This window comes from Falco punctatus (assembly GCF_963210335.1).
Source record: "Falco punctatus genome assembly, chromosome: 12".
Lineage (NCBI taxonomy): Eukaryota > Metazoa > Chordata > Aves > Falconiformes > Falconidae > Falco > Falco punctatus.
In genome coordinates this window covers 10850606-10994784 of record NC_137592.1, presented here as the reverse complement: position 1 = coordinate 10994784, position 144179 = coordinate 10850606, and positions in this window count along the sequence as shown.

Below are 144179 nucleotides of genomic sequence, written 5' to 3'. Positions count from 1 at the left end.
ACAGACAAGCAGAGCTCCCTGCTCAGGAATATCCTGCTGTTTTACAGACACTGGGCACAGCTCTGGGATATCTGCCAGGACACACTTTGTTTACAAGCTTTCCCGAGGACAATCCTTAACCCGTGGCTGGAGGCTGGAAGCTGAGGAGCTGCCCCGTGCTGTTCTCTGCCAGGGCTGTGGTGGCAGGGGGCTGGAGCTCTGGGCTTTGGGCCACCAACAAATGCAGCCCCTCGCATGGGCTGTGCTCCCCCATGCTCTTTGCCACCCTTACAGCACAATCCCAGTGCCTAGGAGCCTGCCAGCACCTCCTACACATGCAAGGTCTGCTCCTGTGGGTTGTCTACAAAGCACATCGTCACAGATCTGGGGTGCTCATACGTGTCCCCTGCCCACCCAGCTTGATGCGAGGCCATACGCATTGTGGTTTGGTGGGAGAGGGGTGTGTGCTGTTGTTTCCCTCAGATGGTCAGCTAGGGGACATTGCAGTGTGCATACTCCCCCAGACTGGTGCAGAGTGACCAGATCAGAGGGGAGGGACCCTCCTACCATTCCTGCATGAGCAAGGGATGCATACCCATGGCACTATTCTCATAGCCTGATTTTCAGAAATGTGTCTGTCATTTGGAGTGATTGAATGAAGACTCTTTGCAAACCTGTTTCAAACTATGAGACACTTGCAAACCCTTCAGTCCACTTACTGCTTGCAGTGTTTCTCCTTTGTAACTGCTCTGTTCCTCACGTTCTGCAATCCATCGCTGCAGCCACACAGCGCTGTTTTCATCTCTGTGTGGATGGGCCCAGGGCCACAAAGAGCTTTGAAGACAGTTGTGTGAGCCTTCTCAGTTGTTGTAGTCAGAATCCAACTCAGTCAGCCTCACACAGGGCACCAATTGTTGCAGCACAAGCAAGGATATCAGGCTGCAACAAGGCTTTTACCATCAGTCAGATCCTACTGTCCATGCTGTTTCTCCTTCCTCCAGAGGTCAGACCACACTGCTCCTCCTCCTTCCAACCTCCTCTCCCACACTCCTCAGGGCTATTTAACCACCTAGTGGGAACAAGCTACAGCCGCACATCATCCATGTCAATCAACCCGCTGCCTCTGAGGCAAGGCCACAGCTGCATGTTATCAATGCTAATCAACCCACTGCCTTCATTCCTCTACACTCAGAGGGAATCTGTGTACAAAAAAAAAAAAAAATCAATAAAAACATATTCCAGAGTGTGTACATTGTTATTCCTTCACAGGAAAGTCCTAAAGAAAAAAATTTCCTTCTAGGAACATGTGCAAGGCATAAATAAAAGGTGCCAGAAATACCACTAGAGTATATTTTACATTCTGCATTTGAATGAGGTAATTCTTTTCAGTGTTACCCTAGTTTCAATGTTTGTATTGTGGTGAAAACAATTCTCTGACATTAGACAACCCTTTTTTCAGAGAGTTCTCCCTTGTCTGAAACCCATACCCCCTCTTGCCTTCCAGCGTGTCATATTCTGTTCTCCAAAGTGCCTCACTTAGGCTGCCTGCCCAAACTGTGTTGCCTGTCTGCAGTAGTACTTCTATGAAGATAAGAATTCCATGATTCCATGAGTTTTTCCAAAGAAACTCTTTCACAAAGAGTTTTTCCAAAGAAATCCTTTATAAAAGGAACTTTTACTTTTCTTTTCTTTTCTTTTTTTTGTCCTACAGTGCTTTTAAATCTTAAAATAGACAGCATTTTGTCTGTCCCCTATCTATCCTCTTAAATTGAAAAAATAAAACATAAGTTACTGCTAAGTGATTCACCCTCCACAGAGGTTGTGCTCTGTGCATGAAAAGCATATCCTATTATATCTGTTAATTCTTTTTCTACACTAATTTTCTGGAAGCCCACATTCAATCAGTCTTTTTCCAGGGGGACGTGTACTGATGACTAATTTTACACGAGTTCCTACTGTAATGTGTATCTGCTGTTTCATTTCCTTCTTGCTAATGCTTACAAATATGGCTCTCTTTATCTGCAGCTCTCTGGGAATGCTTGTGAAATTCAGCTTTTGAAAAGGATTTGTGGCATAATATCTCAGCTGGAGATATTGCAAGATAATACTTTTTCTATAGCAACACAGAAGAAATTAGCCCATATATCCTGTGGGATGTTGTGAAAGCAGTTGAGAGGGACAAACTAATTACACTATCTCCTCAGCAGAAAACACAGATTAGAAGAGCTACATCAGTCTAAAATTGTCTGGAAAGCTCACACATTATTATATCCTTCCTGTAAATATAAAGTATACAGTTAAATTGATAAACCTAAAATCAACATGCTTAGAATCAATAAATCGGGAAAGGACTCAGGTGGGATTTTTGAAAGGCATAAAAATTATTTGGTCTATTTATTTTGTGTTCAGAAATCACTTTAAATGCTTCTTGGAAATTTCTAACCTAAATTATGAACACCCCTGCTCAGGTTGTAGCATTCACTAGATTCTTTCTGTTATGATTATCCTGGGTATCTTCCAGTCTGATATATTCACAATCACCAGGTATTAGCAAGTGCTTGACAGAATTACTTAAAAGGCAAGTACCAGGAGTATTGTGGAGTAATTATGGACACATCTTAGATATTATATGTATTTTCACTCTCCATACATATCTGCTTTCTCTCTGTGTGTATAAATGTGTTTATGCAGATAGGTAGATTTTAGGAAAATATTAAATTTAGGTACAAAAAAACCTGCAGGTACCTCTTTATTCCAGTTCCCAGGTGCTAGGCAGGATGAGAGAAAGGTGCTGACATTTGCTAGAAAATTTCAGAAATGGCAGAAGGTGGTGTGTCACAAACTGTGCTAGACAGGGATCAGCCCAGCAAGTGAAGTGAGAGGTGAGGAAGGGACACATCAGAGAGGGTATTAACAGTGAAGCCAAGCACTACAGAAATCAGGAACAGGGACATGATGTGGTCAGAGCAAGATAGTGGTAAAATTATCTCCCTTGCTACTTCTTCAACTGTATTGCAATAAATATGTTTTGTTTTGTTTTGTTTTTATATTACATTTTCCTTTATTCTCTCCACTTGCTTTCCATTGTCCCAAGAACAAAGGTTTTCCTTTAAAATCAAAAATGTGTTTAAAAACTGTCTTCATACAATTATCAGAAACTGGAGAAAATCAACCCTGTTATTTATCCAGTGCACGGTTGTTCCCCACAGTAGGGAAAAACTATCCATCCCTCCCCTTCCATATCTCAATGTTCAATGGGCTTAATCTGCCTGAAAGGAGCAATAGCAGTTTCCATTTCTTCCCTTTGATCCAGGAAAAGTCTGGATCTGCAAAACCAACAGTTACTTCCTGATAACACGAGTTCTGACAACAGTCCAGGCCAGCCGGGACTAATTTAAACGCTTTTAGGAAGGCAATTATCAACTAACACAAGGTCCTGCACAGAAGGCCAGAAGCAGAGGAGCCTGCAGCTGCCTTCAGGAGTTTTCTTAGGTGGTAGTTAAAACATGCTCAGAAAGTTTGTGTGGGTGCTGTAGTAAGGCTTGAACTTTTTGTTTGTGTTTCGGCTGTATTGTTCTTGAGATACAGTGAGAGAGAGCACAAGTCAAGGTGCACAGTGGCCATTTTCATACCACCCTGCAACAGCATCCCTGCAACACTGTTCACTTCAAATCCCTCAACGATACATATTGTCTGATCCTACAAGTTCCCTACTGGGCATCCAGAGCGTGCCTTTGTTGTAGTATCTGAGGAAAAACCTCACAGTACCTGGGCTTCGGAGAGCCCCTCAACTCCACCATCACTCTCCCACTGAGCCAGCCACTTGGGGGAATATTTCTGGTCTGTTCACAAAATAGCCCCCAAATCTCTTTGTTTGCATCTATGCCAACACTGCTGGGGACATTTTTCCACCAAAGATGAGACTAAGTTGGTGTAGCCTGTTTACATGGACAGCTGGGGGAAGTTTAGCGGTAGAGGCAAGGAGCGTGCACATACCTGCCATCAGAGCCACCAGTGGGCTGCAGCCCCTCCTTCCAGCACAGCATCCTCTGGGATGAAAAGCAGAAGGTGGTAATCCCACAGTGTGGCCTTCCCACAAATGAGAAGTACACGGTAAGAATTTATAAACTTGCTAAAAGATTCCAGACAAACAGGCAATAAGAAATGGAAAACTATGGGAAGTCCTACGCCAGAAGGAACTGAAATGCTCTCTGTCTTCATTGGAAGTACAAATTATTTTGAAAATATTGAGAACGTAAGATTGATGTCGGACAAAAAGCAGCTGTCAAATGTTATTTGCTATGAAGTGACAGGCTTTGTTCTCCATTCAGTTGTCCTCACAGTGCGCTCTCGGCTGAGCAGTCCAGCTATCCCCAGCTCAGTGCACTGCCACAGCCCATCCTTCTCCATGACCTTCCCCATGATCCAGCTCCTACATACCTTAGGTGAAGCTGGTCACAGATGGACAGTGTCTGTACGCAGTTTCCAGGGACTAGAGAGGGGCTGTGTGTACAAAAGCCTGGCGTTGCATCAGGGGAGCACGCTGCAGGAGTCAAAGGTCTGAGTCCCGCTCAGTGGGTCCGAGATTTGGCAGACTAGGGCAAGCAGACTGTCCCCATGCCCTATAAATCAGTAAATGCCAGCCGGGCAAGAACCCTTCTCACAACAGCTCTGCCACCTATTCAGGATCTGGCCCAGAGGTATTGGTTAGTATCTTTCTTGAACAGTGGGAAATTATCTCACTTCATTGACTGAGTCTCCAAATATTCCAGATCCTTGATAACTGACTAATGAGTTTAAAAACTGCAGAGAAAGTTCAGTTCTTTTACATTTAAGCAGCTCCTGCTGAGAAAACATCCCCTTTGGCATGAAGGCACCAGCTGCTCTGACAACATGCAGCCGTGGGAGAATCTGGATTGAAGGATACCAGTTTGTTAGATTAATTTCTCCCTTCATGGCACTCAGCATGTCTCAAAACATTGTTTGAAGAAATTTTATTTTGTCCGAGTTTTAGGCTTGGCAGATTTTATTTTTCTTCCTTGGCCCTCCTTGCATCACTGCTGCTGTCCGGTTAATTCACAGCATTCCTCCAGTCCCAGTGCTGCCTGCCCCACAACCCCGTGGTGCAAGGAGCTTTCACATCTGAAAAAGGAAAGGCAGAAAAATCATTTCTACTTCTGGCCGGCATCATAATTTGTTGAAAGCATCCATCCCTTCTGATCCCTCTGTGTGGTAACCCTTTCCTCCCTGGAGGAATCTTGGCTATCACTGCCTTTAAGCAAGCCTCCTTCAGCAGCATCTGCCACGCTGCTCTTCCCTGGGTACCATTTAGCAGCACAGCTGTGTGATGAAGGGTTAGAGAAGTCACAGCATGTGCAAATGCTCTGTCTAATGTAGGCATCAATGATGCAGGGAGTTCCCAAATTGCAGGGAGAAAGCCAGTTCTTACCAAGAAAGCTGCGAGTGCTGGGAAGTTTTGTGGAGTTTCTGCTGGAGCCTACTGCTCTTTCTCCCCATACCTTGTATGAAAGATTGTCACAAAAAAAAGAGTATCATCTTCTCTGAAGTTTAAGAAACAGAGAGTTAACTTGTTCTCTTGAAACAATGGGGCTGTTACAAAATTACACATGAAAGGGAAACTTGTTATAAGAGTTAGGCAGGTGCTCGAAACTGTTCAGTTCTGTTACTCTTTTCCATAATCAAAAAAGTGACATAAAAATAGGAACACATTTATGTGACTATCTTTCTCTGTCAATAGTTTTAACAACTATTCACAAAGCAAAATAGGAAAAACTATTCACAAAGCAAAATAGGAAAAAAAGAGACATCTTTCGAGAACCTCTTCTATTGTGGTTTTCGATTGCTATTTAAACTGTGTAACAGATACAAGTATTCAGACAATGTACAATTATTCAGAGTTTGCCAAACTGAAATCCAATACAGTTCAAGAAACAACATACTTGGAAAAAACTGGCAGGCAGATTTCAGGGATACTGGTTTGAATTTGTACCTTACAGTGTCCTAAGGTGCAAAACCTGCCCCAGTATCTCAGAATTTAGAAGGACCGAGACCTTCTCCCCTGCATTCCCACTGACATTTTTCTTGACCCAACACCGAACCCCAACATCTTCCTTTTCTTACCAAAACGTGTAGAAATTACATATGTCTGAACAGAGCTGTGGTATAGGTTTTAACCATAGCATGGCACTGCTACTTAGCAGGAGTGAAATAAAAATTATTTGCTCTGCTTGGATAAATTCCAAAGCCGTTCAAATCCTGAAGTCTTTTAAGCCAATTCTTCTTTTAAAGTTCAATTAGTTATATTCTGACCTTTCCACAAATATAATTTTTTTAAGGAAAGAATGTACAGTACCTTGATTGCATGAATGATCAAAAACTTCTCAGTGTTCAGAGATGACAATGTTATAAAACTAAAATATAAGTACCTAGAGGACTACTACTCTGCAAATTTGCAGAGAAGAAATCTGAAAAATAAATATATATTGCATTGTATTGTATTGTAGTTATTCACATGCCACCCATTCTGTTAGCCCAAAGACCAATTCCCATGCCATATTCATGCTTTCCACTCTGAAATGTCCTCAGTAATAATCAGCTTCCAGGACACTGTTCCTGAGACTATCAATGTGAAGATTAGAAATGCAGTCACTTAAGACTTAAAAGTCTTCTCCCCACCTGTTATATCTTTTGTGATGTGAATGGCCTTAATGCAGATGAAAATCTGGCTTCTAGCATATAGTCTACCAGATCTAATGCTCTTCTGTGAACCCCATCATGTACCATTAGAAGTCGTTGTGAAAATCCATGGCGATTCCAAGGTCAAAGCCAAGGAAGAAAGTTATTGAGTTCTATACAAATCTGTAGGAAAAAACGTTATATGGATGAGTTTGCTGTAATTTACTACTTCAAGCATTCCTTTTCTGTCTCCTGTTTCATTGTCTCAGCAGCATTCATACTTCACAGCATTACTCTGCTTAATTTTTACACAAGTTTGCAGTTGCACCATATGTTTCACTGGCTTTGCCTATCAAAGCAGTGCAGTTACCCATCACTGGTCCCACTCACAGCTGCATTACTCTTTTCTAATAACAAGTTTAGAATAGGGCCAGATACATGACCAAAACCACCACCAAAACCTCCTGGGAGTTGCTACCACACATTGCCTTCTGGATATTTATGGACTGAAAAAACACATACCCTAATCGCAGCATTTTTCTGCTTTGCTTGGCTTAATGTAGTGAGATGTAAATATTAAAACTAGGCAACCAGTTGTTCTTGTTTAATGTTTACGAGAAAAACTGAAAATACTGTGGGGCAACACCTCAGCAGGCAGAAAGTAATTTGGTACATTTCCATTTGATTATGCTAATCACCTGATTTGTTTTCTTGCATAGTTTGTTCTCATCCTATGTGATATCCTCTCCCTCCTGTCCCACTTGCTGAAGAGTAAAAACACCTTTGTGCTGAAAAGCTAGGCTTGTCACATGAAAACTGCTACTAAGCAGTCAATTACAAAGTATTTAATTTTGCTAAACTTTCTGCTAATTAGTAACTGCTACTCAGCTGAGTTTTGATATGTGAAGTCATTTTTCCATCTGAAAGACCAGTTGTCAGCTTTTTCTTCTCTAAACCAATATTTCTGAGAGTCAGTTTTGGTGAGGAATATTTTCTTCAGTCAAAACATGAAAAACATTGCACATAACTAAAAAGAGAAAAGAAATGAATAGAATTCATGCAAATGCTTGAAATATAAAAAGCAATCATCTATGTTTTCAGCACCTCCGTGTTAACACATACTTAGCCATCCTGCTGTTTTTACATTCTTGTTTTTTGCTCTATGCAATCAGCTGAAATGCAAAGAAATCTGTAATTAATATAAATACATATATCAAGAGTGATAAACAAATCTTAAGTGGTTTTGCAACCATGTCAACACACAAATTCAAATAACAGAGCTCTACAAAGTGTTTATATCTCCTTATTATGGGCACAAAAATATCACCAGTTTATGAACATCACGTATTTTGCAATTTCATCAGTGCCTTTATGTAATTATTTTGCATTTATAGATTGCATTTTTAAGCTATAAGTACCTCATTTTTTCTTTTCCAAGATGGTCTGGCAATGCAAATCAAGGAAGTTTTCTTTTCAGTCTTGGCAAAAAGAATCTGTAACTAAACAAAGCTTGCAGTTTGTGTGGAGGGCCATCACAGAAGTTTATTTACTAATACATATTCCATTGTGATAAAGCATATAACAAAATGTTGACATTGTCACCAGAAAGTTTAAAGACTACGTATAAGAGAATTTTAAAAGAGTTGCGCCAGAAATAAAATTGTCCCTTTATGTCTAAATATAAATAATCAGGGTTTGTTTTTTTATGGAAAGGTTTTTGGCAGTGATGCTCCTCTCTGTGACGACATTACAACCCGGTTGCATCAATACTGAACAGTATGTTATGATATAAGTATAATCTCCCCTATTGCTACTAGAGTATTACAGCTTTGCTTATTCCCATATGCCGCAGCATTCATTACCTTGTTCTTTTATGCATTTTCCAATTCTCTCCTAATAGCTATAAAACTTGTCCCCACAATTTTGTCCTGAAATAATTAAAACATATAAATATTGTTAGAAATACAGTTTCATTTTATGGCTAAATCAGTAATTTCTGATCCATTCTGGTTTTCTAGTTTTTGGGGGTTTCTTTTAAGCCCATAGTTAACGTATCGATTTAAAGCCTTTTTGTGTCTTGGCATTGTGCATCTCAGATTTTGCACTGTTCTGAGTAACAAATGTACCTTGCCTTCTAAAACTAGAGTGGAACTGGAACACATGACCAAAAAAAACATGCTTAGCTTTGGGGTTCACTTTAGTTTTGTGGAAAGAAAAGGGGGAAATATCTCCAAACCCAAGACAGGTTGTGAGAAGTATTCAGTACTAATACAGTGAAAATATGCTTTTCCACAGCTGTATAGAAGAGAGACAGGGTACCCCTTCATTTCCCCCATGCAGGACTGTGAGGTCCACAGCTCTCAGCTGGAAAGAGTAAAATACAGCCCCTTCCCAATGCTGCACCTCTGTTTATTTGTCTGAGGGATGAGGAGGGAGGAAAGTACGGCAGGCACAGTGGCACTGCTCCTCTGGGGCATGAGAGCGGGACTGGCTTTGGATGCTGCAAGGGCAACAGTTTGCTTCCAAAGGGTTATTATCTTTGATGTGGCCTCCTCTTGAAGGCACACTTTCTTCCTTGTGGTCATTCCTGGGGCAATGCCACCATAAGATATTGTCTTTGCACCAGGCCAGCCAGGAGAGCAAATAAAGCATTTCCAGAGAAGGCAACCAAAATATGTACAAGCATCCTTTGCTGGGTGACTATAAAAACAACTGGATGAAAGGCAGATTCAATTTTAGGCAAATAAATTATTCGGGGAAGTCCTAAGCTTTCATGAGGAAAATTTCACTGATATAGCATACTTGAGAGGACAAAGTTAGCTGCGCCTTGGGTTTCCAAGCGAGCGAGCCATCTGTCTGTATCCACGCAGCTACTAGTGAGGAATGTGAAGGAAGCCCATTTCAAGAAACACAAGATCTCTTCCTACAGTTTGTATATTTTAAAAGTGATGCTGCAAGAATCACGGTCCCATGTACATTTGCATGGCACTGTAGGGCATCCTTGTTAGAGACTTGCTCTGTAGTACGAACCAGTGGCTCCCACCAGGGCTGTTCAGCTTGGCTCCTGTTCCACCGTCGCAGGGTGTCCACTTTGGGGAAGGCATGACCCTCTGAAGGGATGTATGTGCCTTTCCAACAGCAGAACGAGGATCAGAGAACTTTGTCCAGGCAGCATGGCAATGTGAAAATTCAACCCACAGCCTGAAACAACAACAAACCTTGTTTACTGCACAATGACCTTTTGTTTTCCTGCTCCTCACAAGTGTTGTTTTGCATGTTATCAGCTCTAACAATTTCACGATAGCCATGCTCAGGCTTGTTTGAATAGCGGCTGCTATTAGCTCAGGTTCCCCATCCACAGACAAAGCTAATAAATACAGTTAAGCTATGCAGGGCAGGAGTGTCGTGGTTTAACACACAGCAGCAACTCAGCCCCATGCAGCCGCTTGCTCACTTCCCCCCACAGTGGGATGGGGGAGAGAATCAGAAAAGTAAAAGTGAGAAAAGTCATGGGTTAAGATAAAGACAGTTCAATAGGTAAAGCAAAAGCTGTGCATGCAAGCAAAGCAAAACAAGGAATTGATTCACCAGTTCCCATGGGCAGGCAGGTCCCCAGGAGAGCAGGGCTCCATCCCATGTAACAGGGACTTGCGAAAACAAGCACCATAATGGCCAAAGCCTCCCCCTTCCTTCTTCTTCCCCCACCTTTATATGCTGAGCATGACACCATACGGTATGGAATATCCCTCTGGCCAGTTCGGGTCAGCTGTCCTGGCTGTGTCGCCTCCCAGTCTTTCACGTCCCTCTAGCCTTCTCGCTGGCAGGGCCTGTGAAACTGAAAAGTCCTTGACAGTGTAAACATTACTTAGAAAGAACTAAAACCATCAGTATGTTATCAACATTGTTCTTACACCAAATCCAAAACACAGCACTGCACCAGCTTCTGAGAAGAAAGTTAACTCTATCCCAGCCGAAACCAGGACAAGGAGGCACGGAGAGAAGAGAACATAAGAAAAAACTGACTTAGCTCATCCAGCCTTCACAGCTGCACAGAAAACCTTGGCTGTCTCAGTTTTAGTGTCTTGTAACTGAAAGACCCCTAAAGAGATTATTTTTAGAATTATATTTTCAAGCCTACTTCATTTTCCAGGGAGCCTGAGCACTGAAATCCCAGCAATGGCAGTGAACCGCTGCTCCCAAGCACACACTGGTGCTTGGAATTGCCACTCTGGGTCTGACTGCTTCCTTCAGATTTCTCAATCTGTCATGGCACAAAACTGGAATAGGTGTGTGACAGAGGCCCCGATTAGAAATACAGATGGTGACACGGGCAGAAAGCTTAAAATGCAGTGGAATTCATTCCTTTCTGAAACCACCATGTAATTATTTATTTCTGCTGACATTGAGAATTTTCTGTGATAATAGTAATGAAGGCATCAATGATGTGAGGAAAAGTGGTCAGCTTTGAGTCTACAGTAAATGACTGATATCTTTCACCAAGGGAAAGCATTTCTTATTTTTTAAAATATAGCTTTTAGCATGTCCCTAGTTTTTTTTCCCATTTTGTTTTAATCTGTATGCTTACCCCTGCTATTATCCAGTCCTCTTCAACAGAGTGTCAGATCCTAACCCAAATATTTATGTTTATGCCTCCTCACATTTCTTATAAGACACCAAAGTGATATTACTGTCAAGGGGAAATGTAGCTTGAGGGCTGGCGAGCAGCTGCTGGAGCAACCCACAATGCACGTATATGTATATATTCCCACTAACAGACCTTCACCCCAAACGACCAGAGAAGGGCACAGTATGAGCCCATCGGTGCTGTTTGTGTTCTCGTGAGTGCTCTGTGTGCCTGCCTGTGTCGATCTGTGTGTATACACCTATGTGTAGTACACCTGTAACCGAGTGCCTGTGCCTACCGGAATAGGTGGCCAGTCTTGCTACTGGTTGCACCTGGGGCATGGAGCTGCAGCAGCCTGTCGGATTTAGCCCTGCTTAGCACAAGTAACTCTTTTTAAGCTTACAAACTGAAAATAATTCAATGAAAGTTTTCACATAGGACTGAACAAACTGAGTGTAATTATTGACAATATAAATATTTGTATAGAAAGATCTTCACGCTTGCATTTACGGCAGTACCATTAAAATCAATTTTTCCACATAATTCAACAGTGCAAATTTTACCTGGTCACTTTTCATTTATATTTTTTAACATAGGCATGGAGGAGAGGTTCACAAATCAATGATCCCAAGCTAATGAACCGAATAGGTAAGAGTCAGAGAACAAAAGTTTGGTAGGCAGGTTTTGGAAAGGATATATTGTATTGATGCTTCTGTTGTTTATTTTGCTTATCACTCGTATTTATGAATGAGGTGGATCAAGAAAAATTGGATTTTAGTCTTGATTTGAGCATAAAAGAAGAATCAAGGGCAGCTAAACACGTGGCTGGATATTTAAGAAAGCAGACAGACTGCATAGACAGTATGGTGGGTTTTATATAATTAACATAAGAACTTTTCTGATACTGTGAGGGTTGCTGGCCAAAACCAAGTTCTTCCCAACTGGTCAGCCAAATAGAAATATTAAATACTCTGCTGTGGCTCATCAGAGCAAAAGTACAAAATAATACAGCATGTGCTCTAGAGCACTTTGTGTGGAATTACATTAATACCTTAAAACATTCCCTCCATAGTGTTCTAATACTTTATATTTTGAGAAAGAATTACGCACACAATTGCTCCAAACATTACTATTCTCTGTTTCTCCAAATCATCTTTATTTAGTTTCACTCAGCTTTCTCCCAGCTGTCATCAGATGCCCACGTGATAATTGGGGCCACATCCTCAGCCTATGGAAACCGATACCCCTCCACTGATGCCTGTGATACACCCCACAGGGGTGACTGGGGTCTCTGTGCACTCTCAGCTCTACTTTGGACCCTGCTGGATTTGCTTTGTTCTAGAAGATGGCTTCATACCTGGTTTGGTCCCCTGATTTTCCAGTCAGATGGTCTATAGCAGAGCAGGGACTGACATAGTTTTAGCTTGATCTCATTACAAATCTTTCAATACCCTTCACTCACACACTTACAGTTCAAACGCCCATTGACAGGCAACAACCTCCCCGCTGACACTTTTAGCTTTACCCTTTTACCTTCAAGTGCCTCTCACTTTTTTCTTAGAGCGACTTTCATCCTTCCAAGCAGCTGCTTGGCTAATGTACCTTTGTCCAGCTTAAAACAGTTAGTGCTCCACTTCTTTTCAAGCTGATAATCAAGCCAGCTGCTTCTCTGGGGACGAATCCCTCTGAGCTAAGAGCTTTGCTGCCATCCTTCAATGCCTGCTGCGCACACGCTGCTGATGAGCACACACATGCCAAGCAATGCCCACCACCTTTGCTCACGCGTCAACTCCCAAGTGCTCCCAGTGTCTTGGTGCTCTCCTCCTGCTGCCTCCCACAGGCTCCAGCACTGACCTGTGTGCCTTCCTCCCCCAGGTCTCCCTCTATGGGGTTTTGTGTCCCCTGTCACACCTGCAGGCTTGGGGCACTGCCTGCTTTTCCTCAGTGTCCTTCTGGAGAGAGGCATCCTTTCGCTCAGTAGATGTTACCGACCAACCCCCAGTGCTCCCAGTGCTCTGCCTGTGGATTTTTGCCTCCCAGATATTAGAAGCCCTCTTGTTCTTTTTTGGAGGCTTCACTGCTGCTCCTCCCCATAACGGTGAGACTGCAGCTCTACTTGTGACAGCAGAACTAAACTCTCCCAGCTTTTCATTTATTTCACACTTTGCCTACTAACATATTGTAGGTACACATGCACTCTGCAGACGTGGCTGTGTTTCTCAGACGGCGGTGTTACGGGTCCACAGTTAACCTGTTCTGCCAGAGTTAATTGAAAACCGTTATGTCAGAGTCAGCCATTGTCAGGAATAAGGACGCCTCTGAGTTTTTTTCCACTCCGCTGGCAGCCACTGCTCATAGATACAACACTAAGCTCTGATTAAACCACATTTCTGGAGTTTAAGCTCTGCTGTTTTAGTTGTTCTATTTTCTCACTCCAGGTATTTTCATCATTCATGTTATTTCTGGTACCAGGTGTAACTCAGTAACCATTAAAGAAGGAGCGCCGATGGAGTTCTGCCTCATTAGGAGCCTGGAGTGGTGGTGGTCCCTGGCAAGCCTGCCTGTGCCAGCTGCGGGGGTCTGGGGAGCCCCACACCGCTCCTTCCATGGTGCCAGCATAGCAGTTCATGCAGTCACCCAAATGGGGAAGGGACCCAGTTGAAAAATAACCTTGCAAGAGAAAATTAGTTAATTTCCAGCTGGATCGGTACCTTAAGCCTGTTTGGTTTTTTGTTTTTTGTTTGGTTGGTGGTTTTTTTTCCCCATAGCCTTCCAACATCTGTGCTAGCAAAGCAGCGGTACAGCACAGGGACAAGCAGCCCTGGCAAGGACCTGCCGGGGAAAGGATTTCCTCCAAAGAAATCCCTGTGAGATGGCAGCCCAGCAAATGCCAGGGACAGCAAAATGCTACCAAGCTGCCATTGTAGTGCCTTGTGTCAGGGCCTCTTCCCTACAAGAAATGTTTGGTGGGGTGCTCTAACGGTGCATGATTAAATGCTGTATGCCTTGAGTTTGGGGAGGGAGGCAGAGTTGGGGGCATCCCCTGGGGCACACGTGCCAAGATTAAGCTCGCTAACAGATCCTTAGGACCACACAATTTGAAGGTCCTGTTTCCAGCACGCAACGGATAGCTCTTACCTAGTATCTTGGAGACTTTAGGAAAATCGTTTGAGTGAATGTGCCTGTTTCATGGGATTTCTATGTGGAACAGGTGTGATCAGACTTTATATTCCTTGTGAAAAGCCAGGTGTGGTATTTTACTAATAAGGATTCAAACGCAAAGCCGTTTCATGTTTTTGCCTATGACTGGTGTATTTTAACTTTCAGAAACTTTAACTGAGAAAGGTACAGCTGCTGAAAAAGCAATGAATCACTCAAGCTGAACTTTAACACCGATTCAACATCTAATTAGTTGAATTAGAGCCACTTTGCAAGAGAGTCAATCAATTCTCTAGCTTTAGCTGCCCCAATGGTTCTGAAATTTGATGATGTTATCATTACTTCAAAGGAGACACTCAGTTAACATTTTAATAAGTGCATTTTCCCCCAGTGCTTTAGCTCCGAAGCAGAAACTATCACAAGTTAAAATATTATCTGCAAAATGCAGACTCTCCTGGGCCAGCCATGTGTCCACATCTGAAAACTTTTCTGGTAGAGCACTTCTATTACTTTCACATGGATCAAGAGAATTACCATCAACCAGAGTGCTGTGATGTGCAGAATGAGAAGGTAATTAACAGGACAGAATTTAAACTGAAGTAATACTTTTCCAGAAGCAGCTCAAAACTGAATTATTAAAATTCACTATTCACATATGAATAAACGGAGAGACAACTGTACCTCCAGAAGGTTTAAACTAGCCTTTAAATACAAACCAGATGAATACTATGCTACCAGCTTCCTCCAAGTTAAGCAAATCAATTTGATGTTTCACAGGAGCACTATCAAGCGAAGGCTAAAGATTTCTGTAAAATTTGAAGTACACCAGCTAAAAGGATATGCGCACATACAGAAAGCCTAAATTAGCTTCATTTCTTGACTGTTCACACTGTTCCCTTGGGAAGGGATGAAGGAGCTCTTGTACCTCTAAAATTGCTTGGTCTGACTTCTAGCCTCTTTGTCTTGCTAAGAAATGGTATGTGGGTTGCTGGGTGGCTCCTGCTGTAGGGCACTAAGAAATGGCTTGGGAGGTAACATCCTGCAAGAAGCCGTATGTTGGAAGTTGTCTCAAGATACAGGCTAGTTCCAGGAGGAACCTAGCAAAGGCCAATGCTGTTATCACCTCTGAGGCTCTGGATCAGCCTGAGCAGCCTGGCTTTACACGGAGGGGAAGATGTGGCTTTCCTAAGGCATCTTGTGGAAAAGCAGTAAGCTGGACAGAGGGAGTGCCCCAGGTCTGTCCTTTCTCTCTCAGCTGATGCTGTCCCTCCCATCCATCTCAGGCATGATGGTGGTCTTCCAGCTTGACTTCACTCTTTATTATATTCTTTTAAAATATCACCTTATTTCTTTCTATTTTTTCAAGGCCTTCTAGTGCACAGCCACCATGGGCAAATTCACTTTTAAAAAGGGATGTTTCAGAAAAACAGAATGAATGAAAACAAAGATTTAGAATTAAACTGTAGCGTGTGCCATAAGCCAGCACATGGTGGCAGCTTTCATTCCTGTTGTAGCTGCTGTGCCAGACCAACTTCATTTGCTGACTATTGCAGTGCTCTGCCTTCTTTTTCGGGCTTCATTTTGAGAATTGCATGAATGTCCCTACCACATCCATTTCAAACACATCCCCTCCCTCCCTGGAAGTTCATTGTCCAGACAGATCTCACCAAACTTCAGAGCTCTTGGAAAACTAAAAGACCCAGCATTTCCTAAAGGTGATAATTCTCAGAGAACACTATCGCTCTCACCTCTGTGGCATCCCTAGCTCTTTAGTTTGTTGTTTTTAAGGTTTAAGCAGATGGTAAGAGAGTGAGGATAAGTAAGGACAAGGGAAGCATGATGGGCCATGGCTGGGACGTCATGGCAGTGGGCAGCGCCAGCGCAGTTCCCAGCCACTGCCTGTAAAGGGACAGGGCTGGGTTTGATGTACCTGCACTTCAGTTGCTGTCAGTGGAATTACCGCAGCAAAGCAGGGTTCCTTCTGTGAGTTACAGAACTGGGGATCTCAAGCAGATCGAAATATAGTGGAAAATGGGCTAAAAGATTTGCATGGAAATTTGAGCGAAAGGGAAAAAAAAATTAGGTCATGCAGCCAGCAGGGAAACTGCGCAGAGAACAGAGCAGACAAGGACAGAGGTGGTAGCTTTTATCACTCTTCAGAAGGTAATGGTATTCTCTTAATTACCACAACAGTATCATTAGCTATTACCTGGTTAATGAAGGGACTAACTTAATTATAACTTTGCTTACACATCCTGAAGCGTTAATATTTCCTCAGATGTAAAGACCAAGTGTTGCACAGCTCTCATTGCCATTTCCATTCATGGAAATGACAGACTGTGTCTTTGATATAATTAGCCTTACAACATCCCCACGCAGGAGTCACGAAACTACTATTTATCTTTCAATTTGTGAAATGCATTCTAAGCATTCAGAAGTTTTAGGTCCACAGTTAGTAATTTAGACCTAAGGTGATGCCAGCAACCTGCTGCAAGGCAGGTGTTTGAATCTGGAACCCTGAATTTTTAAGTACCTCCCCTAACCCCTGAGCCATGGCTGGTTTTGATAGTGTTTATGCTCAAGGTTACAAATACCTGTAAGCCATGATAAGGGAATGGCAGGTTTTTGGCCTCCCTTACGTTGATCAGCTGCACCCACCTCTTCTTGCTGTGTCCTATCCTCAATATCAGGGTCTACCAGGTATTTTATGTCAAATAAGCCGGCTTCCTGAGAATCCTAAGAAGCAAACAGGACAAAAAAGATGAGGCCATGAAAACGAAGGGAGAGACATCTCACATTACAAAATCAGCTCTTCAGTCACCTTTCTGCACAAAACCATGCATATAGATCTAACCTTCTGCACAGAGTTTTTGCTTCCCCTCCCAGAAATTGCTCTGATATCAGCACAGCGACTCTGCACATGTTAAAGGAAAGTCCCAGGTTATACAGACCAAGACCTCATGGTAAAAATATGACAATTTCTGAAGAGGAATGAGGACAAGCAGCCATGGACATGGTTCAGCAGAAAATCTAATTCTCCATGTTAAGCATCTTTATGAATTGTGCCTCGCTCAGCTTAATGCATTTGTCCTTCACATTCATGGACACAACTGTTTAAAAAAGAAAAATAGAAGATAATAAATGAAAAAGAATATGCAGGGTGCTGGAACAGCTAATCTGTTTTCTCTCTAAGTGTAGCTATGAGACTTAGAAGAAAACAACATGACCGACACAAGTTAATTTCCTTTCCATTCTCTTCCCGTTAAAGATTATGAAATAGCGAATTATAAAACGGCGCATTCATAATAGACTAAAATCACTTTTCATGCAGAGAATAGTAAGTGTGTTGAATGGTTTACTATTTTAAAAGATTTAGATGTAACCCTGGAGGAAATATTTGTACTTAAAGGTATGAGCAAAAGCAATAAAAGTAACAGGTTTTTTACTTTTTTTTTTTTTTTCCTTGCATTCCTGTCACTTTAGGATGTTTATATGCTGTGGCAGCCAGTCAGGAGTGAATAGGCCAGATGTGGAGTTTGTAAAAATCAATGCAGAAGTTAGTGGGGCCAACCCACTTTAAAATTGCTGGACACCTGACCCAGGATCTGCTGTAAATGTCCCATATTTCCTTTTCTTTGCTTATTTACAAACATTTTAGCCTTGTTTGCCACAGTTTTCCTGCTGTGCCTTGGCTGTGCCAGGTCTGTCTCCTCCCAGGAGGAGATGGTGGCGGGTCTGGCCCAGGAACTTGTAGAACATAGCCTGCTCCAAAGCCAGGGCTGGGGCAGTGGTGCACTGGGAAGGAGCATCCCCCAGGAAAGGCCATTTCAGTTCAAGGGTGTTTACGTGCAGTTTTCCCAAGGGAGGGGTGTGGAACAGTCTCTCTGCACCATCCCGGTAGCCTGAGCCTCCCTACCAGGCAGGGGATGGAGTGCCAGCTCCCCATCCAGGCTGCAGAGCAGGGACTTGCTGAGCCCCGTTTGATACATTTTGAGCTGCCCGAACAGCCGAGCAGGCAACTGTTCCCTAGACACCCCCTGTCCCTACCCCACATCCCAGCTAACCCCACTTTGTTCTGGGTTAGAACTCCTTCAGATCCCTCTACCAGCACTCACCTCCCTCCTTGAGATCTCAAAGCTCCCTTACAGGCTTTTCAGCAGTTGGCCTATATGAGCGTAGGTCCATACAGACTTCAGCCTTTAAGGTGCAAGCCTATACATATACATATACATATACAGCGCAATACAGTGCAACAGAGCCTGCAGAGAAAGAGGATGCTATATTTTATCAGTGCGACTTTTGGAGACTTACAGACTCCAGAAATTAGTGTTATAAACTTGTCAGCAGGTGATGTGTGGCTGCAGAATTATACCAGCACTACCCCTTGTGTCCTTTGGATGAAACATTAAAGAAGAATGAAAGTTAACTATGCATGAGATGCACTGAAACTATATGCTTAAATAACACCCATCCACTGTATTTTCTTATTTCATTTCAGGTCACTTTTTTTCCAGAGTGGAAATTCATAACCAGGTGAACAAGTATTTTCTTCCTAACTATTTTATTTAAATGCTTGCGCTGAGAGTCCTCTGAGCCTTGGAGGAGAGAAGCTTTTACATCCTCGTAACAGGACGAAAACATGTAAAGGGCAACCATTTTATGCTTACATTGCACAAGACCATCAATTGAAAAATATGCTAGATAATGGAGAGTATTTCCCTTATGGGCTTGATTCAAATCTCATAGCAAAGGGATTTCATTGTGACCTCCCTTCTCATGTCCCCCACAATTACTCTGTGACATTGCATTAGCTTACCCAAAGCATCTGAGCCACATGCGCAACCCACTGAAATAAACAGAAAGCTGCCCTTCCAGCACACAGGCAGAAAGTTATCTGAACACAGATCAAAATATGAGATGCTTCTACCCAATTTTTATTGTTTATCACAGTTCCAGATAAAATAAATGCAGAGCTTTGCCCACTAGAAAGACATCTAAAATTAATTGAGTAAAGATGATGGTTTCCATTGATTTAGCTGGAATATGCAGCAAAACACAGACTAACACAGGTTTCTGGGTTTGAGAGTTCCCATCAGAAATATTAGTCTATATCTTTTCATTATTATGGTTTTGTATTGCTTTAAAGTTATTGGCAGAGATATCTCATTTAAAAAAAAATCAGATCTAACTTGGGAGGGTATCTTTTTAATTTGAGGAAATATTTCTAATTAGGCATTTGAAAATGTATAGGTCTTTAGTGAGAAAATTAACTCTGGTAATAAGAAATAAAACCAGTGAATGCAATTGTATTAAGCATCTTTATCATTTTGAGAATGGTGTCAAGATCATGGGTGCCTCCTCTTTGGCAAACTGATTCACTTCTGACAGACAATAGTTTTCAAGTGGGGGTGGAAAAATGGTGCTTGAATTAGCATATAAGGACTTTGCAACTTATAAAAAGTCATAAAGGGATGAAACTTATGTTTTGTGACACAAATATCTTCAGCATTTTCTGTGAGTTATGTTCCATTTCCTTCTCAAGAGCAACACAACAGTATTCCTGCAGTGCATATTTGTAACTTAATAAGATTTCTTGTTCAAATGAGGGTTGAGCAAACCTGTAGAGGCGAATTCAGGCTGACGGCTGTCCCAAAGCTCACCCTGGAAAAAACGTAACCACCTATATGCCGTTTAGAGTCATACGGAACACCATGGTGGTGTAAGGCGAATGTGCAAGGCCAATTTTTGTTGCCAGGGCACGGTCAAGAGATTTTCAGTGCAAATGAGCACTAGGCTCATCCATTTAAAACTTTTCCCAGAGGGACAGCAGCACATCTGATTGTCTGTCAACTGTATCAGTCAAGAGCCATTCCTTAAGGGCTGATAGCCATGGACTAAAGATGCAGTGCAACTGATAACAATGGGGCAATCAAACCTGGAATGCTTGTTTGAAGCTACATGTGGGTCTATTTTTATTCTGGAAAGGATAAGAAGTAGTGTGGAAAGGAGAGGAATGGTGGTAGCAGCTTAGTTTTTAAAGGAAAAAGCACTGATCTGCTCTGATCTGAAATTAGCACAGAAGATGCATTCTCAGGTTCTCTCCTTTATTGAAAGTCTTTCAGAAACAAATGTCATCTTGCAGCTGGAGGTAAAGGGAAATTACTTCTACAGCTATGCTGCTTTTTGTGCCCAGAGGCAACATTTTCATATCTCCGTAACACCCGTATATCATGGGAGAGATTCTTACCTGGTATAATTGGCATAAATCTATAACATTCCCTTGAGGGTGAGCACAATAGCTCTTTCCCTGCACATTACCACTTCTTGTGCTATGACAGATCAGTGTACCTAACGCTAATAGACTGACTTCAATTCAGTCTGCGCAGTACCGACGTTAATGACAACATATATCGAAAACATCCTTGGATATACTTTCTAATGTTTATTTGCCTCCAAAACCAAAATGATGGTTGGGTTTGTATTAAGCGGACATTATCTCCAAGAATGTTAGATGGATTAAAACAGCTTTCAGCTTTCGTAATACAGCCTATCAAATGCAAACACAAGTTTGCTTTTCTGTAAATAGTCGTCTTGTTTCATGATGATACCTACATGTACTGCCAGAACAAATGACAATAACATAAGTTCTATTGCTAACTGCTCACAGCTGTCAGGAGTGCATTTCTGCAAGGATCCAAGCATCCGCTGTGCAGATTTGCTGGAAATAGTACAAAAGCACAATGCAAAATAAAGGGAAAAAAGACTTACTTACCGTTAGCGCTACTTTTCACCCCATTATTCTCCTGTCCAGGAATGTGTCAAATCCTCCCATAGGAATTTTTCCACTGTCCTTAAAGAGGGCTTATTGTAATTTATAAAGGTATATAACCTACTGTCAGCAGAATATACCTTTAATAATATAGATTATTATTATAGAATATGCATTTCTATGTATAAAGAAAATTACCACCTATGGGAGATATCTTGGCCTATCAGCTATCAAAAAGCTTCTGTTATATTCACAGATATCAAAGCCCAAGAGGTTTTATCATTGTTTTCATAATGCTTTTTTCCTCCCGATATTTAATGATGGAAAATTTTTCCAAATAGCTTAGAGGGTTGGATGCTGACCTCTGTGTATGTTGTATACATCCGTGTGTGTTAGGAAAGTTTTATTTGGGGAAAGGACTGCAGATCTGGGTGTTTGAATAGGAATTACATTGTAAACTATCTGAGGTAAATTGTGGTTTTGTAGTTTGGAAGCAGAAGCTCAAGAAGATACAACAACTGCCCACATGAATGAAAAATAAGAACAAAAGGGGGAAAAAATAATATATATATAAATATTACTTTGAAAACTTAGTTATATTTTTACCTTCAAATTTCTGGAACACACCTAGTTCTGCTGTGGTTTTGATATCATAAAGATCCTATACTAAGTTGTAACCCTGTAAGTCACAAGGTATGTTACCATTTCATAATATAATACTGAATAGTTACATGTCATTTATCAGAAACTGACAAACTAAGTGTAAGTGGATTTTTAAGCCTCAGTTCTGGAAATAAAGATGAATGTCTTTGACAGTCCTTTAGATACCATTGTATTTTGTCAAAGTTATCAGCCTAAATATACCCTCAGAATAAGTCAGCAGCATTGTTAGAGAATGAACTTGGCTTAAAGGAATTGAGGTCAGGGTAATGTTTAGTTCACGTTATATGTGGTACAGCACGAAACTGCAGTTTTTCAAATGTGTTTCAATCCTGCTTGGCAAATACCCTTGCCATTTCAGAAGTGGCTCCTTGTGTGTCGTAAACTTAGACTTATTTTCTTGACTGATTAAGCCAAATTCTGCTTATTGCTCACCTATAACACAACTGATTAGAAAGAGTTATATCCCAAAATGATTTTGACTTAGAAGTTTATAGGTAGAAGTAATAGTTCAAGAAGCGATACAAGCTAAAGCATATTGCTTTCTTCTAAATGCAGTTGGTTCCCGAATGAGCCCAGGACTTCTGCAGTGTGTAGCAAATCAGCAGGTTTTTTTAATGGTGCATCTTCATTAGTGTTATGGTTCAGAACAGGTGCACATCTCCCAGATTTCTCCAGTTTACCATGTTTTCATTGCCTTTTGTGGAGTAATTTCAGAGAGCAGACTGGAGTCCATTTGGAGGAGCTAAACTGGAAAATATGGCATGCACCTCAGCAGCCCCAGCCATGAATGGCCTTCACCCTAGAAGCTCAGACTACAGTTGCCACAATGTAAAGCTCCCCAGATCGCTGTAGTGTGGATATTATACCATCATTGTCAACTGTTTCATGCTATGAATCTTCTCCTATTGGTCATCACTGTCTACCAATAAAAGCATAGTTTCTGATCACATTATTAATGTTATAACATTTGAAGAAGGTGTTATAAGACTTTGAAGGCTAGCTTCCTATGATTCTTCATCCCTAGCAGCATCAGCAGAGAGAACAGAGAAAATGTTTTTGATGTATGTCACCAAGATAATGAAAAACAAGGCTGCGCTTCTCATAGCACAGTGTTGTTGTGTTGTCTGACTTGAAGGCTAGAAACATCCATCCTCAGAACATGCAATGTTTTTTGCATTTGCCAGATTGCCTTAACACCCAGCATAGGTTCCCTCCTTCAAAGCACATATTGCAGTAACAGTATAACCTGCCGTAAACTCAGCTAGCAGGAATTGTCTTACCTTCCCCCATCTCAGTAAAGTTGCATCTAAGCAAGATGGAACAATGCTCCCATGTCACCATCCTTAACAACCTCAGCTCTTCCTTCAGTACTGCTGTGAGAGTGTGAACTGCCTCCCTAGAACCTTTCATGAGACCCCATCATCAGTCTTATGGCCCCACTCCTAGACCTTAAGTAGCACCCAGCCTCCCTAACCCATCTCAGCAGCATCTCACCCAGCCTCGTTAGCACCCTCTCACTCAGCACAGGCTGCCCACTCTTCAGCACAGGTGAGGATCACACAGGTAATAGACAACCCTAACTCACAGCAGATACTGCTGCAACACAGAAACAACCTATTGTGCCTGATGTAGGAGGGTTTTCTGAAGTACCCTTGTGCATAAAGCACCTCTACTGCTGGAAAGTTGCCAGAGCTTAGGTATCTAAGAAACCGTGTTTCCAGAAGAGATCATTATGTAGGGTGACTACCTTACATGCTTATTGCAGGAGTAGGATGGGCCCTTGGACCCAGAAGTATTTAAACCTGGGACCTTGCTTTAATCTATGAAGGAAGTCTATTACACAATTGTAATTCTGATTCCATTTGCCCCTATCTCTCACCAAGGCTCAGCTAACACACGACATCCAGGCAGTGGTTGTGGTTTTTTGAATAAGCAATTCAACAACAGTAAGAAATTATTGCAAAACAGAGCTGCTGCCTTTGCTTTCCAGAGATAGAGTATGCTAATGTGTTTAATCTCAAAGTCTGACTAGGAGATGGAGAAGGAAGAGCCATACAGTAGCCTGTTGAAATGTAAATGTTAAAAAAGTTCTCTAAATGAAGCAAAACCAACAGAAATTTTCATTCACATTTTCGATTAATTAAAAATGTTGTATTTCTACAACCTGTCTGCTGATTTTTCTTAACGTATTATTTAACCTTTCATCAACAGTATTCCTTTACTTAACACTTTATTGCCTGTAATGGGCTCCAGCCACCATTCTGTATTTCTTTCCACAGCACAACGTTTGGGCCAAAGCACAGATTTTGGGGGCAGTTAAGAAGATATTAGCTGATCATAACCTTTTTGTAAAATGAGAATACAAGTTCTACATTAGCTTTGAAACTAGAGACTCTACCAGATTCATGGAATATGTCTGACACAAGGCAAAAATAGTAGATGTGGTATCTGCAATACTGTGAATTACTTTTAAGCAAAACCAGTTAGTAAACCACATTCCTCATGAGGCCTTTCGTACTATTCTCTTGTTAAATATGTTTAAACATACAGCTCCAAGTTAAACATTTACGTTTCTCATTTCAGTACTCATATAGAAAACTATTCCCTTTGATCCTCTCCAAGAAGCGGTTTATCAAACTTAATTATGTGAATTATGTAGTACATTTCACCTGGTATTTAGGGACTTCCAGAGGAATAGCACGAACTAGTAGCTCATGCTGGGATTCATATAACTTAACCTGAGCTGTTCAAAATCTAGAGGTCTACACTGAGTCTGTTGACTGTGTGCTCTCTCTGACCAAGTTTTCACACCAGTAGGAGAGACTGAGTAAGATCCTGGAGGTAGGTGGAATCAGTTGTTATCTGGAAACGCCTTTCCTCTCTCCATTGACTATCAAGTGAGCCTAGATCACTTTAGAAACCTGAAGATTTTAAATGGTGAGGGCATAAAAGGTGTATCCTAGATAAATGAACGAGGAGGAAAAGTCAGATTCAGTGACTCATCAAACATGTACCATAGCTATTCCAACCCTGGTACTCTGGTATTTCAGGCTCAAAACTGTGCTTCACTCCATGTTATTTCAAAGTTATGATTATGTAATAAAATCCAACATTCTGTGACCACAATTAAAAGTGAGGTAAGAACAATAAAAAAAAATATGTTTAAGACTAAAATCATCAAGAAATCCAGGCCCAGTTCGTTTTATCCTTTCTAATCTGAATAGTCTTTCATCATGTAAATAAACTCACTGACTCCATAATTTACAGCAATATATCTAATCTGTCTTCATGCACACACTGTGGACTCTTCTCCACCTCATAAAACAATGTGTTCAGTAAAAGAAAGGATCTCTGCCAGTGATTCTGACAAGTTGATAAGTGAATTCTCCTTCCAGTTCTCTAGGTGAGCCAACAATTTCTTCTGCCCCCACACTGCAAGGAAAATGCTCTTTAAATCACCCACATGGGCAAACTCAGCCATTTACTTGATAGTCCAAGACAACAGTCAAAATGTTGTTGTGTAATTCTAACCCCATAAGTTGTTCAAGCTTTAGCCTCACATAGGGTTATAAGCCTATTATCTGATGTGTTGTCACCTATCATCAATATAAGTTTCTAGTTTCCTGGTCAAGGGTGCATGAACATTTTTTGTGTGTTAGCTGAAGAACAATCGAATTCCACATGAAAATGCATTATTTTCTGATCCAAGCATGTAAGTTGAGCCTCTGATAATGCCTTAATCGGCATTACACTGCCAAAAGAGGATGCAAACTCAAAATTACAAGGTGGTTGGAAGTCTTGGTGGTGAAGCTTAGAAGTAAAAATATCACTGTTCCAGGAGCTTTTAAAATTATTTAGCTGTCATAAAAAATTGAACTTCTTTTTGCAGCTCCTTGTCATGTTCAGAGATATATTTAATATAACTTTGTCAAATCAGTTCTCTCTCTAGTAGGATGTAGCAAAGTGTTTGTATTTAATTTGGATAATTGGTGAACATAATATCTAGTAATTATAGTGTTTACATTTATTACCTGCATAATCCAAAATGTTTCACTCAAGTGTACCTTGGCACAGTGACCTCAAGGAAGTAAAATATCCATGGCAGAAAGCGATGGGTTTTTAGGTTTACCATGAATTGGTTGTCAGAGAGTTATAACCATGTGCAAGAGTAGAAACCATAAACGTGTTTAAGGCAAGTCTTAAAAACTTTGGTGATCTTTAATGTAAGCAAAAAGGTAATAATGTTACTAATAAAAGTGAACAACATTTACCTATCTAGAAATCTGACTTCATCGGTATTTCTGAGGCAGCTTTGAAACACGAGGAGAAATAGAAATAAGCAACTTTATAGTGAAAACAATGTGTTTATGTACTTATAAACCCCTTCCTTTAAATTTTTCATCCCTTTCCACCTGTCTTCCTGTTCACTTGTCTCTGTGTGAATTTCACAGAGCACTGAATGTCCCTTCTCAAATACCTGGAAGAAGTCTCATACGGTAGTTTTGGGGTACAATGAAGAAAAAAATGATGTGATAAAGCTAGAGGATAAACGAGCCTTCCTGAAGGAGTATTTACCTGCATCGACTTCAGTGAAGTGAGGTCCCCTACATCACGTCTGGTTTTTGGTCTGGGTTTGTGAATGAACCACACAGTGTCTAAACACCTCCCAATAAACAGTTTACATTTTTTTTTTCCTATTTAAGGCAAGCGTAGCAAGATCTGATATATGAGAAGCTTAGAAGTCCAAAAAGCATGGTAACCAGGAATGCAGAGACAACCTCCCGTGGTGGCAGGATCCAGCCATCACTCCTAAGTGAGGCAAGGAATAGGTGTGTACGATGAGGCGCACGCAATTGCTGCTCCACATTTAGTGCAAAGTCTCAGCGGGTTCTCTACCATTTCCCTCTTATTCAAAATTTGAATAAGCATTTGACATACCACTAGAATGTGAAATGAAAGCATCTGAAGGTCTTTCAATGCTCCTTCCATGCACAGATGCCTCCTGCAATGCAAACAGCCAGAGAAACCCAAGCCTTTGAAAGTTTTGTGGCTGGCAAGGAAGTTGAAATGACTCCATGATTAAGCTGATCTGGGTTAACTATTTGATTTTGCTACCATTTGGTGAGGGTCTTGGAGGCAAGGCCCACTGCAAGGACTCTGAAGTGCTGGGAGCATTGACTGGATGGCACAGCAGCAGTCTGACATCAAACACAGTTTTACTGTTTGGCCAAATGAATCACTTTTGAACTGTTTAACTGATCTTTATGGTAAAATATCAGTATCTCTTTCTCAGCGGAATAGAAATAGAGGGATATAAATAATCACCGCTAAGGAAATAAGGCTTCCACACCCAGCTTACTATTCTCTCCACTTGATTTCTGCTCGAAGCAGATTTCAGAGGATTTGTCCCTGGTGCAACAATGCCACAAGGCAGCAACCCCTGCCAAAGGAACACCGCACAGGGGACATTAGGTATTCTGAAATAAAGCATGGGACATCAGGTCAGGGGACAAGGCTAGAGTTCAGGTGGGTCCTGTTTATGGGTGGGTGGGCCAAAGCAGATATCAGGAGCTGCTGGAGGGTGTGAGAGGGGTGGAGGATGCAAGCTGGTTTACAGTACACAATGACTTCAGGCTGCCTCAGTGACAAATACATACGGGCTCCTTTAATTCTGCCACGCTGCCATGGGCAGAGGATGCTTTATTAAACATCGGCAGCCGTTACAGGACAACTTCCTCAGCTGAAGTGATGATAATTTTTGGTTTGGGGGTGTGTGTGTGTATGTGTGTTTTGTCTCCAGTTCGCTGAGAATGACTGTCACTGTTTATGATATAAACTCCTGATATCTACAGGAAACCTAAGAACTCAATTTTCTAACAAAATGTTCTTATTCTTGCAGGTGAGTCAAAAAAATACTGCTTTTACTTGAGGCATCCTGTCCCTTTTGTTGCCTGAAGTAAAGTTAAGAAGTACCAGGCATGTAAAAATGAAGATTGGTTTAAAAAAATAAGAGTTCTGAAATGAGGGGGAATGAAGATGCATTTCCTCAGATGCTCTCTGAGCAGCTGTGCTCTGGGATCCTGCTAGCTTTTTGTTCTGACTGAACTTTAAGTGTTGCCTTTGTGGATAAGCATGTGCTGTGCTTCATTTCACTTGAATTTCAGGCCAGGAGCACAAAATAATACAAATCAAAGCTTTTATCCCTGAGATGTTCGCTCACTTTATCAAAATGACACCATGTTTCCAATGAACCCTAGCTCTACCCAGGTAAAACAGCCTTTGGTTTTTCATATTTGTCTTCATATTGCCTGCTTTTATAAGTATTGGGGATTTTGCCTTGGAAGCAAGGAAAATAAAACATTAATTGACCTTGGAGACTGATCTCTGAGCTAGCTACATTCTGCAGCAGCAGAACAAATGTCACTCTGCCTCTTTTGAACTTTCTGAGAATCCCCTAGTATGCATCATTCTGCCTGGTGCACTTGCCGTGTCATCCACTTCTTGTTTTTCTATAAGATTCATTTGCTTGAGTTAGTTATTCCAGAGACCCCAGACTTAACATTTTCCAGATCACCTGCTCAGCGACCATTTATACAAGTTCTCTGCGCAGACTTTGAAATTACTTGTGTTTCCATTAATTTAATCTCACATCCTTTTGCTGCAGCTCATTGTTTCTACTAAACAATGTATTTCCAACATATCCCCCTTTAGCATTGCTGTAAGACTTGTCAGGAAAGTTCCTTGTTACATTTGGCTCCTTGGCTCATATACCATTTTGCCTTTCAACAGTGCTTGTATCCTGATCTAAAAGAAAGCCTTTTCCATTAGTACTATATAATCCCTTTTCCTGTTGCCTCCAATGCATGAAGCATGCATGCTCATTCCATTTTCTCTCCTTTTGGTCTCTGCACATTCATAGTCCTGCTCTCCCCATCACTAAACTTCCTCTTGCATCTGCATTTCACAAGTTCTACGGGGGAAAAAAAAGCTTTAAAGTATATCCTTAAGCTTTAAAGTATATCCTTAAATTAATGTATATGTATAAACATTTTATATATGTCTTAACAGAAACAAAGGAGAATGCTTTATAATAGAATATTTTTTAGAAAATTTTAGCATGCTGAAGGCCTTGCTCCTGTATTGCAAGAGACCAGCAGGACCTTCCAAACCGAGTGTGTTGCCTGGTATAGGAAAACACCCAAAGCCACCAGTATATAACAAACCCATTCAATGTCCACAGAGAGACTGCCCAGACTGCCACACTCTAGTCAAGAAACACTGATGCACAACAAAGCAGACAACGTGAGAGGCCACCTGAGATTCAGAGGAGACATCTCACTATCCATGTTCCACCATTATGCCATCTGAATGACTCTAGGCAGCACATTCACTTTCACAATTTCCCACCTCATTTTCCAATGTTTCCTCATAATGGTTAGAGCTCAGGATTTTTGGGAGACACTGTTTCATTGCAACTGTCCAGGGCATCTCACAATTAAATCCCTAATCTGACATACAGTGACAGCCAGGATGAGATCTCCATCGCTTTCCCCTGCCTGCCTCCCATGCCAGCTTTGTTGTTGACTTTGTTGACTGGCCCTGTCAGGGGACAGCCAGTTTTAAGGAAGTCACCCACTGGAATGGCATGCACTGCATGCCCCAGCCTTGCTGGGATATAGGACTCCTGCTGTGTTAATAAAATCTGGTTTATACAATTGCAGATCTTTCTGCTCAGTAAAGATCTATTCAAGCACAGAGGGAATGGGAGAAACTCAGCAAAAGTAATCTGAGTTTTTGCTTTTAAGCTTCTCACATCCATCTGAAAATCCTACCCTCTATCTTTCCAGAGAAAGTGCTGAACACATAAAGCCTGCTAATGGTGTGTTAATACGTGCACATTACTGAGTTCCTTCTGACACACCCTGTAGTACTCAGGGTGTCTGAGGTCTAACAGCTCTCTATTACTTAAACACTGAAGGTTTATTCTAAGCAACCAGGGAGGCAGTGCAGCCTCTCATTATAGATGCCCAACTCATTTTAACAGTAACAGCTGCTTTAATTCTTAAATGAAAATGTTAACCTTTAGATTCTTTTGCAAATTTGTGAGTTTATCAGGAGAAGAACAGGTTGGAAACTTATTTCTGCTTCCTTACACAATAAAGTGTTAGCTGCATGCTAAGTTTCCGTGTGTGATCTGAAGAGGAAAATACACTGAGTGAGCATTCCCTGGTGGGTCTGTCCCAGTATTGCTCACGTTGCTGATCTGGCTGGTTTTGACAGGCTGGAGACTTGTAGCAAGTGCAGTCTGGTTCCCACAGGGACCCCCCCCCCTGAAAAAACAAAACAAAACAAAAAAACCCCAAACACAAAAACCAAAAGACACCCCAAAACAAAAACAAAAAAACAACCAACACAACCCCCCTCAAAAAAACAGCCAGCCACAAGGAAATGTGTCTCTGTTCCTGTGCTATTACGTTAAACCATCAGAAAATTTACAATTCAACCTGAAGATACTCAAGACTTTGCAATGAAAATGTTGGTAGGGTCCTTTTAACACTTTTCACTAAGGACACAAATGCAGGCTGTCCCCTCTTTAACTGTGGCTGGACATGTTAGGTACAGGACACACGGTGACATCTCACAGCCAGAGCACTGCAGCATCTCCCCTCTCTTTCATACATGGATTTACCAAGGCACTAAGAGGATTGTAACTCACCTCTCCACTATGTGTTACCACAACACACAGCGTGTGCATTCCATTATCTGGATCATACCCATCTGTATCCGCTCTTTTCCATCCTGCTATCTTTGAAGTCTTCCCTAGCTCCCCTAACTCTATGGATGTGATGGAAAGCACCCGGCCCCAGTTACAGCACCTGCCTCCTCACAGAACTTTGGCCAAGTTTCACATTCCCAAGTCTGCCATTGCTTTTCCCCCAGTCTCACCAATTGCTTTTCCCCAATACTGTGTACTTTCCAACAGGGATTAGCTTAACTCCTTGTTGGTGTTGCTGCTTGTCATGCTGTTAGCACTGGTTGGAGCATACTACTGAGGCATCGGAGATACCTATCGATCAGCTTTTAAGTCTCCATGCACATGTATTTCTGTGTAGTATTTATCGAGTATTTAAATGACTGTAACCTGCTTTTTTGTGCACTGTACTCGGTTTTCCCTAAAATCAGCAAGACAAGGGTGAAGTGGGGTGAGCAGTGATGTTTCTCACACCAGTGGCAGTCACTTCCCATGCAAACCTGCGTAACAGCAGCATCAGGGGCTGCAGGTGCAGGGACGTGAGACCAACAGTGTCAGAACAAAAGCATGAGATGCAAGGGAAAACTGCCGGCAAGACTCCAGGCAGCTCGGGTGAAAGGTCACAGAGCTGCAAATAGCAGACCTGTAGCATAACAGATCCTGAAGCACTAAAGCACCTCAGGCACCATGCAACTTCATTTTCTGCTTAGCTTCATCCCACATGTGATTTCACATACGTCTGCCTTACTGCCCCTCTTCACCTCTCTTCAGTCAGGGAAGTCTAGTTAGTCACTCTTCATGAAGAGTCTGGCTGGGAACTCTGCTCATCCTCATCATCCTTCCCAGAACCATTTCCAATTCTACTACAATCTTTTGAGAGGGTGGCACTAGATTTACACACAATTTTCAAGACATGGTGAGTGAAAGTATTATAGAGTGGCCTGGTGATGTTTTCTGCTTTGTTGTCCCTCTCCTAAATAATTCCTAATATTGCAGTTGTTTTTTCACTGTGACGGAGTAATGCCCTGACCTTTTCATCTTTATAACCCCTGATTCTTTTTCACAGTAAGCAGAATCAGCCAAATAGTTGTAATACACTCTGAATCTTTACGTTTTGAAGGTTTTCTATACAAATTATGCCAACTGAAGCTCGATCACCACGCAAACATGGGCACTGTAAAGGTCAAAAATCATATGTAAGCAGGCATGTAAAAAAGTGAGGTTGAAGAATGTTTTTTTTCAGATAATGGAGACACAGGACGTTTTACACATGTTGAAAGATATACCCACAATTTTGTAGTCATTTGCTCTGTTTGTGGAGGGGACTTGTCAGGCTTTAGAATTCCTACCACTCTTATTTAAGTTTCAATAAAGCTCCTAAAACATTGGGTTCTCTTCAGAAATACCTGGAAGTGCTGTTGTCACGTTGCAACCAACCAACCTTATGTGCAATTGACTTAGAATCAATCGTGAAAAACATTTTCAAATGAATATTCATTACTGAAGCTTTTTTTTTTTGGGGGGGGGGGGGATGGCGGGGGGAGCAGCAGATCACTGCAGAACTAAACAGAGTACTGGGGCAATGCTGCTATTTGTATATAAAGTGGATAAACACAGTCTGTTCATCACATCTGAATGATGTTGATTCTTCTTGGGCTGCCATTTCTGATGCAGAAGCTATAGAACTATGGCAAAAATTAACCCATTTCTGCTTGGGTGTGGAGAATCACAGCATTAGCAACATCAGCCCAGTGCTGAGGAATTTCACTTACCAAAAGCCATTGAGGACCTGGTCTGAAGGTCTGGCTCCCAGGCACTTCAGGGGTTTGAATATGCTTCTCAATGCAATGTGAAACACATTTGCATATAAATTCCTATTGTAGTAAAATGTTTTATGCTTCCCATGAAGCTGAGATGGAGTAGAATGGGTCACTGAGGAGAAAAGGAAAATATTTTAATCTTTTGGAGACTTTGGGGTGACCCCCATCACCTCCTACCCTGCTTCACTGCCACCAGCACCTTGGAGGCCAAAGTGTCCCTTTGCCCGAGGGGCAGTTTCTCATGGCAGGCGGCAGTGCAGAGAGTGGGAATGGAGCACGCAGCCCCTGCAGCCCCGTACCCTGAGCCTATGGGCAAGCCACCCCCCGTTGTTTGGCATCCCAGCTGTTTGCCCGTCCCCATCAATGCATCTCCTCCAATGAGGCTGGCCACAAAGATTCTGCACTAAAGTATCATCACAGTCAATCACAGTTCCTCACTGTTTGCTGCCTTCATTGTTTTCAAAAGAAAATATCAGAGATTCATCTGACAGAGAAAGCAGAGATAGAATCAGTAATAATATCAAAGCAAGGGAATAAAAAGAAAAATCCAGACTGTAGTGCTATCAAAATGTAATAGGTTTATGCTAATCTGGGTTTAGTAAATGTTTGTATCTATAAATGTTTATTCTTTCTGATTCTTTCCTATTACTTCTTAATCTGAAAGGATTTTTTCACCTTCACTCAAAAAGGTTGAGTTCCTTTCTGTTGAATAACAATTAAAAAAAAGGTTTATTAAAATTACTGAGAAAATCCAGTTATCAGAAGTACATGGTAAATTTTGTTTTCCAGCACAAAGCTATTCTAAACTTTTTTTTTTTTTTTTTTATTAAAGCCCTAGTTCAGCAAGGCATTTTTGGCATATATGTAACCCCCTTTTTTCATTCTACAATGTCCTTTAAAATCTGCTTAAATAATAACCTGTTTTTCATAAAAGTGAGCTAAAATCTATTTTAAACTTCTTCACAATGTAAAACCCAGACAGGTAATTCACCTACTCAGAACTGTAAAGCTCATCTCTAATTATATAAAATTAATGCAGGCAGGGCAGGAACCTAAAACCTTTCATTTGTCGAAAAATGCAGTTCATGGAATTTGTGAATTCAGACAAATGTAGCACATGCTTTTGTCAGTAAAAAAGCAGTTGTTCCTTGAGCTGGAACACTTTGTTTTGACTTATTTAAATAACACATTTCATCTTTTTTACTTTGAGACAACCTCAAATTTCAAATGTAGCAGAGCCTGGGCAGGCAAAGGTACTTGCTAGGGAAATTATTCTTCTCCATTAAGGATGTGAGATGGGCTCACTGTTGACCTCTGCTTAGATGGCTCTCTCAGGTGGCTCATACTGGTTGGCATGAGCTCACTATGCCCATTCTTTGGAGAAAAAAAAAAAATGAAGAAAATCACAAACTCCTTTGAAAAAGAGAACAAGCAAAAATCAGCCCAGTTAACAGTGTAGCCAATGGGAATTATCCAGAGGGTCCCGTAGAAGATGTGAGCCAGGACTTCAGGGGCACATAACAGCATCTGTATTCACACTACAAACAGCCTAATCTAACGCAGATCAACTGATTGCTAAAAAACCAGAGAGGCTTTTGATTTCCATCCTTGGAGATATTCAAAACTCAAATGAACTAAGCCCTGATCAACCTGATCTGAGGCTGAGGATTGCCTGCTGTGAGCCCATGGTGGGACGAGATGACTGCCTGAGGTCCCTACCAACCCAAGCTGTTCTATGAGCTGGTTCTCAAAACAGTTCTACACTGCTGTAAAAAGTGCAAGGAGCAATTTGTACCAAAGGCAATTTGGTCTTCCTCCAGTCTGTCAAGATACTCTTGGGAAAAGCTAGCTTCATCGGTGAGAGCTATCCCGGGTCAGGGTTAAACTGCTTGCTCCATTAAATGACATACCAAGGAGGAACACCACCTGGGAGACTGGCTGTGACTGAGAAACCTCCATCCTTTTCCTAAGCAAAGTGTTATCCTGCTTCCTTGCCGCAAAAAGTTTCTCTTGAATGAAGAGGGGAAAAAAGTAGAAAACTTACAAACATTCTATTTTTAAGGCACCTAGGAGCCTTCAAAACACAGAGAACTGACCTGGAAGACTGAACGTTACATGTATTTCTTTCTTTGCTTGTTCATTTTCAGCATGTGATACAAAGTTGATGGAGCTCTCGAGCCTGATGCTCATGAGGGCAACCAAGTTAAATATAGAACCATTAACAGAGGAACAGAAATAAGTCATCAGTCCAACATCCAGGAAAGCCTTCTAGCTAGCTGGGTAGACCAGAAGCTGTAATTAATCTGGAATATCACATTTAAATTAAAGTGAGCATTGATAAAGGAAATGTTCAGAGACTTCTTTACAGAATTGCAAATGGCAGAGAAATTAAGCAAAAGACTGTGCAAAAGAAGCTGCTATTCAGTAGAAATAGCTGATGGGACAGTCCTACAAGGCACTACAGAAACATAAATTATAAACTTGTTTACAGTTACAGACACAAGGAATTTTATGATGCCACAAGTATGGAATATTAGAAAATCAACAGGTCTAACAATCTGGGACTGTTGGAACTCATGACCAAGAAACTTCATATCTTACATAAACAACTAGAAAATACTGTGCAAGATTTGTCACTGACAGTATGGTTAGTTGTGTTTTGCAGATACTATTTGGAATATTGGTCTCCAACAGGGAGAACATCTCATACTGGTTTTGATAATGATTGTGAAAGTAGTGAGGCAATATATCGCTTTTAAACTTTGCAGAATCATTGGCAGAGTCACTTTGAATACCTAATCTAAGGACATATATATTAATAATCAGAGAAACTCCTTTAATTCTGAGAAAGTATGATGTCACTGGATTTCTTTTTGAATTTGTCAGACCCATTCACCTGCTGACTTTGTGAGTCACCCATAGAATTGCTTGCTTTTCTTAAAGTGTACCCCAAAGTGATATGACTATGTATATTTTCTCAGTTGTATAAGACATCTCTATACCACTACAGAAACACCAAAAAAACCCAACTCAAAACCAAATGCAAAGATTACTATTATTCATAGTCATTAACTTATTCTTCATCTGTGCAGGCAAAAGTCCCAAGATACCAACACAGTTTAATCTAGTACACATCAAAGTCCATGGCAGAAACACTAACCTTAGGACCATCCTACTATCTATCTTATAACCCCCTGCCACACTCATTATAAATATCTTCCAATCTCCACAGCAACAGCTTCTTTCATCAGGTAAGTCTGATTTTTCCCCAGCACAAATACATCCCATACGTTGAATAAATAGTTCAAAAAATATAAAATATAAACCCGTTAAAATATAAACAATACAAAATAAGTGTGATGTCTGCATCTGAAGGTTAATTTCCTGGTTTTGATACTTCTATACATCTGAGTGCTTGCAGTGATCATAATATGAATTTCATTGATTTGGACTGTGGGCATGTCCATGTGCAGATGTGTGTCAGGGCAGGGGGGAGGCGGTCCTCCTGCACGTGCATTCCTTTCAGCTTCTATTACCTGGCTCTGTTGTTCACCTGTAAGGCTGAAATCTTATTTCAGTCTCTTCTGAATATCTACACATCAGTCTTTGAACTCATGATAATATGCTATTTTCTGAAGAATCCTGCCTCATTCAATGCACTGGATGCAATCCTCTCCTGGGAAATGCTTTCTGCCTTTTATGAAGTACTGTAAAATGAACATAGGTAGTACAAAATGTAAAGTGTAAAAAATGTAAAATCATGTAGAAAGAGATCATTGATGCAGCAGCTTTGCAGCCTGGCACTTAACATAGTCGTGAACGAGCTATTAATTCACAGATACTATGACTGTACATGTGAAAAACGGTCACCAAGAGAAACTGTTGAACAACCCCCCATAGGGTAACTTCAAATCTAGCATTAAGACTTCATATTCATGGAAGTAGATTTAAACTCTTCCAACAGAAAAGAGAGATACACCTGGGTTTCCAGCAGACTGAAATACTAAGATATGTCATAAAAGCAGAATATAAATGTCTCTGAAATCTAGACTTTCACTTTCTGGTCTGGAATGAAAAGGCAGCATTACATTTTGGATTAAGCATGCTTGATTGAGCCCAAAATAAACTTGATTAATGTCTTTTTACATCAAGCTAGAAGCTTTACTTTGTGTCTTTGCTTAATGGTAAATTGTGGGTCAAATTCTTGTCTTACATACAAACATGGAAATGCATATCCAAAGGCAGAATTTGTAATATCAAACCAATATACACTTCTGGTGGAGCACTTTTTTAGATTCTGACATGGAAAGATGTATTAACAATTCGCAGCAAAATCTAAAAGAGGCAAAACTGGCTCTGCTCCATTTTCTACAAATGAGGCTTGAGCATTGAAGTCGATACAAACAGTTATATATAAATATACAAAAATAATATATCTATAAATGGATTATATATAATTCACTCTGTTCTGTATCTGAATTCTTCTAACAGTTCAACAAGGTTTTGGTGTCTAGGGCCAAGAAATGAAAATGCTGGTCATCGCCCTGTAACACAAAAGTTAGATAACACAATTTCTAACTTTTTGCACTCTCTGGCATTCTAAAATCAATTGTCTGACTTGAAAATTAGGTAAATGTATTTTTTCCCCTCATCTAATCAAATGCACATGAAAATAGATTTTTTATGAAAAAAATTATTAAAGCCTGTAATGAGCACTGCCAGTTAGGAAGGCTGTGCAACAACTTTCATTCCAGTATCACGTCTGCATTTTCTAAGATTTTACTGTTCAGAAGCTCCCTCTGCTCTTTTCTCATTGTTATTTCATGTTATTGAAAAATGAATCACCAAAATTCAAATCAGCTCATCAAATCAAAGTTGATTTATTAATCTAAAATCACCAGGACCGATCATTCCTCTCTGAGAGCATCTGAGAAAGACAATTGCGCATGCATCTGAACCAAGAATGTGTCCATTTCAGCTGTGGTAAGGAGGCAGGGATGAGTGCTAGCCCACCTTTGTGCACGGGTGCAGATGCAGCCCCACCAGCCTTCCCAGGGCTCCCAGCCACAGGAACAGCCACCCTATGGAAGTGTCTCTGGGGGCCAATGGCAGGGAGCAGACTGCAGGTCACAGTAACTCGGAGCTACTCTGCCGTATGGAAATCCTCTTCAGGAGCAGTTAGTAACAGCCAGCCTATGTCTGAACAAGAGAATCATTTAATTCCGACCACACAGACGACTAAGATTACTTGTTTCATGTCATTGTGCAAAATATCACAAAGAGCCAGGGTATTCTGCAGCTCACAGTCTCAAAGAGAAAAAAATATTTCAGGTGGATCTGTCTAAAAAAAGAAGTAAAATGCTACTGTTATTAGTGCACATTTTGACTGAGAAAGCATCCATATCCAGGACAGCACATATGTTTCAGCCTAAATGTGTCTTAAGTCCAGTGAGGCTGATGGGTCTTAAGCACTCAAAAGTAAACAACATTGCTTATAAATTTTCCTCTAAAAACATCTGAGTGGTACAAAAGCAATAGCAGGAGCACACTCCTAGGCCAGATAGAACATCAAATATTCACTCAAAGGGTGCTGCAGACATCCATTCCAGAACAAAAAATTCAAAGTATCTCAGAAGTTACTGAATGTGACAGATGTTCAGTTGCCATAGAAAATCAAATCCTCTTTACTGAGGTGATTAAATATGTCTGTGGGTAGCTGGTTCTATTGAAAATGTCTGCCTTAGAATCAATGAAGCTTATTTTGCTATATTCTGTATTTGAGGTAACCAGATTTTTCACTTTTGTTTATTTAAAATGGTCTTGCAGTTTTCTCAGCCATAATACAGCTTCCTGAAAACAATCTGTTCATTGAAGTCTGTCCTGGTTTCAACTGGGATAGAGTTAATTTTCTTCCCAGTAGCTGGTGCAGTGCCATGATTTGGATTTATTACAAGAACACATGGATTTTAGTTCTTTTGAAGCAACATTTACACTAAGTCATGCACTTTTCAGTTTCACAGGCCCTGCCAGAGAGAAGGCTGGAGGGACATGAGAGACTGGGAGGGGACACAGCCAGGACAGGTGACCTGAACTGGCCAGAGGGATATTCCATACCGTATGGTGTCATGCTCAGTATACACACAGGCCAGGAGCTGCTGATCACTGCTGAGGGACTGGCTGAGCATCAGTCAGTGGGTGGTGAGCAATGGTACTGTGCATCACTGGGTTTTTTCCCTTTGGGATTTTATTCCTCTCTCCCTCTCTCTCTCTCCTTTTCATTGCAATTGTTGTTGTTCTTTTTATATTTTATTTTAACTATAAAATTGTTCTTATCTCAACCGATGAGTTCTACATTTTTCCCAAATCTCTGGAGATGGAGAGTGAGCAAGTGGCCGCATGGTACCTGGTTGCTGGCTGGGGTTAAACCATGACAAATTCCTATCAAAATACTGAGAAAACAGTTGTCAATATTGAACAGAGACTCAAGCTCAGAAGCTACTTGTAAAGGTTCTGGCAACATTTTTTTAAATATATTGTTATATGGGTTTTCATGTCATGATAAAGCTAGATCAGGACTCTGATGCTCACAGAAAGCACGTAAGTGTTCAAAAAAATCTTGGAGAGAACCACCTGGGAGTGCTGAGTTGAGCATACAAGACATAATTTATTTGAATTATCAACCTCATTACATTGGAAATGTGATTGGTTCTTGTGGTGTGTTGTTTTACTCCCTAAAGAAAAATTCTCAAATTACTGCCAAAGATTCATGTTTCAATAGAGATGCTGCCATAGTGTGCTATGGTAACTATATGTAATGCAGAAGTACTGCTGTATATAGAGAATATAGTTTCATTTAAAAAAAGGCTCATTTTGTGAATGTGAAGGACTTCAAGATTTGTACACTTCTGATAAATAATTCTAACATGGTTCAGAATGTGTGCCTGCAATGTTGAGATCAGAGCAATCCTTATCCCAAATCTGTATCACAAGGTTGCCATAAAATCTATAGATCTGGGACATAAAGTATTGGCAAACTGAGTGGTAACAGAGTTTGCAATTTGTGAACAAACGTTCTTAGACTGTACCATGTGAAAACACATCAATATCTCTTGAGCCTGGAGAATAATTCATTCTTTAGTAACTAAATGAACAAAATAAATGAAAACCAGCTTGTTCTCCGTGGTAGAGACCAGAGCACACAATACACAAGGATGGATGAGAAAGCAGAGGGCGCACAGCACTTCCTACAGGAAAAGTCTCCCTGGAAATGTTCCTGACTGTTGCAAGACCTCCACACAGGTTTTGGCAACAGTGACACACGTCGCTTATATTAATATCTTTTTCTCTGAGAACATTGTAGGATAAATTGCTATACACGTTTGCATCTTGCTTGAATTTCTGGGCAAACTGATTTCTTTCTTTATTGCTTACTGGTGAAATCTAAAGATAATTTTCTTTTGTTAATGACCCTCTTAATTTCATCTGCTCCAGTTACCTCTGCTGCTACTCATTTGGGGAAATGAACAGAAATACCAGTAACTAGCATGAGATCCTTTAGCTAAGATTTGAGGTTTCTGAGAAATCTAATCTCAACAATACTCAGTAAATCTCTTTACAAACCTCCCCAGCTAAGTCTATCTATAATTTCTCACATTTCCTACTTTACAAAGAAACCCGTCTTATATATAAACAGTTTTTAAAAGATGCCTGCAACTAAGGAGCTCATCACATTTTGAAAAAAGGTTTCTAAGTGCCTTTAGTCATGTCTGAAAGGAAGATTTAGATTTCTAACTCACTTAAGCTTTTTTTTTTAAAAAAAAAAAAGTCTGTCATCCATCTGAAACTAATTTACTCTATGCTTTCTAACTCTGTACACTCATACCAAGATGTCATCACTCTGTTTTTAGTTTTAAAATAGCTCCGTGCACAAATTTTCTGAGCGCTTAAAAATTTTCTTTCCAGTTTTGAAATAAGTGATTTGTCAGTGCTTCTTTTCAGTCTTTCCCTTTCCATGGCTGAAACTTTAACAAGAAGAATAGAAAGCATTCAGCTTTTTTTTTTTTTTTTTTAAAGCACATGTATTCACACATTAAGTATTTTGTTGTGTGCAGTTTAGTTGTCTCTATTATCATGCGTAATAGTAACAGAGAAGCTGTTGTTCAAGAAGCACCTTGCAGTTTTTCTTCAGGATCAGAGAGAGGCATGAAGGGCCACAGAAACCTTTTCTACATGTTTCCCGAGTTCAGCACAGTTTAATGAAGCCAGCAGAAGCACCAAGTCCTGCCCTTGTGGGTGATGATGATTGTGACAGAAGGCTGTGCAAAGCAGTTGGTGTAGGTGCTGGGCTCGGTTTTGTCAACACAGATTCGGAGAGAAAAAAATGCAATACTCCATTCACCACCAGCATCAGTTTTTTGAAAGATGTTGGCACCTCTTCAGCAAGCAGGGAGCAGGAACTGCAGCATTTGGGTGTGCAGTGCTCATTCCTAGCAGAGGTTCGGTTCAGTCTGCTGGTAGGCGTTGGTGATGCCTTGCACCCTGCTGGCCAACATCCATCAGTAGCAAATGTGCCCAATGCCGGCCTCAGCTGGGACCTTTCCCCCTTTGATTGACAAAATGGGGCTCCACCACATCTTCAACTCAATTTACCTGTGCAAGACAATGGTTCAAAGGGATCCCCTAATTTTACTGTTTACCAAACAGACCTGATTAGCTTTGGGGCCAGGTGTCTCCCGGAATGAAGCAAAGCTGTCAGGAGCCAGGCCCTTAGCCATCTCTCTAAAACAGGCTAAGTTTAAAGAGTGACCTGATTTCTAAAGATGTAGCAAGAGCAGAAAAAGCATAATTGCCATCTAAAGTTTACCTGAAATGTTTTTCCAGTAAATAACAGTTCTCTCAGGTATACTGGACCATGAAGATCACTACTATTCAAAACATTTTGAAACATAACGCAAAACGCTGTAGGTAAACTGTATGCAATTATCCATGTATTGGAAAAGTTTTGCTCTGCTTCAACTGTGCAATCTTACGGAGGTCTCACTGTGCTTGCAACTCATTCTGACAATTCCCAATTAATGGTCCCAAGCTGAGCCTCAAGTGCAAAGCTCCATTTCTTCCAAAGGAGCAACAACAAAAAAAGCAAACACTCCATGTATATCTCAGATACACTATAAATCACTGTGACGCTGTGTTTTTACCCTTATCACCAAATATACAGATCCTCTTCTACTTTCCATCACCATCTTATCTCAAAAAGCACCTGAGGACCCATTGAAGAGCTGTCTGTCCACCAGAAGTATTTTGATGGTTTATAGAGAGAGTATTGAATGCAAAGTTTCGGGGATGAGAGAAAGCATTTAGATGCTCATTCAAATCTGAACAGTGAACTCCTTTTGGCAAAATGTTTTCGAGAGTATGATACGAGCAATTCCATCCTTTACATTTTTTAGAGCAGTAATGATGGGCAAATTGGCAAAAAGAGTGATTTCCTATAATGTTTCATTCTATGTTCCACTAATAACTTTTCCACTATCATGCAACTACTCTGTAATTAAATTGCAAATATATAATAACTTTTACTATGAAAATTATGAGATAATTGTAATTTAATTAAGCTTCACACTCCACTTTCCCCCACACACATGATCTGCTTTAGAAAATATTTCACAGAATTAAGTGAAAATACACATTTCGCTCAGATATAGCAAGCAGTATAGAAATAGATATGACAGGCAGAGAGACAAGGACACGGAGTGAGAATTTCTTCAACAAAAATGCCTTAGCCACCTCTGACAAGCTTTTTCTTGTCAGCTGAAAACCTATGTGCTATACGGATATTACCACTGCTGTAGTGACAACATAACTGAAAAATGAGTAAGAAAGACAAGCCATCTGAGGCCAGCACCATGGTGGGGGTCATCTCCTCAGACCTCAGTGGTGTCCCATCCCACTGGTGCCAGCAAGCCTTTCCCTCTGTGACAGATGGCATTTCAAAACAGGGGAGGAACTCAGCAAGGACTGACTTGTCCATGTACTTCAGGGAACACCTTTGGGGTTATGATGTCTTAGGGCAGAAGGACTGAGGGCCAGGGATGTGTCTGGAAGAAGCTAAGGATGCTTCTGTGTCAGATCTATGGGGTTCCATGGCAAATGGGTTAGTTCCTCTCATCATTCACTCCTGTGGGAGCACAGGCAACCAGTTTCTTTGTGTCTCTTCAGTGACTGCTCCAACTGGCTCTGACTTCCCCCCCTTTCTTCTTCTCTGAATCACTTTGCTTATTCTCACTTTATTTCCCTTCAGTATCTTTGAGAAGCTTTCTTCTCCCATTTCTTTCTGTCCTTGCTTCCCCACATGTGCTTCCATATCTACCTTGCTTTTCTGTCTCTTTTCTTGCCTCTTTTTCTTGTCACCCACCAAGTCCTCCTTGTCTTTCTTCCCATTTTCCTGTTTTCTGTCCCTTTACCTCTGAGGGTATGCCACTGTGTTGGATACAATACATTCTGCAATGGAAAGCACACCACGGAGAAGCTACTTTTCATCCTTATTTGTTAGACATTCCTGCCCCCAACTGACAACACAGTGACTACCCTTTCCAAATACTGTCAGTCATGTTTTACATCATCTAAGTTTTGTACACAGTTGGCCGGGGTTGTCTATGATCAAAACATCAAAATGCACACCACAGGCAGGCGTCTGAGCACCCGTCCCAAGCTCTACCTATAGCAGCCCCAACCAGCTCACCCACCAAGGGGCAGAGCAGGAGTTGCTCCCTTGGCCAGCTGAGGTTAGCCAGCAACACCAGAGCCAGAGACCTGGCCTCCCAGCTGTACCTACCCAAGACCCAGGGGTCTCCTTCAAAACACAGCCACATCTGAGTAGAGGATGCTGTGCACCTCTCCTTAAATTCTGGAGCACTGAGTTCATTTTGACCCCTGCTCTTAGCAGCAAAATGTGCTGAGGGTGACTACTGCAATTAGACATGCAGAAAAATAATGTCATAAAAACATACAGTGTACATTTAAGCAACTTTCAACCCCTTTGGCAATGGAAATAATTCTCCTGGCAGAGGACATAAACTAATCCCTGCAGGCCACAGCTGGAGGACTGCCAGGTTGCTGTACCAAGGAAAGGAGGGCTGCAGATGTTGAAATAGCCTGAATAAGCCTGAAAAAAATTCAAGAGAACCTTTGCTGCTGCAGGGAAGGTACTTATTGTAATAATAATAGTTACAAATGGGAGCCTGAATGAATTCTGAGAATACCTTCGTGATAACCTACAGGAGAAAAAAAAATAATCCTGTGAAAAACTGATGGAAAAACCTTGGAATGAAAATGTATGAGTTGGGGAGTTATGGAAATACTCTGTTGGGTTTTTTAGTTGGGTTTTTTGTTGTTTTTCTTTGACATTCCAATCACTTGTTTTCTGAATGAACAACCAAACTCTTAAAATCTACCAGTGACAATTTTCCCAAGCCATCTTAGAAATGAGATAATAAACAAACAGTAGAGTTCTCCAAATATGTATACTTTGCTTTTCACAGCAAAGCTAACATAATTCTGCTCATTCTGGTAATAAGCATTTTTTCCCTCACTATCTCAAATATCAAAAAGTAATTGATTAACCATGGACTATAGCAGTACTGAAGATCAGTTATTCAGTCCAGGGGTTGCCAGTTTTAGCTATACACTAGAAAACTAGGGATAACTTATAAATTATTTAGCATTTTAAAAAGCAGTATTTTCCTGAACCTGCTGCATCTCTAATTAATCTTTGATAAACTCTTCAAAAAATCACAGGAGGATGTGTAGAATGTTTCAGTGCTGGAAAAACTACTACATTCACTCAGATCATGAGATCTTTAAAACTCACTGCAAGATTAATATCGTATTTTAACATAAGGTAGCTCTAGAGGAAGTATTACACCTCCATTATGTGCCAAGCCTGGCAGCTGTGCCAGGCTTTGCCTTTTAAACCCAGCTGTGTCTCCCCTGAACTGTGTTAATATAAGTTCTGTTCAAAGAGAGATTAATCAGACTGGCTAGACTGCTGGGATTTAATGTTTCCACTACCTCCTTTTTTATCTAGCCTTATAAACATTATATTGAGATATAAATTAAGACTTCAAGTGCTCCTATTTGCTTCTCTGACTCCTTGCCTGAGGCTCCCTTTAATTCTAAGCTGTCTGTTGAGCTATACAAATGATGCATGCGAGAATGCCATCAGCTTTGATATGATGTTTATTTCTTCCTGTTAATGAAAAGATTTCCCATTTTTTATGCATATTTCTGGTGGTTTAAGAAAATGCCATCTATGTATTGCTTTAAGGTTCACCATGATGGAAAGGCTTTTTATTAAAACAATATTTTTCTCTAGTTTCAAGATTGGCACTTGCATCCTCTAATTCTGACAGTTTACATTATTTCTCTGCATAATAGGATAGAAGCACTGGAAGATTAACAGGAGGCAATCTAATTTAATGGTTGCAATTATAGTTGATGAAGGAATGTGTTAATCAGGAAAAATATAACTCTGATGACTTCCTATGCGGTAAAAAAACAGAAAAGAAGGGAAAAAATGGAGATGAGAAATCTGCGCTGGCGAGCTTGCTCATCTGTATATCTACTTTTGTTCAAGAATCGTATTTTAATATAGATATAATGGCATAAAATTTCATCCTAAAGTACATAGGCTGTGTCAGCCTGATGGCTCAGCCAATAGAAAATATTGAGGAGTCACTCAAACTTCTTTGCTGACACCTGAATAATTGCTGATGGAAGAAAAATACTTTACTTGCTAAATCATCTCTTTAGGCTGGGCTCATGCCTGCATAGCAGAAATGGTCTGTGAGGCCATTTCTCCATCTCAGCTGCACTTTCACCCTACAAGTGTATGCACATACATAACAACTTGAGACAACTGCAGCAGGATGTTCCTGGCCATTATTTCCTAAATAGATATAAACTGCAACCTGCCTGATGTTCTAATGCGTAATGTAGCGTGCACCAGGGTATTGCGACCTCAGAAAGCAGCCACTCAAAAAGAGTTCAGGGAGCTGCTCACCCTCTTCCCTCCTTGGGAGTGGTTGAGGAGATGCATTTCCGTAAGACAATGTATATGGCATTACTTAGTTATTAACAATATGACCTGGCAGATAATTTAAATGAATACAGCAATTTAATTGAATAGATGCTGACAAATGCAGAATACGCTTCCTCATTTTTTGTCTGGTATTTCAGGGGGTGAGGGGGAAGGGACTTCCCTTACGCAAAGGATGACCCTTCTTTCCCAGATGTCCTGAGTGCCCCAGCCATTTGCTTCATGCATCCAAACCCACAACACAGAGGCACTGCTGCTGCACCCCGCACCCTGGGCCAGCAAAGGTCCCGGTTCCTGCGGCACTCCTGCAGGCGCCTTGGTGCGCCGCTGCCTGGTGGGCCAGCAGCTGCTGGCCTGGTGTGAGAAAGCAGCATCCTTCACCTCCCAGGGCTGTGCATATGAGGTGATTCTCAACTATAAAGAAAAAAAACAGCACTTTAGATCCGTTTCCCCCAGCTCGCCCCCCAAAAATAAAAACCAAAAAACCAGCCCTTCATTCTGTATTCAGACATATCTATACCAAGTCAATCTGGCCCCAAACTGCATTCCTATCTCAGGGGAAATTTCAGTGAGTGGCATAAGAAAAAGAGAAGCATAACATATACGGTACACAAAATTAATATCTTACATAAATATTTGCTGTAGGACTGCATATTTTTGAGGATTGATTTTATGCCTATAAAAACATGTGTTACGTACGTATAGTCTGCTGCAGACCTTCAGTGATGTGTAACTCTACAGAGCTCTTTCACCAACTAACAGTCCTTGACACTTGCAAGCAGGAACCCTTCCCAGTACCACTCCTGGTTTCAGGAGCAATGTCGTGTAGACTTTGGGTCTCCCCACCTCAACACCCTTTGGGCGAAAGGGATAAGCAGGGCCATACAGTAAGCATTAAAGCATTGCTCTGGCATCGTTTCCTCTCTCTGCCAGCCAGTGGAGCAGTGAGCCCATAGGATTGCTGATGAGAAGCACACCAGAAAAGGACAAAATGGGCCCAGAGCACTGTTCTTGTAAATAAATTATTCCTCCTTACCTTTCTTTAGCACCTGAGCTTGGAAGTAATACTGCCTATCAACAGTGGAGGCCTGAAGACCAAAATTAACATCTACCATCTCATTGTGCTGGGACTATATACCTTTTGGAAAAACTCAAGAAGCATATCATTATTATTACTATTATTATTATTATTATTACCTTTTGAAGGATGTGGAATTAACGGGCTTAATGATATGAACACTGAATAACTGCTAATTTTTGAAGTGCTGAGTACCCTTTGAGGCAGAACTTTGGCTCTTTATTACTTGCACCGCTACAGAAATGTTCAGTTGGAGAAGCTGAACAAGTGCTTGTGTTTCAGGTGACCAACCACCTACTACAGGCAAGCTGCAGTGAAATGTTCAGATAGATTTTTATTCAGTGCTTTAGTCATTATGTAGTGACTAGTTATGGATAGCAACTATATTAAAAGCAAGCACATTAAATATAGTGGATAATATATTCAGAATAGGTTATTCCTGACACTCCTATGTTACCTATTTTTAAACCTGATCATCTTACTGTTTCATAGAAAGGAAAACCTTGTACATAAACAAGTAAGGCTTCAAGAACTGTGATCTTGCATTAACGGCAGTGTCCAGCATTTTTTCCCAATTTGCAGTGCTTCAGTTCTCCTGGAAGAGAACAACTCAGGCTCAATCTTCTGAATTCAAGCATTTCTGGAAGAAGTTATGTCATTGCTTTCAGGCACATGGCTAGTTTCTGGACCTAGAAAAAAAGAAATACAACATAATTTCTAAACTTAAGCATAGAAATAAATAAACCACAAGTAGAATCTGAGGCAAGATTTCCTTTGGCCTTTAGGTTTTGAAACAAGTATAATCATTAGCCTTTTCTCACAGATGCAACATGTATATATGATTTATTATCGCTGCTAGGCAATCCATCACGCTATCTGCCCTCCTCCCTTGAGATCTTCTCATTTTAAAATGTTCTTCCAACACTCCTTCTTCTGTGCTCAGCTCAGTCTTCTGCATTTGCTTAACATTTTCTTTCTGAGCTAAGATCTTAATTGTTAAAATCGACTCTTAAAGCAGTGAATGCCATGCCTTCTTAGAGTTTGAAATATTTTTTGTGCCTTCAGGATATCTCATTGAAAAGCAGACTTTGCAAATCCACTGTAATATAGTAGCCATTTTCCCCTGTTCTCCTAGGAAACCTATAACTGTCCTTTCCAATTGGTCTGGAAATGAAACCTGAATACTAATTTATTAGAGGTACTGATCCATATTCATCCAAGATAAAGCATAAATAGCAAAGGAATTCATTCAAAAATGAATTTTGATTTCAAGCTTCGTTAGGAAGCTGACATTTAAGAAAAGATGGGCTGTGCATGCCTCATTTTTCATCCATGGAGTATGTTTTGTTTAAAACTTTACTATAGAAGACTAAGTCTTTTTCTGTTTGGTTGGTTGGTTGGTAATTCTTGATCTTTTCATTAGAAAAAGGACAAAAACAGATTCTGTTTTGAAAAAAAAATATGACAAACTGTTTACAGAAATTGAAGTGCACCTCTTACATCTTTCAGATCCATAGAAAAAAAAAAAAGGATATGACTTGCGAGTTGAAAGATAGTGGCACATCCTAATATGAATAATGACATGAAAAAAAGAAAGTAAAGAAATAGAAATGAAAGAAATGAATAGATGCTATAAATGTAAGGAGCCATTTGGAACTTTAAATTGAGCTCGCTGGAAACAGAAATGGAAAAACCATTGGACTGGAACATTGAATGGCAGGGATGGAAGAGGAAAGAGCAGAGGAAACCTCCCCTCAACGTGCACAAAACTGAAGTGGTTTCAGAAACACTTAAGCAGGAAGATATTAGCTGGCTCAACTCAGGAATTATTTTGAGGTACTAAGGAGAACAGAAGAGGTGATTATAAAAAGATTCAGATTTGTGGATAATATTTAAATGGTTTCCATTACTTTAATACACAGCAGGAAAACCTACTGCTATTATGCTAAACACCACATAGTAAGAGGAAAATTTTCAACAGCTAACGTGGATGGCAAGGGAATGGGCTTCGGGTAGCTACAAAAAACTGTTCAAGAGGAGAAAGATCTGGGTATTTTACCAAGATGTGGGTTGTGTGATTAGAATTGATCAAAAACCAACACAACTTTCCACAGTTGCAATTTACAGGCATGGGGTAGAGATAGGGAGGGAACAAAAAATAACCTATAAATCAAATAAAATAAGGCTAGGTCCAAACCAGCTACTTACAGCTTGTTTGAGAAGTAGAACTGAAGCTGCTGTTTCTACCTCAGAAGCTCCTGACAGAGCTTCTTCTGTTTTCTGAGTCACCCCTGTTGGAGCCTGGCTACAGGCCCATCCCTGTAAAAATGACGGCAGAGCTGGACGTTTCCCACCTGGCCGCCACCACCTCCCATCCCACCTTCTCGCCTCAGCCTGGCTGGCCACAGCCGTTTCCCTGGTCCCCCTGGGACACCAGGCCTGATGGACCCAGCCCGTGGCCAGATGAGAGCCAGCAAACACGTGCAAGTAACAAGGGAACATTGGTTGAACCAAGTCCAGTTTCATTTCAAGATTTTTCTATGAGTGTAAAGAGACAGACATAACAAATAGGCAGCAACAGAACAGAGCTCTTCTGTCTAGCTAGTATGTCACTGGCAGAAATACACAGAGTCAGATTAATAAAGACATACCTTAAAGATTTTTCCACCATGTTACAATTGCAATTTTAGGCTATTTAATCTGTAATCTGTTTAAACTTCCTACCCGTTACCATATTATAAAATTTCCAGGCATTATGTAAAACAATACTGGTTTAATAAAAGGGTGAGGCAAGGAAGAGAGGGGTCAGAGTTTTTTATATGTTGATTTATTCTGACCACGAGAGTTGTGTTTTCAAGTGCACATAAGGACATTGCAACTGTCCCTGGTGGCCACCCCAGTTACCTTTGCACAGGGGCCCATGGTGTAGCATGGACCTGTCCCACCCAACCTCCTCTTTGTGTCAACTCAGGGCTACTGCCATTTATATCCTTTGTCACTGCTGATTTTTGGATAAGCTGTTGAAGGAATAGCATGAGTGACACGTTGCCTGGGTATGGTAGTCAAGAAGTGTGGGTTTGTGGCCTGGCAATGGCAAAGAAAGAAGCAGTCATCTGGAAAAGTCATTCAGTCTAGGAAATGAGAATAAACATTCGCTTCTAATTGTCATCAGGGAGCTACATGCTTTTGAGTGGTTGAAAAGATTTTTTTTTTCCACTCGAACCTCAAAAAAAAAAAGTAAATAAAAAAAATCACTTGCTTCCTGGGGAATTGTTTTCATCGCTTTATGAAAAAATTGAGAGCCCCTGTAGGAAGCATCGAGAAGCAAGGAAACACTAATGCTTCATTACAGTTCTGGGTATCTGCAGAAGACATCTCTAAAATTTCCTTACCTTATGAGTAGTGTCTTTAAATGCTGTGTCAGTAGCGTTCACATCACCAGAGATCAGGAGCAATTTCATTCCTAGACCTCATTACTGACAATCAGATGCAGCAGAGTCTGCATCCCGAAAAAAAGAGAAAATGCACAGACAGCATCTCAGCAGCAAGCAGCAACACACTGGCTCAGTCAGCAGCACTGACCTGTGCACCCTGCCCACAGCCAGTCAGCCTCACTTCACTTCTTCCCACCTTCTTCTTCCTCTGCTGAGACCAGAGGCAAGGGGACCAGGGAACCTGCAGCCCCTTTTCGTAGCAGGAGCAGCCCTTTCCTGGGGCAGGCACTCCTGCCTCCCGGCGACCTGTGGGATCCCAGCCCCGTGCTGGGGGCAGCCCCCATGAAGATCAGGTCATGAGGCCAAACGAGGTCAGATCATCTTGGAAAAAGGTGGAGGGACATGCAAAGGTCATCCCATCCGCACCACAAATAGCCATCTGGATGAAACTAGCTGGCCCTGTGATACCTTTTTTTTTTTTTTTTGGCAATCAGTGTTGCAAAAAATTACAATGCTATTACTGACCACTACTGTGTCCTCAGGCTTTGTTTCCAGTTTTCTGTTTGCTTATTTTGTGGATCTTGTCTTCCTTAGAAAATTCCTTGCAACCTATTTATTTGTTCTTAAAAATAAAATACAGGGAGCTGTCCAGCTGAGTAAGTACAATATCCTGTTAGTATGAACATTGTACATGGATTGGCTATCCCATAAAACTTTTAGAATTTTTCCTTTTTCTGTTTGATCGCCTGGCTAACTTTCCCTGTGTATTTTGTGTTTTACTTTGTAGAGTTTCAGTGTTATTTTCAGAGCTCAGCTGGAATTGTCATAGTTAACATTTAAAAGTCTCAGGTACTAATTAACTGATTAGCAAAGCAGAAGAGGCAAAGCCCTTAAATAGGCTCTGTTAAACATTTTTTAACATTAAAATATAATTTCCTATATGAATCTAATGCATCAGAAAAATTGATATGCCTCTTGTGCTGGAATGGAATGGAATAGAATAGAATAGAACAGAACAGAATAGAACAGAACAGAACATTTCAGTTGGAAGGGACCTACAGCGATCATCTAGTCCAACTACCTGACCACTTCAGGGCTGACCAAGTTAAAGCACTTTATTAAGGTCATTTTCCAAACACCTCTTAAACACTGACAGGCTTGGGGCATCAACCACCTCTCCAGGAGGCCTGTTCTAGTGTTTGACCACCCTCTCTCTAAAGAAATGTTTCCTAATGTCCAGTCTAAACATCTAGTTGTGGTACCAAGAATCCAAGGAAAAGTCACACATTTCTAACCATCTCTTGTTTCCCCTTTTTATTCACAGCACATACATCAGCTCCGTTTACATGGCTTGTCACATTCATTTACAAAACTTAAACAATATGTATTAATACGTGTGTAAAGGAAAAGCTAAAAGAGAGCAAGCTACAGATTATATGTATTTTTCATAGCTCTTTGTCCTATTTAATTACAAATACTGCTTTTGCAGGTTTTTTAATGAAGGGCCCTAAGGTCAGTTCAAGATTTTGTTTGGTTCCAATCTGAGCCCTACTCTAAATTAAAAAAAATCCTTCCTAAAAATGTTTTAGTCAGGGATTACCTTTTCCATACGAAATACTAGAAATTTTACAACATATGAAAGCTATGGGATACTATGATATTGTACTAATCAACATATTTCGCTACTTCTGTTAAGCACCCTGACCAAAGTCTTGATAGAACTATGCGAAAAAAATGACAAAATAAGCAGAAAAAGCTAAATAGAACACCCTCATATCCAAAATAGCATTTTGCTTAATGATTTATGATTATTTAATTTTGAACAATCTGTTTGCTAGTTGTTTATATTATTGTAATTTACCAAGCTTTACCAAAAGAATAAAACGGGAAGATCAGAAGTGCTCTTTCTTCAGGTTAAGTTTTTTATTGTAAGTGTGCTGTGTTTTTGTACTGATGATGCATAAATGTTGCCTCTAACAGATAAAACTACAGGAGATATTTAAAAGCACTCAGAGTGGGCCTGACTAGTGAATACAATGGAAGAAATTTCCAATAATGTCAGTATCTGCAGACCTCGGTCAATGCCAAATGCTTCAGAAATTCTTACTTTCACAATTTTCCTTTCTAATGATTAATGTTTATGGCATTCATACTTGTACTTCACCATGAAAACTTCTGCACTTCTGCAGCATATTCTACACAATGGCTTATTTTAATACATTCAAATTCATAATCTATTTGAATACATTTTCAAATTGCTGTATCTCTGGAGCTTAATGGATTATTCTCCACATAAACCATTGACATATCATGACATACACAGACCTGAAAACATGCTTCATTTCTTAAAACTGATGAAATGCTAACACCACTAGGCATGATTTCTGTCACATACCCATCCAGAGCAATGGACTAAGTCAGTCAGCATCACCTCCTGAGGACTCTCCCATACTCAAATTCTTTTTTGCAGTCATACCTGCGTTTTAATATTTCTGTTCGTGCAAATTTCAAAGGAAGCTTCCTCTTATAATTTCAAAGTTCATGCAAATGCTCAGAAGTTTTACTCTGGCCTAAAGAGAAAACAAAAACATGTTTTCCAAATACAATGGAAAGTGAAACACTACCTTTCTGCACAGCAGCATCCCAATGCCTTCAAGTGAGATTTGGTCCCTCCACTCAGCTGGATAACAGTTTTCCATCAATATTGCTGTTTTAAAGAGAATGAAGCATACAACTAAATTTTTTAACTTTCTTTTAAAATTTGAAAAACTGAACCCCAAAATATCTATATTTTGGAGCTGCAAAAATTACATTTTTCAGTGGGAATTTGTTTCCAAAACTAACGTATTTTTTTTTCCTTAATCTTCCATGAAAAGAAACTTTATTTACTAGACAGCTTTTTATTAAACTCCTCCCAGACATCTGTGTGTCACAATCTGAAACAACAGATGAGGTAATGGACAGCAATTGGGGTCCAGAGAGATGAAGTAATCACCTGCAATAAGAAGGACGTATATGCCCTCCCATGTCATACCCAGCATTTATCTTGGTCCCAGAGGCCTGACTACTGGTCATCATCTCATCTCTCAGAGCAACACGAACTACCAGCAGTTCTGAAAATGTAAGGCAAAATAAGGCTGGTTCTTCAAGTCACGGAAGTTTCCAAACATTTTTCACATACCTGTTTTTCACATTCTTTGGTTTGCTGTGTTTCCAGGATGATATGCAAGCAGTTCAGGATCTCATTGAACAGTTAAAGCAAACACTGGATTGTCCTTTCTTCTTCAGAGATTCCTACTAGGTAAGTGCTTCACAGAAATGTTGTATTTTTGCACAACCAGGCAGTAAGGAAAAAAAAAAAAAAAACCAAGGCATTGTGAAGGAGAATGAAAACACCAGGTAACAACTCTCGTCTCACAATAAAGTCTTGCCTTCAGTTACTGTGTGGTTTCAAAAAATTGCACTGAAATGCTACCAACTCTGCTCAACCACTTGAAAAATATAATTACTATTTTCTCATAAACCAGTCATTTGTTTTTCACATTAATATTAAAGACCTGAAATCCATATTTTTTTAATAATGATAATCTAAACAATAATATTTGAGAAATTAGAAAAAAGAACTTTACAAATGTAAGTGATGTTAAAAAAGAAACATATTTTTTTCCAGGCAGAGCCCAGATTTTTGAAAAAGGCAACGAGCCAAGTCACTGTGATTGCTGCCGCTCCATTTCAAAGCTCCAGGGCTGCCACAGCCCCCTGTGTCCCTGTCCCGCATCACCTGTTGGAGGGAGCACAAGCCACCCTGCTGCAGGTAGTGTTGCTTTTAGCAACCCCAGGTTAAGAGATATCCTGCTTACCTGATACTTTGAGGGCAGGCTATGCTCTGAAGCATCAGTCTCCTCATCAAGAAGCATCTTCTTACCTGTCCTCCAGAAAAGGAGAGAGAGGTGGAAGTATCTGTATGTGCAAAGTTACAGACTGATGTAGCCGATAGCATCTGCAAAGTAAATTTGCAGTGATTAAAATGTTCTGTCTGTCAGTCACTCCAAGCTCCTTATACTCTGGGAGCAAGCACAGGACTAAAACAGAGGAAATGCTATGCAAGATGAAAAGGATGGATGACAGTCCCTTAGCATCACTTATTTTATTCAGCTAGAGATGCTGAAAGATTATTGTTACAGCAAGAATCTGGAAAACAAAATTTTATGGCTGTGGTTTGTAAATATTGAACAGGAGAAGGGTAAATACATTCTCTGCTTCTTAGTCTAAACATGCCCATTCCCTCTGATCTTTTTTCGCTTCCCCGCTTGCAAGGCAAATGAAGTCTGTAAAGGATCTGATCGCATTGGCCATACCTCAGATGTAATCTGCCCAAGGCGGCTGAATATAAGCAATGTAGCAGAGAAAAAGAAGCCAAATTGTCGTCACAGGACACAGCATGCCCTCTTCAGCTAGTAGGAAGATGCCTCTCCAGCTAATAATACGATCCAGACACAGCAGCAGCAGACAGACATGCATGTGGATACAGCATTGCATTTTAAAGCCATTCCCTTCTTCCACTTATTTGCTGTGGCCTTTCCAGACCTGATCATCACACTCCTTGCCTGAATTTTTGTATGTCACCACATTTGCTCTATTAAGCCATGCTCGTTGGCTGTTTCCAGAGGACAGAAAGACATTCCATCCTCCCATCCCATTCTCTTTCCCTCCCTTCTGCAGCACAATGATTCAAAAAGTAGCTTTTTGTTTTCCGTTTAAACCTTTCCACAAAGCATTGGAAGCTGCTCACTGCTAACGACAGCTCCGTAGAAGGCAGAGGGCATTAATTCTCCACCGTGCTGTTCATGCACACAAGTGGAACTGAGCACCACGTTTGGGACCAAGAAGAGAATGTTCTTCCTGCTCAGACAGGTAGGCAATGTTAAAGAAATTCTTCCTCTGTTGAAAGAGAACAGCCTGATTCCTGACAAGAACTCACGAGTTTGGAGAAAAACCATCCCAACTGCCTCAGAGATCTTGGCTTCTAGCGGTGTCCTCACGCTTTCGTTCTCTCTGCCTCTCATCCACTGGGGGGGTGGGTTTGACCCTGCCTCACAGATCGGGCATTTACTGCAGTGTCAGGACAGCTCTTGTGATTTATGTTGTTTCCACAGAGGTAACAGGGATGCTCTGTGCATCCTTCTGGTTTAAACTTCTACCCACTGCTGCCTGCACTCGCAGAGGAGTAGGCGTATTAACACATTGTCCCTTCTAGTTCATTATTCTTGTGTAAATGAAAAATGCTTTGGTTGTGAAATCTCATCATTTTAATCATAACATAAATTTCCACTGAGTTTATAGCAGTAAGGTACCTGAGAAGCAGGGTGATGTTTCTAATCAAAACAACAGAAAGAGAAAAATGGAAAACCGGAATGTCTCAGCTTCAGAACAGATGTTTCAGCACAACTCCAGTTTACATAACATTTTTTCTAAAGGTCTCATTTTCTTTTCAGTGCTCAACTAAAATTTGGAGAAAGCTGTGAATAAACAGTTGTTCTTCCTCAGCCTGCTCCAGTTTTTGTCCTCCTGTCAATGTTTGCCAAGGTTTGGCAGCACAAGCTGAGGTTTGGCATGAAAAGAGTGAGGAGATGCTCTTTTTGTCTAATTCTGTATAATTCATGGGCTCATCCTGAGGCAGCTTTTTGAGCCACATGGTGCTGAGGAGGCCACATTCAGTAGCACAAGTCAGGGTGCTGACTTGCCCCAAAGGCCAGCTGTGTCTTTAGCAGAGTAGGCTGCAGGAGCCCTTACTGGAGTCTTTGAAGTGCTCTCCTAATATGAAGTAAGTTGCATTTTATTCTGGACATATTCAGGAGGAAAAATTAAAAAAAAAAAAAAAAAAAAAAAAAAACAAAAAAAACCCACAAAAAAACCAATAACACAACCAACACACACACACACACAAAAACAACCAAAAAAAAACCCCAAACCACCAAAAACAATTCCCAAACTCAAAACTGAACAATGACTTCAGAGTATTCTGATGTGATATTGCCAGGATCCACACTGCTCCAAGGGATGCCAGCCACTACATCCCTAATACTTTAAATCACTGCTGTCTGAAAAGACTGTCACTGTCTTCGGGTCTTTCAGGGGCCAAAAGCATTTATTGCATCTCTTGAAAGCTGGAATCCAAAATCCAGCTGCCTGTCCCTGGGGTCCTGCTCTCCCTGTCACCGTGCCTCATGGTTTGCCACCTGGTACTCAGTTGCCGGATGGAGTTAAAGGTTAAACCATGACACCACTTTAAGGACCAATTACTGAACGCATCATTGCAAGCCTATAACAATAAAGTGGAAGGAACAAACATAGATTTAAGACAGAAATCTCAGTCAAGGTAACACTCCCCAGTCTCCTTCTTGGAAAAACAATCTGCCAGAGGTTCCTGAAAGTTCTCCCTCACTTCTTCCCAGTAAGTCACACCATGCTCTTTATGCTTGACATACCTTATTCTGGTTGCTGGTGATCTTCTATTCTTTTCTTTAATTCTTTCTGCTACAAGGTAGGAATTAAAAAAAAAAAAAATCACCAAACTTGACAGACCCTCAGAGTGCTATGTATGCATTTTTAAGTTTCATCCTATACAGACTGAAGGTATCATTTTGCAGTTCCTTGTAAAACACTTATTTTTCTTCTTGTTATTTTCTCAGTTATTACTGATAACCCTAAATCTGTTTACCAGAGCAACTCAGTAAGTAAAGCTTTCTTATTGTAACTCTACAGGACACCTATTGTCCACCTCTTGTTTAGTACATCAAATATCTTCTGTATTACTAACAGGGAAGAAAAATAATTGCACACAAATATGTCATGTAGTACTCAAGTAAGAACTAGTATACTTAATATAATACAGAAATAACTGAAAATGCTAGGAAGAGGTTTATGACCCAGGGAAAGGTCTTTTAAAAGCCTCTAATCTGATACTTATATTTCCTTATCCTGGTTTGTGCTTGACTTCTATTAAAGTTACATGCAAACTGCAAAAGGAGGTCATATCCCTAAAGGATTATTTTTTTATTATATGTCCTCCAAAGTTGCATAAGTTTCCTGACTTTTCATATTAGAATGGTGAAAATATGCTTAAATCTATTTCATGTTCTTCTTTAAAATTTTTCTTCGTAAATTGAAAGCTTGTGAGTTCCTCCTTCGCCCTTCTTTGGGGCTACTAGCCTTTGAGCAAAATGTTGCTTTCACTGAAAGAGAACTAATGAAAGCGGAGTTCAGCTTAGCATTAAAAAGCTTCTGTGAAATGCCATTTTTCTAAGAGGCAGAGATGGATCTTGGACATTTTTCAGTACTGGAGGTGCATGGAGGGGACAAAAGTCAGCTGTGGTTAGAAAGGGGGTGTGATTAATTTCATGTAAAGAAAGAAAAAGTAAAAAACCCTCTTATTAAAAAAGATGTATAGCATATGGAAGAATTAAACTGGATAGGTGGAAAAAATTCTAATAAGTGCAGAGCACTGAAATGACTATTCAAGGTCTTTAGGAAAGTTAGAAAGTCATGCAAAAGAAAAAAATAATCTGCCTGGGTGGAAAACTCTTAATGTCCCTTCCAACATTATGATTTATGATGTTTATTCCATATAATAAATTTAATTTATCTTACAAGCTCTGCTACATCTCTTTCACTGTGCCTACGATATTTGTCGCTTTTTGTCTTCTTCCAACAAAAACCTTGAACTTCTCAGTGTTACCTGTTTAGAGGTTTATAATTCACAAAATCTCTTCCTTCCCTTGTTCATCTGTAATAACATATTTAAGTGCTTTACTTATGTGTTAACCAAGCCCATTATCTCTTAGGACCTGCCACATGTATTTGTCTTGGTTGTGCCTGTATTCCACATAAGTCAGTCTTCCCTTCACTCATGCTGTTGAAAATGACTTGCGTCAAAACTAAAATCTAGCATAACCGTGAAACTGAGGTCACAGAATTTCTGTTTCACTCTAGATAGGTTATTTTCAACCATCCATCTGTGGGCCCTTGGGCAAGTCTCTAGACTATTCCAAAGGGATCTGTGAAATATAATAAAAGCAAACCAACCTACCTATTGACAGTAGGCTGAACCTTCCTATACAGAGGTGTACAAGGAATGTTTTAGGGGACGTGCAGATTGGAAGTGTTTAATCTAGAGTAATACATCTGCAATTTAAAATTTTCTTTATAAATGCTTTGGTATGACTTCCATTAGCTCTTTGATCCTGATAACTCCTCGTGATTTAGCAGGATGGATACACTCATGAGACACTAGTAGGTTGGAGGAACTGGATGAAACCAATCTGGATCTTGCAACCTGGATCACGACCAGAAGGCAGACTTATTTCACTTAAGATATTCTGGTTTGTGTCAAATGACAGCAGTGAAAAATCCTTTTCTCATTGTCTGAGGCATTATCTTTCAGCCTGAATCAAAAAATAAATGTAGCACATAAAACTTAAAAGCACTTAAAACATCTTTATGATCAACCAAATATTTTTTTTAAAAAAAAAAAAAGGCAACATTTGTGTAGATGTTTATAGTGGATGCACATGAAGGCATAAAGCTGGATTCATGGGATTCAGTGTGCTATTTAACTTTCATTGCTGACAGCCGAGCACCCAGTCCCAGCAAGTTTTCCAAGCTCCCTTTGGGTCACAGTGGGACAGTGCCAGCAGGAGGGCAAGGATGGCTCACCTGGCTCACCACTGGGAAGTGCCCTGACACCTAGCCCAGGGTGAGACAGATGGCTGGCCGCCTTGGCTTTCCTATACAAGATCCCCGATCTTCATACAGCTGAAGGTATCTAAGATGGAAACCTCCCATGACAATAAGAAAACTGACTTTATAAAAGAGATGCCAAAAATAGCACCATGAAACTTCCTGTGCATCACTGCCATTAGAGCAGTAAGTGTGTGTTTCTGACTGCGTATGGCAATATCAGGACAGTCGGAAGACTGAGGTTTTCAGTCCTATTCTCAAGTCTATTATTCATGGAAAAGAAGAACCTAATTCCTCTCCTGAAACCTGGCTATGCACTGGAACGTTCAAGAACACAGAAAGCAGCAAGATTTTTACTTCTGCTGAGTTAAACATTAGTAATTTATGTCTTCTGGAGCAAGAGAATGATTTAATCTCCAAAAACTCAAGTCTCTGAAATTGAACCCCAGAAGTTTTCATGGAGTTTTCAAAGAGGTAACTAACCACTGTAACAGTTCTTGTAGAAAAAAATACATTATTTCTTTGAAACCATATTCTTAAAATACGCTGCTGTCTCCTAGTCACAATTAAGAAATTTTAAGTAAGCCAATTAGACCGTGCCTTTTTCTTAAGAGATTTTGATTGCACTTCTGAGCAAAATGATGTGGGAATCAAGTCAATTCTCAGAAGAGGCTCAAAAAGCTTTTAAAACAGTTTTTCTGATCCATGAAAGAATAATCTAAATGGAGCTATGTTTTCACATGAGGTTTTGTTCCTTAATGTACGATGTATTAAGCAATACTGCTCATAGCAATAGTCCAGAGAGTTTTAAGAGGCACCAAGAAGTTTATTTAAGATGTGGTAGCAAAAGAAAAATCTGTGAATTCTTTCTACAGAACAAACATCACTGTAAAACTTCCCCCCTCCCCTTTCAAACAGCAGCTTTTAACTGCTGGTGTTTTTGCTTTATGTTGCATATAAGTTTAAGCATGTGTGAATGCATAAGCACCATAAGGGTGCTTCTCTTAAAGGGCTATTACTGTTTAGACATTTGCCTTAAGGAGGGAGGGGGGACTAAGAGGGAGAGAAGGAGTAATGGCATCAAAAGCTTGGTTTGGCTGGCTGCAAGAGGGACTGGAGGTTCAGCAGGTGTGAAGGTCGCTCTCTCCAGCGAGTGGTCCTTCAAAAGGTGTCTCTGGAGGCAGCAGCTCACAGGACTACTCATCTCCTGCCTGACGGGACTTAAGGGAACTCTGGCTTTTTTTTTTTTTTTCCACTCGAAGCCCAAACTGTTTCCTCGGATCATGCATTATAGGACAAAATTGCATGCTGCTTACATGCAAGATGTTTATAATCTGTCTACCTGTGTTACATTTAAAATAGCTGGGAGTACGTGGCTTTTTCTTCCTAGGTCCTGTGAATGAAATGCAACAAAGTGAATGAAATAACTGCAAGTGGGTGCAGAGTTATAGTACAACATAAATATCATGTGTCCCATAAAGATATAAGAAATTTTAAGGTGACACTGTAATAAGAGAAGGTCATAAAGTCCTTATATGCAGCTATTCCATTGTCCCACGTGTTCCCCTTTGAAGTACAAAAGGTCTCAATACTAAAGCACACACACAAACCTATCCCTTTTGCAGACTTAGTCTAAGAAAAATCTTGGGTTTGGCTAATTCTCCCTAGTAGTGAATAGCATCACTTATCTTAGCAGTCTTACTGATGCCTGGAGCCCAGAGCACCCCCTGCTCTCACCAGCCCTGTGCCTCTCCTCAGCCCTACAGCCCATGGCACTGCAGGTGAGTGATGTTGTGCCTGGGCTTGGGTCTCTGTCTCAATGTTCATCAATTCTTAGCCAATCTTCCAGAAAGCTTTTATAATTAATATGAAAATTGATGTGAAAAGTAGTTAGTAAAGGGTTTGCGTGACATTTCTCCTGATGTCAAAGTTTCTGATTTAACAGAATAGCCCTGAAAATTTAACACTTTATCCTCTGTAGGAGCATCAGGGGATTTCCCCCAGTAAAAGCCTGACTGGCAAGTAGGCCATAATGGAGTCCTGAAGGATTATAGAAGTAATTTTAGTATCTCATGCAAATATTCAGTTGATACTTGCATGAATTTTTAAATTAAACTGCCATTGAAGATTACAAATTAATCTGAGTGTATTACTGTGGTCCTAAATGGAAGAGACAGAGAAGATAAGAAATAGATGCTGTTTGTGCTGAGGATACGTTTCTGAAATAAAACATCTAGTACCTCACCCCAGAGTGATAAAAAGGACAGCAAAACAGGCAGGAGAATGCTACAGCCCAGATGTCTGCCTCTGTTCAAATCTATGTTATGCTGCATTTCAGCACAAAAATCTGTTACAAAAAGGGAAAAGAAACACATATGAAACTCACCATATGGAGAAGTGGAGACACAGCGGCCTGCAGTGTCTTAAGAATCTCTGCATAGAAGCCTTTTCCTCTTTTCATGTATTTCCTAGTATCTGTTTTGCATAATTTGATTACTACATATAATTAGAAATAATTAAATACATTTGAAATAAATATTGGAAAGAAATACAAGTATGGCTTTAAACCAATCAAGTAATTCACTTAATGGTTAGTTGATATCATGATAATACATGCAGTACAAGACTTTTAATGCATATCTTCCCCTCTGTGGCAAAAACAAATCCATGTTTTATTTGAGTTGTACATTTCTTTCCTTCTCCAGTAAAGATCTGCTCTACTTCCACCCTGAATACACAGTTCCAGTTAAAAATACACTGTGTTTATATCTGCATTTCTTACAGACCATGGGCTGATCCTTCAGTTTTCTCATCAACTTTCAGATGATCTTTATATGGAATATAAACTTTTGGGGTTTTGTCCTGAGACCACATTGTCTACATTTCATTACAGATGTAATTTTACTTCATTACTCTGGAACTTGGGTTTTTGGAAACAGCTTTCCAATTTTTATTTTTTTCCAGAAGATTTTCATGTGATTATAATCCACATATTTTCCACAACTCTGATCAACGGCATTTTCTTGAAGGTCAACAAACCCCCAGAATCTGTACAATGGAGCTGTTATTTACACGCAAATGTAAGCAGCACCCCAGCTCTTCACAGCAGAAACAACAAAGCGGGTGCCTCTGCTCATCTCCTTTCCCAGTTTATTTGAGTAGCCTTTTAGTTCATTTATAGACTTTTGCTGGGGGTGACAGATTTGTCCCTGTTACAGTTTGTGTGGGCAAGTGGCCATGAGGGGGGATGATGTGGTGCATGCAGAATTTATTTTAGCATCGAAGGAAAGATCGGTATTAAAAAATGTGGCCTGTGCTAAGTGCCGGTAATGGCAGAAGACAGGACTATTTTTTACCTCCTGCGAGTTCCACTGCTGTGTGCCAGCTTCTGGGAATTTCATCTCCTTAGCCTTGAATTTCCTTCTAGTTATTTGATGTCGTTGTCCTGGTGGAACATGTCGGTGCCAGAAGCAATCGACCGGGTAGGTTGTGCCAGCCTGCGGAGCGACGTGAAACGCCAGGGCTGAGGCTGGAGCCCGTGTCCATGCGGACAGCCAGCCCGGCCGCAGGGCTGGGCGCCCCGCCTGGCAAAGTCTCCTCTGGACACAAGGTTTAATCCTAACACGTGAATGGCAGCTCCTTAAATTATTACCCTGACTTTTTGGAAATCATAAATGGCAGAAAAAACAGCTATATATTGTCTGGGAATCCAGGGCTATTTCATAGCAGGGAGAGGTAGACCACCTGCCCAGTTCAGCTACCCTTGATGTTGTCAGGCCTGCTGTTTGGGCAGAAGGGCACACCACCATCTGCCACCCGCTTTAGGAGTGACAGCACCTGCCTGCCAGACACCAGCACATGTGGCAGCGAGGTGGCACCCCGGGCCTCTGACTGGAGAGCGGGTAGTGCCACCAGCTGTAGCAGGGGCTCAGAGACACAGCAAGGAGAGCAAAGCACCAACACCTCCCTCCTGTAAACACCTACAGTAGCCCGTTTCTTCGTGATGGAGAAATAGATCTTCTCTGATGCATGCTACAAGAGAGAACACAGCGAGAAACTGTTTTATTTTCTATTCTATGAGTTGCTACAACTGTAAGCTGATTAGAAGCTGTGAATATCTTAATTTTATTCTAAGAGAGGTAGTTAAAGCCTTTTTTTTTTTTTTTTTTTGGTCACCTTTTACTTGCAGGCACTTAAAAAGTACTTTAGCTTTACCTGCGTGTACAGCTACACTACAATTCTCTAAGAGGTTGCAGTTTGCAGGCATAAAGGATAGGTACCCGCATACAGGATCACCCCATACTCTGTTTGCAGAGCCCCTTTAATGGCAGGGGGGGTCAGGAGCTTACGGACAGAGGTGACATACTGAAAAAGGGTAGAGCTTATTTTCTGGTTGACTGATTCATAACACTGACTGACTGGCTGGTCTTAAAATTAAATGCAATAGTGCTATTAGCCTGAACAAGGACCATCCGTACGACCCACATTTCTTCGGATCAGGACATGATTTTTTATATTGTAGTATCTAATGAAGCTATTTAGAAAGCTTTCTGATTAAGTGTGAAGTATGTTTAGAGATAATAAACCTGTTCAGATACTCACCCAAAAGTTTAGTTTCAATTGGAGGTTTGTTGAGAACAGAGAATGCCGGGCAATGTGTTCCCATGATATTTCCACTACTATCGCTGAATAGTTCCAGTAGTTCTTGATCCCATCCAGGAAATTCTGCAAGAATTTCTTCTCATAAGACTGAAGTGTCTCACATGTGTGTACAGCTCTTATTTCCTTTATACTTGGAAAAAATTTGAACTACAGCTTTGTCACAGAAGTCTTCTGACACTTCGAAAGAAAAGAGAAAATCTGAACAACATTGATCACAAAAACTGTATTCTCTGAGACCTGATAATTGATCCATGACAGAGGACACTGCGCATTAAATTTCTTCATGGTTAATAATTGGATGCATTTATGAACACATTTCATCTTGTGAAAAGAAGTATTTCTTATTCATATATATGAATACCCTGAATAACACAGACGAATAAATTCGCACCTTAGGGCTGGAAGACAACTTTTGACATCAGTGTCGGTCATATGAGCCATGCAGTTCTGGCGGAGTTTGCTGCACTTTGAAGCATTTGAAAACAGAATAATTAAGACTTAGAAGTACCTGTATGTAAACAATTTCTATGTTAAGCTCTATTTACTGTTTTGGATAAAAGAATTTTCACTTTTTTTGTATTAGCAAAAATGGCTATGATATGAAGTGACCTTTCAGTGCTATGAACCAGTAAGTACGGGGAGGGGAAAAAAATGCAACAATTTAATCAGTTGTAGTTTTCTATACTTTCTTGAATCAGACATATGTTGTTATCCCAAATATGAATAAAGATGAGGTGAATGCTCACTTGATGTTCATTGTTTCAGCCTTTCTTAATGAGCAGACTTATTTTCAGTGCAATAAATTAGTTTTTCTTTGTAAGTTTTAACAATAGGTAAGAACATACAACAAAAAGCATCGCTTTGCAAGAATGTTGTGGCATGTTTTAATTCAACAGCTGTATAGTGCACATGTTCAGGCAACAGCAACATGTTAATAAATCCCATTAATTCCTTTCTCCCTGAGGTATTTGCTGACTGTTTGACTGACAAAGTTCTGCTTTTATTAGTTATGACAGATAAGACTTTGGTTTTCATCTCTCTGGGGAAATGTCACACTGTTATTTTAAGGTGAATTTCTCAATTCAAATAACAAAACTGCCTTAAGCTCTGAAGACAGTTAATGCAGGGCAGCTTTTTTAGTCGGACAGTTTCACACTTTCTCTGGCTGTAGGAATATATTGATTATGAAGAAAGCAGAAGAGAGTGGATGGGATGGACAGGGATCCTCCTGGGGTTTCAGTCCAAAAGACCTGAAGCGGGTGTGTGAACATGCTGCTTCTCTGGACTCCAAAAACAGGCTCCTCAGAAAGACAAGTGAATTTACTTTGCCGTTCCATTTCTCTCTTAACTTGTTTTATTTTTATTACTTATAATATCACTTCTCTGCAATGCTTAGACACCCAGCCACTGCAGTGCAGATCGGAACAGCTGGGAAGTCCCAAAGCTCATGATGTTTCTGCCCTGGCTTCGCTTCCCCCTCCTGCTGCACCCCCGTACCTATAGGCTCACACAAAGAGCTGAGCCAGAATATGGAGTTGTAGAATAAAAAGACCAACTTCCTCTAATCACAGCTTTCTGAAAACCCATCTCTCCAAATAAAGAAGTATAGATTGTCCCTGACATCCAAAACCTGGAATTACAAAAAGCTGCTCTGGGACAGCTAAGAGAAATAAGATTGCCGTTGTACTTACAATGGGCAGGTGTCAACTGTAAATTGAAGTGGGAAACTTCTGTTCTTTTCTTTTTTAAGACCTGATGAGTTTCAGTCCTTCATAGCACTCACTGATTAGTTGAAATAATTTTGAAAAAAAAATCCTAGGAAACTTTCAGTGTTTTCCTCTTCAGCCTCACTACTGCTTTATTTCACTCTTGTAATACTCAGTGTAACAGATCTGTAGTGTTCTCCTATTAATACAATTAATAAATAAACAATTGATCCTGTAGCACACCTTGCCACACCCTGATGTTAACTTTCCACAATATAAAAAAATGGACTGTGCACGTGTCCTTTTACAGCTGAGCCATTTTTGAGGCATTGAAGTGATCCCATTTATCACCATGGGATCACTTCATAGAGTCTTTTAAAGAATTTAACTGTTGCCTTTTTTCAGTTCTTTCAATTTACATAAACCTTTCTCTCAGTAATTTTATAGTTAATATTTAATACATAATAATTTTCATTATTTTCATATGCTCAAAAAAATTGTAATAAGTTAAAAGAGGATAGTTTTCTTTTAAAGAAAAGATGCTGATTTGTATCTGAAGTACCACAAATCTCTGAAAGTATAATAATTGTTTTTAAAGATCATCTGCATTGCTGAAATAAATCTTAGTTTTCTGCAGTTCCCTGAAGCAACAGCTTTACTTGTTTCAAATACATATAATGCTTTATAACTTCTTGATCTTCAGCAAGTGAGCCAATGTTGATATTATATTCACCATAAAAAGTAGGGTTTATTTACGGGGCAACAGAAATGAGAATGACAACCACTCTAAGAGTAACCCTCTGAAATTCACTGTAGGAAGATGACACTGCTCTGTGTCACTGGTGAGCAGTGACAGATTCCCATCCACCAAGTCCTTAATGGCTCATATATGCTTGAATTATTTCAGAAGTTCACTAAAATGTTAATTATGTTTTAAAAAAGCTCTAGCTGCCTCCTGAATGTTAAAGGTCTTTCAAAGAGATAGTTAACAGTCACGTCTTCTTGAGGAGATAGTCAGAGACAGAAATAATAAAAATGCTGCCCAAGCCCTGTGAATCCTCAAAATTACTCATCTCTAAAAGTATTTCTAAACATGAAAGTCCACTATTAGAAAGCTCTTGGCAAAATCACAAAAAAATTGTGCCAGAAACAAGCTGAACTGGTGTCTGTCCTGTGCTGACATGTTCCTGTCAATCATCTTTGCCAGTTTTTCCTACTCTAGGACACGCTATCAGCACTGTCACAAAGCTTACGCAAAGGTGCCTATATTTTTCTGGTCTATGCAAGAAAAAGAAGTTCCCTTGGAAGCGTACACTGTCTGAAGGTTAGATAGAAGTAATCTCCAGCCAAGTGGGCCAGATGTAGGTAGTCAGGCTGAATTTTCCTTCTATAGACTGTCCAACTCAGCATTCACGAATATCTCCCCTTACTATCCAGCTATCACTCCATAAATAAGGGCTGCAAGGGGCAGCAGCTGCAGCCCCTGTGTTGTTTACCTCAGGCACTGCTGAAGCACAGCCACAGCACCTATCGCACCCTGCATCCCTCAGCAGATGCAAAGCAGTGCCGCGTAGCTGTGTACCGGTGGCACGCTCAGAAACTGGACCATTGGATCTGCTGAGCTATTCCACTCTGACTCGCCCCACACGACGGAAAAACATGAACTGCCAACCCTATGCTCAGCACAGTTACAAGTACCTAGTCTTCTCTTAGGCTGATATTTTATGTACTATTTCACGTGAGGTTTGCCCTGTTTAAAAGAAGGAGACACCCGAAGAAATTAATAGGGGGCAAGGAATTAGTAATTGAGAGTGGAAAGGTGACATACCACATCAGGGCTTGTACAGCTCGGATTGTGGTATGTCTGAGAGCAGAAAAATCCCATTCTTGCATGACCGAGGAAAATGTAATCAGCAGCAGTACGAGAAAAAATCTTGCCTAATTACATATTTACACAACAGAGAGAAATGGCATTGGAGTTGTTCCAGGTTTTTGGTTACATAATACATGTTTAACAAAACTGTCTAATTGTAACTGCACGTATTTACTCAAGAGATAGAAAAGGCTTCAAAGGAGATTTTCCAACCTGCAGGAACGACTTATTTTTTCAAAGCAAGTTTAATCATTTACTATTACCTAACAATCTGTGGCCTTACAGTTTATAAATACATGAACTTAATATTATTTAATATATAATATTTTATAATAACGATCTTCAAATCTCTTAACTATCTGGTTTCAAGCCATAATATCTTGGAACTGAAGGTTAAGGGTGACACTCTTTCTAAAAAAGGCAAAAATAGGCCACAAAACCAAACACAAGTGCCTCAAAATTTCCTTTCTCAGAGGTTAACCATGGAATGCAACCTTACCTCCTAAAGCATCAAAATACCTGCACGTGTCAACATCCAAAGCTGTGATGGCTTCTTGGCCAACAGAGGCTGTTGTAATGGGGCATCTCTAAAATAAAAACAAAAACCAAACATAAGCTGTTGACACTAGAGCAGAGATAAATAGGAAAAGTCCAATCTGATGAAAAAAAAAAAACCCACACAAACTCGTGATTTTTAAGCTTCCCTCCCAAGTATGGACAAAAAGGCAAAATCCTGGAATGTACTGGCTTCCCAACAGATTTTGTTTTGTTAATATGAAAATAACAATGAAAGGACAAGTTGCTGGAATGTTTTGTTTCTCTTGAAGCGATATATAATCTATATAATATAATATATAATATATATTATATAATACAATGCAAAATTATTATATATATAAAATATACAATATAATGCCCCTGGCCCCTGCCCCCTGCCAGGGCACCCCACTGTGTGGTGCAAAGGGACAGCAGCCCCTCTCTGCAGCATGGATTTCTGCTCCTGGTGACACCTCCTGGGCTCAGCCAGCAGGACGCAGAAGCCAGCATGTCCTCCTTAGCGTTCCCATGCTGGGAAAACTGCACCCCAACCTTGAGGACAGGGCACCTCTAGCCTAGGAGGAAAACAGGGTGCCAACATCACCTAGGACAGAGGTTGCCTCACCAGCTGGGAACCAGGAGGCACTGCATGCCCAAGGAGAGCTGAGCTCCCTGCCCAACTTTGGCCAGCTTACCTGCCCGATGCCCACTGTGAAATTCACAAAGACCAGCAAATCTCCCCAGAATGTCTCATTTCCATGCAACCAGTATTTTTCTGATGTGAGAACTGCTCTACACGTTTCCTCTTTTTTTCCAATCATCTCTAACTCTGAGGTGAGTTTAATGAGGTTTTGTAGCAGCATCATGTCCTCAGCAGATCAAGCATGGAGAGAAAGCTGCTCCACCAATTCATCAGATGCAATGCAAAATACCTCGGCACAGCAGGGCTTTAGAAGAAGCTCAGGGAACAAGTAACTCCACTGCTTGTACTTTCTGCCATGAAAAACCTCCAGCTGACCAGCAACCTCATTTTGTTGGCACAAAACCCCACTGTAGTCACCAGGACTACCACTCAAGTGACAGGTCTAGATGTTAAATCAATTTTTTTCTTCTCCCCAAATATGTACAATAAAGTAGTGTCTTCAAAGACGGTAGCAATGACAGCAGTACCCAGGCCTGAGACGATGTGTCCTGCATGTCCTCACCATAGACCAGAGATAAACTAGATCCAAGAGAGAAGAAAACTCCCTTTTGCAGAAGCCATTAGCAAGTTCAGGTCTTGTTTTAATACATGCACCTCCCTCCTACTTATCTTTACTTCTTGCACTCCTTTTAAATATGTTAAGTATCCAAATACATTATTAGGCAGAGAAGGATATTATATGAATGCCGATTTTTAATCTGTGACAAATACATTATGTATAATAGCTTCCTTTTAATATTTCATAATCATCATCATTTAATAATTGATCTGAGTCTAATTTGTAATGCTCATTACTCATATGAATTGAAAATGTTTTTCATCTCACACTATAGTTCCAGCACAGGCACAGACCGGAGCTGCGACTGCTGCTCACGTTGTGTTAATCAGGAGCTGGAGCCTGGAGAGCAGAACAGGTGCAGCGTGAGAAGCACGTCCCTTCCCTGGGAATGCTCAAGGACAGAAATTGCTTCTACTGAGTGGTGCTCCGACGTACGCTGAGTGCATGTCAGCAAAGTGAAGGGCATGTCTCATGCTATCTGTTCAATTGCGCTGTCGCTGCCAGCTCAAGCATGTCTTTCACTGTGTTGACATGCATGACAAATTGCAGAAAAAGCTCTGACTGCCAATACTTTCTTCAGTGGCGGTGAAATACTTTTAAGCCTGATGAAAGGGTTACACTCATGAATGCTTGTTAGTCATGCGATGTTTTACTACATACACTCAGATGATCTGTCATGGAATAACCCTCATATTTTAGAGTCCTGCAAGTGATGCTTCTCATATTTAACCTATTTTAATATTTACCACTTAAGAAGTCAAAGGATTTTTTTTCTCTTACATTTTAATATTGTGACATGTCAACAAACTATTAGTACCTGTGAGAGTCTGTGGGATGAACTGTAGTTGACTGTAGTCAATTTTTCTTGCTGCAACATGTTTCTGTAGCAAAAATATGCCGTGGCATTTGAACCATCATAGAGAAGTATTTAGACACAGCAGGTGAATTATCTGGGAGTTAACAGACAGGCAAAAACAAGGAAACCAGCGATTAGTCATATAACAAGCAAATATTAGTGGAGTTAATTTGTAGAAACTATGAAACAGAATCTGTAGGAAACATATTTTAACAGCTCTGAAGTCATGCTCTTACAGAAGAAGTGTGAACCTTTCCAACCCTCGGGACGTGCCAACAGAAATTTTGCAATCTACATTACTTAGGCAGCAGCAGGTCACAATAAGCAGAAAAGAAAATTGGAGGCAAGGTGACACTGTAACACTAAGATTAATGTTCTTGGCATAGAAGACCAACGGACAGGCAGGTGGGCAGATGCTGCCAGATCCAGCTTGCTGTGCCTGCGTTCAGCGTTGAGTGGGACTGCCTCCCTTCCCCACAACTCCGAAATGCCTTGGGTCTCACCTAGGGCTACTTGAAGTGAAACCTTCTGAAAATAATGAGTTTTGCTTCAACAAACTATATGTTAAACTATGCAAATGTTTTTTATTATTATTATTATTGTTGTTGTTACATTCTTGACTGTATCTTTGTATCTGTTACAGGAATTCAGTTTTGTCCAAACTGTCTTTTAATTTTCTTTTCTTTAACTACAAGTTCTTTGAAGCAAGAATTGCTTCTTCAGATGTGAAGGTTAACACCTCAGGCATTGAGTCCCAGAGTTTTGAGGGAGGCTTATTGCATCATCAATACAACCCTTTTCAAGCACAGAAACCCATCTGTCATGTAAGACTTTACAAGTACTTTGGTACTCTCGATCCTTCTTTCTGGGGAAAGACTCTGCTGGGAAATGAAAAGGAAAGAAAGGTTCATTGAAGCAGCAAAACTCTGGTCTACCTTTTTCCTTTTCTTGTTCTCTGGCAGAACCAAAGCCTTTCTGAGCAAACCTGTAGTATTACCCACAGTTGTCCGATATGTGCATGGAAACAAAATATTTTTTAGAATGGGGTAAAATGCATGGGTTTTTTTCCAGCACCAAAAATTAGCGATCAGAACCAACGCTGTGGAACCCAAGCAGTACTGGCAGTACTTGCATCTTTTAAAAGCCTGAGACATGTCCCTCCCCCAGGAATTTCCAATTTTCTGCTGTGATCACCTGCTTTCATTTGGTCCTAGTAACTCTGTGTGGCAGCTGTGTTCGCTATATATAAAACACCAGGAAAATTCTTGTTATACTTTAGATTTTCTAACAGTGTGATCACCACTGACCTCAGCTAGGAGTGTGACCAGTTCATGGCTCCTCTGTCATCAGCTCTGACCCGGTCACCTCCATTAGATTCCCCAAAATAGCTGATAGATCTGAAAACAGGTGTTCACTGAGATTTAAACACCAAAGACGATAGGGATTTCAGGGGGTTTCCAGAATGCCCTGGCTCTAAAAGTCTCATGCCAATCTGTCTCTTTTTTTTTTTAAAGCACATTCTTGACCTGGGCTGTATGTTTGGCTTGCTAACGTAGAACTTAGAAAGTGAACAATCTCCAACGCTGAATATGCACAGATGAATCCCACTGTTTCTGTGTGCAGTGCACAGCACTTCCAGATGGCTTTGTTGCATACTTAATGTTTATTAACGTTTCTAAAATAATTTGATTGAGTTTAACAAATTATTACTGAATGTCTAAAAAGGGAAAGGAAACAAACACATACAAACCCAAAACGTTTCAAAAAGCTAAGTAATTGTTTGTAATTGCTATTCACGGATATTTGTTTTCACCTGTGGTAAAATATTTTTGTTTTGTGCTCTCCAACAAGAATTTTGGAAAGCAGCACCCAGAACAAGGTGTTCCTATTCAGAGTTTGCACTCCTGGCAAAAAGGGAATAGGCAGTAGGACATCCTTAAAATTAGAGGAGGCAAACAAGGTTCGCCAGCCTGACAGATTGCACATACTCAAACCAGTTTGCTAAAGCTGATCATTTCCCTGTAAGACTGTCTCTATTTTTCAGATATGCCTGTTGATGTATAGTAAAAGATCTCCAAAGCACCTAAGTGCTCTATTCAGAACATTATCTGTTCATGCCTAGCTGCTGTGGCATCTTTTTGACTTCAGAGCACAGCAGGAGGTCTCAGATTTTTATCATTAGTGCATATAGTACCATGGTTTCATACAGCCATTGCTCCATAGAAGATAAATTTGTAGGAGATGGTGTGATGGAATAAATTACTTGGGAGCTTGAACTTCATTGCAACTCAGAAAGAACTATGTTCCTGTCTCTTATCACCCAAGTTAGTCAGGCATCTGGCTAACTCCTGTGAATTTTGGTAAAAGTTAGGCATGGAAGTCTTTTTGTGGAGCTGGAGCTGAAGTCTTGCAGCATCTACAAAACTGTTCCCAAGAAGGAACTATATTTAAGACTTAAAGACTTCTAGCCCTTCTACTCTTGATCTGCAAATGTTGTAATAGTCTGTGAAACTACTGAAAGTCTGCTGAAAAAAAGTGGACAAAACAATTTGCTTTTAAATGTAACATGAAGTAAAATTCAGCGTGTTTGTCTCACCAACACAATCTTCACATATTCTCTAAGATTTAACTCAAATTTATTTTGCACCTCTCAAACTGCACTTGATGTTTGAGCTGATTTTCCCCTTTTCACCTATAAGAGGAAAAGTGTTATTTGTGAAGCTGACATTTGCAGCTTTTCTCATTAGACTTCCAGGATCTTAGGAAATGGTAGGTTTCTCAAGGATCAAACCAGTATCCCCCCCAGTTTTGTGATTATAAGTTGGAAAAGCTGGTTTTGTAGCCCACTTGGAGATACCTCTCTCATGACCTCTGAACTCAAAGACAGTCTGGCCAATGTCTTTGATTCATAGTCTTAAGTATTTGCAAGAAGCCAGCGTCAGATTTCCCTCAATAATAGCTGTTGCCAGATCAAGGCTCTAGAAAGAAATCCTTTGGAAAGGATCGCAGTGAAGTATAGATGAATATAAGCAGGTTAAGAGCGCTGAGGCAACAAATAAGGGATGTAGTCTGGAATAATGGGCTGTGTCAGAAGACCCCTTTGGGAAGCTCACAGTCAGCACAGGTTAGAGAAGCCTTCAGAAACTTATCAAACAGCATTTCACACAGCCAGGAGGAAAAGCAAAGTATAGGAGGTGATTTAAAGCTGGTCCCTCTGACCTGTGCTACGCACTCAAGATCTGCCAGTCTCAGTCTCTGTCTTTAGTTGAGGTCGTTAATTATTTGTTCCTAATTTCACCTCCACACACAAATGTATTCATAAGTTCCACCACTGAGAAAAGATGTGTTTACATTTCTGCCTGTAGCAAATAATTCATTGCTGCTAATTCTGTGTATAGGTGGAAAATATTATATTGATTCCACAAACTGCATTTTCCTTCCTGCTAGATAGCCCTCTGGACTGTGCAACCACAGTAGCAAAAGCTGAAACACTTGCTTACCAGCATGAGACCAGCAGGCTATGCAGTTAGCAGCTCCTCATATCCATACTGCAGAAGCTGAATTTTCCCAGCTCCTCAGTCATCCTGGATATATCAACTGCATTAAAAAAGAAAAATAAAAAATAGATAAATCAGAAGGTGAAAGAAAATGAAGGTAAAAATAAAAGTGAAAGGCAGACAGTTTTTTAATAGAATCAGAAGCAAAATTCTCTGTTACTCGAGATTTTTCAATGAATCAAATGCAAGTGGAAGGATCCATGGTAGAGCATTTTTCCCATTTGTTCAGCTCTCAGCTAGGGATTTAGATTTCTGCAAGTCCAAGAAGCACTGCAATACATTTTAAGGTGTACTGAAAAGGTCTTTCATTTTGAGTCATTATTTACACCAAAGCAAAATAAAACAAACAGGGTAATTAGCATTTCCCATGTGTCAGTTATTCCATACACCTCCCATTGCATGTTTCCTTCATGTTATTCTTTTGTTGCCTCTTAATAGGTTGTAATTTAGCAAGGTCTTTCAGTGGGAAAATTGTCCTGTATGGTTAAATTCCTTATTTCCCCAGTATTTTGGAGAACACCTGAAGAAAAGAGCTCTGCTTAAGCACGTGTGGAAAATTAAGTCAGGCTATAGTGTTTTATCAAGTCGTAATCTGCGTTTGACCCATGTCTCTGTCCTAAAGCCATCGGGAAGTAAGCACTCACATCACTTGAGTGTTTTCAAAGACGTTACATCAGAAGTCTGACTCTCAAAGCATTTTGCTTGAAATTTTTATCTTTTCCAAGTTTCTCCAATCTTACTAATGTAATGGAACCAAACCTTCATGATTTACTCCACGTACTGACTTATCAGTGCTATGAAAGCTACACTGTTTTCTCCATTGTTCTCCATATGATCCAGAACATCTGTCTTGTATTTAGGTTGTGGGGGTATTTTTTATCATCTTCAGGTGCTCCCTGCTGGTTTCAGGGTATCCATCTTCCAATTTTTGATGACATTTTTTTCCTCCTCAGTATCTTACACAAATGTATGTCATGTTCTTGCGTTGTACTATACTGACCTCTTTAAGACTCCTTGCAGTTTAACTTTCTTCTGTCTCTTTGCTGATACTCTTATTTTGATGTAACTGACAAATTCAATCAATGTCAAATGTAACCACTCTTTTGAAATAATCACAAGATCTTAAATACTAAGGTTCATAATACTGTTCCCTGCATTAACCTCAGTTTTCTGTCTGTCAGAGTTTCTGATCTATTATGTGATACTGCATGCTTTGATTCCAGCATAAATCAATACCGCAGCACTATAGCACATGCATTATGGAATTTCACATGTAAGAAAACACTCTTTAGTTGTCTTTTTTAAAAAACCTATATCTATCAGAATAGGTTATATTTATCTGTTATGCAATAAAAGCATATTTTTTGCTATTTCAATTTCATAGTCCTGTTACAAATGTTCATACAGGACCCATTTCAGACCTTACCAAAATCAGTACACTAGCTGACTAAACAGGATAGATTTTAGTATCATATTGATGTTTTTTCATATGCTTAGACCCTTATGAGCTAAACCTTAGGTGTGTCCATGCAGAACACTATATGGAAATACTAAGGCAAGTTTTTTCAAGCCAGCTCAACAACCAAAAGTAAGCACATCAGCACAGTTCTTGATTTCAGGTAACTCAGCAAAATAACAGTAAATATAAGGACACAGTAATAGAATCATAGAATCATAAAATGGCTTGCGTTGGAAGGGACCTTCAGAGATCTTCTAGTCCAACCCCCCTGCCATGGGCAGGGACATCTTTTATTAGATCAGATTGCTCAAAGCTCCAAACTGACTTCTAAAACTTCCAGGGATGGAACATCCACAACTTCTTTGGGCAAACTCTTCCAGTGTTTCACCACCACCTTCATCATAAAAAATTTCTTCTGTATATCAAACCTAAATACATACTCTTTCAGTTCAAAACTGTTGCCCTTTGTCCAGTCACTACAAGTCCTGGTAGAAAGTCTCTCTCCATGCCCTCTTAATATATTGAAAGGCTACTATAAGGTCTTCCTGGAGCCTTCTTTTCCTCAGGCTGAATGTCCCTAACTCTCCCAACCTTTCTTCATAGGAGAGGTGCTCCAGCCCTTCCATCATTTTCATGGGCCTCCTCTGGATAGGCTCTAACAGGTCCATGACTTTCCAGAACTGGGGACCTCAGAGCTGGACGCTGTACTTCAGGTGAGGTCTTATGAGAGCAGAGGGGCAGAATCATCTCTCTTGACCTGCTAGCCATGCTTCTTTTGATGCAGCCCGTGATATGGTTGGCTTTCTGGGCTGCGAGTGCACACTGCCACCTCATGTTCAATTTTACATCCACCAGTATCCTCAAGTCGTTCTCTGCAGGGCTGCTCTCAATCAAATTGTCATCCCGTTTGTATTGATATTGAGGAATGCCCTGACCCAGGTGCAGGACCTTGCACTTGGCCTTTTTGTATGCAGTCATGCATTCATTTCTGTAAGAGCTCTGTTCATTACCTTTGGCAACTATTAGAACAGTGTTTTACTTTGGACTGAGAAGGACTGGAAGCACTCCCACAATCAGGTGCTCCATTTCATCTAAGGAGCGATAACATCACAGCTGGGTCTAAAGTGCCTGTGCTTTTAGCTCAAGCAGAGCATCAGAAAGACAATTTCTGGTACACAAGTGGTTTGAAAAGAGCTAGTCCAGCTATCTCTGCATGACAATGCACGATGCTAAGTGCCCGTACCTATTGTAATCAGTACTTCCATGGAATCCCATCTTCTGTAATTAGCTGGGTGTGTATTGCCAGTAGTTCCTATATAAAAGCCCTTTGTGAGGGAAGGGGGAAGGGGAGCAAGAAGAGGGCAGATATAAGAACTGTCCAGTTTTCAGTACTTTCCTCTAGAGAAAATGCAAAAATTCCTTTTGGACTAGAGGAGCTAACTCAGCCAGTGCTACTCTTAACAATTTCTTGATTTGGATAAAACCAGAATGATCATGCAATGAAAAGAAGCGTACTTTGCCTAAAACACCTTATCTGCACTTCCAAAGCACAAGTTCAGACAAGGACTTCTTTCAGGTCAACTAGTGATCCCCTGACAGCAAAACTGACTGTCTGAGTGCCAGCAGGAGCCAGGGCCCTCTTCTCTTTAAGTATCTGGATTAGCTTCCGTACCCATCCATGCCTGTTCTGGCCTTTCAGGTAGCTGACCAGTGCATTAATCCTTCCAGATGAACTTCCGATACCATTTCCACAACTGCCTTGGTGCCTGAGCCCCATCATTACTGTCCTCTTCTTATCCCTGGGAGTCCTTCTGCCTTCAAGTCTGCTATAAACATAAATCAGGTTTTTTCATTTAAGCTACAATAATTTCTATCCAGCATTCATAGGGCCCTGCCATCTCATTCTGCTCCCTATTCCTGCTAAATGTTTTGGCAAACTATTGAGGTAAATAATGAGCTAATGCAATGTTGCTATTGCAAATTATTTAGGATTTTTGTTAGCTTTTAAAAAAGTGTTATCAGATCATTATGTGCTATCAAATGCTTTGCGTTCTCTGTTTGAGCTATAGAATCAAATTTATGTCCAGTAAAATCAATTAGTTTCAATATACTCATGCTTGGAGGAAGACTGGACCATGACATTCATTTTTACACAAGATTTCTTGTTTCCTCGATCAGTATTCCTCCTTATTGAACACTGGAATATTAAATCATATAATATTTTTATTTTTACAATTCTTCATTGAGTGAACAGTGTTCTTAGGGGGACTTTTATTTTGCTCTTCTTTGTCACGTACGTGAGCACTTCCTTACTCAGCATTTCTTAAGCAGCATGGAAGCCATATTTGCTATTCCAAAGCTCGCTGTCTGGGATGCAGCACTGCCACTGAAAGGGTGCCAGAAAGAGGAGGAGTGGAACCAAGAGGAAGGAGTGAAAAGATCTGCCTCTTCTTGTTGCCAAGGATATCAGAAGGCCTGAGGCATTATCTTTAATGTCTTTCATACATATCACAGCCCCTAGGGATGGACCTGAAATGGTGATTTGGAGGTTAGAAGAACATTAATGAATGGAGTCTCTGAGCTCTGCTGCTCTTAATTTAATTGACTTCTCCGCAGCCTTGCTCGTTATCATCATAGCAGCTCTACCTTACACAATGTCTGCTACTCTTCACATGAACTGATAATTTACACTGCAATTGCTTACAAGAGAATAACTGTGAGAACTCAGCATTTTGACAGTGTGAGATAAAAGTCAGACACATCAAGGTCTGAAGTGCAATAAGATTTTTTACAGCATCTACCTTGTTTTCAGTCTGTAGAGATACAGGAGATGGGGGTGCAAGGTGTGGGGGCAGAATGCAACGTGCCCTCTGCTCAGCTTGTAGGTAAAAGCAATCTCTCTCATGGGGAGAAAGCCGAGCAAAGCCACACCACCACTTCCACTGAAACAGGGAAAACGGGGACACAGGGCGTCTTTGCCCTTTTAACAAGAATTAGCAGGTAAAAATCCAGTATTTGCAAGTTTTTGCATACTAATAAATTAAAATCTGAAGGCAGATAATGTTGTAAATGTATATTCACAAAAAGAATAGAGCACCTTATAGACTTGTAGGGTTTCATAAACCAAAGGTTTTTTTTAATTTCAAGATAGTTATAACCAAGTTTCTCAAGGGCTTAAACTCTTCATGAGTTTGGAGCCCCCGTGAGCAATCCAGGCTTCCCCATCTAGCTACCACTGTAAGACACCATCTTACAGTCCAGAATCTTGCCTTTTTCTCCAGCATTAAGGGAGTAAAGTTAAAAAGGAAATGAGCTATTAACACGTTCTACAGCATTGTATGATTTTGGCTGTGACTCACTCTAGAATCACTATTTGCTAGTGTAGCATGATACACTTATTTCCCAACAAAAGCCATAAAGTAAGGGCTACTGGCCCAAATGCAGAACATAGTCTACTGAAACCACCCAGTCACCCAGCAAGTGTGTCACACACCACCTGTGTCCCTCTTCCCATTTTCTGCTTTTGGAAAGAAAAGTAGTCAATGTTTCATGCGATTCAAAGCGGAAAAGAACTGTTTCTAACATTCACCCTGACATTGGCTGAAATATCTCAAACCTTTGTGGTCACTTGATATATGACTCAGATCCTGTACTGTAAGAACGTTGATAATGTGTGGAAATAAGCATCAAAACTTAGGTCAATTTTGGAAGCTTAAGTCAATTTCCTGACTTTCACTGCTTTGAAGATAATTATTAGCCTCTTGTAGTTATTATAAATATTTTCACATATATCTACATTTCCTGATTCCACCCTGAATGAAAGCAGGAAATGCCACCAGTTAAGAGAAGTGGCATTTACTAATGGAGCAAATGGCTCGCCTTTGTGTACGGTACGGATGAGTTGGTAAGTGAGGTTTTGCACGCTTATCTAGAGCAAAAGTGAACCGAATTATCTGAGATTCCCTCTTTACTGAAATTTCTTCTTGCACATTTCAGCTGTCAACTTCCTTCTTAGAAACTCAAAACAACCTGTTGAAGTGTTGAAGAATCCAGTGGTTCAAATGTCCAAAAGTGTATTATGTTTAGTATCTTATGATATCAGCATGCTAGTGTGAGAAGGTAAAAGGAACAGAAAGGCTGTGCATCAGACTAGAACCACAGGAAGGAAAAGTGAGTGTCAGGCTGGGAGTACATGCTTGTCAGAAACAAGGATTTTGTAATATGTACACGTGACATGCAAAACATGCTTAAAGAAAATCCCAGGTTTTCAATGAAAGGTCCTTCCGTTCAAGAAGAGCTCTCAGTTTTTAACAGCCCATCAGAACTAATATTATATATGCAACAAATATTCATTGAGTTTGTAGAGATTTCATCTCCTGCATTTATCAAGAATTATTCATAATATGGCAGTTTCTGTCATAATTCAGACACTTTAGCCCAAAAATGTAGAAAAAAATAAAACCCAAAAGAGAAAATGACAACTACAGTGATGGAATGGGGATAAGTAATAGTTTTAAAGAAACTCACTGTACGTCTATAATTTTCCCTTTTAACACCTTATCTTTAAGCTATACTTCATTTAACGTGTCGACACAGCTTGATGTGAAGTGCATAATTTATTGAATGCTGACATTTTTTGTAAGATTTATTTTGTTGTTTTGCAAGTCAAGTACAATCTTGCAAGTCTATGTCTTACTTGTAAAAGAATGAAAAAAAAACCTTTGTGTTTACTGGAGCAGTGATCAAAACACGAACATTATATGCCACATCTAGTTTAAAGCATAAATATGAATGCCCAATCTACCTAAAATCAAATCACCCATCCAGAAGGCACAGCATCAAAGAGTTTTGATTAGGTCTGACAAGCTAGCACAAGGCACTTGATAGGACATTCAGCAAAGCAATGCAAACTTGCTTTGCCTGTTGCATCACTCCCTGCTTCCTGATCAGTAGTTCTTCCTTATTTTATGAGGTGATAAGAGTTAGAGAAAAGGAGACTACAAAGATCTAGATGGAAACTTGTACTTTGAAAGTTGCTTGTTTAATTAATACTAAATCATCTGTATTACATCAAGATGGAGAAAGATACATACTCCTTATGTTCAGATTGCAGGTCCTATAAGCCCTTTCTTTCAAAGCCAATGACTAGCAATGTTTTTACATAAATAAAATGATGAAGAGATAAGTGAAAAGATGGACCTGTGTTGTGCCTATTACAACACAGCAAACTAAATTATGAAAGAGTACTAATACGCAACATTGTAAACCCTAAAAGATAACGTCAGAAATTGTAATATTGGATGTACAATTCAAACCAAAGATCTAGGCGCATAAATTCAGTTTTCTAGGCTCGTTATTAGCAATGACAGGCTTTATATTTGCAGATTGTAGTCCTTTCATCTGGGGATATGGGTTTTAACCACAAGTGCACCAATAGTAAAATAAGCCTCATCAACCCCATTTTATGCAGAAGCAACATGAAGAACAGACTAAAGTTTTATATAGAAAACAGTGTTACTGTTAAGAAATATTTCCTATATTTAGAAATATAACCATGTATTTCTCTGTGTTCATCTCTCTCTCTTCCAGATGCCCACAGGTACCCATTTGCAAAGATACTTACATATAACATCTGTCTCTGTTGAAGAACCTGTGACTTAACTTTCTCTTTTCCAGCAACATCAAATGTCTGCTCTTCATGCACCTATTGCAAGCTATTGGGTGCTTTGTGATTGTGTCCTTTGTGATGGCATCATAAGAAGTTTTTCTTTAAGGAAAAGAATAAGAAAATAGACAATTAGTTTCAAGAAAATATTAGATACTAGATAGAATATTAATGAAAAATCAATTTTTACTTTTTTTTTAAAAAAAAAAAAACAAACAAACCCAAAACTGTGTTACAGTCATTCAACACTGATAATTCACACAGGAATAGGTTTCTCACTTTTTTTTTACTCAAGGTACCCATTCATGACCTTACAATTGCACAATCATAACTCCTTTTTAACAGTTAATAATTCTGATTACCATTAGAAGCTGGCTTAATGGTTTATGGCCTAGCAAACTCTCCCCCAAACAAGAAAGAACTTATGAAGGCATCAGAATCGTTTAGGTTGAAAAAGACCTTTAAGATCATCAGGTCCAATGATTACAATCAATAACATTTCAATTCTTTATTCAAGGCACAAAAATTTAAGAAGGTAAAAAGGAAGAAAAGCTATCTTAAGTTATTTCACTGTGTAGCTTGAATGTTTTACTCAGTTGTGGCGTTAATTAGTAGAAGTTTCTTTACATGGAGGTTCTTCAGAACACTAAACATCAAAAAACCGTAAGGCTTTAAAGTATTTTAACACAGCATTTACAAGGGACAGGGTCCAATAATATTATTATCGCTAGGATTTTTAAAATAGAAGTTGGATGACAACAGATTGGTGGTACCAGCTATCTTAATCATCTGTATCTAATTTCAGACATCTTAAAAGTTTCTTAATTTCCAAATGACTCTAAGTATCTTTTCTCAGAAAACCTTTCATTGTTAAGGTACATTGACTCAGCCAAAACTCAGTTAGTCAAATCTCTGTGATTAGCTTTGACATTTCAGCTTAAACACTAAATAATGAGCGTTTTGTAATCATAGATACACCAAGATTTTCCAATACTTTAAGTTCATCTAAAGATCCATAAAAAAAGAAAATTAACTGTGATCCATATAGGCATGAAAAAATTATCAGAACGCCTCAATTATTAGCTTTACCCTTTATGCAAATGACTTAAAATAAGGTATGTGTTTATAACACAATATATTTGTCAATACTACAGCACTATCCACACACCATTCTGTCAAACAGCTCAGATCCAGAAAGGCAGGTGAGAATTGAGGGGTGAAGCAACAAGATGAAAAAGGCCAAGTCAGTCAGTGCGGGAGAAAGTTCTTTATTTGTCCTCTCTTCTTTTTAACCATAGGTCATGCCTTCCTAGAGACTGAATGTGCCATTAAGTATAATGCTGCATAATAAAATGTATTCAATGTAAATGTAAATCCAGTCAGCTTCATCTGAACATTTCACAGACTGTATTTGAAATACTAATATCTCAATACTAATTAGCAGATACTAATTGAAAATAACCCCAAAACATTTGTTTTCTGTAGGAGAAAACGAACCTCTCACCAACATGATGTTCTACTCCAATTCATTAACCAAGGTATAAGTAATTAAATCTGTATTATCCCTCAGACTGGACAAAGCAATACTTAACAATGGTCTGCTGAGCTGTAACCATTAACCTTTGATCATACGCTGTGAAGAAATGACCTAAAGAGGTACTTTCATCAACAAGATTTGTTTTACAAGTGATAATCATGATAGTTCTAGTATATGCCAAGCAGGAGATAAGACTACTGAATCTCTTGTGTTTTGAGTATTGATTTGTCATTTGTATGAGAGAAAGATATTTAAACTGAAGGGAAAAGAAATTAAACTTTCAAATCAGATGTTATAATGTCTTACAGGTCTTTGAGGACTTAAATTTTCTTTTGAAAAATATGTTTCTTACATAAGTCATCAACATGTATCCTACAGAAAATAACATTCAGCATGTTATGATACGGCATCCAGATTTACACATTTGTATACTGTGTTGACTTCTTTTCAATTAATACAAATACTTACAAGGTCCTAAATCTAAACATTTGACCAGTTGCTTCCTATGCTTTTATAGTCCTGTAGGTCCATTCTTAAAAACTTTCTAGGCAGTTCTTTCACATAAGCATCTGTGAAAATAAAACTCAGGCTGCACGTTCAACAGTGGGTACCCAAGGTTGGTGACTGCTCTTGAACACTTGTGACTGCAGGATAGGCTTGTACTTAATGCACTTTCAGAAATGTTGCAAGGCAAGGTGCTACGATAAATGAAATAGGTACTACAGGTTGTCAGAAGAGAATTCCCGTTTTTTTGAAAGGTCTGCACTCTAAAATTCTTAATCTAAATTACCACAAAAGGTACACCAGCCTCAACCTCCCTGCAACTCTTGAGCCCTCCTTCCTCCAAAACACAAGTACCTCCTACATCTGGATTATTACTGTCTATTGCTATCTGAAAAAAACTTTCCCTGCACCAAGAATCTCTTTTCCTTAAACCTTCAGAGGTCCTCAATTACTTGCTCTGCCAATTTTCTATCTCTTTAGCAAACTAAAATGATTTCCCTTCTATGGTGCCACATTCCACAGAACAATTTTGGAGAAGGGAAGAAGATGACTTTGACCATCAGCAGGAACTGGGAAAATTCTACATTTACTCAACAAAGAAAAAACCAAAAGACATTAGTAACTTGAGCGAGCTACTCAAGGGATTCTGTGCACGGCTTTTGCTAAAGTATAGCAAGTAAAGTTTTCAGCCTGAAGTGGAAATATTGCTTTGCAGTGACACACTGCCACAAAGTGCAGAGAAGCTGGGAAGCATATGGGCAGGTTCTGCCAGCTTTACTTCTGTCACTTAGCACTTGGCCGTTTCATTTCTCAATGAAACCAAAGGGACTGTATGCACAAGAAAGTTTTACTCAGTGGTAAAAAAAAAAAAAAAAAAAAAAAAAAAGAGAGAGAGAGAGAAAAAAAGCTGTGTTTTTCCAGACCTAAAAGTCTGAAAAGTGATGTTTTAACAAATACTCAAGGAATCTTTAAATTATCCCATCAAGCTCTTGTGTTTTGACAGGTGCTTTAATGTGCAACATTTGATATTTCACATTTTTCTAATGCCATCAGTGTAACGTTGTACAAAGTATATATGAGTCATCTGATGGGCCTAATGTACTGAGCAGAGGGAGTAAATCCAGTGTCTCCAGGGACATTGGTTTGTTTTAGCATAAGCCAACTCACGTTGAACTTGAAACTAATGTTATTCCCCGTTGTGTTGCTGCCTCACTTACGGGTCTTTGTAATGGTTCCATCAGTAAAGGGAGACATCATTAGAATAAAACCTGTGAGCATTTTAAAGCTCGATTTTAAGATGATGAATGAGAGTTACCCTGTGGTAAAAAAAAAAAAAAAAAAAAAATAGTGACAGAGTATCTTCGTGGGCCTTAAGTGGCTGAACACGGCAATGAAATGAAAGATTTATGCTTCTCACATTTGGTAATATTGTTCAGAAACTTGTGGGATTTTGCTACACTTAAACATCAGGCAATGTCATATATTTAAGCTCACTCAAGCTGTCAAATTCCAAGAGCATTAAAATATGGTCATCTTAAAAGCTCCTACTTTGGATTTCAGTGAGAGCTCCAATCCCTTAGCACTGCTGAAAACACAGCCGCTTTGATCCGGGCATCCAGCTTTCTGTCCGGCAGCTGACATTTCAGTTTGAACTTCTCGTCCCGCACCCACGATCCCATTTGGGAGCTGATGTTTTCAACACATTTGCAGTGTTGAAAATAGGCGAGTTCCTGCCGGGACAGATGCAGTAATGGATGGCACCTCTGCACAGGAAGGCAGGGATGGAATGTGGTGCATGCTTTTGCAGCGCACAGAATAATAGGAGGAAACCAAGCCTGCCAAAGAAAAGGGTCAGGCGCAGAAAAAGAACTTGACTGATTTGGCAGCATTAGAGAGGATAAATAAGTTTGAGTAGCCAGAAAATTATCAGAGGACAGCCTGAATGTCCAGAGCTTGCTCTAAGCCAATGCTCTGCTACCGACAGCTGCAGGAAGCTGCCACCATTACAGACCAGTGAGATGGGAACAGAGCATACCCTGTTGCCTGCAAAATGTTACTTAGCCAGTACAAAGAGTCCTGACCGTACCCCTACAGTATACTTTGCATAGCTTCCCACCACACTGTTAGGCCAGACCTTTCAAAGAGCTTATCAGTAGCACGAGCTATTTTCAGACTTGCAGAAACAGCCAAAGGAGATGAGAGGAGGTGATCTGACAGTACCTGCTTCCTCGAAAATGGTGACCGACAGCAGATGGACTTGCACCCTATTTCTGTGCCTGGCTTTGTGCTTGTCTTTAGGCTCACATTCTCCAGGCCAAGCAGTTTGATTCCATTTGCTCCACAATACTTGGAGGAAGACAAATATCAATACATTCTCCTGCAAAGCTGTTTTCCTACCTGTGATGCCAGCTGACCCTCTCCAGGTTTAAGCTACAGAGAACCAAAAGTTAAACTAAGTGGATGAAACGAATCAAGATCCAAACAGAAGCTCACGCCCCAAGCTTACACATCAAGGTAGATTTTGCTTTTGTTTTTTGACTGAGTCTTTGGGAAAGGGTTTAGGTGGGTGTGAAGAGCTGCAGCAGCAGTTCCAGGAAGAGCTCGTCGAAGCTGTATTTTGCTGCTAAATCCATAACTGAAGCATAGAAGAAATATGCTCAGGCTGAAAAAGAATAGTTGGCAGGGAGTGCAAAGTGGTGAGCTCGGTATGCAGTTGCACAGATCCAAAACACTCCATCTACTCCGTAAACAGGCAGCAAATGTACGGTGTCATTGATCAACAGCCAAGATATAAATCACCACTCTGATGTATGTGCCTATCGATTAAATTTATGAGATTCACTGCTAAGGTGCAACTCATTCCAAGGAAGAAGCTGATTGTCAGCCAAGTTTGCAATGTACTCATAAAACCTCCTGGATCGGAAATATCATTATTACAAAATGTGCACATACATTGTTAGAGCTGATTATGTAGGAAGGGATATGATATTTTGCCACACTTACACCATATTTTAGAGAAAACTGTAGACTCCTCACCTTACACCTTACAGTGGAGAACTGCATACCTGGGTAAGACTTTTTCTGTATTGAGAAAACAGATATTTTCTTGCTGAAATACATGAAAAAACTATTGCACTCTCACTTTTTCAACAACTTTTTCATCCTCTAGCAAGCATCTTGCACCCACAGGGTCCTGCAAGCACCCGTGCCATGAAAGAAAACTTGGAGATCACAAAACCTCAACACAGGTTTCCTCATATACTGTCGGACAACTTGGATCATGTGAGATGTCTTAACAATGTGGCGACACTTGGACGAGCGACACTGCAGCCTGCCATGTGAAAAGTGGTAGCTGGAATAATTTTACAGCAATTCTGACATCAGCTGCATCAGCAGCAATTCCTGAACATAACTCAGAGCTGTGGTTGCTTTTCTTTTCCATGCACACAAGGTAAGTCTCAGAGAACTGTACAGTATTACCAAAAATGTCACTGCCTTGCATCACTATAAGCGGCCAAGTCAATGTGGTTTGTGCATGTGCATGATGATTATATCTTACAGTTTCCATTTAAGTTATTGAAGTCATGCTTACTAGGGGAAAAAAAATACTATGGATTATTCTGCTCCAGTATGTGAAAACCATGATTGATGACATGGCTCCAAGGAATAAGCCTCAATGACATCTGCAGCGCAGCTCTGAGGTTCCTAATAACCACAACCTGTGAATTGAGAAAGAAGCCCTTAAAAATGACTGCTGACAAACACAATGAAAAAGATTTATGGATTGCCTACTCCAAGAGTGCCCATCCCTTGTGGAGTGAATGGCTTGTCTCATTCATTATGTTACTGTGACATGAAAATGGTCTTCTGCTTTTTTTTTTTTTTTTTTTTTTTTTGTCTCCACTGAGTGAATATCAGAGACTCCCTTCCAGGGGAAATAATAAACATGAGTCATTTAGCCACTGAACTTTCAGAGATTTCAGCCTTTCATTCCCTTAATGTTTCAGGAAAACAGGATGTCTTTAGCTCCCAACAAAAGGGATATTAGCTTATCAACAGTAGATTTTAGCAAGCCTATTATATGGCTGTAAAGTCAAAGCCACTTTTAAATCCAATTATCTGCATTCTTACTGCCTTTATTCCTGACAAGTGTTTATACTAAGTCATTGAAGGTTGATATCTCCAGTGTTAAATATACTCAAATGCTACTCAGTTCACAGTGGCCAGAGTCCTCTCTCGAGTGAGTTGTTACAGTCAGGAACAGACTGGGGCTGGGCTGGATACAGACAAGGACACAATGGTTGTCACTGCATCACACAGTAAAGATAAACATATTAAGGATAGAAAAGGCACAGTGGGTCAAATATTTAAAAAGGAAGAAGCCCTGTTCATCGGCAAAGGTTATTCTCAGAACTACATGGACCATGTAACCAAGAGACCTGTACTGGCAGAGCATCTCACAGTCAACCCTAGCACTGCCGCTATGACCTATTTTAATCTGGTGGATAGCCATACAGCTGCACAAGCTGAGCTGGGAACAGATGTACATAACAGCTTCTTACACAAATCAGAGCTTCTCTGGTAGTATGTCACTCTCCAGTGAAGAAGAAAGGAAGGCAATTGCTGAATCTGCATATCCAGCAATTCCTACAACATCTACAGTTGACACTAAGTAAATAGGACCTTGTCCACCTCTGAAGACTTTTTTTTTGTGTCTATGATCTTGGGCCAAGACAGAAGCTGATTGCAGGTAATAACATTTAATGCAAAACTGCAGTGTTGCTAATTTATGTTGAGCCAGCAACCTCCAAAACTACAGAAACGCTATCTGAAGAGCGGCTGAGGGACTCTTGCTAGTCTCAGTTAATATGTGATTCTGTCAAGGCAGCCTAGCTCTCAATCTATTTGAGGATTTTATGCTGTCACTCATTTGTGTAGCAGCATGCACCTGCACTGCTCTGTAGCACACTGGATGTTACACTGCTGAAGTGTTTGCTTGCTTTAGCGAAGTCCATATGCTGGGACAGAATATAAGGAGGAAACACCTTGATACACATATCTAATCTACAGGAGCTTAAGTGGGGTACATCAGCAAGTATCATTATCTCTTTCATTCCTGATGTTTAAGGTTTATAGAGTGCATTTGGGAGTCAGAAACACAGTCTTCGTAGTTGTCAGGCATTAAAGAGATATCAAAGGGTTACGGAGATGGTTCAAATACTTATCTAACTGCTTCACAAAAAAGAAATCTTAAGCTGCAAGTAAGTCATAACAGAATGAAATAACTGAATTTCAACATATCCCCAAATGAGAAAGCTTGTGTATAGGAAATGTGACAAAGGTAAAAAATAAACTGACAAGCAGTTACAAGATGATGGTCTGCACTGTGGAAAGATGAGGAAATTTGTATATCTGGTGCATCGTGTGAAAAGGTGGGTCCCACACTGGGCCTTATTATCAGAGCCTTTTTGTTGATGTAGACTGATTTTGGTTTATACTGGACAGTTTTCTCTTAGTGCCAAAGCCAATTAAGTGTGACTGTCGATACTTAAAGTGATTAATGGGCAACGTTGATGTTATACGTTACTCAGAAGCCCATGACTTCATTCATTGTGTGGGCCAGGATGAGGCTGTTCCAGCTCCAAGTGTTTTCATGATAAATGCATATTGTCTTCATCAGCATCTATAGAGCAGGCATTGTACTGCAGTTTCATAAACATTCAGCACACACACACACAAAAAAGTAATGGTGTTGAATATTATAGAGAAAAATCTAGTCCACTAATGAAATTTCCCTCACAAACTGGTTGCTCAGAATAAAACAGAATTAAATGAGTAACTGATCAGCCTGAACAACAAGTTCACTGTGTTCTGCTTTGCATGTTATTATAGCAACACTTGCCTGCTGCAGAATTCAAAAGCTGCTAGGCACTTGCCTTCCTGCACTAGTGTCTCCCGTACATTTGCAGTGCCATCTGACAACATCGCTGCTCCCGTATTGCTCGTTGCCACCCATCAGTGGGAGACTGCCAGGTCCACAGCGCGGTGAGCAGGAAGCTGAGCACACTTTAATCTGTCACGGGTAAAAGTCAGATGGGCTGGTGCTAACCCTCTTCGTGGACTTCTGAAACTAAGGTGGCAGCTTTTTCTGGGAGCTGCCCAGGCTGTGAGCATACCCTGTGCTCTCGGAGCAGTGCCCTCCAGCAGAACAGATAGCAAGCAGAGAGAGAGCAGGGGTGTAGGAAAAGGGAGGTAACAACTTCAGCAAATATCCCCCTTTGCACAGGGAACATCTGCCTACAGAGAGTGCCTACTGGAACACTGCCACCAATTGCTACATCTCTGTATTTCCATATGTTGCTAAAAAATTGTTTATTGTTAAAACAATATAGGCATGTTACTTTCAGGGGACAACAGATTGGCATGCATAGGATTTTTCAAAGGTAAAAGATAATCAGTCTATAATATAAAATTAGCATTTAGCTTACCAAGCACCTGAAGGAGCTGTTGTGATTTTCCAAAGTCCTTATTTACTGACTCAAAAACCATGTCTGTTTTGAAAACCACCCTAATATACACATTACAGCCAGGGAAGTAATAATAATCGTAATAGTAATAGCAATAGTAACAGCAGTAGCAATAGCAACAATAATAGAAATAGGCACAGCTATAGCCATAGTTGTCATCACAGTTAGTCATGGTTACAAAATAGTCACAAAACCAGTTGCAAAATACAAAGGTATACAAGATATATATAGTGTATAAAGGGAGATATGGGTTGGGGGTTTGTTTGGCTTTATTATTTTGTATTTTGCTTGCAAGTTTCTATGTTATTTCTGTTCTAATCTTGACCCCCCCAAAAAGGCATCAGATGCTTGAAACATATTTCACTACTGAAATCGCACAGAGCTTCTAAGACAAAAGTTCTAAATTGCTGTTCTAACACTGGTTTCCATATGAACTTCCAATAGTAAGGTAGTAACTTCCTCCTCTCCACTGGCCAGCGTTAGCTTACATCCAGAAAAAACAGAGGACATTTTTCAGTTGAATAATTAGATAACCCTGCTCATTCGTATCCATTTTCATTAACAGGACACAGAAAACATCAGCAAAAAATTGGGTCTCCTGAACTACCATTCAGTTTTCTGGCAGGTACTACTCCCCTTCAACAATTTAAATTATTTTAATTTTAGGCAAGGAAAGGGAGATCAGAATAGTTTAGAATACTGAATTTGAACAATTTTAATTTTTATTAAAAGAGAAATCTGAAGTTATAGTTAGTTGGGCCCAGTTAGACCTATTTATCATTCATGAGCAACAGATTTACTTGAGGTGCTGACTGGTACCAACACTAACCCCAAACCAGCCTGCTCAGCTGAAGAACAGAGCACCACGTGAGCTGATTTTCTTTACCAACAAAGTTGCTAAGAAGCAGGAGAAAATAACCAGAACGGATCTCCATGCTGCTGCAGCAGATGATTTCTGGTACCTGCAATATCTTGCTTAAAGTTAATTGGACAATATAGCACGACATGATGGGCACTCTGGTCATCTCCTTCCATGAGGAAAGAAAGCAAGGTGCAACTGTCATAGCTGTACTTGTGACAGTCTGAAGCCACTAAACAGCAGGCTTAAAACAGTTATTTTTGTGTTAGAAATACAAAAATTATAGAAGTCAAACATAGCCATCTACCTCGTTTCTTGAATGCCTGTGCTTTCAGCATCAGCCATTGTAAACCGACTCAGAGCATTATCTACCGTAAGGCAGGGGCACCCTCACTCTCAACACATAGTATCCAGCACAACATATATCCTAGGCAGAGGCAGATGTAAATGGTGGCTTCTTCTTGATGATATAACTAAGAGTTATAAGCTTCTGACGGTAGTAACTATCTTTTTGTCCTCACTAAAAATTTTATCTGTCCTGAATTATAAATGTCTCCTTTTTTTTCCCTGAAAAATATATGCAAAATCCTATAAAGGCTATAAAGTAAAAACTGTACATGTGTCAGGCTGAAATGCAAAATGAGAAGCCAGGTAGTCAATTTTTTAAGACTCCTTTAAGAAAGTAAGTATTACAATATTGAAAAACGGTTCCTTATAAAGTCAGCTTTACCGGGGAGAGGAAGGAGGACAGGGGAAACAAGAGTACATGCTCCGGAGCTATGAAATAGTTGGATGGAAAAGAAAGATTATCATGCCAGTATATACGCAGAGCAGATTCTCAAATACCTTTCTGATATGCATTGCATTTTGTTTGAAAGAGTATATGAGAGGCACTGCCTGTGTCATTACCTAGCAGGCACACAGGCTGGTATGGTATGTTAATGTTAAGGCATTTAGTGTATGTTTGCTTGGAGACAGGGCCATTTTGAATTTAGCACTGTGAAATCAGTCAGGTCTTATGGAACCCCTCTAAGCTGTTCACATACCTGGAGAACTGTCAGCCTGGGCCAGAGAGCTCAGCTTGGGTTGGTATCCTGCTTCTCGCCACGTCTGTTGGTAGATATTTAGGGGAAGATTGTAAGACACAGGGAGTCTTTCCTGCAAATATCCTCAACCTTCTTATTTGCAGAATTTAGACCCGTTCTGATCTGGATACTGCCTCCACACCATCATGCTTAATTATTACAGACTTGTATTCCTAAACTCGGGTAAACCACGTCATTGCAGGATGGATTTTAGTTTTCCCTCTCTCTTGTGCTTCTCTGCCTTACCCAGTATCTACAAGCATTCTAAACTGTTTTTTTTACATAACTAATAGAAGAGTAAGTAATTGAACGAGTAAGATATGATTAAATGTGCTCTCATTTGGTGGTAAAGCTAGAGCAGTAAAATGCTGCATCACTGAATTGCTTCCCAGTATAGGGATTGCAGTGGAGTCCCATCTCCCACACCCTGCCTGCAGTAGCCCCTGCCTGTTCCTTCAGATTTTGCCTTTGGTGCCAGAATTTGATGCTAAATAATTAGTGTAGCAGATGTGAAGAATACTGTTTTTCTGAAAGATTCAAAGGAGTATTTCTTTTCTTTGGAATCCTGTCAAAATTGGTTTGGCCAACTTCAGATGTTCTCCACCCAGTGCTGTTTAAAGTGGAGTCTGATAATTTTTGTCTCAGTAAATAAAACGAAATCATCAATCATCCCATTAGCTCATGCAGGACAGCAAGGTCTGAGATGATAAGCAGCCAGTCACCCAGTCCACTGCTGCATGAGTACATCTTTTAATGGGGAGTTGGACAAAGCTGCACCAGGCTTCCCACTATTTCTGACTCTGCCTTGTACAACGCACAGATAAGGATGGAGTCTTGAAACACGGAATGAAGTTATTAAATAGGCACCTGATATAGATGGTTATAATTTGTGCTATAAACAGGATTACAATTACCCAGGTAGCTAAATGCAGTATCCGTTATGCTGCTTATGGTGGGCAGAACTGAACTCTCTTTGGTCATTCTTACAATTAAGAAATTCTTAGTGGTCACATAACCGTAAGCAAGAGACAACAAACCAGGTGATATGGGGCATATAGTACCTGACCAGGACGAGAAGGGGAGTCACATGGAAATCAAAGCCATATTACAGTGAAAAAAAAAGTCACTCCAGGTTTCATGCAAGAGCACTGGTCCCAGTGATGCTTAGGCTCCAAGTGGGTCTCTCAGCTGTAATACCTAGCTCACTTTCTGGGGAAGGATCAGGCCCCTCAGGTCCTTAGTCAAACAGAGTGTCAGTACTGGGCATACATATACCATGCCATGGGAAACCTATGTGGTCATCGTATCTGTACATCCTGGAAACAGGAGCAGAGGAGATGCTGCTGAGGGTCTACATGGAAAGTGAGAGAAGGCGATGATGACCACTTCTGACTGGCTCAGTCAAGATCAGTATCAACCATCCTATCTCAGTGAACAAAAAAGAAAGCGCAAATACCCATACTGCTGTGCTTGGCCACTCTCCCATCAGAGAACATGCCCTCAGGAGCTGGCAAAAGCAGGGCTTTGCTTTGATGCCACAAGTCCCAGGTGCTAAACTACAGACCAGACAGCACATGGGAAGGATGGAGAACTGGGTGAAGACCCCTGAATGGCCATTGTGGTTTTTACTCTGAGCCTGGGTTAATCCAGCTACCATAGCCCTTCTCCTTTGCTGCCCCCACAGCAAAGACATCTACCCATAGTACCTTCCAAGTCAATAATTCCCAAAAGCTTGGCATCCAATCTCTTGCCAACCCTGCGCTCAGCTGTCTGGGTTTCACCACCTGCCTGACCCTCAGTCATGAAAAGGTGTGCTGAAATCAATTCTGCCTCACGTCCCGAACTGGCCAGACAATCTGGGACAGGTTTGTTTTCCTGTGAAGACATCCAGCAATCACCATCCACTCTATAATGCTCCTCTCCTTCCCTTCTTCTCACTTGCACACACTGGCAGCTTTCCCAACACTTTCAAACTTGCGAATTATTGATCTGGGTTTAGCTGAAGCCTGTAAGCCACCTGTCCGACAACTTTTGCATTATGTCTGTGTCAGTGAGCACATTTTTTAGCAACCTGAAGCTTATTGTGGCAAGTCTTGTCCCAAAATACAGTAGAGTCCTTTCTCACAAAACAAATTCCCTCAAGAAATTCTCTGCTTCCCTATGCCCATCAGCTTTCTGGCACAGTCTTATTCTTTGAGCCGCAGCTTACTGGGAAAAGTGTCATAGGTCATCCCCAGCTCTGAAACTACAAATATACTATCCATGTAAATATATATAGCATACTATATAAAAATACATAAATAACCCAGTGATTATGAAAGACTGACAGCGGAGGCTGAATCCTTGCCAAGCCCTTCTTTACGGAGACTTTATACACACACTGACCTTCTTCAATTGCACAGCAGCAGCAACTCCTGGGTTGCTTTTCACGAAAGTAACACGGTTCAAAGAGGAGTGATTCATCGTCATCATCCATATCTGCAGTCAAGGAGGATACTGGTCATCCTGGTCACATAATTTTGACTGGGATGAGGGAGGGGGAAGACTAATATTCTACATCATTTTTCTCAAAATGACATTTCATTCTGAAGTTTGCTTAAATGTTTACTTTTGGTTTTAAACCTGGTCCAAAAGGAAAGGATTTTCTCCTCTTTTCTGATTGGCTTTTCACCCAAAGGTTTGAAAAAGTATTGTTGTGAGGCACCCCCCCAGCCCAAGCAGTCTGGTTAGCATGCCAGAACACTGCTAAGATGCCCCACTTGTAAAGTGACTTACTAGCTGTGTTGTCATGTAGCAGTGAACAGGGCATCCACCAGTAGAAGTAGCATAATCCTCCAGTACCTCGAGGTCCAAAAGGTGTCCAGTCACAGTCAGGTTGATCAGGCTTGTTTCATCAGAAATTACTTCATGCTGTTGTGATCTGTCATGAGGAAATGGCCTCCACAGATGCAGTATTCAGCAGGTAGCCAATACAAAATGGGTGAATGATCTTGCGTATTATCATTCATGTTATCATTGTTATACAGAAGACACATTTTTCTCCATTCACACTGCTGTAACTCGCAAAACATCCAGGGCTACAGTTTGTATCCTTTTGCTTTGCTGATAAAACGCAAACCATTTTTCTTCCCCATGTATGCACACCTAGCTATTTATTACTGCTTCCTGTGCCCATCAGCAACAAAATTCTTGCTGTTTCATCAGTAAGAAAGCCTAAAACAATTTATGGATCATACCCTCCTCTATGAGAAATGTGAATTACGCAGTCAATAGAGCCCTCAGCTACTTGCATCAGTAGCTTTTTCCCAACCAGTCACTGAGATGGTTATCTACACTTTCATTACCCCAAGATGACATTAATGCCATTCAGTGCTGACTGGTTTGCCCGATAAAGCTAAGCATAAACCCAGGCTGAGGCAGAACGTGACTGACAGCTCTCAGCAGAGAAGCAAAAGCCAGGAGCACATACAACCTCCCTGGAAAGAGCTGCATTTGCCTGCCAGTTATATATATGAATTTTAAAATTGTTCTGTTTGATAGGCTGCATAGAACTTTACATGATCTCATTATAGCCTAAACCACTTTCTCCTCATATTCCTGAATGTCCGTGATGATAGTCATCTGTCAAATCACAGGAGCTGATGTCCATTAGCAGAGTGAAAATTGTACGTTGTCAATGAGTCGCGAGCAACACTTTGGAGGAAGGCACCCTCACAAGGCAGGGGAGGAAGAAGGGCAGCACAGAGAACGTGGACGCTGCTTCAAACGCAGGCACAGGGTGGCAGCTAACAGCTGCTGTCCCACCCCACCCCATGCCTCGCAAGGCACACAATTGTGAAGCAAAAATGCTTTTCGTTTTGCACCGAGTGTGGCAAACATGAATTTAAGCAGCAGATTTGCGTAGCAAGGAGAATTTGGGGAACTGAATGTGAAGATCATAGTCAGCATAGTAGCTCATAGCTTATTTTGATTTATTTGATTCTCTCTACTTCAGTTTGATCCTGCTTCCCCCCCCCCCCCCCCCCCCGTTGGTGTGCCACAGATTTGTGTTGTGCAAGATTCGTTCACATTCTAGTCACTGTCAAGAAAACTTCGGCTTCAGGGGCTGATTACAGCTTGGGCTTCTGACATCAAAGTTGGGTGACATTTTTTCAGTGGATGTACAAATAACCAAACACATTTTGAACTAGGGCTGTGGTCCAAATCACTGTTGGCTGAACAATTATAAAAAGCGAGATTTTCTGAAACAAGAAAAAACCTCTGTGCATTGGTAGAAATGTTTTGCTTCAAAATTGCCAGAACTTTTTGACATTTTCAAAAGTAAAACAGGAAGCTCTTTTGAAACAGCATTTTTACTCTCCATATTGACATACAGTTTTTGAAAAGGAGTTAAGAAAAATCAAAAATGATCCAAACCAAAATGAAATATTTTCTGTCCAATTCTAAATGAATTATTTGAGAGGTTTTGGTTATTTCATTTTTTTAAATTTCTAATAATTTTCAAAACCTTGCTTCTCCTTTTACCCTCTTCTTCAGAGTCAGCAAATTAATCATCAAATTCATTTCTTGTCCAACTCAACTTGGCACCATAAAGAGTAATAAACTACTGGCCTAAACTTTTGGTGATAATAAAAGTGAAATGACTATGAAATACTGGCATTATCTTCAATTTGCCACAGGAGATGAAGGGCCATTCACTCAGAACCAGTTATCAGCTGTCTGCCAAATCAAGCTATTGTATGCTATGCTCTACACACCTCCCCCATACAATTTGTTCACTTAATTTGAAATCCTGTGATCCTTTGCAATCCCATTTCTCCTTTCAATTACTTGACTTGTTCGTTTTCCTGAGTAGCCACCTGAAATTGCACATGGACTGCCCACATATATTTAACTGGTTTTTCTTTTTTCCTTTTATGCATACTTTGTTCTTGTTTAAAAGCAAATAATTTTCATTGAAACCTCTTTGTTTCCTTCCAGTGTTTCTTTAATCCTAACCTTTTCTTATCCGATCGTCTATTTATTTACCACTTGTTTTGCTTTACATTAAAATTCCCTAAATGTCTTTCTTTAAAATAAATAAATAATTTTAAAAAGAGGTGGATTTGCTAGTTTTGTGCCCTGTTTCTCTTGATGGCAGATAATTCTCTTACCTGCTTTGCGCCATCTGTTGCTGCCTATTTGCAAGCAAAATTAAAGTAGCACTCTGGCTGCATCATCATGGACAGATCACTGAAGACATCTGCTCAGTGAGCAGCAGTAGTCAGAAAAACAGATGAGTCGTGAGACTGCAGTAGGGAGGGACCACACAATAACATAGTCTTCATTTCTGGATGTGCTGAAAGTTTTTTGCTCACACTGGACTTCGTCAAGAGGAGCAGGACTGTGGCACCTGCGTAAACCAGACAGCTGATGGGGCACCCTCTGGTAGACCATGGAGTTCAGAATCCAGCTGTGCCCAGCCCCACCTGGACAGAGAGGGGACCCAGGTGTCCTCAGAAGGTAAGAAATGCCCCACCTGAAGTATCTTGTCTCTGTGTATGCAGGATGTCCATGTGATGCTTCAGGTGGCTGTTTTCAGAACACCTTTATAAGTAAAACAGCCATGGGGAAACATCCATACCAGGATGAGGAAAAAAGTTATTGTTCCCATAGAGACTGAATGGATACTTCTTCCCAGGAGAGACGAAAACGTCGCTGGCCTACATCTTCTTTCTGAATAAATCTCACCTCTGAACTGAAGTCTCCCACGGTCATAAAAGCTGTCACTTTTCCCATAGTGGAACTATATATATTCCATAGAAACAGTTCTGCAGCCACTCATAGCTCGGTCATCTTCCAGGTTCAGATCTCATGTACTCCAGTTCGTCTGTCCTCCTGCCTGGAGCCTGGAAGCTGTCAAGGCCTGCTGTCAGCGCATTTCAAGACACACCAAGTTAAAATGAGACAAACCTCTCTTAACGTCAAATTCACATGGCCGGCATGTGTCAAGGAAAGCATGTCATGTTTACATATGGCTTTTTGTTATAAAGTATTACCTGTCATATGATATAGTCATAAGTTACCTCCTAGTCTAAAAAGACCCTGAAGCGAGGTAAAATATTTCTCATTTTTCCAGAAAAGCACGGTGACAATATTCCCACAAAGGAAAGGGCAAGAATCTGGTCTTAAAAAGATACTACTTCCATATTCCACCCCACTTACCAGAAGTGATTATTCCATTGTTTAAAATAACAAGAGGAATAAACAAGATATACTAATACCATGGGGCATCGACCCCAAAAGCCTGGCCAATCCTACCAAAGACTGGCTCGCTTTACTTCTTTTTATTGTATTGTTTTGTGTTTTTTCCTTTGGAAGACAGTAATTTCAATATTGCAAACACTGGAATATTCTAAATACAGTTAGGCATTCAGACCCAGTTACGTCGACTAAATTCTCAAGTTTCTTATTTAAAAGGTTGGGAGCAGCATGCTGAAGCAGATCGGCACTCCCTGCCGGGTTCCTTCCTAGCGCAGACAGTCAGGTGGGACCAAAGGGAGGGCAGGCTGAGGGTTATGAAGCCCAGCCAGGATGCGGGAGAGCCAGTGCCTTGTGATTTGCATTAGCAGTTAATTGCTGCCCACTTGTGGCAAAATGGCAGGGGCCTGGTTGGCTGCTAGGAAAAAAACCTGCAGGCAGCAGATACCACGCTAGGATTGCACCAGGTCTCTAGGATTCGATGGCAGCATGACGGTTTCCCTCCTCTTCACCTGCCATCAGCAAAGCATGGAGAAAGGGAGCTAGCTGGAAGATGCCATGCTATACAAAACATGCTTCTGCTGCAATGCTTTGTGCAGCACCAGCACATAACAACATCAATACAATCCTGCAAAATATGGTGGTTTACAGCAAAAAATCCCGGCAAAATGTTGCTGTGAAAATCCTGACACGCTTCTATATTTTTATCTCTTATTTGCAATGTAAAATTGAATACAGATCCTAAGTCAAATAAATTAATTACATGTAAATAAATAATCTGTTAACAAATATTGTTTCAGAAATGGTGGGTCCAGATTCCTTCCAGTCAGCGCATAGGGATGAATGTGTATGAATGATCTAGCCCCTTATATATGACTACACCTAAAGCAATTTTATCAGCTTCATATTACATAAGTCCTTTGGGACAGTAGTACTAGCTGCTCCCTGCAAATCAGGAACCTTAAAGCTCTAAAAGCTAGGCTTATGAAATATCAAAAGATTTTACAGCCTGAAGTGTTTAAGTTTTATGAAATGAGCAGCAATTGCAGACTGATTTGTTGTTTTAAAGCCTGTTTCATGAGATGGTGCTGTTCGCTGCAGAGTATATCAAGGACCTTTCGGTTCCAAGGCTTGCAGAAGCTAGAGACTGGAAAAAATCAAGGGCAAGGGCAAGATCAGTGAGGGGAGGGGTATGGCTTTATATCATTCCCTGAAATATTACATCTGTTATACATAGCTCAGCTTAGCAAGTGCAGCTGCTTTGCCAGAGCAGTTGCTGTGCCTTTCATTCTGAAATGGACTTTTCAGTGCACTTTACAAGCAGTGAGTTAGGTCTTGTTATTTTCTTCATCATTTTATAATAGGGAAACTAAGGCACAGAATTATTAGGATGCTTATTTTCAAAGGTGTTGAGCACACCTGCTCCAGCTGAGGTCGACGGGACCTCTGCACATCAAACTGTAAATGGTAAGTCCGAAGTCATAACCGCCTGCTGTACTGGCAACAGGAGGACAAGCCGGAACTCTTGTCCCCAAATTTTTGCTTTAACCAGCAGTTCTCACCCTTGCAATGACAGCTCTTTTTATTTTGCTGGAAAAATGGAAACATTTGGCTTGTGACACCACATTAATAAATGATTCGGGTCCTCTTTGATCACATCCCTAGCTCTCCTTTGGCAGGAAAAGGGAAACATTCTTCACAACAGTACTTCCATGAGATGGGCTTGTAGAGCACACATTTATTAGGGACAGACCCTAAAATCGTTAGCCAGATAACATTACATTGTGCCCCCATTACATCTGCCTCATCTACTTTTTTGTCTTGTCTGTCAGCAATTAACAGCTAAGCCAAGTGTATTTTCTGCAACTCAATTCACAATAAAAAAGGTCTTTAAAAATCTACAGAAAGAGCATGCAAGGTGTTCAGGTACTACACTGATAAATGTAGTACAAATGAATTAGAAGATTAATTTGCAGCTATGGGTCCAGCCCTAGCCCCTACCACTGACATGGACTCCTTCTTCAGAGAAGTTTGACGGGAAAAAGTGGGGATTTGCAAAGTCTGTGGCGTGAACTACCCGTGCAGAGCTTCTATTGATTTTGTCGTGTCTGAACAGCAAGCAAGAGCTAGATGCAGGAATGTAAGGTAAAAGTAGTCATAAAGGACTAATGTTAAGGGAACATATAAATTAGTTAAAGAACTCTAAGCCAATGATGAAAAATAATGGAATAGAGTATCAGAGAGTCAATATTCTGCAGGAATCACCACCGCAGGAACGTTCGCATGACCTAGCATTTTATAACACAAGCCTGAATATCTGAAAATAATGAGCCACAATAATTGATCCCAGCTGTAATGAAAACATCACTCAGTATTTCTATTCCTGTCCTATTTGGCACTGGGCTCGATTTGGGAGTGATAAAAAGAAGCTTTAATATTAAACAGAAACTGCTGAACAACTGATGATCTATAGGCAATGCAACATGCATGGCTTCTATATTTGAATTTGGTGCGATTGTGCTTTTGAAGCTCATTGCTGTAGATGTGCTCGCATTCTGTGAGTCCCTGAGACTGAAACTTGAGGACTTGAATCTGGGCTTGAGGATGAAATGGATCCCAGTGGGAGAGGGGAAGAATCCAGTCCTTGCCAGTGAGAAAAGCTATTGCCAGATTTCAGCTGGAAGGGAACAGGAATGATGATGCCAGAGTGAGGAAGATGCAGAGCCACAACTAATCTTCAGTGGAATATTTCTGATCTGCTAAAGGAAAGTTAAGGAGTCTAGTACAGACTTCACAGGACTGGATGGGTATGTGGATGAAAATCTCTGCAATAGTATTTAAGAATTAAAAAATCAACTGTTCACTCATTTTCTGGAAGGAACGAACTTTCCTGGTATAGAGACAGAAATTATACTAATTCGGGTGCAAATGTGCCTGGAGATAATAGTATGAGGTATTTTTACTATGAACCACTGGCTGAAAAAAATGAAAAGTTGGCTTCGGCAAGTAATGAGGACACTGTAGAAAAACTGGCTATAGAAAATTAACTCAAGCACAGTGATCTGGAATTAATTTGGTCTATACAAAATGAAATAATAAAAATAAATCTGTAATTGAGATTCTTTAGTTCAAAAGGGGAAACTTTGATAAAAGAAGAGAAATGTAAAGTTAACTGGATGAGAAACTTTGGGATTTGAATGGAGGGGGCATCTGGAATTTTATTAGGATACTTTTTTAAAAAGCTATCCAAAACTTGCATCTTGAACAAGAAAAACGTACAGAACAGTTCCAGACTAGTGTACATCAAAAGAATGTCAGTGGGAACAGAAAGAATAAACCTGGATAAAAAAAAAAAGAAAAGATGATCAACAAAGAAAGCCAAACATTGGAAAATGGGAAACAGGGACATAGTGAGGGTTTCCAGAAGGCCAGGTGAGTTATATGTACATCGATACATCAAAGGACGCTGAACCAGCAAAGTAACGCACCCCTGAAGACAAAGCAAGTGCAATCCCCCAAAGACTCTACTTAGACGAAGTATTTCTAGTAGCTATATGGAAGTGATCAAAACATTTTACTAGACATTGGTAAAACCTTGAGCAGAATTTTGCACAAATATCCGTTTCCTAGCACACACCAGTTTCACACCAAGCAAGCAAAGATAAAGTTGGTGGGATAATCTTTTGAGAAGAGGTTGAGAAAGCTGGACTTGTTTCATAAACCGAAGGCTGAGTGAGGATCCAAGAGCATCCTGTGAGCTTATCCAAAAAGACAACTAGAATTTATTTTTTTTTAAATAATAATAAAAGGACAAGACTTGTCAAAGGGATAAACACTGGCCATAAATAAAATTACACTGGCAGTGTGGAGACAGTTTCTAGACATAAGCAGAAAACTGAGAACAGTTTCCTTGTAAGAGTACTGAAGCATAAAAGCTGATGTTCATGACAGCGATTATACCATTTCTAATATCAAAAAGTGGAAATCATGGGATGAGATGAAGAAATGTCCTCTAGCTACTCTGTTCCTGAATTTCTTGATGTTCCTGATACTGTGTAGTTTTGCTGTGATTCTACTTTGCACCTATCTTTAGCGCTTATTCAACATGGGACAAACTAAGAAAAAGACCTGCCACTTTAACAGGCTGCATAACTAGCCTATAAATATATTTCTTTGATGTAGTAAGGCCAAGAACTTCTCAAGGGTCAGAACAATAGGCATTTATGAAGATAATGAGCACAGTCAGTGCTGCTGTAGAGAAAAAAGGGAGGGGGGAAAGAAATATGAAAAAAATGAGTTAGAAAAAAATAAGTAGATTGAATACCAACGTTCTTGCTTAGGTTCACAAGCCAGCTACTAATTGCTCATTATGACAAGTTACTTCATCATTATCTAGCGTTTCTTCCATCTTCTTCCAAAGCAGCTAGCAGTACTCAATTTCTAGCACAAGGGTACTGGTTTTAGATGATTCAATGAAGTGACTTGGTAGAGCACATTTTCTGCAGTTCCTTCATCATCTTTATTCAGAGAGAAGAGCTGAGACTCTTGTGTATCAGTTGCCTAATGACAGAACAGTAAGGGCTCTGGTAGTTCTGGCAATTGGTACTGAAGACAATGGAGAAATAGTGACAAGCAAATAAAAATGAAGCCTGATTTTCCTGGGTGTTTGTTGTGTTTGGTGGGGTTTTTACATCATCTGTACATGCAGGAATGAGGAACTCACTCTCTTGCTGTGATGCAAAAGGCTTAAGCTGCCATGGTGCACAGGTGTAATTATTACTGGGTATGCAAGACATAAAGCTGTGGAGAATGAGAGTGTTAAAGCTTCAGGTGGAAAATGCATCTGTCTGCAGAGAAAAAATATTAAAAAAATTCAACCATGAACACTGTTTCACACACACACACTTCTGGAATTGCAACAGTAGCCACAAAGTATGAGATAAAGTTAATTACTCACTGAACTAAATAGAATAAAGGTAACCTTAACTCAATACCCATAACTAAGAAGTTCATAAATGATGCACAAGTAATTCAGGCTCGTAGGAGTACAGAAAAAATGGAAAGAATTTTAATATAAGTAGCTTCTGCAATAGCCAAGACTTCTTTGTATTTAAACATCTTACACTTCAAAATGGGTCTCTACATTGGGGTTTAATGCATTTTTCTCCATTGAATTCAAGGCACAAGCTTTCCCTTGACTTAGCAATGTATTCAAGAAAGTTATCATATAATGCTTAACTGAGATACTAAGAGCATACAATATTTCTCAAAAATAAACCACAAATCTCTGCATTTAAAGACCAATTTTTCTGAAGCAATTCATTTAAATCAGACTGAAAACATCAACAAAAAAAACCCCACAAAACACTGACCAGGTGGTCTAGGATAATTTTCAGAGGAAATACTGTATGTTGAATAATGCTGAAAAGAAGTTAGAAGTAGAAAAGACTGCAGTAAGTTATGGGCTCATTTTCTACTCAGTAAAAAATAGATAAAGCACAATCTGGAAATGATAACTAAGACTAAATTATGTCCTTTCTATGTGTGCATTGAAACAATTTATTATTCATATAAAATGATAGGAGAAAGACCTGTCACTCATGCTGTCTGCGTGAGAGCAAAATATCTGCTCACAAATAATAGGAGGCATTATGATTAACAATTCACACAGAAACTTAGAGAAGCCCAAATTTAAAACACCTGTGAGCATAACTTCAAAAGCCAATATAATTGTTTTTGACACACCACAGTACACTGGAAGATACTCAGATGAGTGCACCTATTTCTATTTGGATTCCCAAAATGTAAAATATTTCCATAAGCTGTATTTCTATGGGGGAACTGTCATATGTCTCACCCTCCCCACTGTTTACCATAGCTTAGAGAAATCTGTGGCTCCAGAAAAGGCTGTTATGTATTTTAGTTGCCTTTAATGAGACAAGAACACTTGGTAAGTGTTTTTTTTTTCTTCTATGAATATTTGTACCCTTTCTTTCCAAACCTCCTGAGCCAGAAAAAAAGTCAGAATACCAGGTTTATTCTGTTCGCTTCTTCCCTTTAACCACGATGGATGTTGCTGGTGTCTCATGCAACCTCAGTCCCACTAGTGACCCTCATCTCTAAGAGCTCCGGTTCGTTCTTTCCTCCCCAAGACGAGAATGCCACTTCCTTCTGAAATACAAAAAAAAGGAGGGGATCATGTGGTGATTTTGTGGACCATAAAAATACACTACAGAGGCTGTTTCTGAGAGCTGCTTGAGAGCTGTTGTCATAAATTATTACTTTTACATGCTAGTGATGATAATGTATACATTGAAAGAAACGTCAAAGCTTTGGGTTTTTGAAAGCTATTCAAAAAAATAATGAAAAGTTCAACTAAAAATACTACAATAAAATGTATTGATTTCTTTGGAAAAGGCATTCTCTGAAAGATAACTTTTTCTTTACTTGGCCAAAAGAAAAGGTGCAAATTCCCAACAAGCCCCATTTTTCCTTTCTGGCAAAAAGAATTCCTGCTGAAAATCTCTTAAGCCCGCCCTGATACCTATTGCAAGGAGAATGAAAGTTTCAGGCACTGCTTTTCAGACTGACAGAAGCAATTGTCTGAAGCAGAGAGAAATCTAAATGATAACTATTTGAGGAAAATGAAGTGAGTGCTGATGAAATTTCTGTTTCAACAAATGAGATGGATTATGATGATAATTTTATGTTTTGAGGACACAATGCAAGGGAGGAAGATCATCAAGAAACAAAGCATAACCAAGAGAAGTTAACATATAAATTTGCTATGGATGTGACACATTTTCTCTGGGATTCCAGTAGGAGTTAAACACAGTAAAGCAAAGGTTACAATCATAACTCAAACAACAGCTTCCACCGATTAAAGGGAAAAGGCTTAAGGCCAGGGTCCAATATCCTTGCCAAGGATGTTTCAAAAGAGGCTGAGCCCACCAAAGTTTTCGGTATATTTCTCTGTGAAGATATTAACTGGGAGGCACCATACCAGAAAATGAACAAGACACTTGGCAGCAGGCATGCTCCATGCAATGACGTTCCCTAATCAAATACACGTACTAAAAATGGGCAGCATCCTAGCTCCAACCCCTATTGCAGGATGAGGCTTTCACAAGACCCCAAAGCCACTGCACAAACAAAACATTTTCCCACATCTCAGTTCTCTTTGCAGCCTGTACTTTTCTCCAGCAGCTTCTTCCATCCCCATTCCAGCTGCAGCCCTCGGCTCCCTGTTGCAGCACAGAAAATGCAAATTGCCATTAGCAGTAAGAGACAACAGACCCCAGGACTGAGGTTGTCTTGGCTTGAGCTGGGTTTAGCCTGTTTAAGCTGTGATGGCAACTGTCTAGCAGCTAGGTAATGGTTCCTGAGCTAGTTGGTTTTAGCTTTCATTTAATTTCGTGCAATGGTATGGTTGACACTTACTGTTAATAGCAATAGCCTGTAGCTATGTTCTGTGGCATAAATTCTAGAAAAAAAATATGTGCTGTGGAAGAGCACCAGCACAGGCAGATATCAGAAGTCCTCTACAGATCGCAGTGGGCAGCTACTGGTCACTACAGGAGTGCAGCCCTGAAAATCAGGGACAGCAAAGACAAATGAAAAAAATGGATACTAGCAAGTACTGAAAAGAAAGAGCATACGTGCACAGTGTGTCACAAAAAAAAAAAAAAAAAAAAAAAAAGAGAGAGAGAGAGAGAAATAACGCCAAGGAGACTGCTCGACCAAACAAGAAGGGATGACTGCAACCAGTATCAAACCCCTCCTGGAAAAGCACCCAGGTAACCAGTGACTCTCAGTATCCTCGCCCCCTTCTTCTGGGGGGACACTGAAGCTCTGACCTGATGACTCAGAGAACCTCTGCATGAGTGACCATAATGCCAGTGAAACAACCAGGTAGGTAAGAGGAAAATTGGCTTTTGCTGGTTTAGTGGTTTTAAATGAACATTTTAACAGTGTTAACGAGAGTTTGGTGGGGTGGGTTTTTTTTTCCCCTGTGTTCATCTGGACTATGAGTGTTATTATTTTTGTTTGTTTGTTGTATTTGATTAACCTGTCAAGACTTTAATGAGGCTAATAATAAGTTCTTCTGCTGCATGTCAGGTGTGTTCCCTTCCTGCCCATAACAAGATTTTGAGAGTAATACAAACAGGTATATATATCAGTTTTGTGATACAATGATATCCTACTGTGGGATTAATCTTTTCTAATAGCAGTGTAGGTGTCTGCAATGAGGACGATCCCCTTAGAGTAATGGAGTTCAGAACGTGATTCATCCAGAAAATACAGACATTGACTTTAGGATAAGACGCATTAGATTGCATTAGAGATATTACTGACTATATAAACTAGATATCCATCAAGTATTAAGTGGTAAGACTGGGTCTAAGTCCTTGTGCTGGAGATACTCACTTTTAGAGACAAGAATAGGACCCATAAAGACCCTGATGGTCCATGTACAAGTAGCTGCTTGCAGGAGATAAAGCAGCCAGCAGCATGGTGGAGTGTGTATGAGGAGTACTGCTGTTGGGGTACGTCTTGGTTGCTCGTGCAGGAATAGGTTGAGGTTCTGTTAACCCCTACGTGAGTTACCATCAGTGAAGAAATCACATTTTCCGTAGGCAGGGTTGCATGTCTTTACGGCAAATGAGAAGTTCAGTCATTCCTTTCTTCTGAACAAAATAAAATTCAGAAAGAGTGAAAGCTGGAAATTATTTATGGGAATAAATCGTAAGAGGGAAAAAAACATACATCATGTTTGAACACTGGTGTATTAGTCAGCCCTCCTGAAGGCTAAGAGAGCTTCTTTGCATTGATTTATAAAAACAGAATGTTTTCATCATGCATCAGTAGAAATGCATGCAAAGTTGCAAACCACCCAACTCTTCTTTCATTAAATTTACTGCCCACAAGACGGCAGTGAACACTGCTGTGGTTAAAGGTCTGACGTATCCCTGTGTGCGGATTACTGATATAGTATCTAATGAGCTGGTGTCCCCCCCAGCAGGGGCAGTAGCCATGCTTCTAACAGACTCCTCACAGAGCGTTCCTACTGAATTAAAGAAAGGGCAGAACATCTTTCTGAAAAGGATGAGGGGTGAAGTTTTTTCCAAATTCACATGCTCAGTATATGATACTGTATGCTTTTGATTCCTGTCTGCACCCAAAGTCAAACAGTCATGTTACAAGACCTAGATACTTTCTCAGAATTGTATCCTTTTTCTCCCTTGGAAAAAGCATTCCCTCTACATGAGTTTTATCAAATAGGAAACAGACTCTGAAATCACACATAAGATGCACTGGAGCCTATCACTGTGGTTTCTAGCCTTATATTTCCTGTCCGCGGGACCATGCCAGGCCAGCTGACTCCATTACACAGTATCAGAGCTCACCCGCACTGCCCTGCCACTCTCTCTCCTCTCATTACTCTCGCACAGAGGAACTGGTAGCACTCATTTGTGGAGCTTATAAAAAATAAGAACTTAAAAAGAGTCCCGTCTAGTTGTTCAGATTTTTTTTTTCCCCCTTTTGGGGAGGCATAGAGGACAGGATAAGTGGAGGAGGGCTTTTAGCCCTGCCGGCATCCTTTCATGTTTCATTCAGGGGTGGCATTTACTGCAGCCAAGTCAGCACTTCTCTTTTTTTTTCCTCTATGTTCATTTTACCCTGACTGCAAAACTTTGATCGTGCTTTTCATCACTTTGCTATCCCACATTAGTTTCCTTTGTCATTTTTGATACCTAGATTCCAGTGTGATGAACACAGAGGATATCATGCCACCAGTATCTGCTTTGAATACCTCTCGTTCCTCCACAGTACATTTCCTCAACAGTCCTTGATTTTAACCAGTTTTCAACAGCTTGTTTGGCTTTCTCTCAAAGATCTCAGTGCTCAGGTCGCAGCTCTCCCAGGCTGTCACTTTCTGAACACAAATTCATAGGTATTTTATTCAGTGAGTACTGTGATGGACTAACTTTTATTCATTTACCAAGATGCATGAACATCATTTCCTACATTTGTGCGTAAGCAGAGATAAATTGAAGTCAGACACAGTAACGCAGTCAAAGAAAACACAGGAAGGAATTCAACAGAACAAAACGCTGAACAGGGAATCATTAAAGAGATGGGTTTGGGAACAACAGTTTTCAACCATTTCCATACCCAGGCCCGATTATCAAAACTCCAGTTATCCAAGAAGTTGACTGAATGGGCAAGAAAGGCTCTTCTATCAGAAAATGGGCCAGAAAACTACAAACCACAGGAGATCAGAATTATTCAAGTCAACTTTTCCTTGGCAAACTGATTTTTTAACAAATCAAATAGAAGAAAATTTCTACCCACACTCCTTGCCCCAAAGTCATTATCTGCAAATTCCCTGTCGTTGACCTATGAAATTCCCATTTCAGGAGTGTTGGAATTGTTTCAGAAAAAGTTCGGTATCATTAAAAAAAAAAAAAAAAAGGAAAATAATTACAGGTTTTATAGTGCTCTCCCACTTTCTCCATAGGGATCATTTCAAGTCTATACACTCTGATAACATTCTCCAGGATGAAACTCTGCTTCCAAAGAAAACCATTTCATGCCTAGTAAAGAGACAAATTTAGTAAAGGGTAATTAATTTGGAAACAAGCTGAAGCTTAACCATTTGTCATTCTTCACGTGTTTGTACATGCATGGTGCTGTCCAAGTGGGCACAAGGCACTTATTGGAATATCAGACTTCATGTTGGCCTCTTTCGTTTCTCCTGTGCTTTGTGAAGATTAGCCTGATGTTTTGTGGGAAGAAATTCCAAGGCAAATACCTAACTCATCAACTTAGATATGATTCTTGTCCTCTTGGCTGACAGTTTTATCATTCCGGTGACACAGGGTTGTCTTGAATAACTACACTTTCAAGTATTCCTCTGACCAGCTGCCTAAAGGCTGTCAGTGGCACCATCCCTTCAGAACACCAGCACCAACACAGAGGACCCACTGCATCATGATGCAGTCCTCAAAGCCACAAACTTTTCCTCTGCTTTGAATTTAAAAAGATTGCCTCGTAGCAAGACCATATCAGCAGTGAATCAGCAGGAGAGTGTCAGTTTTGTTAAATTACTGTTATAGAGTAAAGCCTAAGATTGTTGTTACCATCCTATATTTTTAAGGTAAGTGATGGTTCTGTTCAGATTTTTTTGCTGAAAGACTGTCTCAAGGGAGAGAGCATTCCTTTTAAACCAAAAAGGCATAAGATATAAACCATCCATTAAAATATTCAAGAGTTGATGCTATTTTTTTCTTCTTTGTCTTTCTTTTGATTAAAAGTTTCAGTGTTTTCAAAAAACAATGAAGTTTCCAATTTTCACAGAAAAATAAGATTTTTAAAAGTGAAATGTGAGGAAAAAGGGTGTTATTTCTAAGAAAAAAGTGTTTCTCTAGCAGAGCCCTAAAAGGAGCCGTTCATTCTGCAGAAAAGCACACACAATGCCTGTGCTTAACAGAATGAAGTCTCATTTTCCCTTGGAGACTTGCATTATGTTGACTTTCCAGGCTGTACTCAGTGGTGGCCCATATAGCAGACGTGCTACTGACTCAAAGGCAGAAAATGGAAGGTAATTTTCACTATTCTTTCCTCCTCAAAGATTTTTCTCCTATGAAAACAGTCCATTTTAGCTAACCCACTGCAAAACATCTTCCAAGAATTAGAGTTTAATTAAAGCACTTGCAACTATCTGTGTTAACCTACGCCTCTAAATATAGAGTCAAAATATTGAAATTGTATTGCTCAGTCCTTTCAAGAGGTCACTTTCATTACAGAACGCAAAATAACTAGCAATACACCGATGAGGTGCTGAATAGTTCCTTCAAAATGGATCTTGAAAGCACTCAGCCTCTGCTGGGTGTGACCCTTTCCCAGTAACATACCCTTTATGCTCACAGCCTGTATATTGGGATGACTGGTTTGATAATGGATGCAGCTAGGGAAACTGCAGATTCGGGGGTTAATCAGGACTGTTTAAAAACACGAAGCCATAGGCTCCCAGTCTGAAAGTGATTCCACAACTGCAGCAATATTTAATATACCAACCCCAATCGCCACACAGCCAGTGGTGACTCCACATATAAATAAGTAATCCCAGGAGCCAGGCATGCAGAGATGCTCCCAGTAGCCTGGACCTTACCCCGTTATATCTGCATAATGCTGTTGTGCCTGATCACATGGAATCATGTTGTGCATGATTGATTCATGGAAGTCAATAACCCCAGTAAAGATTATCTGCTTTTTCAGTTCATGACTTCTTCCGAGGTCCTTATTCCTGTAAGTGTATTTATTAGCTGCTGATAGTGGCAGAGAGAGCCAAACGCTTCCCAGGCTGTGGCTTATTTGCAACTAGATCTGCTCACATACTCCTTCTCCATCCTTTCTAGCTTCATGTGGGTACAAGCTCCAGAGTCAGATGTAGCAGAAGACTTCTGGGTTGAGTCTAAATTAGGCTGTAGTGTTCAGGTAGCGAAGAGTGAGTTCTGAATTTCCAGCAGGGCATTTCTGTGGCAGTAGCCATCTTCATGCCTAATTTTCTGTAAAGATGTTTAGTCTCAGTTAGCATGCTGCTTTACATCACAAAAAAAGAGTTAATCTAATTCCTGCTTACTGGATAAGAAGCAGAAAAATTTTAGTGATGAGAATAGACAATACAGATTTTGTAACAAATACTCATTACAATAACATTTGGAATTCACAGACCTCTCCATGAAGAACCAGAGATTGTCAACCTTATTTTGTGCAATCATGAGCTTGATTCTACAATTTATTGCTAAAATTTATTTATAAATTAATTTTGATATCTTTTTTGCTCTTTGTTGCAATTCACAACCAGAGCTGAAGAGAAGGCGTATTTGAGGACAAAAGAAAACTGTCCTTAAGGGCCAGTTTATTAAAGTCAGTGATTAAAGCAACAAAGATCGATGGAGTTGTGACAGAGACCTTTAAAAGAGTCATCATAATTCACTTCAGTACCTCTAAGAGGGCTGTAATTTTTAATCTTACAAATGTATCTTTTCACCCTAAAGCCTGAGACACCCATCTAACATGCCAAAAAGGATTTCTCATCCTTCTCAGGATCCTAAGTTCAGTGCATCCGCTTGCTTGTTATGGAATGAGCAACTGCGGTCCCACAAGCGTGCTTTCATATACCCTCATGGTTCAGTGGTCATTCCTCTGCTCCACCGCTGCCTTGTCACTCCTGCATGTAATTAGTTTGTTACTCTGTTAAATCCAAAACTCCTAGGCTGTTCACTCCGTTTCTTATTTGTTAATTGTCTCTCTTCTGATGAGAATACTGTAGGCTGTTTTCTGTTATTTCAGAACAAAATGTCTGGAACAGAAGCACTGAATGTACATTACGAACAGAAATAACACCCTATTAAAATGAAAAAAAAAAAAAAAAAAAATCATCTTGTGAATTAATTTTAAAGTACCATACAATAGCAGCAGCAGATGATAACATTATTTTGTCCTGAGGGGCTCATTACTTGAAGGTACAACTGAAAGAGAGATATTTACATGTGCAGTCATTTTTTCCCGAATCTAGCCTAGGCACTTTTCCCAGCCCAGGCGCTGGAAACTCACCCACAGGTAAGTGGTGTTTCCATCCACTGCTGCTTGATACTGCAGATCAGCAGTGTCAGACAGACACCGGGCACCACTCTCCTGGTAACCTGTTCACTTCACCTCGCAAGTACAAGTAGAGTCACTAAAGCAACGACAGTCTCCCTCCCCTCTAGTCCTTTATTTTAATCTTGGAGCCATAAGGAGAGAAAAGTTCTCCCTGGGAAAGATCTGGAGAACAACCTGACTTGCTGCAGGGCAGAGGAATGGGATGGCCATGGCAATGCCAGTCTCTTGGAGATGCAAAAGCAGCACCTGGGGGAGCACGGCAGTTCCCAGGCAGATGCTCTTTCCCAGCTGGGCCACCATCATTCATCCAGGCTAACACCAAGGAAGAAGCATTAAAGAGTGACAAATTGCCACTGGGACTGGAGCACTCAAACTTGCTCCCTGTTGGGTGACACTAACAGGTACCTGTGCCTTATCTCAACCTTTTGCATCCAGACAGGGCAGTCCCCTGGCTCTGACTCGGGAGGCCAGGGTGGTATTGCCTCCCACTGACCTGGAGCTACCTAACACAGGTTGTTCTGAGCTGTTGTATACCTGTTTAGGACAGATTCACCACTTTATATGTATCTACATAGCATTTAACTTTCATTCTAGGCAAGAGAAAAAAGCTCTCCTGCATGCTAACTATAGGGGACAGAAAACACAGATTGTGCTTCTTGTGGTTTGCTCCTCTGCAAGCTCCCTGCCCACTCTCTGAACGTGGAAAGCTCACCCTCCAGCGCCAGCCCAGTGCTGCCCTGTACAGACAAGTCCCTTAAGGCAACCAAGGGCAGAATGGGCACAGAGCATCCTGCTGCGAGCTTGTGGGGCTGCACTGGTTTGTGTGTGGCCAGGCAAGAGTGATGCTGGCTTTCTGTGCCTAAGCTTGCTCATAGGTAGGTAATCGGTCACCTCAACTAAGTTCAGCACTGAGTTAGCTGTAGCCTGGGTTTCATGCCGCCTGTCCTCCAGGAGCACAGGCAGAGAGCATCTCACTGCAGAGGTTTCACGGGTGCTCAAGGACAAGTGATGACAGCATCAAAACTTCTGGTTTCTGCTGCTTGGGCCAGAAGGAAGCCCACAGACTACAAGGGCAAAAAAGGGTGTGGAGTATCTGCAAAATCTTCACTCTTGAGAAGGCTCGCCTTTCCCATTTCAGCATCTTGGTCTATATTACCTGCTGGATATTTCACCTCCAGATTCAACAGTCTTGTTAGCCACATGTAAAAGCCTCACTTATACTTCAGGAATATTTTTTCTGTGTAGGTGAGAGTGGGGGCAAACAATCAGCTGAAGATTACAGAGTATGAAACAAGAGATTTCCTTTGTTTAATCAAACAAAAGGATGGGAAATTGAGAGGAGAAAAAGCACATTCTGCAACCTGGTGATGTCTGGGGAGAGGCAGGAAAAACTTTTACTTGCACAAATTCCTGCTAATTTATTTTCTTATCTCGCTTCTGTCACAGTATATTGATTCCGCTCACAGAACCGATTCAAGACCGTGCTGCAGACAGACACAGGTCCACAGAGTTGCTAGTTTATCCTGGTTCTATACACAGCCTAACCCTGAGGGCCACTGCTGAGTACCTTCACCGCTGCCCTGAGCAAAGCAGCGCTCTGCAGCTCACCCTGACCTGCTCTCCCAAAGCGCTGGCAGGACACAATCGTGAGTGGAAGACACAGCCTGAAAAATTTGATTTTTCTACCTTTCTTGCCCTAAGTAAGGGTTGATGCACTTCTTCAGTGAAAAGTACATTTTCCTTGAAAAATGAACTTTCCCAATGGACTGAAACAACTTAAAAGTTCTGCTCAAATTTAGTGAGTAGCCCCATACAAAAGAGAGGTGAGAGAGAACATGGAAACATTCAAGTGTTTGGAGTTCTGTTGCTTTGAAAATTCCAGTATTTAAAAATGTTAAATGACACAAACATGCATAAAAAAACTGTTTGTTTGAGGTAGAATGGACCCCAAGGGAAACTTGTTGTTTCATTTTCGTCCAACCCCTGCATTCTTCCACTAGTACTTAAAAAAATAAATAAATAAATTATTCTAACGCTGTGGGTAACAGCTTGTAAAGGATTCAAACAGGCAGCTCCCTAATCATTTGATCAAGACTTGTTTCAGGCATCTTATCTAGTGGTCTGTGTGAAACACAAAAGAAGTGTGAAAACCTTTGTTAATTATGAACCAAGTGAAATAATACATTAAGTCTGAAGCAGTATTCTGGTGGTGTGCTTTATGAAGATGCCAAATAGGAAAAAGGGCAAAATCATAGAGTGAGTCAACCAGAAGTGATACAACATTGTGCTCCTGAGTCACACAGGAAAAATACAGTCCTCCGAGACTTTGGCCACCTCTTACAAAAGGTTGCATATCTGCATGATTTGAGCTCCGGTTTAGCTTGAGGACTGTTTTCAAATAGCCAGCACATCATTGCAACAAATCATCAGTGCTTATGCTCCTGCTCTATATCGGCTTTGATCCGGCCAAATGGCAGCTCTCCCTGCAGCTCCTTGCAGCGCTGGCATTGCCAGGGGCTGTTTATCCTCTTGCTGCCGAATGTCTCATCCAAAGCATTTCACTGCCTCTGCCCCCGAGTCCTCAGTGATGAGGACAACTCCTATTCCTATACCAGTATGAGAACCAGAAATGCTTATTGAGTATTTTATCAGTGAGTCATTAATAGTCTTATTCTGTCCATGATTCTTCCGAAAAGCAAATTTGCACAGCCTGTTGCAGAATTTAAAAGGATGTGTATACCTGCTTAGGGATAACTTGCGTGCAATAAACAGGACATTTATACAGCATTTAAATACTGACATAAACACTAGTGTTATGTCAATAAAGACTCAATTTTGTAACTATTCTAGAGTGCTGGAAACAGCTGATAACTTAATGGTAGCTGTAGAAAGTGCAGCAACTGATGGTGCATGGTTCAATGTGGTGGTGTGTAAGGAGGAGGTGAGTGAAAAAGGACAAGTGTTCACAGGAGAGGAAATATTAACCTTTGGGTAAGATGTGAGAGTGTCCAGAGTAATATCTAAAACAGATAAACAAGCAAACAAACCCTGTATTAAAAAGGGCCATCTGGAGTCCAGAAGGTTTTATAATGAATGAAGGATGAGGAAAAAGAATGAGGAAGAAACCAATGGAATAAGTGGATGCCAAATCAGAAGGGCTAGTCATATAAAAAAGAACAATAAAAATCCTGTTCTTCCATTAAGAATAATTATATTTATAGATAAAAATGATTGCTTACAAGCTATTAATATTTAAATGAATTTCTTTCTGCCCATAAATCTCCTACAGATTCTCTATGCAAGACAAATTTTGGATCACTATGATATACAGTAATTTTTAATCCCAACGATGTGCTGCACAAATACGTTTATTTGAGCTTCATTATATGAAATTCTACAAACCCTGAACTGGCAGAATGAGCATTCCCTCCTCCCAGGAGTTCCACTGAAGCTGGTAGGACTCTGCATGACTAACCACACCTGACTTCCATGATCGGCACTTTGAAACACTAAAAACACTGTCCACAACTAATCCTGGACTTATTGTTGGTTCTTATGTGATTTTCCAGTGCAAAACTGGATTACTTTTGTTTTGTTTAATCCTATGACTCATGACAGTATTTTGAGCATAAACTCATTTTTATGCGGTCATATAAAATAGTAAGCACAAAAGGCCCTGTTTGGGGCTTTTATACCAACATTTTCAATTGCAAGAGAGTTGAAGCATGAGCTTTGCAAGTATTCAGCTCCATTATGAAGTTGATACTAAATAATAATACTAAAATAATTATGCTGTTGTAAAAAAAATAAAAGAAACCTACAAGTGTGTTGCTTTTCTATCAGATTGCAGCTACATGTATGCTTCAGTCAGATTTGGAAGAAGACAGGTGCCATTCATTAGCTAGGAGATTGATTGATGGGAAATATGGGAACTTTTTTTCTTTTTTTTACACTGATAATCAGGGAAATTTAACTCTTAACTCTTTATTCTATGTTGAAAAAGACAGTAATGTCTGATAATTGCTTATACCAGAAATGAGGGGCTGATCTGACAAATCTACCACCCGGGTGTTCCCTGTATATACATCCCCAAGCCAGGCAGCTCAGGTCTGCTCCCGCTCCAGGGAGGACACACACTGCGGCTGGGCTGCCTCAGCCGGACTCAGAGCACCCCCGCTGCCTCACGCACAACGGGCTGCTTTGCCCTGGGAGGTGCAGGCAGGATGAAAGGGAGCCACACAGCTCACGCCAGGGTGCAGGCACATCTGGGATGAGGTGATGAGAGGAAGCCAGAATCAGCTACAAAGAAAAAAAAAAAAATGGTAACAAAAATGTGAAAACACGCAAGATGTGTCAGCCAACCATTTATATGTCACCTTCAGAATGCCACTGTTGGTTTTCAGGAGTCTGAATAACATCTTTTAAAAAAGTAAAGTTTATGAGTATGGCAGGATTGGGAAAAATATTCTTTGTGGGAACTATCATGTGGTAACCGATACAAGATTCAGTTCAGTGGGAGTTATTTAGTGGGTTGAGCTGAAGATGGAGAGAGCAGAGGAATTAAGTTTGTCTGAGCCTAAAAAGTAATTTATAGTTTTGAAACTAGATGACATTTAAAGCCTTTAGATCTTATGCCATATCTCTAAAATTAAGGGGAGTTTCTTATACAGACCTAATTTTAAAAAATATCTTAAAAATTTTCCAGCTCTATCCCCCACAGAGTGTAAAAATGTCTTGCTTGTATAAAAATGCAATGACTTCAAACTGAGTTTCAGTATATTTGCTAACCTTACTAGTGCTTTGTATTTTAGTGGTAACCTATTTAATGTATCTCTTGCTGATGTTAAGATATAAATCCAAGTTGAGGGTTATCGTTTTAAATGACAATACACAACCTTTTTACTAAAAAAAGTATTTTTACAGTGATGCCACATGCAAATCATTTGGAGGTTCTTTCCTGCTCATCTTCTATCAAGGATGCTAAAGTATGTCTGTTCTACAAAGAGTAGATCATTCTCCAAGGGAAAAAATAGCACTTGACAAAGACCATCATTTTTCTCTTCAACCAACCATTACAGAGAACTTTATATTCCAGTGTTAACATGCACAGAACAGAAGGGTGCCATTAAAAATAAATAAAGAACTTATTTCCTTAAAAGCTTATGGAATTAGATAGATTTCTGACACATCATTCTGTTAGAAGGCTTCTTGCAAGAGAAATGTTTACATCAGATATTTTGCCCTGCAGGTAACTAACTTGTAACAGATTAGGTTTAGAAAGATATATTTACAGACAGGGTCTTTTTCATATCAGGATAACAAGATGTGTTTCATCTGTTCAGTAGTAACAGCACTTATCGCAGACTGGTAGTGTGCAGAACAAAATGTTGTTTATAGGAAACACACTGATCTAAAGGAGCTATTGTCATAACGTGCCAGACAGTCTGCTCTTCCAAGACTGGGTTGTTGGTTTGTTGTTGGCTTTTTTAAGATCACTTTTTGTCAGATTTTAAGAATATATGCCATCTCAGGGTAGCATGTGTGCTGAGGATAGTACTATCAGATTTCAGCAAGGCTGAAACAAATTGGGCCACAAGTCCTTGTGGGGATGATGGCAACCAGCCAGTGATGAGGAGCTCATGGAAGGGACCCATAGAGCTGCACGCACACTGAAACCTGTAGACTGGGGCAGAAGGAAAATGAAGCCCAAAAGGAAACGTAGCTCCAGACTGGAACATCAAACAAGCTCCTGGATGCATAGCAGGCTGAGCCAAAGCCTGCACAGCCATTGGAAAACAGTTCCACATTTTCTTGGTTGATCAACTGGGAACGACAAGCCTGGGGCAGACCTGGCTGCCTAGGGACCAGTCCAGGGTTATCACACTGCAGCAATATCGCCACCAAAATATTTTTCACTAACAGTACAATAGGCAGATTTCTGAGCTTAGACTAATTCTGATGATTATTTCATCTCACTGTTTGTCTGTTAATGTCCAAAACTGCTTCAGCAGACCAAACCCCATCATTTGCTGGACTAATCGTTGGTTGTTAAAATAAGAACTGTAATTTACCACTTACTACTGAATATTTAATTTGGAAGTTTATGAAATTTAAGAACACGTGAAAGCACATCACACATGAAAGGATGGGTGTTTTAATTGCTTAACAGAATCGCTGCTGTACAGAGACTGTGGAGCTGCTGTCCAGGAGTGATCCTCTGAGCCTCTTCCCTCTCACCTTCAGAAGTGATAGCTGCCATTGTAATACAACGCTCTCACCTTCCAGGAGCTTTCCAGACTAGTTTGGAAATTCATACATACGGGGTAGATTTGAGAGCAAGTCAAAGTGCTCTTTAAGAGCCTGACACTGCTGGCTGTGAAATGAATGGCTAATCTTACGCTGACTTTAAAGTCAGCAGGAGCAGCTTCAAAAACAACGCAAAAATGCAAGACTTCAGTTCTTCAAGAGTGAAATTTGTCAGTGCCAGTAGCACCTATGAATCACATGAGCTCTTCAAGTGCTGTTAAATGTGACCACAGTGGTGCACAGGCTGTGGGCTAGCAGTTTGTATGGGAAAATATCACATATGTTTGTGAAAAGCCATGCTGAAGGCTGGAGGCTAACTCTTCTGTTTTCACAGGCATAGTCTAATTGGATATGATAAATAGCATAAATGTAACTGCCTTCATATTTCTGTAGATAATAAAGTCAAATTCTCATTTGATATTGTCCTACTTCTAAAATTTTAATGAAGCATTATGATAAGAACTAATTTTCTCTGTTTAATCTAATCTGGACATAACAGGCTCAGAACAGCACAGTTACTGTGCTATGACATATATATAAAATTACTCATTATTACTGAGCTCCAAAGTAGAGAAATAGAAGATTTCCAAAGGCACAAAAGGTCTATCGCTATAATTCCTGTTTGCGCTGATAAGAAACCATCCCAGCACCATTAACAAATTAATCGGCATTTCAATGCTTTAAAGTGACAAAAATAAAATTACAGAAATAAATGAATAATTTTATGTAGTATTTCAATTTTATCTTGTTTACTCACGCTCATTTCCAGCTTCAGATCTTTATATCTAAGATCAAGGACTGCATGTGTCTCATCAAAGCAAATTTAGTCTGAGAAACAGATAACAAAGCATCTGTATGCACACACACAACTTATTGATGGATTTTTGCTCTTTGTCAAACTAAGTACCAAACAGTATTTGATCTTACGTGAGTTGATGTACATACTGGACCAAACATTTATAGACTAAAAGATTCAAGATAAAATCCCAGCTATCATGGTTAACACTTTTGCTGCACACCTCCATGCCTCAGCCTGCAGGCACAGCATCCTGCCCAGGACTCAGCCTAAAGCTGGTGATCCCATTTTCTTTTCTGCTCCATCGTTTTTGACCCTTGGTGCCATCTACTTTTATTATAAGTATGATTGCGATAAGACAAGTTTTCTGGCACGTTGCTGTTTATTCTGAAGAGGTCTTAAGGCAAGGAATAAGGAGGAAAAAAAAGCAGCCACAGACTGGCATAGAAAACAAACATCATATCCACTGAAAGAAGAGCCTGCAGAGCACACTGTTATACCTGATAGCAAGCACAGTGGAATGACATGCAGGAGGGGGAGGCGAGACCCACTGGCAGCAGTTTATACGCTGTGCTAATGACTTCTCTGCTACCCGGCACTCTCAGCCTTATGACTCTGCTTATTGCCTCTGTGAATCGCGTCAAAGAGCCAGCACCCCCTCTGGCAAGGAACAAAAACCCACTATCCACACCTTCCAAGACGTGAAGCCTCGCAAGAAAAAAGGTCCTGCTTTTCACACAGTACATTATCCCTGTAGATTCTCTCTCCAGTGCTTTGTGTCTGAGTTACGAGAACTTAAAATACTGAGGAACAGCACCGAATAAACCATAAATCGTCATAAATCCAAACCTATGGTTGTAAGCATTGAAATAAAGGCAAAAAGAACTGAGGCTTTCCAGGGGGGCTGTCTCACAGGCTTGCTATTTTGCAGCCTCTGACAATCACGAAAGAACAAAGAAACCTTCAGCAGCTGTTTGTTGGGAGGTATGAGATTATGTTTTGGGTAAACCACAGGTAAGGCTTGGAGGAAATACATGATAAATGGTTATTATACAGTCTGCAAATGAAACTGTATTTTCTGGGGAGATGTAAAATAACACTTTTCCTTCTGCTCCCAAAGAAAATATGCTCAGGTAAGTTTAAATATCCTTAAACATCCAGCTGCCTTTTTCTTTGCTGGTGGTGTGCTCTGTATTGTGGGTAACTGCAGCAGCAGCCAATGTAGACATGGCTACAGGATTTTAAGCTTCAGAGAATACTTGATTCTGGCACAGGCAGCATCCTTTCTCACCCTCTCAAGCACGTAACTGCATTGCAGCAGGGATAATGGGAAGGTAGGAGGCAATGAGAACCACTAAAGGATGTAGCAACAAAGTGAATGCTGGGAAAGACAAAACAGAATGAACAAGGGAGAAAATTCAGCATCTGGAAAGTTGTTCCTCAGTTTTGGTATCTTTGCAATGGGTATAATTCTACACTGGCCAGAGGAGATGTTTGAATTAATTCTTCCTTTCACGCTACTCTGACCAGCAACTGCCTGGCAGACACCTGCAATGACACTCTGACCCTGCAGCTGTACAGCCAGATGTATCTACTGTAGGGTGTAAGCAGCCAGAGCAGAGCTACAAGCAGCACGGCACACGCGTGTTGCGCCGCCCCAAACCCCAGGGCAGCATGGAAGGAGGCAGGTTAATCAGTGCATGGACAAAAGCCAGCTCCCCTCACCCTCCGACCGCCACACCACTGTGTTACTGGTTGTGTCAAAAGAGGCATGCAGCATGGAAGCCTGGAAAGCGTGATGGAAAGTGATGGAAAGCATCACCACTTTCTCCGGCAGCCAGCACTGGAACCAGCGCCCCGTGCTGCGGTGGCACACAGCCCACTGGCTGCTCTCCCACACACAGAGGCCACAATGACGCCGCTACCGAAATGTAGGGAAAACCTCTCAAAACTGGAGATTACTTTTGGGGCCGGGCTGCTCAGCCCTTGATGGTTTGCAGTTCCAGGCAAGGACAGGAGCAGATTCCTTGGAAAACTTTATAGATGGAGATGTAGTCCCCTGTGAACTTAAGGAGCACCTGAGGAAAGGGGCCAGTAATAAGCTGTAAGACAGAGCAGGCGGACAACACTTACATAGCTCACAGATGTGGCAAGCTAGAAGGTTCCTAGGTGGCCACTGAAGCCACCATGCTTGTATCATACATGAGAGCACGTTCGAGACTTGCAAATAGTCTAAGCAACGACATATGTTGGGAGCTTTCACTCAGCTCTTCATCTTTGAATTCAGTACTTACCTTCACTAGAGATTATCACAAGGAGATACTCTAGTATCTTAATACTAGTATCTATTAATAGATAATAATAATATCTAGTATCTTAAGCATACTAGACATCTAAAAATTTGACATGCAGAAGGGAAGAATCATCCATACTCAGAAATTTCCACCAGTTTCCATAGCTCACACACCTCTGCTTTCCCTCTCACATTTGCTCATATAGAAAATCTTGCACTCCTCATACAGAAGATCCACTGCTACATTATTCTTCCCATTCCTCAAAGGATTCTGATTCTGCCACAGTGTTTGGAATAAACAAAAATACGTGGAGGTGTGCCATGTAGTGCTGTTGCTATAGTTCAGCAGATGGCAAGTAATATTGTTCTGAATCTCTGCAGAACAAGCAGCTATGCCTATATCCTTGCAGGGATTTTTTCCTGAGGATTTGGGAGTTAAGGCAAAGCAACACTTGATGCAATTTTCCTCCATTGTTCCTAGTTCCACAATATACATGTAAAACTGAACAAACAAGATTCTCATTGTGAATGTGCTAATCACACCCATGGTTTGAGAACAATGAAGAATTAGATTAACTTGTACTTATTGGTGTGCACGTTGATCTACATAAAACACACATACTCATTTTCCACAGATACGGGAAAGTCAGATACTGATTTCTTTCTCCCATTTTATGTTGTGGCTAACTCCAGTGGAAGTCAGTGTAATGAAGGTCACAGATCAAGATCATCAGATACAACATAGTAGCAATTACCCAGCCAAGCAGCAACTGTGATCACTATCTGTTCAAGAGAACAATTTACGGGGGGAAAAAAGGTAATATTCACATGCTCACGAGCTGACAAGTGTAAGAATGACCAAAGCCAATGATTAAAAGTTTTGGTTAAGTATGCTACTAGCAATGCTATAGATCTGCAAAGTTGAACGGGGTGATGCCTGCAAATTGAATGTTCAGACTAAAGCCCGGGGCCCGTTTCAGTGTTACTTGCATCACAGCACCAGGCATCATTTTCAGGGACCACTGCTCTGCAGAAAAATACTGCAGTCAAAGATACTTGCAGAAAGGAAATGTTTCGCAAAACCCCACCCAAATACAGAAGGGTTTGTTTGGGAAGCAGCCCATAGATTTTGTGTTTTCTTTTTAAAGTGCTTGGCTGGCTTATGACCCAGCCAGGGAACAGCAGCAACATCAAAAACCTAATACCAGCCTTATAATATGTACTCCATACCGTAATGAAAATTCTGATTAACAAACTACAAATTAGCAGGATCAGTAAGTACGATATGAAAAGTTCTTAGTCTCAAATATGCCAGCAGCACTGAATGACTTTGAATGAAATATTTTAGGAACAGAAATTAAATTAAGGACAGCTCATAAACTTGGAAAAGAACTAGAAATATTTTAATAAATTCTTTGCTGTATAGAAATCATCCAATTCTCCTTCCAAGGGACAAGAAAAGCTCTGCAGGTCAGTGGTATCAGATGAGACATTATAAGATAAGGGAGTGAAAACAATGTACCACATAGTCTTGAAAAATGCCAAGGATCAAACCAGCTGACCCAAGCGATCTGTTCTGGCCTTACAATCTGTGACACTATGCCAGCTTGGTGCACCTTTTCTCTCAGTGTGGCTTGAAAGGAGAAACACATTACTAAGATTCTGGCAGAAGAATTTGGAAGGAGAAAAGAAAGAAGGTTCTGTCTGCCTCCATTTATTTATTTTTCCAAGGGTTGTATGAAACCTGATTCAATTCCTACCAATGTGTGTAACTCAGCGATTGTGCTAACAGACATTTTGGATGGCAGTCGTGTCTGGTGGACCTTGTCTATCTGAATGAAAGGATCCAGTATGTTCTCAGTAAGCCCAAGACTGCCTACAACCAAACAATTGGAAGTACTGTAGGACTGGAAGAGGACTTTTGAGCAACTGAGTCCAGTTTCAGCCATTACAAGCAGGCATTACCATATAATCAGTAATAGAAACTTATAAAGTATGATCTGAAAGCTAGATAGGGTCTTTTTGGCCTTGCTATTCCTTCTAGAGTATGGCTCCACACTCTCAATCTTCAGATAGTAAGAAATCTTCCCAATGTCTGGTTCATCCCAGCCATACACACACATACATTGGTGCGTAAACACACACATCATTTATTTAAACTAACTCTTCTTAGATCCCAGCGATCTCCTCTGGGACACACTTATAGGAGACAGCCACCATCTCCTACCCCATAAGAGACATCATTTTACTTTGCAGACCAAGCCAACCCCTTTTGATCTTTGGTAGCAAAAGATGTTCTCCCAAATGTCCTTTCCCACCACTGAGATCTTAGCACAGACTCATACTGTTAGACTCAAGATGGGTGTCCTTGGCCTGTCTCCTGCTGTATCCATTTCTACCCTTCTGGTCCTCAAGATCACCCGATGTCAATATACAAGACTCCAGTACTGCCGTATACTATAGGTACTTCCTATACGTGTCAGCCAATTTCATTGCCATGCTCCTGTCTTTCATGTTAAGGTCTTTATTGGAAATATTAAATAAGATCTGTCCTGAGACCAGTCCTTGAGAAAATTGTCTAGTAACCTCTTTCAGCTTGATCATTTACTTCACAGCATAACTCATTGTCATTTCTCATTTAGAGAGATCCTTACCACATCTCGGTTCCCGTAATATTCTCCATCTTCACCATTTTAGCTAATAATTTCCCATGTGATGCTGCATCAGATGTTTTTCTCAAGGTCAGACAGATTTGATCTACTGCTTTTGTCTACAGAGTTTTTGGGGGTTTTGGTTGTTTTTTTTCCTAGACGCATGAATGAAGATTCTTATCAATCTTCTTTGATAAGACAGGCATCAGGACAGACCTCTGGCCAAGCCTTATTCCATTTAATCCCCCTTTCCATTTTTCTGCAGAATTTTAATTAGTGTCTCTTTCAAAGTTTCTTACATAATCCTTGCACACAAGTGAGGTCAGTAAAGCTCATAAGCCACAACAAAATATTTGAAATCCCCTGGAAGATAATATGGTAATTAGGACAATGTGATAATGTGGATTTGATGCAGCTGTGGATGTCAGAGGGAGGCAGAAGAAGAACCACATGACTTAACCTCTAATCGTTGGAAGTTCTTCACATTCTCCCTTTCTCTACCCAAAGAAAATGGGAAATGGCATTATCCAGTACAAGTAGAAAAACAACAGCAGGTAGAACTAAATTCATAAGATAAAGCTGTACCAACTCAGATCAGCGGTCCCTCTCCTGTAGGGCTGTCTTCAACAGTGACCCACAGCAGTTCCCCAGGGAATGGTATGGAAACAAGGAAAGCCTGCAGGGCTGCTTTCCCTCTAGTCTCTCCCAGCTCCACAGGCTCGTGGCTAATGAATCCTTCAGACAAAGGTGGTATCTGTTAAACAGTTCTTCCTAGATTTTCTGTACTGGATCACTTTCCACAAATCAATGTGAACTTCAGACATCCACAACATCGATGAAGACACTGAGTCCATTACCAACTGATTTTTCTTGATGCCCTGTAGTTCTTTCACCAGGAGGAACACTGAACCATCAATGCCTCCTCACCTTCTCCACACCATGCATCCTTTGTTTTGCCCTTCAGCTTTGTTTCCTGGAGCTGAACAGCCATACCCTGTGCTCAAGCCATTGCATACCTTCAACCACCTTTGCTCCCCCTCCTCTGGGCTTTCTCTTGCCCTTCCTCTGCCCACTCAATGTACACCCTTACCCCTGACCAAAGGACTAGGGCTGTCCCCAGAGGAGGAAGAAAGTTTCCAAATCTTTCAGGATGAAGCCAGGTCCATCAGTCTTTGCACCAAATGCTGCTGATTAATTTCCATCACACTGTTACCCCTTCAGAAAAATCTGATCATTAATCACTTTGCCGACCCCAGTTTTAGGGGTCTACTTCTGACTCATCAGCTAAGGTCCACAGAAATCGGCAGGTTAGCACTCGACACCGGGATGCTTAAATCCTTTTGTGGATTTTGCCCTTACACCTGCCCCTGAGGTATTCATAAAATCTTTCCTATTTACCTTTAATTTCTGCACCAGATGTTTCTTCATTTAACAGATATAATTACCCAGTTAAACACAAATCACCCCTCTCACCTTGCATAACTGAAGTGTCGTAGACATTCCTGGCCATGTGCTTCAGGCAGGAGTGCTGCACCACAGGGGCCGCCCAGGAGAGCTGCCCATCACCCGGGGCCTCAGCTCTGCCTGAGCAATACAGCTTCCCAGGGTCTCCAACAGGCTCCTGCACGGCCCTGCCTGGGCAATCAACAGCACTGTCTTCCTTTATTTGGAGGAAAGGGAGGGATTTGTATTAATTTAGTTCACTTAATTTTAACGCTAATACACCCATTGTAGAAATGGCACCGGCAGAGAAAGGGCATGCCTGTTTTCAATAATTGTATTAAAGAAAAGCATGGAATTACAGACTTTTAAACTTTTATTCCAATGTCACATATGCCTATTAACTCATTAGGGCCTTAAATTTTACTGAGCCACTACACACACGATTATTTCCCAGTTCAGTTGAGGCAAGACATCCCATTATTTTGTGCACTCAAAGGAAAAAGTGTATATAGGGGGTTTTATACCATGTTTACCCTGAGCACATACGTGCTTGAGATTTTTAGCTTTCCCTGACATTGCACAGCTGCTGACATTGCACATACGACACACTCTAAAAGTATTCTGCATACCCAGTACCTGTACATCACACAAAGCTTCAAAGCTGATATTATAGCACTACCATGTAAACTTCATTTTTTCAGAACTGTGCTCTTCTTTTCTAAAGATTTCTTACCTGTAATGCAGATTTTTCAGGCTTGTGGGTTTGTCCCACAACTAATATCGCAAGAGAACATTGCCCTCTGGTGTCACAAGCTGTGACTCTGTGCTTTGGAGGGTTCCCCACATGCACTTTCTTTCTTATCCTTTTTCCCCTTCTCTTTATTTGTTGCACTGGCAGCCAGAGCTGTAGCTCACAGGCATCAGCCAGCAGAATGTATGGAAAGGGGATGTTTCCATTTTGACACGGAAATTTTTTCAGTCATGGAACAATTCCCATGGGTGTGAAAATAATAGTTTTACACTGCTGGAAGCCAGAATTAGATGCTTTCAGGTTGGGTGTTACTGTTAAATCTTAGCTGATTCTTTCCTCTGACTAATCAATCAAGTTATTTAGCCATCCTCTTGAACAGGTAAGTTTTTAGGGGTTTAAGGTGAATATTGAAATTAAAGCTGACAGAAGACTGAAGCAAAGATGTTGACAAATTCTGTACCGTTACCAGAGTTTTTCTGATGGTTGCAGAGCTCTCAGGGCTGCACTTGCAGACAGCAAGGAGCGATGCCTACCTACAGCCAGGCTTGCCCCTGAGCACATGCCAGCAGACCTGGGCAAAATGGCAGGACACAGGCAAATCAAATGGAAAGAAGCCAAAGGGTACCTGGGTGTTGGATGGCAGCACCAAGAGAGAGAAGTGGTATTGTCTAAGCAGTTGGGGAAGGGACAGGAGTGGTACAGCAGGAATAACAGAGAGCTCGGATTTGCCTGGCTAGCCTTGCAGGCTCTGCTCTCGGATCATTTGCGCAAAGCCGAATAGACAAGGAAAAGGGGCAGATTATTTTCCCCTCAACTCTTGAAACCAAAGATAAATTTTCCACTCAAATATTCCAAGCATTTATTAAAGATGCAGTTTTCAAAGGGATAGTTACCACAATGGATAGGTCTTATTGCCAACTATATTAGCCCATGCAAAATGCGTAGACAGGCATTTTCCTAAGCAGTGAGTGATGATTCCAGCAGAGGATCCCACTGTTTCCATCAATGACTTGCAGACTCTCTGAAAACCAGAAGGTGCAAGGGGTGTGCACCCTTAAAACAGAAGCTTGTGGCTGAATGCAGGGGTGGCCGGGCAGTGCTGTTTGTAACTGGCTGCCTGTAACTCTCTGCATATTGCCTAATTGTTATTTACCTTTTGCTCAGTGGCATCCTACATTTAGCTTTAGCCTGCTAACAGCCAATACTCTAGGCTTGACACTCTGTGTAGGACTCCTTGCAGACAACGGACTCCAGGGACTATTCTTTGTCCTCTTACCATAGATATGGGATGGAAGTGCCCCTCTCCTTCCATTAACTAGAGGTAGTTAGCTGAGACCAGGCACATTCAGTTCAACATCTTGTGGGCTTCTCCCCCAGAGGCAGCAGGCCAGTTGTTGAGCCAGGCTCTCCCTTAGTGCACAGCCACTGAATTAAAGCTTTGTTGATAACCTGGATGCGGGGATAGTCTTCTCAGGCATTTGCAGAGCTGTTAACTTTTGCATTATTAACAAAACAAACCAATTCACTTTTGTGGCAGTGCAAAAAAAATTTAAATTGCTGTCTTGAAGAATTGAGGGCTGGCATTACATTTGTGCATCTCATTTGTAAATAGCTTTTACAGAGGACTTTGTTATCAGGAGTATTGAAAGAGAGGAAGTAGAAGACTGAGATGAGATGTGAAGCTCACTTTAGGAATTAGAGAAATTAAAATCACTGCAAAACTTACATTTGAGAGGAACTTCAAGCTAGACTTCATGGAAAAACATTATAGAAAAAAAATGAAAAACCATTTTCCTTTCTCTAAAGAAGATGAAATGTAGATAACAGAAAAAAAGAAAAAGTTCTGAAAAATCTCTTGAGACATTAAAGAAGAAAACAGGAGATAACTGGCTAAGAAGAATTTGTAGTAAAGCCAGAATGCAGTCTACAAGCACTCCTCTGTGAAGACACTTTAAAAAAAAAAAGTAATCAACCTGTAGCATTTTGTTGTGCTTTTAACATACTTGTCAGTGCCTGTTTACACTTCTCCTTATGCAGTGCTAGTTTAACCTTTGGTGCACCTATATCAGACCAAATCAAGGAGTTGATCAAGCTGAATCCTACTTTTACTTCCTTATATTACTTCCTGGCTGGTTCACTTTGGAGGGATTGGCAGCAACAAGGCTAAAACACGTGTCAGGCTATAATGCTTCAATCTGGGTATGAAACTCAACAACAGTCTGAAACTTAGATTCTGTAGAGTCATGACACAAACAAATACAGCATTGAAACACATCCTCCAGAGCAAAATGTTGACCAGACAGAGAACAGACTGAGAAAGGCAGAACGACCTCACTGAAACCAGTGGCTACACTCCTACACCAGGCACCAGATATTCATTTTGCCCTTAAAATTTATTTGCAGCAATGCATGACCTACATGCTATAGCTGGTAGGCCTCATTACTCTAAAGATTTTTGCAAAAGAAAGATCTCAATGAAAAAATTACACAAATTATTAGAAGGCTGCCAGTTGCAGTAGCCAACAAGCTGGAATGTATTGATTTGTCCTATATGTCAGAGGGTCAAAATTCTCCTGTTTCAGTTTTTCTTGCTACTTATTTCATTACTTATTTTTTAGTATTTCAAATAAGTCTAGTAAGATTGCTACTTGCCACTCCTGAAAATGTGCTGAGCTGCCCTTTTGGCTTCACCGATGCAAGTCCATGCCTATTGCTACACCACTGCTGCTGGAGTAGCAACCTTCAGCAAGCGATTTAAATGCTTCCACATTTCTCTCCAAGCATGCTGTTAGAATGCACAACTGAGATCACACTTAACAGAAAGGCTCCTCCTTAGCTCCTGCATAGCTGTCTCCAGAGACTGGTTAGCCAGTCTTTGCAAATTACCTCTGAGCGCTACAGTCCTGTTGGCTGAAGGTGGCCATGGAGCCACCATAAGCTGCTACATGAAGCAAGTTGCAGCCAAACTGGCTTCCCCTTTCCTCTCTGCTTATTTACCAGATTATAAATTTGCATACAGGCAGGTCATATATACCCGGGAATAGGCACATGTGGGAAGAAGGCCTACAGAAGAGCGTAGTTTGTTTCAGGGGTTCAGTAGCTTCAAGGTTGATCCAGACTTTGGCTCTGGAGATGACATGGAGGATCAATCCCTCAGACATCTGTCTCAGCTGCCTCTCTTTGTATTCAGTGTGGGCAACCATCCGCATCTGTGCTTCACACCCCGCTGATGCAGAGATCTTAAAGGTAGAGACTCTCTCTTACATTAACGTAGCACCTGGCACAGTGGAGCATAATCACTGTTAGGGCTTTAAGCAGCACTACTATGGCTACAATGATTGGTAGGGACAATTAGACAATTAATCACTTTCCAGAAAATCTTGTCTAGTATGGCTTGCAATATGAGTATTGACTGGATTCATTTAGTTTCAGAGTTGCAGAAGCAGCCTCATAGTTATTTTTAATTTTAGAGTTGTTTTAGTGCTCATCAAGGCTTTGTTTAAGTGAGACAATGGGTACCACAGGGATCAAGGTGTCTCTGGGACACTCCGAACGGAACTGTAACCCCTTATTTACATCCAGAGCCAGTATAGCCACCATAACCCAATACAACCCTGCTAACTGGGTGCCAGGAGGCGGTGGCCAGTTTGCTGTGGGTGTCAGAGCCCGTGCTGTCACTGCTCCTGTCAGACCCTCTTCCACACATGGTCGCACTGAGCAGATAAATCCTGTCACTCCCTGGGTGTATCCCATTTCCTGAGACCTCTCCTGCCTTTCTGTCAGCTGCTGGAAGGAGACGAGGTGACACCCCAGCCCTGCTCTAAGTTCTCACTGGTCTATTGAAATCAGTAGGCATAAATGTCAACATAAACTGCTAAGAATTCCATTCTTTTCAGTGGAGTTAAACCCACGTACATGAGATGCAGACCCCATTGCCTTGCAAAAAATTGAGACCGTGTGACCCTTTGGTTGTGTCTGTTTGATGGTTACTGTTGCCAACACACGGTCCATTCTTCAGCCTAAAGCTCTTTATTGAATGAGGGCAGTCTACTACACCCTTAACCAGAGCAGTGATTTCAAGTGCAGATCTATAAACAGAAATGTAGGAACTGACAGCAGCCTGCCTTTTGGGAAAACCTACTTTTCATCTCCTTCCTTTATAGCAATTGCTCATTTTTAGTAAGCTTGGGTTTTTTTAAATGTTGCAAAATTATTTAATGCTATTGTTTTACTGGGGAAAAAAAGCAACCTGTAATCAATCAGTAGATACATTCATCTTAATATTCAGCGCTTATTCCAATGATATTTTTGTCTCCCAGTAATATTGCTAATAATTTGTCATCATGAAACAGAGAAGGAGCGAAGCTATTTCACTGGATTCTGAAACAGCATGAAACCAAGTGAGGGTTACACTGATTTTGCAAAAATGCACTGCTGGTTGCAATTCTCCCTGTGTTCAGCAAACCATGAAATAACACTATATCAAATTTCTGGCACTTGAAAACAGAAAAGCAATCCAAAGACAGTGGCCTTTTGGCAATGTCTAGCAGAAAGGTGAAAGTGCTGAAACACAGGACTTCCTTTCTTCCCCCCTCTCCTGGCATTTGGGTGTTCATAAAGAATCAGTGTAACAATTTTCCAGAGCCTAGATCAATGGAAACACGGAAATTAATCGTTGCAGTCACCTCATTACTCGACTGTCAGTGTTAATAGATGTTTAGCACTGCAATAAGAGCAGCAAAGGTGTATGATTTTATCATTGCAGATAAGTGCTTTTAATGGAACAGCTCAGCACAAGTGGCTGAGACAGGTGCCGTGCACCAGCGATACAGCTCAGGGTGCCCCTGTCCTGCTGCTGAGAAGAGAGGGAGGGATCAGAGCACCCCAGCTCCCTGACACCAGCTCATATGAGCAGTTTACTCATGGCAAACCTGTCTCACATGGACAGTACAGAGCAATCACAGAGTGCAATAAATCAAAGTCCATATACAGTATAGCACAAAAGCAAAAAAATGTTTAGAAGGGCGTACTCTTTGCCACTTCTTCTAAATTTCCAGAGGATTATTACGAATATAATCTCACCACCACCTTGTGGCACCAGCAAGCATGAAGATAGCCCTGCACCTGCAGAGCTGTTCAGAGGCAGGGCTTCTGAGGGACGTGCTGGCAGGGCTGGGAACACCCACCTCACTGCAGCTCTTTCCAAAGTCACGGCATCAAGCATTGAAGTAACGAACAGTTTGTTCATTACCTATCATGGTGAAGTGAGCGACATCCTTCCACAACCTTGGTAGCTTCATCTTCAGTCTTCTCCACTGTAGCTATTTTGGAAACAGGCTAAGCTGGGAGAAAAATTCTATGTGAATCCAGTCCCGAACAGAATATCTGGGTGGAGGAGGCTGAGGGTATGGCTGTGGCTGGTCAGAGGCTAGATGTCCTTAAACCGAACCATAAAGTTCTAGTGAAAGCTGGGAGAGGATTCTTCAGAGTCCTTTCTTCATATGTGGAAATCCATTGTCACAGAGAATAAAGACTGGCATGCTCAGAAAAGTGCATCTAATCCTGTCCTAATTGAACAAGACGATTCAAACCCTGAAAAGACAAAGGACTGGGTGGTGGTGGTTGTTATTATTATTCCTAAGGAAGAAGGTACATCATGAAAATGCTCCGGCAATACAAGACAACCCATTTTGTTGCCCATCCTTTTTTGCCCAAACTTGAGTAATGCTTCAGAAGCAGAGGGCAGGTTTAGTGAACAAACAGTCAGTAACAGTTATAAACTCATAACCATCAGAGCTTGTCTATACCAGATGAAATATTTTGCTGACCTTTGCCAAAGTGGTGTTGGTTTAATGGCTGGTGTCATCCAGACACAAAAAGTCTTTGATTTGGGGTTTCCGATGCTGAAGCTCTGTTTGCTCAAACTGGTTTCTTTGGTCTGTTTCTATAGATTTTTCTCTGCAGACCTCAAATTCTCCCTCTCCTTCTGTGCTTACAATGCTCAAAACATCAGTTGAAAAGGAATTTTGAGTGTCTGTAATTCACTGCAGAAACTTTTCAGGCTGCAGAGGAGACAGATGAGACACTAACACTGACAGTATCAACAAAATAAATCCTTCAGCACCAATAAATTGTATCTGTGCTTGTTTATTGAGTTTGGGTCTTTTTCACCTGTCCAAATGGATGGCAACTTATCAAGGTAATGCTACATAGGTTTGACGGTATACTCACTCGCTGACAAATTTGTAAGGCCACACGGAACTTTAAGCTCATATAAGAAAGCAACCAACATGTTGTCTCTTTCTTCCCTCTGTCAGCTGCAAAGCACGCAGTGCGCAGGGGCAACCTTTGCTCTTGGGTTGCATACACCATTTCCAGTGCCTTCAGAGCAGTACCTATGCACCTATACATTTCTGGGTCACGGCCTATACTCTTCATCCCAGTTTCCACCCCAGCAGCTAAAAGAGGCCTTCGAAAGGGCAGCACAATCAGTTCAGTGTAATGGCAATTGGACAAGCCACCAAGATGCTGTAATGTTGCAGATGGGATCTTGTGGATGGCTGATGTGTGGAACAACTAAAACCTGTAGTAGTGTTCACACGAGAGGAGGAAACAGACATGATTGCTACTGCAACCTACTCTGTGCTACCTAGACTATTTTCCTCTCCCTGAGCCAGGCTTATCTCTACACAGAAAAATCCTCTTGAACAAAGATGACCCTTTCTCTTGGGCTATGTAGAGTGTCCTGAGGCTGGACATCAGATAAACTTTTTGGTGCAGATGGTGCAGACTGAAACACCAATTCACTGCTTTAATGTTGAGCTTTGCATCTTTTTGAAAGTGAATTCAGAAAGCTGCCTGACTTTTATTTCTCTGTGGGGAACAGAGACAGCACAGTGCCTGTAGTCTGTGATGAATGTTAGCAATGTAAACTACTTTAGTACCTCGTGTCTTCGGAGGCTCCACTTGCAGATTTCCCTGCTTTGGCTAAATGCAGCCAGGATTCTGATACAGCTGAGCTTGCGCGTGACTCGGCTCTGCCTCCTGTGGTAAAACATCCTTCTGACTGTCAGCAATTAAACTGGTCGACGACAGAGAAAGAAAGAAAGATGACTGGTGCCCTTAGTGCTGGGGGATGTGACAGCATAAACTTCTGAAAATCTTGTTTCTCTGCTGCAGTCATGGGCACTGAAATCTGTCACTAACCAGTGTCAAATATGCTGTGGTATTCAACATGGAAAGATGTTACATCAGAAAACATTGGTTAAATAGCAGCAAAAATGACATAGAACCATACGCTGGCTAGCAAGTGACCAGTCAGTGGAGACTGCTGACTTTTGATGCGTCAAAGTCCACGAGGTAGGTTGTGTCTTTCAGAGGAGGGGTGGTGTAGGACAACCAGGACTAATAATTCTGGTATGCAGCCCGGACAGGACTTGCTCTTTCCCCCACCTCAGCTCATAGCAAGGAGTAATTTATTCTATGCCAAAAACAAAATATGAGGTTTGTAGGTGTACCATGGGCAGAAGAGCTCACGTTAAAGTACTGCCTCAGAAACTGACTCCCCACAGTGCATTGCTTGCTTTAATATGAGGAATCCCTAGAGCTAAGTCACCAGGGCATAGGTCCTCTGCCAGCAAACACGAAGTGAAACTCTCTGGATCAAAGGCTTCAGAAACGGAGTAAAGAAATTAAGTTGCAGCAGCAGAGAGTTTGCAGTGATGGAAAGGGATTTGACTCATCACTCACCTTTCTGGTGGCTGTTTGTTTGTATCACGTGGCATCATGTCAACCATTTAGTGTCAAGGGTCCCTGCAATGAACAGAAAGTGTCCTCTTGGGAATGTCTTTACATGCAAACAAAAAATAAACAACATAACATGGGCAATTTGGGAAGATGTACTTACCAAAATTGTTTTAAAATTCAGATTTACTCTTCAAATCCCGACACCTCCTCCTTCCCTGATTCTTTAGCCTTTTTATTACAATTTACATCTAAATGCACTTTTCCTAATTTACTGGATTGGTTGGTATTTTTCATACTCTCTTATAAGATACTCTGTTTTAAGGATGGTGTTTTGGTTGAGTTTTTTGCTATTAGTGACCCTTTAGATATTTTCAAGCTTTTAATGTCTTTGAAAAGAAACTCTCCTTCCGAGTGTTTTTAAATACTGTGTATTCCACTTCTCTTTGCATAAAATTTGGTAGTTGTTAACATTCTAGAGGCAACATGTCTACCAAGCTGACTGTAACAAAGATAAATTATCTGGTTTATGCTGCACAAATTCTCTTCTTTATAAAAACACACACATGTATGGGACTACCTAAGTTCATTACAAATTATTGTAATAGTGGAAATAATAATAATAATATAATAATAATAAATAGTGGAAAATGTTTATAATCCTAGCATCAGATAGCTACATAATCAACTTATTTAAATTCAAAATTCATTGGGGAAAAAAAAATCTTTTACTTTTGAACTGTAACCTGGCTGAGTAAAAATAAACTGTAATTACCAAAACATTCCAAATACAAATTTTCCTAGGCAGTATTTTCCAGTGAACTACACAGCAACATTTCTGTTCATTTCAAAGGTGAACAGTTTGAATGAATACTGTGGGGTTTGCAAATACAAACCAGACACAAATAACAAGGGCCTAATATATATATTATACATACACATTATATATATATATATAATATATAATACAGATATTATATAGATATAATAATAGGCAAACAAAGGAACCTCTAAGGGTTGGCACCTTCAGGCAAAATTATGAATTTATGTTACCAGTGAACTGACAGTAACACCTCAGTATTTATATTTCAGCAAAACCATTACATTTGAGGACACTTCTCACCCTGTTCCGTGAGACTTGATGAGACTGAAGATGAGGAGGGTGACTGTCAGCTTTGCGCTCCATCGCTCCCTGGGCTGCCAGCAGGCACAGCCAGCCCATCCCCCAGCGTGGCAGCCTCGGGGGGCTCTGCTGGCCGCCGGGGAGCACCATGCCAGTCATGCTGCCCAGCCCAGGCATGCTCCCTGATGGGAAAGAGAAATACGCAGATACCTGAGGCGCAGAAGATTCCATTTTCCACATGGGACAGCACAGAATTTTACTCCTCCGTACCTGCACAGAGCTTATGAACAAACTGGCTCAAAGATGCCACATTAAAGCGGGGTTGTCACGATCAATCGTTGCACCTGAATTAGCCTTGTTCACAGAAAACCGATTTTTGCCAGCTCTGGAGCGTTGCCACCTTGCATACCAGAGATACGTGTAACACAGGTGCAAACTCACCTGCATACCATATAAATATCTATGTAAGTTGTGTAGTTAGAACTTTGCCCACATTTCCACTGTTTCTGTAGCCTTGGTGCTGAGCTAGCTGAGGTTTTGACGTGTTGCCTGGCTGGACTGGGTGCATTTCAGAGCAGAAGCCAAGAAACCAGAACCCATGTAAAGCACAATTCCTCTCCGTGCTCTGGAGGAGGTGGGGAGAAGGGAAGAGGCTTAAGCAATCATTGGAAGTTTCCACACGGATAAAGCGCAGTTTTAAAACTAGATCAAAAGGTTTCTAATCACTGGAAAATAATTTACTGGACTCAATGAAAATAAAAATAATGAGAACAAACAACATAACCTCCTAAACAAATGGAGGATAAAAAGAAGAAACAGCAGAATTATGCAGTGTGGTAAACCATGGCAGTGTAGAGCTGAACTTTGTGACAGAGGTCTCTTCTAGTCCTGGGGGAGAGGTTCCTACATGCCAGCATTAACTCAGAGATACACGGCTGGTCAGGAAGGGCAGACAGAGACAGCTATCTGCATACACCAAAGGAAACCTCACTTCTACAGGTCCACTCCTACTGTAAAAGTATTATTTTGATATTAATGGAATCGTTTTGCCTCAGGAGGCCTATTTTGCCTTTCCCTGATTGCACTATTACACTTATTTAAATATTACTTAAATTCACACCTCACAATCCAAACATAACAAAGCCTACAAGGGAATTTAAGATGATATAGAGCAAGCTAAAGTGATCTTCAATTTTTAATCCCTGTCTTCCCATCCTAAACAAAAAGGATGAATGTGTCTTCAGCAACTGAAACATTGCTGTGGCATTATAAATTTCCAGATGGTGCTAGCAATAACTGAATGAGTTCATATCTCTGATGTAACTCCTATCAAATTAATGGCACTACACCAGGAATTAATTTGCCCTAGATCTGTACAAGTCAAACAGAAAACTGTAGCAACATCAGCTTTCTGCGTTCTGTTCATTAAAAATATAAAATTCAGAAATTTCTAAATTTACACAAACTCTTTTTGTAAATCACCTCACCAGCATGTAATACGTTTCAGTTATGCATTTTATATAATTTAACTGCAGCATATAATTATATACAATGATTACGCTGCAACCCAACATATGTTCTTACATATTGTCATCTGAATTAAGCTACATACTATTTCCACTTACAGTACAGAAAACTAGCCACTCCAGATATTATGGGATGTGCTTTTTCTGTAGTGACTGAGCATTACAGAATGAATAGTCATAAAAGTAGAAAAATAATTTAGACCTTAGCTAAAATATCTACATCACGCAGTTTCTTAACATTGACACAAAACTAAAAAAAAAAAAAAAAAAACAAAAACAAACAACAAAAAAAAAAAAAAACCACAAAAAACAAACTGTACAAGAGACTGTAAAAAATAAGAAGTCACAGAAGTGAAATGCAAACTGGAAGTGATGACTACAGAATAACAAAAATAGGCCCAGGACACAAGAAAAATCAGCAACAACATGGAAATAACACCCTGGAAATACTAGCAAATACAATAAATTTGGCAACAGTAGTTGACAACGGAAAGGTCACTGTTCTTGGGAATGCTTCCACATTCCCTGACAATTTAGTGCAGGGTATTTTTATTTTTGCCCCAAACAGCTAATATTACTGGACAAAGCCTAAGAAGTGTATGTTTGGTATGACAACATATTTTATTTCCGCACCCCTAAAAAATCCAGTTGGGCAGAGTCTATGGGAAATTCTGGAAGGCAGAAGTAAGCAGGCGTGGCTGAAAAGCCATCTCTGCAGAGCCTTGAAAAAAGCCTGTGGATGCGCAATATGATCATCACAGATGGTATTTTCAGCAAAGTTCAGTGCTGGTGCAGCCTTGCCTTCACATATATCATTGCAAATTTCATATCATTGTTGAAACCTTTTGAAACTCCTGGCTGGAGTTTCTGTAAAGAGCTGCATAGGAAGGGGAAGAGAGATTTTGCTTGCAAGATTCAAAATTTCTAGTCTGCTTTATGACAGATGCTACCTCCAAAAACATGGTCGTATTTGATAGGATACTGCATTTCTGCTCTCAAGATAATACAGATGGTATCCTGAAAGTCGAGCACCTAGTCCAAGCCCAACACCAGTCCTAGGAGCATATAGACGCAATAATGAGTAATTAAGGTTTCCATTACAGCTACTGGAAAGCAAGATGCTTTTTCTAAAGCAATTCATTTCAGGCTTGGATATCTAAGGTACGTAAGACTAGCTACTCTCTAAAGTTTCTTCTTTCTCAACTGTACAGAGTCTAAGTGACTTCCTTAGACTAGACACCTTTTATACAACCTGAGTTGGGCAAGAGGAATGGCACCCTCAGCATCTAGTAAGATGGGGAAGAGGGTTTTCAGTGGAGGAAGGTATTTGCACATAGCTATTTTTGTACCACTCCATAAGTAGTTTTTATTAGGACATTTCTCGGGTAATACAGCTTTGAAACTTCCCCAGTTTTCAGAGCTAGTGTGTTTTGGTTTGATAAGCCCATTTTCACCTGAGATTTCACAATACAGGCATTGCTTCTTGTCTTCCCAGGGTACCTGGAGGAAAGGTCCACAGTGTACCAGGCTCAGTGCACATGTGTTAAAGGATTCTCTAGTCACAAGAGTTTGCAACAAAATGTACGCTAAAAAGCAACAGGTGAAGATAAACACCACACAGGAAAAAGGCAAGGAATACAGAATACCCAGGAGATAATTCTATCTATCATAATAAAGACCTTAGCCATTATTGGATCTGGAGGAGAACCATGCATCAGTTTTGTGGATCAGTCCAGCAGGTTCCCCCACATGTAGGCATTTACACGGCAGAAAATGCCAGCAAACTTCAAGGAAAACTACCGTTGCAGCTAGCTAATTCGTGTTCATAGGGAAAATGTTGGTTTCTTATTCATTCTGGCAATAGCTTAACGCAGTTCTGGGACAAAAAGAACAGATCTATTCCTCATCCTGCTGAATAATAAATTTCTTACAGGACAGAAGAAACCCCACACATGGATTTTTTACCAAGCCTTTCATTTTCATTCAGGGTTTTATTTTATTTTATTTTTTTTAATTTTTGGGTTGACCTAAGTCTTGAAGGTATAATTTTAAAATAACGTTAGACAGATTGACATAGATGGATGGATAGATGGATGGATGGATGGATATACTCACAATCTATCTGGAAATAAATCTGGGACATACTGTCAATATCTTTATTAGAGTAGATTGCAGGCATTTTTATGCAGTTCTGAGTTCTTATCTGAAACTTGACCTCTAAATCTTTCTAGGTATGCTCAGTACTGAGATTAAGAAAGCTGGCAGCCCAGCACTGTCTGCTATAATAGATGATTTCAGTCATGGCTGAAGGCACTCTGTACTATGTCTAAGTATGTAGTTCTCAGGATTGCACAGGGAGATTATTAAAATTAATGGAATTTATATTTGTACACTAGAAAAAATAATTGCTTACTTCATGAAGTGCTGCAAATGATGAGTGACTTGAATATTATGTTAGTGAACATTTATAACAGTGGATAATTTTGCAATTACAATTTTTTATGACATTATTAAAGCTAGGTCACTTATTGCACTAATCTCTTCTGTTATGCCTCCTGGTATAATTACATTAGTTACTAAGTACTAAGTACAGTGTTTTTTAAAGAAATTATGCCTGCCATTAAATATTTCAACCTTACTTATAATGAGATCAGCATTAACAAGCTGCTCACAGTACTGTAGGAAGATTTGATCAACAATGAATTAGAACACTGAAGAGATAAGTTACAACTTCAATTTATTTTTAACCATTCTTTATTTTTATCTTGTGAAGGTTAAAAAATGCTTGCTTGAGAAAAAAAATATATGTTTTTCCAGGTAGACACAAACACACAGAGGCAAAAACAGGTGTCAGGGGAAGAGCAATGCATCTTTTCATTTTTCCTATATGTACGGTAAATTGCACCTGTCTCAGCATATTTCTTTGCACGCAGGAATACTGTTGTGGGAAAATAATGTGCTATATTTGGAAGTTCAAATACAGGGTGTATAAAAAGCCCCTTGCAAGACATCTTTAAGGAAAATAAATATGCAAGGAGAAAGGTCCAATCAGATATCAAAATTAGATAAATCAATAGCAAAATAGAGATTTAATAATCATATAGCCTTTGCACCAAAGTGAAGCGAAGGCTGCATTTCTTTAGGGGTATCTGAACTGCAGTGAGCAAAGTAGCAATCCTAGGCAGGACCAGACACCAAGGAATCCAAAACCCGCAAAGAAGTAAGAGAGGAAAATATTGATATTAAGGTTAATAAAAACTCACATAGGGTAATGATTCATTCCAGATGTATTGAATGAAATAGAGAGACTGGGCTGTATCACTGCAAAATGACTATTAATGTCAATAAGGACATAATGTGAAACAGCCCGTGTTTCTCATTAATTTTATGAACTCTAAGCTAGTAAGACCCCTTTAGAAGGAAAGATCAATGAGTTTTCTTATTGAGGTTATATCAGGAAGTAAAGAAAATCACAAGGGTTCATGCAGGTGGAAAGAAGAAGGGTAAAATATTGTAAGGATTACAACACTGGTGTTTCTCACACTCAGAAGTCACAGCAGATACGGAAGAGAAACTTCAGAAGAAATAGCCCTGGACCAGATGCCTGCTCTAGTGAGCCCAACCAGCAGTTCTACCACTGGCTTCGGGTGGGACAAGGACACCCCATGACCATTTTCACTTGCAATTGCAAATATCTGTACAGTAAGAAACACAGACTAGTAACATTGTCCAAAAAAGTTCATGAAGGTTAAACAATGGGAACATGAAAAGGAATTAAGTGCCTTTTGTCACCATTTTCATCTGTTTGAGGCCTTCAGTGAAGCTAAAAATCAGTACATATGTGAGATACAAAAGGTTTCTTCTACAGAACAGAGGAACAAGCTGTCACTCATTCATTTTCTTTGCCCTTTCTCCTTGCTTTAGCAGCAAAGGGATATGGGAGAACAGGACATCCACCAACATCCAACAAAGACATATACTGTAAAAACCTCAGCAATCTCATTGAAGTCAAGCATTGATGGTAAAAGGTTGTTTTACAATAAGTTTTTTGTAATGGAAGAGTAAGCTGTTGAAGTACTCCCAGATACAAATTAAAGATTTTTCAAAGACTTTTTTGAAGGATTTTGAAAGATTTTCAACTTCATAAAGTTAGCTTGAGGCTTTGCAGGATAAACTATGTAAAAAGAAATTGATGTAGCCTAGACAGCCCTTGCTGGCCCAATAGACAGCTCAAAATCATTATGTGAGTATTTATAACACCTATTTTGGTCAAATACTCCTAAAGCAGCCTTCCCTTGTTAAACAGATGGGTGAAACTACTTCCTACAGCTACATTTCTACTGTAAGAGGCAGAGTTGGATCCTCTGTTGCATTATATCCACTTTCTCCTGGTACAACCTGATTTCCATACAGGTCTTACCTCACTTCTAATGCATGTAAAAAGCCGTAGAGGTAGCTGTTGGTATGTGAGGGGGAAGTCACTGAAGTCACATAGGTAAAAGTGATACCGTGGACTATGAAATAAAGACAATCCATCCACATCAAGCAAGTAATGATTTCCTTCAAAGCTAGAAAATGATAGAAAATAAACCTGCTGTTATTCCAAAAAAGGTCAGCTCCTCTAAGGTGAGTCTATGTTTAGTAAGAAGTGCATTGCCCTGATGAGACCAGAGATAAAACTTAGAACAATATTTTGCATGGCATTTATGGAGAAAATGTAGAACAAAAGTGAAAACAGCCCTTGCCCTTTCTTTTCTTCAAAAAACAAGAAAAACCAAACACGAAACTAGTAAAAAACCACCAAAATCCTACATCAGTCACACAAAGAACCAGAGGTACTACTCCAAAAATCATTGAATTTGCCTCCAGCCTTTTTAAAAGATACTAACATAATGTACAATACAAAAATGCATTAGGTTTAACTATTTCACACTGTTTTCTGCTATGTTTACACTAGAGCGAGGAGGCATTAGAATTTATTCTCTTTTTAAAACCTCAGGAGATTGAAAAGCTTTTAAAGGAGGCTTTTTGCACACTTTCTAATATTTGGCTTCATGTCTCCCTGTGCAACAGCTACTGTATATCTTCATTATATTTTTTTAGCAGGTTTTTTAACTGACAGCCACCTCAAGACTACTTAGATAGTAAGGTGAAAAAAGAATGCTTACAAAGAACTGACTTTAAACTTGATCCCTCATCTCTCTTCACATATGTCCAGCACCTTTTCACATTCCTTTGATATTCAGGCGAGTACAAATTCTGTGTCTATCCTAAGACCTTATCTAATTCTTCTATATGGATGGCAAGCCCTTTAAAGAAGGAAGGACTAAAAAACTGTAGAGTTATTTATTTTAATCTTTTATATCTCATTCCAGGAAAATTTAATACCAGTAGATTTACTAAAGTTCACAAGGATCCATGATTCTTAAATGTAGAGACTGCCGTTATTTTTTTTGTCTTGTACTTTCATTACAGATCACTATGGCAGACATATTTAAGTGCCAATATTATTTGTCCTAGCACACTGAACGCAAGAGACCAAGATCATCTGCACTACTTTGCGTTTACTCACTGTACATACCCATGCATCTAGCCAAAGTCACACATGTCATCGGAACTGAACGCTCGCACCAAATTGCTTCTGAACTACCAATTCATCATGAAAATTGATGCTGGATTCCTAGCACTGACTTTCCAATAGTCTAGAAACTTCTTCCTGCTTAAAGCAGCAATTCCCAAGACTTTTCATAATTTATTAGGTGGAATATTTGGGGATACATTTCTGTATCTTTAACAAATTTGATATAGCCTGCCAAGAGGAAATTGCAATAATACACACCCGTATTTCTTTGTACTTTACAGTACTGATGGCTTTTTTCTGGTCTTCAGAGGAAAGAGCATTTGCCACTGCTTTGGTCAGGGACAGAGGCAGAGGACATTCGGAGAGGCAGGCCCAGTTTATAGCTTATTCCTGGCATAAAGTCATACATTCATTCATTACAACCAGAAGAGCCCCCAGTGATGCTGAGGTCTGACTCCTATACAGCAGGACTTCCTGAATTCATTCCTGTTCAAAGCAGAACACATCATATAAAAAAAACCCCACTGAATCTATGTTCAAACATTTCTGGTAAACCTACCAGTTTTAACCTGGATTAGACCAGGGAGCAAGGTAAAAAATGTTATTAAGGTTATAATTACTGCAACAGAGTTTTAGCTTAATTATAGAAGCATGGAGATTTTACATGGTTTATGGCCTATAACACAAGATTTCTGAAATTCAGAGCCAGAATTCCATGACAAAACAACGTTTTCCTTTAAAAAGTGTATTCTTCTGTGATGACGAGAGTCTTTTTCACTTCCTGAAGGCCTGAAGAACTTATGTTCTCAGCTGGCTACTAAGTAGCTATACTATGGAAAAAGTCAAGATTAACATGGGGAAAATTTCCTATATTTAAATACCCTCAGTGTTATGAGAGGACTAAAGTGTGACATAAGTTTTAATCTGTGTGCCATATGACTGCAATTACACCCAGAAAATGTCCATAGCTGATGTTTTCAGCCTGCAGGTCCCCTATTGGTATCAGAAGAGCCCTGCCTGCCTGATGGCATCTCATACCACATCTAGGCAGTGCTGGAGGTACAGTGAGAGACCTGGTTCTTGCAGGCTGAGGTATGTTTCAATTCTTTTTAGTGGGACCATAGGGTCAAAGATTTGTCACCTCTTTTACTCACTACACACTTACTCTTTCCTGGGTGGCTTACATTCAGACAGTTTGGATGTTTGGGCTGAGCCAGCTCTCCTGAGGCAGAACATCCATACTTGTTGGATGAACTGAGACTATGGAAACCTTCCTTTGTGAGGGGAAATTAGCAATGTTAATGTCACTGTTTAGGCACTCACTTAAGCAGTGACCGTTGATGTACATACAAACGGATTTCTACTTCTTGATTTTGAGTGATGATTTTTGGTAAGTTAATATGGAAAAATGGTAGAAGCATTTATAACACTGATCCAGTTACATAAAAGCCCTGTTCAAAATTAGTATGACACTAATGGATATTAATGATGTTACCCAGTGAGTTCCCTTAAACAATGGATAAGAATTACCCATTGACTTTGAAGGAACCTAGACTTGGCTCATCACATAGTAACAAGTTTCATCATTTCATATTAATTTAATTTTTAGAAATATAATACACACTTAGTTCTACTAACACTGTTCAGCCTAATGTATTGAAACCGATTTCTAAATTCCATGAATCTAACACAGTTCCTGAAGGCATTAGTATGTACTAACGGTACATATTGTCATCAATGTTTTGCAACTGATACTTTAACAGAGCCACATCATCTTGTAAGAAAATTCTACCCTTTTCTGACTCAGTTCAGATAAGTATGCAAAGGAAAGGATAGGTCAGAGAGGGAATACTCTTCTTATAGGAATGGGGTTTTATATGAACAATTTGTTACCTTTGTGTTCCTAATTTGGGATTCAGTTTGTCAGTTTTAGGGTCAGCTCAGTCCTACAAGTCACTCACATCTTGAAAGAATGCTTTGGGAATGGAAATGCAGCTTAGTTTTGAGTAAAGCAAGGGTATTGGTTTCTTCTAGGCTTCAATTTAAAGGCGTACAGAACATTGGAAGAAGTGGAAGCTGTAGCTCAGGGGTGCTCAGGACCTTGGTAGATGTAAAACCAGACAACTACAGAGAAAAGAAACAAATGGAAATTATTGTCCCTTAAGTGTTGAAAATGCCTCTCTCTCCCATCTTGAAGTACATTTCCTCACTGTGCATGGCCACTGGCCTAAAATATTTCATTCTGTGTTTGAAAATAAGAGTGTTTCCCACACTGATAATGGTTCCTATTTCAGGTCGCAAGTAGGAAGGTGCAAAGACCAAATAATCGTTCAGAAAAGCTATCAACATTTTAATTTTCTGGCACAGTCTGTTTATTCAGTTGGCACTTTGGGCCAGTTAAAGACTTATCCTCTGCCAATCTGTACGAAGGCACAATCTTCAGGTTTGTCTGGCACAGAGGTATGGCTTCAGGCAGACTAGAACAAAACTTTTTACGATTCTTTAGATATTCCATAACTAATTTGACAAAAACACTTATGAAATGAAAAGCTCTGAAAGCCACTTACCATATCAGCCTTTGGGTACTGTATAACGGTTTTCCATTATGGACTGAAATTAAACAGTTATAAAGAAGCAGCAATTTCATAGTTAGCCACCCAGAAACTTGGTCATGTTAAACCAGCATTTTAGAAAATTACAGGTAATATTATTTCTGAATGCAAGCTAATGTCACTTCTGTTAGCCACCTGGGATAGGAAAGCTCAAAGAAATGTGCAGGAGTCAATAGTCGCAGAGAGACATCACGATCAGACTGAATCTCAGAAATGAAGCCGTGAAACAAACTACATGTGATTCAGTACAGGAACATAGGCACTGATAAATAAGAAATGAATGGTTGTTGTGACATTCCATTATCACTGTTCACCCTATGGTTTCCTGAGGAATGAGAAGAGGAAACGTGGGTTTATACAGTATGTGAAACCTATCCCAAAAGCACTGAAGCCTCAAGTGTCTTCTGAAAGTCATGCCCCAGAAATGAATCCACATTAAATAATACAACGCTCACATACTCCTTTTTATATTATCCATCTATCCATGAAGGCTTAACTTTAGCACACTCACTGATTTTAATGGAATTTGATTGGATCGAGTTTTA